The sequence below is a fragment of the Mercenaria mercenaria genome, chromosome 2, assembly GCF_021730395.1.
Source record: "Mercenaria mercenaria strain notata chromosome 2, MADL_Memer_1, whole genome shotgun sequence".
In the NCBI taxonomy this organism is placed as follows: Eukaryota; Metazoa; Mollusca; class Bivalvia; order Venerida; family Veneridae; genus Mercenaria; species Mercenaria mercenaria.
Genome location: NC_069362.1, coordinates 90,419,307 through 90,563,485, shown reverse-complemented (window position 1 = coordinate 90,563,485; position 144,179 = coordinate 90,419,307). Strand labels below are relative to the sequence as shown.

General features: G+C 34.6%; 4 protein-coding genes and 1 long non-coding RNA gene across 13 annotated transcripts; 4 read left to right on the top strand and 1 right to left on the bottom strand.

Moving 5' to 3' along the window:
• Nucleotides 1-29,099: 29,099 nt before the first annotated feature.
• LOC123564538 (protein white-like) lies at nt 29,100-119,645 on the bottom strand. Of its 6 annotated transcripts, XM_053537197.1 has the most exons (21): nt 119,576-119,645; nt 114,444-114,581; nt 78,363-78,556; nt 46,017-46,153; nt 45,515-45,563; nt 45,091-45,280; nt 44,562-44,732; nt 41,781-41,947; nt 39,989-40,060; nt 39,347-39,449; nt 39,017-39,106; nt 38,474-38,502; nt 37,655-37,760; nt 37,143-37,274; nt 36,716-36,808; nt 36,230-36,287; nt 35,499-35,576; nt 34,002-34,107; nt 32,663-32,763; nt 32,115-32,200; nt 29,100-31,821 (listed from the first exon to the last, which is right to left on the bottom strand). In XM_053537197.1, exons 3-21 carry the CDS (start codon nt 78,374-78,376, stop codon nt 31,717-31,719), a joined length of 1,887 nt encoding a protein of 628 aa, XP_053393172.1. In that variant the 5' UTR covers nt 78,377-78,556; nt 114,444-114,581; nt 119,576-119,645; the 3' UTR covers nt 29,100-31,716. The 6 variants fall into 6 exon arrangements, 3 of the variants coding, with proteins under 3 accessions (XP_053393172.1, XP_053393171.1, XP_053393173.1); XM_053537196.1 differs by lacking the exons at nt 114,444-114,581; nt 119,576-119,645 and adding an exon at nt 88,863-89,018; XR_008369934.1 differs by lacking the exons at nt 29,100-31,821; nt 32,115-32,200; nt 114,444-114,581; nt 119,576-119,645 and adding an exon at nt 88,863-89,019 and having other exon boundaries at nt 34,002-34,130.
• On the top strand, nt 84,628-95,365 carry LOC123564541 (alpha-tocopherol transfer protein-like). 4 transcript variants are annotated; one of them, XM_053537200.1, is made up of 9 exons: nt 85,338-85,356; nt 87,146-87,238; nt 87,723-87,866; nt 89,144-89,383; nt 90,970-91,046; nt 92,489-92,605; nt 92,906-93,016; nt 93,365-93,466; nt 93,790-95,365. In XM_053537200.1, the coding sequence occupies exons 3-9, from the start codon at nt 87,728-87,730 to the stop codon at nt 93,904-93,906; spliced, it is 903 nt and encodes a 300-aa protein (XP_053393175.1). In that variant the 5' UTR covers nt 85,338-85,356; nt 87,146-87,238; nt 87,723-87,727; the 3' UTR covers nt 93,907-95,365. The 4 variants fall into 4 exon arrangements, with proteins under 4 accessions (XP_045214132.1, XP_053393175.1, XP_053393174.1 ...); XM_045358197.2 differs by lacking the exons at nt 85,338-85,356; nt 87,146-87,238 and adding an exon at nt 84,628-84,785; XM_053537199.1 differs by lacking the exon at nt 87,146-87,238 and having other exon boundaries at nt 85,355-85,397.
• On the top strand, nt 99,576-130,777 carry LOC123562355 (protein white-like). The gene is made up of 19 exons (XM_053527213.1): nt 99,576-99,683; nt 107,312-107,436; nt 108,648-108,698; nt 109,380-109,569; nt 113,371-113,541; nt 114,498-114,664; nt 119,311-119,382; nt 119,578-119,680; nt 119,939-120,031; nt 120,367-120,395; nt 120,871-120,976; nt 121,928-122,059; nt 123,463-123,555; nt 124,136-124,193; nt 126,639-126,716; nt 128,102-128,207; nt 128,409-128,509; nt 129,830-129,915; nt 130,179-130,777. The coding sequence occupies exons 1-19, from the start codon at nt 99,576-99,578 to the stop codon at nt 130,281-130,283; spliced, it is 1,974 nt and encodes a 657-aa protein (XP_053383188.1). The 3' UTR covers nt 130,284-130,777.
• Nucleotides 114,802-119,102, top strand: LOC128555277 (uncharacterized). Its single transcript, XR_008369937.1, has 4 exons — nt 114,802-114,964; nt 115,621-115,688; nt 116,105-116,189; nt 116,778-119,102. It is a non-coding gene; the product is annotated as an uncharacterized LOC128555277 (long non-coding RNA).
• An 8,680-nt stretch (nt 130,778-139,457) lies between the features above and the next one.
• Nucleotides 139,458-141,971, top strand: LOC128548589 (potassium voltage-gated channel protein Shaw-like). The gene is made up of 2 exons (XM_053523863.1): nt 139,458-139,941; nt 140,629-141,971. Exons 1-2 carry the CDS (start codon nt 139,471-139,473, stop codon nt 141,514-141,516), a joined length of 1,359 nt encoding a protein of 452 aa, XP_053379838.1. The 5' UTR covers nt 139,458-139,470; the 3' UTR covers nt 141,517-141,971.
• Nucleotides 141,972-144,179: the final 2,208 nt, after the last annotated feature.

Here is a 144,179-nt window from a genome sequence, read left to right as displayed (position 1 = left end):
AAAATAAGTTATCAAATGATTATTTAATCACTGGCTAACCGTACTAAGTACTAAATGAAGTGACATAGTAAAAAATCTTCTTTCAAGTTATAAAAGTTAAAATACCGGAGTTAACCTATTACTTTATTATCTCGAAGGTAACATTTACCAAAAAAAAGTTCTACCATTAACCAATTGTTACCGTACTGAATACTGATACCAAAAAGGTTTACAAAAAAAAAAATATGTGGTAAGAATGGCATTTCTTGAAAACACTAGTATACTATTTAAAGAGTTAAGTCCTACAAAAAAAAATGTCTGAGAAAAATAACAACAACCCAGAGCCACAAAATAAAATACACTTAGAATTTTTCTAACAGACCCTCCAAGTCCTGTAATGTCGGTACGGTACTGTCCAGTTCTATGTCCTCTGTCTGTGCCTTAGTCTCAGACTGTTCAGTCGTCTGCGTCTGTGCTGTCCTGCTAACCCGAAGCTCATCTGTCGTACGTCATGTCAGTGTGCGTCCGTCTGGTAGGTTAACATTTTCCAGACTGGTGACAGTCAAGTCCTGTGCCTCAAAGGACACGTCCACGTCGTCTGGCCCAGCACGTCTAAGTCCGTCAAGTCTGTGCTGTGTCGCAAGTCTGGTCATAGCTCCCGTTAAGAAGTCTGAGGGTGCATCCCTAAACAGAAGTCTAGGGTCAAGCGCGGACCTAGCATGCACCCTCACCTTCTTAGGCGGAAACTCTGGTCTCTGTCGTACGTCCATTCCGTCTATGACCGTAGTCTCGTCAGGTCTCGGTCTAGGGAACGTCTGAAACTCCGACGTCTGTCCGTCATGTCGAGGGTCAAGTGGTATATCTTTTACAATAAAATTACTAACTAAACTAACTCCTGCTGCAGATGGAACGTCTGGCGTCGTCGGCTGGTTCTGCTGGTATTTCTGGTCTGTCAAATCCTTTTGGTCGTCGTCCTTTGGTGTTGTAGTAACGTCCTCATACCTAACCGGCCTGGACAGTCTTGGGTTTGGAAATGTCCAGTCCAACTCCAGGTTAGGTAGAGTGTCATGTCGTTCTGTTGCTGTCGTCCTTAGTGGTGCTGGCGTCTCTGGTCGGTCCATTCCTGACAGGAATTCTTCAATGTCCTCTGGTATTGTTGTCTGGTCCTCCAAGGTGTCAAATTGGTCCGTCGGCCTGGTCCGGTCGGTCGTCGGTTGTCCTGGTAAGGTAACTGGCTGGTCCGGGTTGCCAGTAATGCTTGCTGTAGCTACCGAATGCTCTGTAGGTGGCACCCTGAAACCTGCCTGCTGTAAGTCTTCAAAGGGTGTTGGCCTGTAAATGGTGGACCTTACAGAGGCATTCGGTATAGGCGTCTCGGCCTCCTCGAAGTATGGTTGGAAGACTTTCCGTACCACCTCCAAAGGGACTCCCTGTTCATACTGGTATTTTGTCACGAGGTGCCTCCTCTGGACGTCGGTCCTCTTTCTGGGGATAACGAAGTTACACCCGGTAACCGTGCAAACCACTTGTGGTCCATGTCTGTCGTCCTTATGTCTAACAAGCTGGTCCATGGTGTCATAAGTAATTCGGCACTGTTTACAACGAAGGACCGATCCACTGGCTGACCTTTTAGACATTCTGGAAATAAAGGGGAAAAAAGGGCAAACCCATTAAGTGCATGCAATTTTAACTAAGCACATAAATTTATTTATCAAAAATCATAAATATTGTATTTACTATATCGACTGGTTCGAGTTTCAGACAATTATACTCCTCCATTATTTTATCATTAATTTTTTTTAGGAATTACTGTTTATTTATACAATTCTGCTGGTTAGTCTCTGCATTTTACAAAATTCTACAGCTCAACCATTAATGTATATATCAATACAAAAGTATAAACAAAGCTGTATTTGGCTGTGTAGGTACGACACTGTAAATCGTTATGGTATGGTACGGTATATCTGCATAATAGATCAGTACGGTATGGTTATCCTTTAACTAAGCCGAATAATCAATAATCTTGTGGAAATATTCAGTATATGCGGTAGTTGCGGAATTTTCTTTTTTTTTTTCTTTCTTGGAGCCCTGTACAAAAAAAAATGGCACTTGTTATGTGTCACCTCAAATGTGGTCATTTGTATAATGATGCAGTTTGGTCTACATCAGCTTGGTTTGTGGTTTATGCCTCTGGTAGCGAGACATTACTATGATAATACTGGTCTATCTAATACATTGTCTCTGGAAACAAGACATTTTTTTTCGGCTTCCGCGGTTTGTCATACTTGCTATAACAATAGAATCATTGTAATTCTTATACAACAATGAAATATGATAAAAACACCTAATAATAATAAGGCTTACAAAAGACCAGTAGGTCTCCAAATTGTATACAACATACAGTTATACAGATTTTGAAGACAACATGCAAAGATGAAACCAACTAAAAAAAAGTAGGCATTTTCTGTAATGTTTATTTATTTATTTATTACATCTTACTCATTGTAAGGTTTTAACCGGTTGTGATGAACATTTAATAGTTTGGCAGTCTTTACATTTTTTATTTTTATAACTAAGGTGGAAATGACTTTCATCACTTTGAAAGGACCTGTCAAACGGAAACTTAGTTTTGGGGAATGGCCTTTGTGTTTTGTAAATACTTTTGCCCAAACAAGGTCATCTTGTTTGTATGGAATCAAATTCAGTCTAGTATCATATGTATTTTTCTGTTGTTTTGCTGCTAATAGCATGCTATGGCGAGCTTGGTCATGGCATTTTCTTAAGTACTCTTGGAGGTGTCTGACATATTCATCGGAGGAGTACTCATCACTCCCTTTTAAACCATGGCCATATAATATATCCATAGGTAACCTCGGATCATGTTCGAACATCATTTGGTAAGGTGTCTTACCAGTACTGGCATGAACTAATGATCTGTATGCCAAAAGTAATATTGGTATCCATTCATCCCAGTCTTTCTGGTTTATTGATATATATTTACTTAACATGTCTTAAATACTGCGGTTCATTCTCTCTATCAGACCACAGGTCTCTGGGTGAAAAGCTGAAGATCTAAGTTTAACAATATCCAATTGTTTACATAATTCTTGGAATAACTTTGATTCGAACTGGCGGCCTTGGCCAGTCACTATTTTAGACATTAGACCATATCTTGAAATGAATTCGTTAACTAAAACTGTTGCAATAGTCCCAACAGTCATATCCGGCAATGGGTACATTTCTACCCATTTAGTAAAGTAGCACTGTACAGACAGTATGTATTTATTCCCTTTCCTGGAAATTGGCAAAGGGCCTATAATATCAATCCCGACCTTTTCTAAGGGCACGCCAGTTATTGTTGATTTCACTGGTGCCTTGGCAGCTCTAGAAGGCATTTTTTCTGCCTTGGCACTGTACACATGATCTACAGTGATGAACTACATCGTCTTTACAGTTTACCCAGTAAAAATTACGTTTTAATCTCTGGTAAGATCGTTTTTCGCCTATGTGGCCTGATGTTTTGTGATCATGTATGTATCTCAATACGGTTTCTCTGGCACAATATGGAACTATTATCTGTGCCTGTTCCTCTCCTAATTTATTGGTGTGTAACCTATACACAACATTGTTGTGTAACTGTAAACTGAGCCACTGTGAGTAATATATTTTATATTCACTACTTAAATGAGAAATGTCTTCACTAGTTGGCCTTTCTTGTTTAGCTAGAAAGGACTTTAAAGGACCTATGTTGGGATCTTCCTGTTGGATTGTCGACCAATCCACCTCTCGTGTATCCTCAAGCGGTCTTACAGTATTCCTCAGGGGGTCAGAATTCTTATTGGAACCTTCAATTTGCATCTCGGTAACATTTATCAACAGATCACCTTCCAGGGCCCTTGGTTGGTCATCTGTAACTTCACTCTGATTCTTTCCTGTTAAACCATTCCGTTCTCTCTCTTGCAAACTCTGAATACATTCAAGGTAAGGTTGACCGGCAATCCCAGAAACACGAGATCCGATACATTGATTTGAATCTTGCTCTGATTCTTTATCCAGGTGTTCTTGTTTTTCACAGTGTTTGCAAGTACCACATGGTCTCCGGGACAATGCATCTGCGTTTCTATGATGAATTCCACTTCTATGTTCCACTTCAAAATCATAAAGACTAAGTGTGTTTATCCACCTACTCATCTGTCCCATAAGTGTTCTGAATTTCAAGGCCCATGACAGAGCCGAATGATTTGACGTATCAAAAAATGTACACCGTACAAGTAATTCTGGAAATGGTTAACTGAGTCAACAATGGCTAAAAGTTCTCTTCAGGTCACGCAATATTGGCGCTCTGTGCGATTTAAGGTACGACTCTAATATGCAATGACGCGAATAGAATCGCCTTGCTTCTGTTGTAGTACACTACCTAAATAATATGAACTGCAATCTGTATCTAGTATATATAGGTCATTGGAGTTTGGGTAACCTAGAACTGGTGCCTCTGTCAGTGCTCTCTTCAATTTGTCAAAAGCCTGCTGACAGTCATCAGTCCAAATGAATTTTCTGTCTTTACCGGTTAACTGGTGTAAAGGCTGGGCAATATTTGCAAAACCCTTTATTAGTCTAGGGTAGTAAGAAACAAGCCCTAAAAATGAGGAAACTTGTTTAGCACCCTTTGGTACAGGCCAATCATGAACGGCCTTGACTTTTTCATCATTCGGAGATATTCCGTTTTGATCCACTATATGGCCAAGAAAATGTAATTTTATCTGAAAAAGGTGAACCTTCTTAGGCATTATTTTTAACTTGGCCTTTTCAAGTCTTCTGAATACTTCCTCTAATTCAGTAATATGTGTCTCAAAGTCAGTTGTGAAAACCAAAATATCGTCAACATATATGAGTACAGTCTGATACTGAAGGCCTGACATTATGCATTCCATTAATCACTGAAAAGTAGCTACAGCATTGGTAAGGCCGAAACATAAAACTTTGAAACGGTATTGGCCTTTCTGGCACACGAAACTGGTTTTATTCATGTCATCGGGATCCATCTGTACTTGATGGAAACCGGAAGAGCAGTCTAAAGAACTATAATATTTTGTACCTTTAAGGCAGTCTAAACAATCCTGTATTCTTGGCAGTGGGTAGCTGTCCTTAAGGGTCACAGAGTTCAACCTCCTATAATCAATAGCCAGGCGAATTGAGTTATCTGCCTTGCGAACCGGTACAATGGGTGCTGCCCAAGGCCCATTACTCTCTTCAATTAGCCCGGCTTCGAGTAATCTGTCTACTTCACTATTAACCTCCTCCTGTACTTTTTGTGGTAGTCGTCTTGGCTGCTGCTTGATTGGTGGTGCCAGACCCGTATTTATCTTGTGTTTAACTAGGTCTGTATTTCCTAAATCTTATTTAGATTTGCTAAATATGTGTTGATATTTGACCAATAATTCCTCAACACGCTTTTGCTCCATAGGGTTAAGGGTTGATCTACATTCGTCCATAACAGGTTGTATGTGCTCTGGTAAAATTATGTTCTCTGTGGGACCAACACTGACTCTGCTTATTCTCCCCGTTTTTTCCAGGGTGATATACAGGTAATACAGGTGAACAACTAGCAATATTCATTGATTTCCATATAGTGACTGGTTTTTCATTTAAATTTATCAGCCGTAGAGGTACATTTCCACTCCCTGTATCTACAAGGGCTTTGGCTACCATAACACCTTCCTGGAGGAGTCTCTCTTCATAATTGTCAGTTAACCCTGTTTGAAAATGTGGCAATTCTTTTCCAAAGGTTCCCTGTATAACAGTTTCACTGTATGGCGGTAATTTCATGGTCTCAATGGCTCTAATTCTGTAAACCACTGGTAGATTTTGTTCTTCTATACATTCTATAACTTGGCCTTTACACTGGACTTCACCATTTCCCATATTCAAGGTCAAACTATGTTTGTGCATAAAGTCCCAACCAATAATACATGGGGCATTAACATCTGCAACCAAAAAATTATGCTCAAATTTTACAACATCAGTACTAAGATTTAATGTCATAAAGCATATAACTGGATATTTTTCCCCCATCTGCACCTCTGAAAACAGAAGTTGTAGTAAGGAGAGGTGGTCTTTTGTCTTGTGGTATCAATTTCCAGTTCTCAAGTCTTAATATGCTCACAGAACTCCCAGTGTCTAAAAGTGCATATAATGATAAATCATTTATTTTCAAGGGCATGAAATATGTACCTAATTGTCTACTTTGAATTGGAGGGTTTAAGTTTATAGGATTTGCCTCCCTTAGTCCACTCATAGTATTTGTAGGGTTTAAGGTCGACGGAATTGTCTCCCTTGGTTTATCAATTGATCCTTGTGAAAAATTTAATATAGCTGAAGGCCGGATCTCTCCCTCAGCTAATAACCGTTTCCCTGATTCTAAGGCCTAGTATCTTGACTACTTTTGTTCTAGTATTGATTTCTATACTCTTGGGTACCTCTATATTGTGGATTGTGGAATTTGTTATAAGGAAGATTCCTGGGATCCTTTAACCGAGGGCAATCGCTTCTGTAGTGACCTGGTAGTCCGCAACGATGGCACACCCCGGATTTGGGTTTCTGTGGTTGTATTTTGCCACCCGGTTTATCTGACCTGTTATTTCTGGCTTCCTTCTTACCCTGTTCATTTTCAATTTGGGCTATTCTCTGATACATTTGAGTTTCTGAACGTCTCTCCAACTCATCTACTCTCCGCAATATGCCATCTAATTCATTTTGGACCATTCGGGAATAAGAACTTATAATTTAACTCAGATTCTACTGCTAATCTAAGCGCCTCAGACATCGTTTTGGGGCTTCCTACTATCAGGTCTCTGCGTAATTGGTCGTCATTTATGGCAAAAGCTTCAAGGGCCATCTCTTCCCTACAGTTCATGTCTAGATCTGGATATGCTAGTCTAACTAGTTTCTTTATGTCATTGGCGAGGTCATCTAAAGACTCATTGCGTTTCCGAATGCGTGCCCTTAATTTAGCTACATGTAACTTTCTCTGATTTTGTGGCTGGAACCGTTCTACTAGATGTGATACTATATGGTCATAGTCTCTCCTTCTGTGCAAGGGAATATCATTTAATATTTCAGTGGCATTGCCACGTAGACTCACAGCTAATTGGAGGGCCTTCTTATCACGGGTCCAATTATTTAGGTCACTTGTCATTTCAAACTGTGTCAAATAAGAACTAAGGTCAGAAGTACCATCGTAAGTGGGTGGTTTAATGTTGCTTGATGGCTTAGTAGTCATACTTGTCATAATTGGGGTTTGTACTGGGTACTGTAAAGGTTCGAGTGGCATGTTTGAAGACAATGGCCTTCCAACATCCCTATTCCTAGGTAAAAAAGCATTGAAGTCTGCATCAACACGAGTATCACGGGGACCAAGGAGCCGTTCTGTACTGGCCCCTACAGTAACTCGACTCCTCACACCCTGATACCCCGTCAAAGGTTCATCCAGCAGGCCAGCCTCTGATTGCTCGTCAGAGTGAAATTTTTCCCTTTGTTCCCATCCCCTACCAGCATATCCCCAGGTACCTGACACTGGTCTATAATACCATCGGCCAAGGTCCTGTCCGCGATTAAAGGAACTGATCCATGATAATTAGCATTAGTACAAAAATCCCTGTTTCCCCCCATCCCCCCAATACCATCAGTTCCACCTTGCAAGGCTTTGTTCCTGACCCCCGGGGCCCTGGCTTCTCCACTGGATATGATGCAGGACTTGCCAGGATGGATAAAACCCTGGTCTTCTGAAACTCTGTCCTCCCCTGTGCGCCTGCGCCAGGTCACCTCACCGGAAGGCGTTCGATAGAGTACTGTCGGTGGTAGAAGTCTGGGTAGATAAGGTATATCTGGTTAGGTTTTGAATCTGGGTACTGGGTAGGTAATCATGGTCTATGACATGCTGTGCTTCAGTGGAAGGTGTATCAGCTGGCTCCATGGTAAGTTCACTAGTGGTTTCCATCGTGGACTGTAACTAAGTTTGTTTTATTTTACAACAACACACACACACACAAAACATACGTTTACTCTTATTTTTACTAGAACTGTAAATATAGAATATTTACAGAATTTAAATATTGCAGGTTTTAGCACTTTATTACATCACAAATATATATATGTAAAAATGTATTTGTATTAGTCATGTTTAACAATGTTCTTTAAAGCTAACTTGGTAGCAGTCACCAATTTAACTGGCTCTAAGGACTGGTTTTCTTAACAGCCTGGAAACAGCTGTTTCACACTTAGGTTAGGATGGTACAGTTACTAGTGTTAATGAAATAAATTTGTTACCTAAGCCTGGGAATGGCTTTAGCGCTATACCCTGACCTGGTATCGGTCACAATACTAGCCTGGAGACGGCTACAATATATAATAGAATGGTTGTCTAGATACTTAATAAGCGGCAGGGCGCGGCTCTATGAAATGTACCAAGAACAATGTACACCAAGCTCAACGCGCCAACAAAACAACAGAAAAAAAATTCTTACCAAAGTCTGGTAACGACTTTACCAAAGGCAATGTCTGGTAATGACCCTTCCAAAGTCTGGAGGCGACTTTCACAACAAATCAAGTCACTGGTGGTTATATAGTGGACGCAACTTGACCCCGATGGTTGACCTTTGCATTATAATACATAATGAGGCACAACCTATTATTGAAAAGGAGTGTACGTAAGACACGAGCTGCACGAGAAAAAGGAAATATAAATTTGTGTAAATATAAATTAGTGTATTTTAAGGTTCAACTGATCAAATGTAAGTATATATACTTTGATACTGAACTGTATACAAACTAATTCCATATAAATATACACGGCTAACCTAAGCATCCTTGATTTCTATAATGAAATAATCGATATCAATAATCAGCCTAAGGTCAACCATCGCGGTCAAGTTGCGAATACTATACTAGCTTTGTACTGAATTTTTAACAAAGGCTAAACTACTCCTGTATCTACTGACTTTCTTACTCACCAAGGCTTGGAAACAGCCTTAAGTTGCTATCTATTACATTAAACCTGGACTGAAATCTGAATTTTATTTTAGATTAAACATATACAATATTTTATAAAAAAAAATAAGGCTGCAGTCTCCACAAATAAATCAGCACTGGCTTTTGTAAATAAAGTCCTAGACTCCTCAGTATACTATGGTGGTTTAACAATCAATACAGTAGTAAATATCTAGGTCAAGTTTACAAATGTTTACAAATGTCACGCTCGCTTATCGATTGATACCGGTAGTAAATAAGGTCACTGGCTATGTTGATGTGTGGTTCTTTATCCTGCTAAGCTGCCACTAAATTCTGTAGTGCCCCAGCGGTGCTGTACTTGGGTGTGGTAAAATGTAAATAAACAGACCAAGGGCAAAGGGCCTACAGTCAGGGGACAAAGTCCTCCAATTCCAATTCTTTTGTATATGGGTTAACTTGTTTTATTTATTTGGGGTAATCAATAAGTTGAATAAGCTAGGGTCTGGTCGCGACCCTTAAGGCTGGTAGCGCCCAAATATAAAGGCTGGTAGCGCCCGAGTTCAAAATTATTTCAAAGTTAAATGAACTGTTAAATAAACTACTGACAATGTTCCTTTCGGTTTTAAACAACTTTTTTTTTATTTTTAAGAGCCTTAACAATAATTATTGATTAAGACACCAATAAAAACAATGGTTATGAACTATCGGCAAAAATCGCGAAGCAGACGGACCGAAACTAAAACTCTAGAATCTTCAGGGTTTTTCTAAGAGAAAAACAGCCAAATACAGCTAATAAATATAACTGTAATTTACTAGTAATAAGTACCTTGATGTTTCAAAGTTTGAACAATTTTGTTACAAGTATTGAGGTAAAATAGTTAAAAGATCTGAGAGCGACCGAAATTACAGCCTGTATGTACAAGAGACGGAGGCAAAGGGATGATTCTTGCGTTCCAGTAGTTAACTATTTTGGTATGCATGGTATGCAAATGAGGATGTAGTACCAAATCTAAATAAGGCCAAAGCCGGAAATACCCGGAAAGATCCGTAACCGAGTTGAGGCTACGAACTTACTTCGTTCGACCATGACGTCATTCGGAATACGAACATTTCCATATATGCAAATAGGGCGGAGCTTAACCTCTAAACAAAACAAAACAGCTAAAGTCGGACAAATTTTAAAAAATGAGACAACCTAGAACGCTGCGAATCATCATACATGCCAAGTATTAAATATCAAATACTTGACAATAAAAAACTAATTATTTCTGCAGAAAATGAAGCGATTTCGGTCCGTCTAAATAGAGATTTAGTTACCCGGTGCATACTTACAAAAATCCAAGATGGCTGACAGCTGTCAAAATTTCAACTGACATAAACTTTTATGAAGCTTTACAAAGTCAACAATGGACGTTACATGAAAACATCGATTTAATTTAATACAGCAGGTAATTGTTGATTGAACTGTTGAATAATTCAGGCTGACATTGCGTACTTTTATAAAAAAATCCCTGCGAAAGCTACAGTTAAAAAGTTTCACTACTGAAACAAACACGTGACTTAATATTTTGGAATGTAGTTTAGTAAACAACAATTTAATAATGCATCTGGTTATCTGTCAATGCCTAGAAAGGTTACGGAACAATAAGCTGTGATTAAAGTGTAGTTGACAGATAGCCTAACAATTTTGCAATAAAAATAAAAAACTACAGATAGGCCGTAAAAGCAGTGCAAAACCATTGCATGAAAAGAGGTCGTGAGGCATCATGCCTCACAATATTATAAAAATAATAATAATAATAATGATAATAATAATAATAATGATGATGATGATGATAATAATAATAACTTGGTCATGCCTAAAAACCAACTTAATCACTAATGATTCCCAGCCGAACGTGTAGGACATAGCTCGATTTGTCAACTAAAGTTTTCCCTTGCCATTCATAAACAACAATTTATGAGCTCTATCTCTCCGCAAAATAGTCTCTGTCTTTAAGTATTGTCATTTAATAATAATTTCATATAAATACAACTAAAATTGCACCGATGCACTTAAAATTCGCTTGCCTGACACGTTAAACTTCCCAACAAATGCTAGCTATCTGCCATCGATACGTAGCCTATCCCTGAATTAAATGTACGACAGTGACGTAATAATAATGCGGAGTCACTGACGGCGACAAGAACGACATTATAATCCAGTGGGTGACTTTCTACGGGTAGATTATCATTTTTATTTTTCACTGTTTTTGCCGAATTAATTCTAGTCCTCCGTCGCGATTGAAGTCAAATTGTATACCAAGCGTTATGAATACAGGAGACCATAATGACGATGACGTCGTTAAAATGACGTCATTTGGGTTATGCTTTCGGCTGACCTTTCCCGCGATTTGGGACATTTTATAAATTACCCAACAAAAATAGAGTTTTACACATGAAATAAAAAGAAAATTTGTTTGTGTCAGTGAAATATCAAGTAACATAGCATATGTTGCATAAAACTATCTGATACATACTTTTTTTTTCGTTATTATAAATTGATGTATTCACAATCATTTCCAGAAAGCTTACGTACCTCAATGTTCGCAATTAAATTTAGATAAAGATTGAAAGAAAACTTTAAAGCGCTAAACCTTTTTATTCGGATTTCTTTTCTTTTCTTGCGCGGCTTAGATTATCCAAGCCTGAAAAAATCCTCGAGTCATATATAACATCAAAGATTAAGATACTGTGATAATAACTAATATCGTATTTCATATTAAACGGAAGAAACTTACTTTTTATACATGTAATTCGAGAAATATCTGTATTGTTCTAAACAGAAAACATATATGTCATATGATCACCGTTATATAATTACAATTTCATTTTATCAATTTTTATTCATTAAAACAAGGAAGTAAAAAACTACTCCTTGCCACTAAAAATCAATTAGCATTTATCCCAACAATGGTGAGATAATCTTTGTAGCAAGATTCTGTGCTTGTCGATTTAAATGTGCCAACATAGGAAATCTAAAATTTTCTCTGTTTCTCTTGTATTGTATTTCATAATCACTAAAATTATCGAAATTCCTTTAAAAAATAACTTAATTGCCATGGCAAAATAAAAACAAAACAAACTGAGTTATCGATATGAAACAACATATTTCTACCAATACATTCGTTTGGAGATAGTTAAAATCACTTTTTATGGAAAATTTTAAAAAATGTAGCAGTGAGCACAACGCCCAACTTTATAGTGCTGCCTCACTAGAATATCACTCCGTAAAACGTGATCTGATACCCCACCCAGTAACATTATACTGACACCGGGCTGACAAGTCCTAGGACTACCGTCTTGAGTGCCAAGTGAGGAAGCTTCTAGTACCATTGTTACGTCTTTGGTATGACGCGACCGGGTATCGAACCTATTACCGTTTCCGGTGGTGTGTGTCTTTCTACGGGTTTTGCAAAATGCTCATTTTTGTAACATAGCATATGTTGCACAAACCTATTTGCAAGGGAAAATCTGATACACACTTTTCCTATTCGTCATTAAAATCGCTGTATTCACAATCATGTATTGAATGCTTAAGTACCTCAATGCAGAACAAGAATATAAAATCATTAAAGCGCTTAACATTTTTGTTCCGATATTTTTATCTATTTTTGCGCGGCTTACAAGTCCTAAGACTACCGTCTTGAGCGCCGAGTGAGGAAGTTTCTAGTACCATTTTACGTCTTTGGTATGACGCGACCGGGCATCGAACCTATTACCGGTTCCGCTGGTGTGTGACTTTCTACGGGTTTTTGTAACATAGCATATGTTGCACAAACCTATGTGCAAGGGAAAATCTGATACACATTTTTCCTATTCGTCATTAAAATTGCTGTATGATGTCTTGAATGCTTAAGTACCTCAATGCAGATCAAGAATATAAAAACACTTTAAAGCGCTAAACAGTTTTGTTCGGATATTTTTTTTTCTGTTTTTGCGCGGCTTAGATTATCCAGGCCTGCTAAAATTCTCGAGTCATATATAACATCAAAGATCAAGATACTATGATAATAACTAATATCGTATTTCATAAACGAAAGAAACTTACTTATTTGATGAATAGATATGTTCTGTAATTTAAGTAATATTTGTATTGTTCTGAATAGAAAAATATATGGCACACGATGACCGTTATGTAATATTACAAATACATTTCACACATTTTCATTCATTAAAACAAGGATGTAAAAACTACTTCTTGCCGCTGAAAATCAATCAGCATTTATCCCAGTAATGGTGAAACAATCTATGTAGCAAGATTCTGTGCTTGCTGATTTAAATGTGCCAACACAAGAAATCTAAAATCTTCTCTTTTCCTGCCAGTATTGTATTTCATAATCACTAAAATTATCAAACTTCCTTTAAAATATTTGATAAAATAAATTAATTGCCATGGCAAACTTACCATGGTAAAATCTTGCCATGGCAAAGTTGCCATGGCAGAATCTTGCCATGGCAGAAACTTGCCATGGCAAAATTGCCATGGTAGAACCTTGCCGTGGCAAAATTGCCATGGCAGAATCTTGCCATGGCCAGTTTTTGCCATGGCAAAATAAAAAAAACTGAGTTATGAAACAACATATTTCTACCAATACATTCGTTTGGAAATAGTTAAAATCAATTTTTAAGAAAAATGAAAAAAAATTGCCATGGCAAAATCACGAATTTTCTTGCCATGGCAAAAGACCGATTTGCCATTGCAAAACCGCTTTTGCCATGGCAAATGTAATTTTCTCGTACTGATTTACAAAAAACTAGTAATGATATCATATCAAAACATACTAACTTTAAAATAGGTGGGTTAATGTAACAATTTAAGGCAATTTTCATTTTTGTAAAGCACGTATAAATATGGGCTGAATTTGCCAAATACCGGCGTGGCAAAAAGAAACCGGCGGCTATTCATTAATCAAGCGATTTCATATTGGCCTAGTTATTTGTCCTCGGGCAGCCGTATTGGACAAAACCCTTGGACAAATAACAAGGCCAATACGAAAATACTTCAAGTTGATTAATAACATTATAATATCAAAATGCCTTGATGGATGACAAAATACAGACTGGAAACAAAATCAGAATGAACAGAACAGACAGACATACGTTGCAGTTACTATATACATTATAGAAGGATTTCAGAATGGATGACCTGAGTTGAAGAAATCTAAAAAGGGACCAACTATGGGTCACTTCTGTGAAGTTCAGTGTAAATGGGCATAGTTATTTAGGGGGAAATGATCAACCGATATCTGTCTATCAGGTATAAAAATATAGCACTATATATAAAATGTGTTATAATACAACACTTGGATTAAAATTTGCAAATACAAAAATCTACAGTTGTTAATTGTTTCATAACATCTAAATATATAAACCAACGTATATTACTTTAATTTTGACAACATTTCATTTTGAAACTGGTAGGAAAATATGAGAAAAAATGTAAAATATCATCATATTAAAGGACAATACACCAACATTTTTAATTTGGTCCATAAACACTTAAGCTTATATAAGAATATTTTTTAGAATGGACAGAGATCAAGAGTTATTGACCAGAAAGGAAAATTATCCTATTGACTTTTGACCTATGACACTGACCTTGACCTTTGAGTCAGGGTTAAGGGCTTTGCTTAAGACACTTTGTCTCCTAACGGAAAACATTTGTGCTAAGTAGTAAAATCTCTATATGGATGATGATGTTATTGATCATGCAGGAAAAAACCCTATCGACCTTTGACCAAATGTGACTTTGACCTTTGACCTAGGGGTTTGAGTGTTGCTCGTGACATATAGTCTTATTATGAGTACATTTGTGTCGAGTAATATTAAAATTCCTTAAAGGATTGTTGAGTTACAGACCGGACAGGAAAATGTCCCTCTTGGCCTATGACCTCCAAGTGTGACCTTGACCTTTAAGCTAAGTGTTCGGGATTTGCTCTCGACATGTTGTCTCATCCAGTGGAATATTTGTGCCAACTGATATTTAAATCCTGTTTTGCATTACAGAGTTACGGACCGGATTTAAAAAAAAAACAACCTATTGATCTTTGATCTCCAAGTGTGATATCGACTTTTAAGCTAGGGTTCTGGGTGTTGCGCATGCCACGTCGTCTTATTATGGGGAAAATTTATACCAGGTAATATTATAATCCCTTGATAGATAAGAGAGTTCTGGACCGGACAGGAAACAGAGATCTACTAAACTGATGTCGAGTACGACACAATGATCGTTCCCGGTCGCCCCGTAACAATTGATTTACACTAAATGGAACCAGCAGCCATTCACGGCACTCCATCTAACGTTTGCTAAAATAATGTATTTTTTGTCTTTAGGTAATTGTTGATTTAGACATAGAATATGTACCCTCTTAGGGAAGCATATCTATTATTAAAATGTTTATATGTATTACAAATGCCTCTCGAATTTAAAAGTGTTTATGTATTTAAAGCAGACGTTATATAGAATATCATGAGTACCGTTGTATTCGACAGGTGTGGTGGACGGCTCACGTGACCTTTAGGTACCGTGAACATGATGAAATTTGTTCGATTCAGGAAACGTCACTGCAAATAATTGCCTTATTTTTTCAAGGATTAAAGTAAGATAAAAGTCGTCAAAAAAAAAAACCGGGAAAAACGAGTGTTTTCCTCAGCACAAAATGTCTGCATTCTTTCCCTATGTTTGCGGTACTTAAAAGCCACGTGTGTTGGCTACCTTAGTAGCCACCGGCCGTATAACACTGAAGTGTTTGGATTCGGTCTTGAACAGACTCATTCAGACCGAGTCTACAATTATTCTGCTTGGTTGTGTTCTATGTTCTCATAGATTTTTATATGCATCAACAGATGAGTATGTTTTATGGCTAATGAAGAACTCGCCTATGATAGGACAAGCAGTCATAGTACTTGCATATATATTCACGATTGCAACTGTAGCTACTAAAACTTGATGCTGCTGTATGCCACGCTTTATGCAAGTGAGGAATCCAATATCCATGGCGTGAGAAACATTGCAGTAAGTTGCATTTTTACATGCATCTATTGCTATTTTTAACACATCAGAATCATTTTTGTTCTGTTTAACGTCACACCAACACAATTATAGGTCACACATCAGAATCATACCAGGTTGTTCGATCAAAATTGACATAGCAAGAATGAAGTAAGTTTACTGGGTTTCGAACCAGAACGGAAACAGATTGTTAATTAATTTATTCATAGTTTCGTAATTATCGTAATTAATGTCTTTAAACTGGATCCCGGCTTATATAATACAGTAATTATTCTATATCAATGTCTAGAATAGCAATAAATTAAGAACTGCTTGTATTGTATAAATATATTTTACAAACAAATAATCTCTAGTGTATCTAGTTTTCATGTACGGACATTTTTTTCTTGGGCTTCGCAGGTTCGCATTTTCTTTTTCTCGCGTTCTTGCTTTCTGTTTTCTTCTTTAATCAGTGTTCTCTTTTTCTCCTCTTCATATTTCACCTTCTCAAAGTAAACCTCGTCGGTAAAAGTAATTCTGACTGTTTGGTTTGCGTTGTTTCGTTTCGTTTTTTTTACAGGTTACATGTATTACCTTTTAACTTATACATTTTCAAATAGTTTGTCATTTAGATATTAGATGCCGCTTAAGTAGGCCGCACTGTACTTAGCAAGTATTTCCGATTACAATGCGGATTCAATGACTTCAAAAGTTTTTCATTTTTCAACAGAAGTTGTCAACAGAGAGGTCCGTTTCACAGATGCTATTCAAAGCAATAGTGAATGGCAAATCTACGGCTTCTATATTACTGACGTTAGTGGCTGTACTGTCCATAGGTACGTGAAGGTCGCACACTACCGGAATTAAGGGTATTAAGGCTGTTTTCCCGAAGGGTAAATGCGTTTGTATCTTCTGAAACCGCAGAAATAGACGAAGTAAATATAAAAGATGTGCTCACAGACTCAGTATATATAAGATCACTTGGTGAAAACGCACAGTCGGGAATAGCTTCTGGGTTAAAGGGTTATATTCCTGTTGCTCTGAATCAAATAATAATGTTCTCTGAGGTAACAGATGATTCTCATGCTCTACCAAACAAACTCAGAAACTGGTAGTGGCCTAATGAGATGCCCGTTTGCTTAACAAACTCGTCGGCTCCTGCGTTCTAGGCAGATTTCAATGATTTAAATACTACACAATCAAATGGTTGCGTCCAGTTACTATTATGGCCGGGAAGCTCACCTAGTATGATATTTTCATGCCAAGCGAGTTTCAAAAAATCTGTACTACTATGAGAACCATGCCTGTCAAAGATCAAAAGCTGAGGAAGTTCATTGCCGATACTTGGTTTGAATGTTTTCTCAAAGCAAATTTTTCAATACCTATCTTTGTCCAGCCAGAGGCACTAACAGAACTTTGCACCACTTACAGGCGACTCTTTATTTTGAACGCTATCCAAGTCAAAGCCGCAAAATGTTTTGGACGTTTTGCCTAGAATAATGAAATGAGGCGGGATAACTCTACCTGCAGCGTTGCGATATGCAATTACCGTAATAGTCTCCCGTGAGACGTTTGACTTTAGCCCATTAAGACGCTATAACCTTGCTAGGTCTATGTGACAAGTTAATCCCAGTTTCGTCCATATTCCTGACTCGACCAGGAAAATTGTGCAAGTCCATCTGGTTATATACTTGCAGGAGGTCACAGAAATAACCCGACATCCTTTCCCGCGTCATACCAATATGGTGACTAGTTGCCGTTGCTTCTTGTAACTGGAACGAACAAGAGTGCCAGAATGTCACAATATACGCCCGTCACAGCAAATTTCTTTACACTAGCACCTGTATTTGCAAATGGAATTTTAATTTTTTTGGTTGTTTAGTAATTATTGTAATTCTTTTGTCCACAAAAAAACTTCTTACTAGGTAGAGATACCTTAAATACACCTAAAATTTGAAAGTAACATCTATGTTGTACCCCAGAAAAGTGGTCGTAGTTTTTCCCTACGGTCAATTATAAAAAGGTTACAATATAATATAAGTTAATTATAGTAACAACTAAGGGAGGTTAATCTTAAATTTTTAAAAAAAATATTCCACACAAAAATCCTTACCAGGTAGAGATAGATCAAAATACATCTCAAAATTGGATGTATCATGCATGTTGTACTACAGAAAAGTAGTCTCGACTTTTCCCTACGACTAGTAATGAAAAAGTTACAATACAGGCTATTTATAGTAACAACAAAGGGAAGTAATTCTAAAGAAGGGACCTGCGCACGGCACTCGTCTCATGATGGTGTACAATTGTGCCAAGTTATATCGAAATCCATCCATGCATGAAGAAGATATGCTCCGGACAAAGTCATTCTTGTATCTGACCTTTGACCTCTAAGTGTGACCTTGACCTTATACCTAGGGACCTGGTTCTTGCGCATGACACTCCGTCTTGTGGTGGTGAACATTTGTGCCAAGTTATATCAAAATCCCTCCATGCATGAAGAAGAAATGCTCCGGACAAAGTTTTCATTCTTGTATCCTTTGACCTCTAAGTGTGACTTTGACCTTAGACCTAGGGACCTGATTCTTGCGCACGACACTCCGTCTTATGATGGTGAACAATTGTGCCAAGTAACATCAAAATCCCTCCATGCATGAAGTAGATATGCTCCGGACAAAGTCATTCTTGAATTTGACCTTTGACCTCTAAGTGTGACCTTGACCGTAGACCTAGGGATCTGTTTCTTATGCATGACACTCCGTCTCATGATTGTGAACAATTGTGCCAAGTTTCATCAAAATCTTTTTCAAACGGGCGTATAAAAAGTAGGATGTCTGGATTTCAGACATATCCGATGACCTGTTATGTTTGAAAGAATTCCTCTTTTCTCTAGCAAAAGAAATTCCCACAAAATGTAAAAAAGAACTTTTAGTAAAGCCAATGCCCTTCTCAGCACGTTTGACTGTAGCACTAATCATCTCATCTTCGTCCGCAGTAGTAGACATTGTCGGTTTATGTGAAGTCTGACTGTGAACATCGAATGCGGACTGTCTAGGGAGCGTTTCAAAACACATTTATTCATTTGTTGGTTTGTTTTGGTAAGCGCCGTTTTTTACAGTATTTCTGTTATGTAACGGCAGGCAGTTGGCCTAGCCAGTGTTCCTGGATTGTTTACCGGTACAAGTTAACCTGTTCTCAGCAAGTAACTGTTGCTGTTTTTTTCATGGAAAATGTTAAAATGTAACAAGCAAACTATTTTTAAGTTGCTTTAACACAGTGACAAATCGCACCCATTAACTGTGCATACTGAAATTAGACTGATCGGAGACCATGTTATTACAGTTTGGTGATCATCTGAAGTTCACTTTAAGCTAGTGTTGAAATTTTTAAACTCTCACATTTTATAAATGTGTATCCATAGTTGATGAAACTGGTAGAAGCTGTGCATTTCATTTTCATGTGCTTAAAGTGCGCAATCCTAAACAAATTATCCTCTTTTTTACATTATTTTCTCGAAAGTCTCTTATACATGAAGTGCTCTTCCATATTTAATCATGCTTGAGAGATATTTCATAAACGATTTTTCTCTCTTGCTGAGAAAATAAAAAGGGGAAGTTAATGTTAACTTACAACAAAGAAACATATACTGTAAGGGCGTAGCCAGCGGTGGGAAGGGAGGGGTGCGACGGGTGCGATCGCACGCCTTTTTCGGCAAAGCTTCCATTTTTCATTATATCGAAATATCCTGTGATGTCCATTCTTTTTTATTCGGCTCGCTACGCTCGCCAACTTGCCTATATTTACTATTATTGACGCTGTAACCTTTATATAAAGTCTGATGATGATTCTTTATATTATAGAATATGATTTTTAGAAAGGTCAGAGCATTACTTTTATGCGAAACTGATTAATATGTATAACTATTTACCTTTTCACAATAGCTGAATGAAATGTATATAAATGACAGTTTACATTTACATTAAGTTTCTAAAAAACGATGTAAAATAAATAATGTAAACTTTGTAACTGAATACTATGAAATTTTTAACGGTGTTATGTGAACTTTAGTTCATATATCAGTGAAAAATTGTTTAGCGGCAGGACCCATACCTAGGTTTGCTACTCATTTTATTCAAAAATTATTTTAAGAGAAATAACTCCGCAAACAATATTTCGAGCGGACGTGCCAATGATATGCTCAACAAGGCTTTATACCAAGCACTTCCTACTATCATTGAAAGCTGGACTAGAATTTTGAAATGAAGCGTTGACAAAAATTTCTAGCAGGGCTTTTTCCCCTATAAATCTACCTCCAGTAAAAGGAGGTAATCCCAAAGCAAAGAAAGTATTTTTTCCACAATTCTGAATTTAGTATACCCAAATTAGTGTTCTGCTCAACCTGGGGCTAGAGGGCGTGGACGGTAGCATGCATTTCCACTACACATGAACAGGCTCAGTCAAACCGAGCCTGCAACATTTTCGTTTTTGTCGTGTTGAGCGACCTGTGAAGTTTCCACTTTTCTCTATTTTACCTTTCTGAAATGCAGTCCATTAATATTTTACACAAAAATATCTTTACATAGATTTTGTTTATTTGCAAATTTTCTCAAATAAAACAATTTTCAAGAGGATTTTCCTAATTCCACTGGTGTTGATGACGTTCCCAAAATGATGAAAAAGGACCTGTCTACATAATTTTTATCTCTAATAATGAATTAATATTAATTCGTCAAATCATTCAACGTACAATCCATAACTGATGAATAATATAGACCTGCAACTATCATTCCTAAGACGTTTCAGTCAAATCACACAAACAGTATAAGAGGAGTAGTCCGAACATTTTTTTTCCAGTAAAATGAATAATGGACATAAGTCCGAGAAAATATTTAGAGCAGTATGTACCAACGATTAGCACATCTTATTTCAATAAATCCCTTAGGTTTCGATGAAATTTGGAGATGAATTACAGAAAAAATCTCTTCATAGACTTTATGTATGATAATCAAATGGCCATTACTCAGTACAAGATCATTTAATATGAACCTCGTGATACATGCTCAGCTAGAATTTGTACGGATCATTCCTATGAAATTTATTTCAAATCCTGCTAATTATAAAGCAGTTTGGACAAATTTCATTCAAAAACTACTTTTAAGGAACCCTTACTCCACAAAAAAACCGAGGATACGCACAACAAGGCTTCATAATATCATTTCTGTGAAGTTTAAATCCTAGCAGAGGATTTTGAGAAGCTAGATCAGGCTATATGAAGACGGACAGACTGACTTACATATGACGAAGGCAGAAACAAAATGTATCAAATGAAATGGGAAACACAGTGTATGGAACTTTTGTAGAATTATTATCTTTTTTTTAAAGAAATCTTATTCTAAGTACATGTACATTTTGGAGAGTCTTGATAAAACACTTCACTCATGCTTGGTTAAAGCAACTCTCCTAATGTCTTATGGGAACATTCCTTTACTAACATTCATTTATATTGTCCCAAATTTAATTACTTCCTATACAAACATAGAACATAACCAAGACTCAGTTCCATTCAGTCTGTTTATATAATACTTGAAGACGTTCTGTCATGAACAATGTCAGCTAATGTAAGTTACTAACAGTGAATGAAATATTAGTATGCCTTGAGAAGACCCCCAGTATTTACAGCACATTCACAGTTCATTGCCCACATCAACTTAAGCCGACAATGTCTAGTAAAGTGGCTAGTTGTTCCCGATTTGCTAACCTCTTCAACAGATCCGTTAACCCTATCGAATAGAGTTGACCTAGGCATTTTAAATTCTTGCGGTGTCTTTCTTATAGACATGCCACTGCGAACCGAAGCTACAGCTGAGACCATTTCGTCGTCTTACCAGTCACTCATATCTGATGTGACAATATAAAAAAACAACAACAATGGATTAGTACATAGTACATTTATTAGACATTGTAACTTAAAAATTAAAACCGGAATTTTTAACATTTTGACTCCAAATATATATTGCTAAGTGCATCAAATAATATATATACAATATTAAAATGCTGTGTGTTATTTTTTAAAAGAGATATTTACTCCAAAAAATTTAGTCCCCATACCATTTTTGGAAATAGGATAGACAACTCCTGAATGACTATCTCATCAAATTTGCTGATATAAAAATAAACTTAGGTATTTTCCCGGGATACCCTCATTAAAGTCTGTTTCTTCATTTCATTCAGACATGGAATGTAAACAAATACAGGAACAACTTAACAGTACAAGGACATGAAACAACCTTTTTTATTTTCCTTCAGGACAGGTACACATGTTAGAGCATACTTGAAGTTAATAAACCAAAATGTAAAACAATTAATTAGCTCATCAAAGAAATGAAGACTAATAACTTCACAATATTTTATTACCTCCCTTCATTACATTTATCATCTACATTCTACATATTTTTCATGGAATTACCTCCCGTTATCTCAAATAAGCTTTCTTATATTGCAATTTAATCAGTCAGTATTTTTACCTTAATTTTCAGACAAATAAATTTATATTTTTTTAATCCATGGTAAGATGAAAAGCATCAATTATTTTAAAGAATACCATAAAAGCATTTAACACACATGAATGCAAGGTATACACAACAAATAATTTTGAGCCTTGTTGCCAATGACAATGTTGAAAAATATTAAAGCTTAGATGGCATAACAGTGAGATAAAATCTTTTTAAGTTCAGTTAAGTTAATAATTCCCATATTAACTTATGACTACAAAAATTTAAAGTATGTTGTTATTCCCATTTCATTCCAACATATATAAAGAAGTAAATACTACAAAGACTGTATATCAAATTTTTGAAAATAAAATTCCACCAACATATTTTGTTCTTATTTCTTTTATCTTGATTATGTAGTGTTTCTGGAATGATGAGATATTTTGAAATGTATATTTTTTTATTCTCCTGGATGGAAAAATAAAATATATAAACAAAACAACCATTATACCAACCAAATTATAAAATACTTAAGTTTCTTTGATGTTAGTAATTATATGTTGAGACATGAAAACAACATAAAATATCAACATAAAATATAACTAAAAAAATGTGGAACATCATTTGTAGATTAGATTAGATTGTATTATACAAATATTTATATGAAAATATGTGACAACTCTGGTTAAATAGAATATTAGTTAACTTATGGTAAAATAATGAACTGCTTTAACATTAATCTACAAGTGATGAATGAATTCATCTTACCATAACTTTGACATTTAATGTATTATTAAGAAAACTATAACATACAAGAAATGACACACAGACTGTATAAGTTGCTGAATGACTGGGTCAGTCTCCACCACAAATACTATGACACTTAAAAAGTCCAATTAAATGTGTTTCTTTAAATTAGATTGATCACATTTTAACACTTCTATGAACGCAATTGTTAAATGCTTGCTTCTTACATGCATGCAATAATAGAAATAAAAAATGATTTAACATTATATGTATACAGTCTTGCATTGAACACATTCTGTACAGATGATAATACATAGAAAAGTCAACATATTTATTATATGGGTCCATCTCAGTTTAATACAGCTGGTGCACAGCTGTCTTGCAATTGAATATGCATCATGCAGCACAGTTGGGGTAAATTCTATTTCACATGACAACATATTTGTAGCACTTCTGGAAATACAAATGTAAAACTTTATTACATAAAGAGAATAAAACATGATAGTTTTTAAAACAATTATAACATCATTTTAGACATTTGCAGATATTCTAATCTTAGAAATATATTATCAAGCAGCAAGTAAGGTAACTCTACAAATTGACGTTTTGTCTAATTTCAACTTGTCTAAGGAATTACTTGTTTTAAGCAGCAAGATTGTGTTGCTACTTGGCTTGCTGCTTTATTTAAATTTTACATATATTTAGATCCACTAAATGACAAGTTATTTAATAGGACTGTCTGAAAAGATTGCATATTTTATAACATTCAATGTACATATTCCATAAAATGGTGAAAAAATAAACAGATAAATCTGATGATGTTCACCTACGATCTCACCTAAAAGCTCCAACAACAACCTACAACCTCTTATTAGTATATGATGTAAAAATGATAAACTACCTAATGTGCTTTTATATAGCATGCAAAAAAAATGAACTTGAGAACTGCCAAAAAGTTCACCTTATGAGTAATATATGTTCACTTTTCCCCTTGTTGAAAGTGTTGTTTTTCTTAAAGCATTTGAAATCATAGATATTATAAGTACAATGCAACCTCTGTAGAGCAATACCCTGTGGGATATACAACTATTTAAGTTATGTTGAGGTTGTTGTTCTGGAGAAGTAAATTTGATAGTTATATTTCAGCTTAGGGAAATTCTCATGATGTTGTTATAGAGAGGTTTTTGCTTCAGAGTGAGCTACTCTGGAGAGGTTGTACTGTGAAAATTGCTTCAAACTTCATCTCCTTCAACTGAGCTAAATGAAGAAAAACAACAAAGGATTTTCCAAATTTAGAATTTCCTTGTTTACAATTTGACATTTAATGTTAGGCAACTATGCAGACATATTTTTATGTGACACAATGCCACCTTTAACTATCTTATTCCAAAGAACAAATTGTCAGTCTTGACAAAAATCGTGTGAAAAAAAGATCACAGTAAAAAAAATAATCCTAATCATTTTTTATCTATTGCAAAATCAGCTTTACAGAACTCATTAGTGACAAAAAATTAAATTCAAATATTGTCTTTGTGATGTGCAGCACTGGCCATGTCTTTTTATCGCAATAGTTTACCTTATTCATATCTGTTACTTTAATCATAACTTTTATGTCCCTTCTGCACTAACCATTGTCTTCAAGTTCTGAAATATTGTAAAACATTAATTCACACACATTCTAGGAAATCAACATAAATTCAGTGTCAAAGCATTTAAATATAATTGTTTTAATTATCTTAATACAAAGATACAAATGTACTTCATGTTTTTGCTGACTGATACAATATACTGAAATTTGTATTTCGATATTTATTATCGAAGTACATGTTCATTCTATTTTTGTAATGTTGACATTACAAAGCTATCACACATTTATTACTAAACCATATCTATTATCATTATTTTGAATGGAGATATGTACTTAGTAAATTTAGGGATACACAAAGCTACAGGAAAGAAATGTTTATGCCAGGCTGAGTTCACATCTTGTCAGGAATGTCAGTCTTATACCTGTCTTGTACAGTTATTTCAGGAGCAAGAATGTAGCCATACAGCATATAAATGCTTTGAGACCTTTGTTTAACATACAAAAGCATAATACCTCCTGCATTTTTCATAATGGTAACATCTTCTTGGACTGCCACAGGGTAAGACAGGTCAAACAACAGTACATGTACATACTCAAACTTTTCCCTACCAAACTGAAAATGAAAATTATACAACATTTTTTTCCTTTATTTTTGTACAAAAGATGACCTATGCATTTAATACAGACTTTTTACATTTATTAATCTAAACATATTCAAATTAATAAAATATCTCATAACTCATTGTATGATTAAAATTATAATCATTAATAAACTATATCAAACATGAACCTGAAGTGTTCTAATTTATAAAGCTGCAATTAATATTGAAAAAAAATGCAACTATTGTATACAATGTATATTAAAAAAGTATCACGAACCTGATTATAAAACAGTCCCAGTTCAAATGTAATAACACATGACTGTCAAAAAATCAATGTATGTTGTACTTTAATGATATCATCATGACATGAATGTCATCAATAAACTTCATATATCACAAACTATACCACTATGTCAGCCTCTTTCTTGTTATTTCTACAGCTTCCAAAGACAGACTGCAACTACATGTATCAGACACTGTAAGTAAAACATACAAATAATCATTACACAAGAGAATTTTTCATGTTAAATAAAGGGAGTTAATTAAATGCAATCTGAGAATTTTTGCTAAACATAAAGGGAAGTAATTATCAATAAAATGAATGAAGAAAAATGCATATATAAGGGAGGTAATTTAGAAAAAAGCAACAACTTCAAATGTCAGTAAAATGATAGTTGATATTGACAATGACCTATATCAAGTATGCACAACATAAGAAACAGCAAGCACTTGAAAAATGCATTATATTTCCTTGCAAAATCAAGAATATTTGACTGTATGTAAGGGTTCTCTACATGCTGTTATACTGAAAAAAACTTTAGTCTAAATATAGCTTAGATCTATTTATATCTTCAAAAAAAGGAAGTTCCAAATTTCCACAGCTATTCACAGGCTGAAAATTTTAGATACTAATATCAGCAAAGAGGTTGATATCTATACTTTTTAATAACTATCGTCAAAGGTAGGGAAAAACTTACTGGAAAGGCATAAACTTCTGATCTAGTCATTTCAATACATTTTCAGCTCATTTGCATATAAGAAGAAATTTCCCCTGTTTCTCTTCATTTTCAAAAAAATCTGTAAGATGTATATAAACCAAAACATTCTCCTATGTGTCAGCTATCAGATATATATTTCAACAAAAACTGTCAACTTACCTTGTTTTTAGAAGAAGACAAAATTCCAGCAACTTTCGCTTCCCCGCAAAACTGTACCGGTGCACACATAAAAAAATCTCAACTGTGATTTTCAAAATAATACAGTCAGACCACAATTATTTCCCTTGAAAATTAAATGCTCTAGGTAAATGCCTACATTTATGATACAAAGGAAAGGAAAAACAGTGACCTGTATCAAGAATACTGTCATTTTGTATTGGAATTCGTTTGCTTTACGTTTCTAAAGTCTAAAATACTTTGTCATAGGCACGCCCAAGGTTTCCAATAATAAAGTTAGCATGACTTTTAGTGCACTTAAACCCCAAGCTGCAATTCTGCTTTGGGCCTTTAAATCTCGAATTTTTTTCTGCAGCAAACAAGAAACACTTTCCATGAATAAAATCGAATATAGGAGCAAGTTTTGCAGCATCCTGTCTACTGAGGTAGCGCACTTTGCTTTAGAGATTTGAATCACTGTAAATTGCCACGGCGTTCTTGTCATTGGGTTGTCATTTTCCTTTTTTTTGCAGTAGTATAATGTCCCAACTTATAATTCTCTGCTACGCCAATGTTGCATTCCGACAGATTGGATATTGCGAATAATGACATTCTTCATCCTGATAATTAAAGAAAGAAAAGTTACCTTCGCATTTCATTGTCATTTTTTATCGCGCGTCCGTTATATAGGCAGCAAATGTGGGTTCGAGCCTCACTCGGGGCGTTGAATTCTTCATGTGAGGAAGCCAGCCAGCTGGCTTACGGATTGTCGGTGGTTCTACCCTGGTGCTCGCTCGTGATGAAAAAATGCATGGAGGGGCACCTGGTGAGTTCCTCCATCATCAAAGCTTGAAAGTCGCCATAACACCTATAATTGCGTCAGTGCGACGTTAAACCCAACAGAAAAGTCAGTATCTTCGTTATCATTGGAAGAAAATCGCTCTTCACAGTATCACTGAAACGATCTAAAAATAGCACATGAGCCAGAGAATATCTTTGTAATCACACATTTAGTCCCATGTGAAAACACCCCCAAAAGGTACAAGAACAGCAGTTTAATGCTCATTTCAAAATAGAAAGGTCTCCCTGTTCTTTGATTCAGTTTTGTTATATTTTCTGGTCCTTAGGAACCATAGTCTATTCAATATCTCCGTAACAGAATTCTGCATAGGCCGGTGCTAGGGGTTTTAGGAGTGTTGTACTTCCATCATGAACAGACTAAATCAAACCGAGTCTGCTATTATTTTGTTGGTTGCATTCTATGCTTCCAAAGGTTCTTTTAACAGATTTTATTAAGTATCACAACAAAAATCTTGAAGTGTTCTGTGGCGGCCGTAAAAAGTTTCCCCGTACTTGGAACCAGTGTTATATTTCCTAGTGCTTTGGGATCATGGAGTCCATTCAATATCTCTGTAATAGAATTCTGCGGAAGTCTGTAATTAATTTGCTAGGTTACATTTTGTGCTTCCAAATAATATTCTTACAGATTTTATTAGGTATATCCCCTTTTTAAGTCAAAAAGGAGCCACATGACCCAAACAGCGCCGGAGGACTTAAACCGGCCAATAATAAAAACAAAAAGATAGATTCCAAATTTGGAGGCATTCAGGAAAATTTATCATCATGTTCTAATAGCATTCATAATATCTTCTTTATCCTGAGTAAGCAGATATTGTACGAGCCACGGGTACAGTAACTTCTGGAGACATGCTTTAATATGGAACTTCTTGAAGTTATATCTGTATAATGGACTTGTGACTGAACACTACTTTGCTTTTTTTGTAAGACTAATGGGCACAAATGATATCACTATTTATCTGAACCTAATCAAACAACCGTTGCCGTCCTAGGCATGAGTGCCGACAGGACAATATAAAGTTCGCTTCATGGTTGGCTTATGTCAAACTCTATAACCGAATTGGAAAAGGCGCCTAAATTGAAACAATAAGACTAAACCCAAACAAACTTTTTTTAAAATGTGAATTCCTCGTTTGAATGATAATTTTACATTCAGCAATTTTAATATTCAACCTCTTCTTCCACTATAGGTGTCACCATCCTTGCTAACACAACAATTGATATAACATAGAACATGTCTGACCGTACAGTTGAAGTAAATAAACTGATTGGTAGATAATTTATTATTAATAATATACGATCATGTGTTATTTAATTAGCTGAACCCGTCCGCTTAGCTCAGTAGGAAGTACGCATATCTACTGATCACAGGGTCGTGAGTTCGACCCCCGGGCGAGATATATGTTCTCCGTGACGATTTTATAACATACATGGAGTCTGAAATCATTCGTCCTCCACCTCTGATTCACGTGGGGAAGTTGGTACTTACTTGCGAAGAACAGGTGTGTATTGGTACAGAAACCAGGAACACTAATTAGGTTTACTGCCCGCCGTACTTTTGAAAAACGGTGTTAAACCCAAAACAAACATTGATTAGTTTAACTGATCTGTTAATGGAGGCATAAATGAATAAATGAATCATTACATTAATATTGACTTTATTCTTGTCTCACTAATTTTTTTTTCATCGTAATAAATACGGTAAAGACATTGACAATATTCGTAAAATTATCTAATAAATAGATGAGTATCATTAGCATGTTACGATTTGATAAAGCACGAGTGTGGTTTCGTTTAAGAAGACGAAAAATGTCAGAGGTAATAAATATGTAGTTCTGTAGTGGAAAGTCTTCAACTGTCTGACAATTTTCTTATGATAATGGTTCAATATATTCTGGTGTATTTGGAGTTTTCTAGTAATACTTTTTAGTGCATTTACTTTTAATGTTTTGATATGTGCTGCAATCCGACCTACAGTGGATTACATATTTGAGCATATTATGTATAGCAGATTTCTATTATTTCTTGGAAAATCATTTAGCCTGCTTCATCTACCAGTCCATTGTTTACCTCTATTTATTGTTAACGCCATTCTGCACGTCTGTATAATTATCTAGAACTAAAAGAGGAAACTGAAAAGAAGTCTATAAGAAGAAACAATTGAATAACATTTCTAAAGATTCATGACATGACAGAGCTGGCAGAAATTTTCCCGAAGATTTTTATATTCATTTGCAAATCCCTAATTAACAAAACAGTGTTGAATCATTAACAATACAAAGTTGAATCATCAAAATATAAAGTAAAATCATAACAATATAAAGTAAAATCATAAAGGATGTAAAATGATTTTGCCCAGCAACAGTTATATTAGACTAGCCACTAGACTGATAATAACTATATTTCTATATTTTCCATTTTTTGACAAATTCTGTTTCATAGAGACAAAAGCCAGTCTATTTTAGAGATTTCCACACAGGACTGATGTTGAAATTATCACATAGGATATAGACTGGCTCAGTTCACTACATTCAATCATAAAAATGTAAAAAGATATATCATAGTCTAGGAGCTAGTCTACAGTTATATGACTTAAGCTATTTTATCATATATCATCACATATAATGTTAAATGTATATATTTCAGACTAAAGAATTTAAACAAAAACTTAAATGTTCAGATAAAAATCTGGTTAACAAAAGATTCTCTGCCTATCTCATCATAGGTAGAATAAATCTGCTTGTAACTGTACATCTGATACATTATTCCAAAACTACGTGTTCTGTTTGTTTACTCAATGGAACCTAATACCTCCAACAAAATAGGTGTTATTTTTTAAAATTATCTACTGAGAAAAATTCTGTATGTTAAATTTAAGTTTAAACTTACCTGAAGAGCCTGGTCTGACAGTATTAATAGGAAAAATGACTCACCTGTCACAGTAAGTATTTTTTTTGTATATAAATTTCACTTAAAATTCGTCTGTTGTTTCGGTTATTATAACAGAACGAAAAGAAACGTTTAGCATTACTAAATCATTGCCACTTCAAGATAAAAATTAACACACGTTTGACGTCTTGGGAGTGAAATAAAGCCATATGATATACTTGACATAACACTAGTGTAATAACATTTTCACTGCTAAAGCAAGAAAAGGGCATACATATGATAGATAAAATAAATATTACATTTGTGCATCTTCATACTGAATGTATTAAAGGAGTTGAATAAAATAATAAAATTCGAGGCGTACGTAATATCCTTGATGTTTCCTCGATCATTTATATACATAGAAAAAAAGAAAAGAGAAAGCATTTCTCTTTGTTAATCCCTAGCACACATCTGAAGCATTTCACTCGTTTGTAACACAATCATTAAATTTATACATATTATATATACAAAGATTTTAAAACAATGTTAATATTTCCTCCCACTCCTACCTCAATAATTACTGTCAACTATTTCCCACGTAAAGGCTTTCGTATAATTATAGCATAATTAGTAAAGCCTGTGATTTATAACATATTGTAAAACAAATGCGTTATCAACGGGTACAATAAGCGATCTTATGCTATTTATACATTGAAGTATTCTCCTCATTTATCCAGAATTCAAGACGACAGTTTTCCAAACGTATCATTCACTCTTCTTTAATTTTAACGTAAGTCTTCGTCTCATTTTAAACATAGGTACTTTATGTATAAACAGTCTGGTTCTTTAACGTATCCAGTGTAGCGTACCTACACACACAAAGAAACCTGTCCTGGGAAGAACCAGTACTATCCTCTTCGTAGGTTAAGGAGGCATTCAAGAGCATCTCAGACATATGTAGATACAAAGTAAGTCTGGCTATAAAAATAAAATTTGAAATTATCTAGATACTAAGTTTCTGGAAATACTGCAATTAATGGTAAGTGCAAGTACTTTTCTTTAATCTTTGAAAGAGTTGTTTGAAAAAGTGTCAGTTGGCAATATTTCATCCTTTTTAAAGCAGATAGTTATTTATCACAAAATCTGAATATCATATATTTTTATTTTCATATTTTGCAATATTATTGTTTGCCACTGATATTTTACCCCTTTATATGTATATACAGCGATATATGACCTTTGTCAATTCACCGTAAAATTCAAATCACCGCTCACTCACTCACTCTTTTCTAAGGCACAAGAATATCATATATTCATAATATTGTGTCAGAGTAGAAGAAATTGTTACAGGTCAAAAGAGAGTCACACTCATTCGTTGCCAGACCCACTAACTCTTTGATATCCTTGCCCTCACTAGTAGCACAATGAAGGCTACAAGTCTGTAGACAACCATCATGGCTAACAATACGCCGATGTTTAACCAGAAATCGTCCTAAATGTACAAATAAGAAATGCAACGTTACTGGTAATTACGATAAAACATAATAGTTTAAACATTTAATAATACATAGATAAATGATATGTCTTTAGTTTCCAATAATAACAGAGAAAAAAATATTTTGAATTTCTTTTTATGAAATTTGATCTTTCAGAAATTAATGCACTAGAAATTCAAACACATCAGTCTATCATCTAATAATTACAGGCAAAAAATGTATACAGGATGACTTTTGACTTGGTATAACACACAAAAATATCTGAAGTGATATTGTATTCATACTGTACCTTGTCATAATTGAGATACAATATCACTTGCTGGCCGTTGTGGTAGTGGCAGCTGTCAACAGGTGATGTGCTGTTACCATCACAGGCTACAAGAGAGTTTAGCATTAAAATATATTGATATTTAATCCTAAACACACTATAATATTATTAAAACCATATTCATGTTCCTTCTTATTTGTTTAAACATGGCCATATGCATAATGGTAAGAAAGTAGAACAGACTCTCAAAAGGTGACGAACGTCATTAACGGTGGCGTCGTACTAAATTTCACACCAAATCTCTTGAGAAAATGACATACCGCTGCAAAAGTTGCATGTGATTACTGTTTTCACATATAAACTTGGACTTGTTGGATTTAATAAACAAACAATATTTGCACTTTATGTTCGGTAGTAATACAAGCGAGGGTGGGTGTGGGATTTTTCGGTGTTGGAAAACGGATGTCAACTTTGTGCTGAACTCTCAGTTTACGGTTTTGCCTCTTGAACGTTTTACGAGATTCATTTTACAGTAACTGTTTCGTAAATGATAATGGAATTCTACCTACACAGCATGTCAATATTGTCCCACTGGTTTACCGTTACTAGCTCGTTTGCGTATTTGAACCAAGACAAATATTCCAGCCAGATGAAATAAACAGGAATTGAACTAAAGTGAAAAGAAAACTTTAATGTTTAATAGTATATTTAAATATTTTTCAAAACAACTCTAATTTAAGCGAAAGATTATAGTTAAGAAAATACTTGATAAAATAGTTTTGCTATAAAGTAATCAAAATGTCACTAAACAAGTTTAACGGCATTTAACGGTAACATAAGGAAATAAATGATAAGTATAGTTAGCTAATTGTCAAAACATTAGAAAATAGGAACTATATTTTATTAGCAAGATACATGTGCATTTGTAACAGTTAACTTTAGTCTTACACAGTGTTATCCATGTATTGTCATGCTTGATTACTGCATTCAGCAATCAGTCATGTGTATAACAAGAAGATTGATGACGATAACTGTAAACATTGACACGTCTTTTCCTGCGGTTTTGTTTTCATATTGGATACCCGTATAAATGAGTGTATTAAGGTGACTGTATACGTATATGCATATATATAGTTAGAGGGGGACGGTGGTCTAGTGGATAAGCAATCTGACTAAAGTACATCTCCAATTTACGCTACGCACATTGGATCTGAAGAGTGTCGTGCTATTGATAGCCTCGTTCTGACGACCCTTCCGCTAGCCAATCAGAGCCTTACTTACAACATTTTGTATGTGAAGTAGACGTTTAAAAAAATCTAAATTTAGCCTGGGTTTTTCATATTTACAAATTCTTATGACGACCACATCGCGTCTACGCCCTCGTGTTTTGAGAGAAATCATATGTCATGGTACGGACTTGGTCACGTAAGGTGTCAGACAGCCGGTTAGCTCAGATGGTAGGGCACTAGCCCTGTAAGCGAGGGGTCCCGGGTTCGAGCCCCGGACTGACTGCACATTTTTCTCACCCTTTGACATTCGACGCTATTTTGATGGTTCAGCCAAATGCTTGTTGAAACAAGTCGTCTGATTGGTTCAAATAAAAATAGATTTGCAAAAATAAAAATAGCAATATCGGAAATCCAAAATATACAGATGACGAATGTGAATAGGTCATTCTAAGATCTTCGTTTAGAAGATCAAGTACTTTAGTCAGATTGGTGGATAAGGTGTCGACCGCTCAACCCAGGGGTCGTGGGTTCGAGCCCCACTGGGGTCACGACAATGACTTCTCATATGACACCAGTACTGGGTTTCCCAGGAAGCGGACTCGAGAGTGGTTACAATAAGCAATTACAATCATTATATATATTTTGTAATATGAAATATGGATTTGAAAAAGATACATACTCCGAATTTAAAAAGAATCCACCAAACATTATCAACGGAACTATTAATGGCGGAGCTATAGCCAGGGCTGTGCTAACCGAGTTTGTCGCCGCCGATACAATATAGCCTGGAACGAAGTAATGAGTTGATCTTAAATAGAAGAAAAAAGAAACTTTCAAAGAAAAATGTTCTTAAACATTTTATAGCGAGTAAATTTCTAACTTACAAATATAAGAAACATACTTATTGGTAAACAAGTTGTTTAACTTGTATAAACAGCATTTAGGTCCAGTTGATGTTGAAGCTCACGTAATTCCTGATATATAAGGTATGGTAAAACTACAATAGTAGCCGTGTGTTTTGGATCTGTCCAATATGGCCGCTCAAAACAAAAAATCAATGGAATATCACATAAATTATTAAAGATACTTCCTATTCCTTTTCAGATTATGTAACCAAACTCTGTTGAGTAACACTTTCAATAACGAAAGGAGTAATCGCCACGCTTGCATTGCGATCTGATCTGAATGATATTGAGCAAAAATATGTCTTCTAAACTCACAGAAATCTTTTACTATGAGTAAGTTATTGTGCTCACCTTAATTTTGGCTGCCGGAATCCTAAGGCGGTGCCCGATTATGTGTGTGCGTTTGTGTGCTTGTGCGTCTGTGTGTCTTGGGCGGTGCCCTACAGTGTTGTTATATCTTACTTGTCTATCTAAGTAGTTAGTCATGTGTGTTTGTCTTTTGTACATGAGTGTCTGCGCTGCTGTGGTCTACGTTGTAAGGTAACTGTGATTAAGGAACGTAGTATTCCCTTTTAAATATTCATCCTTGTTCTACTTTCCCCTTCACCGCCCCAACCCCTCCTTTTTCTACCCTTATCCCTTCTTCTCGCTTTTTCAATATTTTGCATAAAATTAAAATGTACTTGTTGGATTTTTGAAGCAACCCATCTATAATGTTCTTCCGTTACAGATTCTTTTTGTTGTGGGCCTACTTTGCAAATGTTTGGCTCTGAGGCTGTGTTTGTGATGCGCTGTGCTTCCGAGAAATTTTCCCTTACCAATTATCTTTTGTTTTGTATCCGGTGCTCTTAACATTTTGTTCTTGTTGCAAGTAAAGTCAAACCTTTTCAATTTAAAAGGTGTGAATAAACTGGATGATAATCTCGAGTGTAAGTATTCATACATTTTGTACAAAGCACTAAAATAATCAGAAAGACACAAAACTTGCAGTGTAGTAGAAACATGAATGTTACAGTTTAGATAACAAGTGTACATCAGTTTGGCTAACTTAGTCTGTTTGGATGTTTGCGGTTTGGACTTACCTTTTCAAGATAATAATGTTTATTTCTAAGTAATGTTTTCAGATTTTGCATTAAAAGCATATTCAGTTAGTGGCATATGTTCACATACATAGGCCAGATGTAACAGGTTCAAACACACGGCTACCGATGTAGACACCAAACAGTGATATATAACAAATCAAAACAACTTATAGATTTAATTTTGCTTACCAAACGACACAGAAGTGTTTGCCACAATAACTATCACAGCAGTAAATATTAGGAACGCTTCCGCTGAATTGTACAAACCTACAAGTACAGTCATTGACAAAGTAGGAATTCAGATGATGTAAAGCCACCTTTCATCCGGTTAAACAGCTACATGCAAGTAAGTTAAAAAGGAAGTTAAGACAAGTTATTTTTAACAACAGTCAGGGTATTATAAATGGAAGTAAATCAAATATATTGTCGTTGGGTTAATACCAACTTCCTTACGTTAAGATGAGTAAAATGTTTTAGCATTTAATTTAGTTCTTAAATTAACGTAATGTATAGACAAATGTTATCACAGCGAAGCGACGTATGCATAAACATTGTTTTGGATTTTGCAATACTATTAAGTCCATTCAATGAACTTCTAATCCGATATGGGTATTATAAACTACAAGACTGAAATAAATTGTCCCTTAATCGAAGCTTGATGAAGAATAATTGCCCCTCTTGTTTCTCTAATTGGCTAATATTTCTGGACGATCTGCGTGTTTGAGTGTGTGTGTGTGTGTTCGTGCGTGCGTGCAACACTAAATATTGTAGTCCAAAATTTAAAAGTAAGCCAAAACTGTACGCCAATAATAATTTGTACAGTAAAAATGAGGAAGATTTGTTAACAAAAGAATTGTTATTTACTTTGATGTTGTTTACAAAACAAGTTTATTAATATAAAGTAATAAAAGATACATTACCAACCATCCAGTATGTAACTGCTGAGAATATGACTGGGATAATGATGAAGGAAGGCAACTGGAAAATAAAAGAATAAGTTTTTGCAAAACGTGATATCTATTAAACACAATTACATGTTTATATACATTCTAAATAAAGCCTGCATTAGTCATTATCCATTAGAGGTTCGTCAAAATCACGAGACGAACTTCTGATTTTACTTCTTTCGTTTTTTTTTGGTAAGCATGCACAATCGTAATTACTACCGGCGTTAGTTTCAGCCAATCATTGTTCGCCATTTTTGCGCAAGCCGAAACTGAAATTTAAAAAAAAATACAATCAAAGCACTAGTAACAACGACGACATTGTACGACTACGATTAATAAAGATTTAATCCTGTAATCGGATGTTTAGAAATACCTCAAGAAATAATAATATTCCGCGTAATTTGGCACCGATATCGGCAATATTCACTATATACATTTGCAAGATAAATGGAAATATACCTCAGCCAGAGATTTGCAGATAAAGTAGATGTCAACCCTGTAGAGCCCAATACCGTATTCTCGCAGAAAGATTGGTGTCTCCAACGGGAACGACTATCATGATAATTCAATATTTAACATTTATTTTACAAAGCGTGCACATTTCTTAAATGTATTCGTATTTAATTGATACTCTCAACTTTTTCGATTATGTACCAAACCGTAATATTTTGTATGTTACTATATGTACCAAATCATGGAATTAACAACAGGAAAAACAAAAAAATACGCACATAGTATCCTGAAAAGCGTATAAACGGCTTGAAACTTTCGTTGACATAGGGAAGAAATGTGCATTTAGATTTACTCTTTACAAAATGTTGAATAAATGAATTTAAATTGTAAATAAAAAGCCGAAAGTAATAAGGCAGAAATAAATATGACTTACATTGAGTACCCCCAGCATATTTGTAATGGTCATGTTTATAAGTATTAAAAACAAAACGCCATTGATGTTCATAACACCTTCCTGGTCCAAGTCTAACTGGAGATAGATCAGCCCCAGCATTAATGCTAATATCTGGAAACAAAATTTAAGACGTCAATGAATGCCAAGGATCTTTGGTAGCAGATTATTATTTGTAGAATCTCTTCGAACACCTATTTTACTACCTAATCTAAATGAGTCAATGTTAATAAAATATTCCCATTAACTGTTTGTTTTCATTATGCATAGCAGTAAAGATTAATGTGTTCTGGAACAGTCAATAGATCTAGACTTACCAGTACAGTTTTATTATTCAACATAGAATTATGTATTATATAACTAATCATCATGGTCGTATCTTAGTTAACCAAGACATATTACAGGGACAGCTGTCAAAGTTCGATACCGTTCGGATTTACATACACAAAATATAAAGTGGTCACACCTACAGGCATATTTTATAACTGACTTACGACTGCTTGCACAAGGCGTACTCTTACAACCATTGGTTCTCTAATTGCTGTTTTCCATGACCGTGCAAATACGGCAGCAAATTGTTGATACCAAGGTGATTCATACCTTCAGTATATGAACAGCTATTTCAGTTTAAGCGTAATGATTCTACATTAATACTTAATTAGACAAACATTTACACAACTTAGTTAAACATAGTCAATTTCCTTTAATTTGACCTGTAAGTGCATTTGACTAACAAAGCAGGGAAAAATGCAACGATACAGTATTTGTTGATGTAAAAATAGAACATTATACGTTTGCAAATCTAACGTTTCAAAAGACTAAAGGGTCATTTTAAAGACAATTCCATTCAGGAAAAAATTTCATGTTGGTATTTTTTTTGCCAGAATGGTATTGGTATTTCAAAGTATCCGATCCACAAAGAAGAAAGTTCTATAGAACAGTACAGAGTATCAAAATGTATAAAATATTAATGCCTGGTAAGCTAATACAATTTTGTTATCAATTGAAAGTGTATTGCCTACTGAAAAAAAAATTACATGACACAAATATGTTTTATAATTTTTATTTTTACCTTAATAATTTTCGATGATAATACAACAGTTATCCAGTTATTACAGTGTAAGATTTATCATTTTGCAGTCAAAAACATGACTGCAGTGATTCGTGCATACTATTATTGTCGTCTTATTTACTAGTTCTTGTTTAGCAGACACACCTCTTTCAAATGATACCAAAAGCATGGGGTCACCAGGCATTGAAATGTTATCTATGGATCGGATACCTTAAATGATATCAGTATGTACACACTTTACCTTTCTCCATTTCCGTTTAATTCTGTGATCTGAAAAAAAAGTATGTTTGAGAAATGTAACTTTGCAAGCCTTATAATTCCAACCAACGCCTTATTTTTTATGAAATGTGCTTAAAATCGACAGTTATAGTCTTATATTCAACAACAGAAATTATTTATGCTGTGAATGGAACAAATCCATTTCCATATTTCCATTTTTCTGCACAAATACGAGATAAGAATTCACATAATCGTATATAAAGTCACGCAAGTAATGACTACTAGTATGTGCACATATTACTAGCCCAAAAAGATCATGTATTACTGCCATTTTAAATTTTGAATATTAACATTTGTTGTAACACTGACACCAATTCAACCATATTTTTATAAAAAAATTCAAACTGCTTTATTATAAAGAAGGTATGGTAATTTAATTTTAGAAAAAATACGTGTAATTCGTATAACATATGGACAAAATTACTCTTCATGCGATGAAATTGCTAAGGGCAATCATTTTGCGAATAAATATACATAAATCTACAGAGACCTCGGGTGAACTTACTAGATTTTTGGTTTCGTTGATTTCCATACTACGGTTTTCATCTAACATTGATCTCGCATAGGATGTCCCATTGAATTTGTCACAGATAGTCTGTAAAGTAATGAAACACGAATATATTTTTAAAGCTACATGTGTTCATTCGTTTTGCCTATTTTCGACCTGTCTGTAATTAACATCATTATTTACCTCTGTTCTAAGCTCATGTAATATTTGCTTTTTATATAATTTATTTTCCTTCACGCTCCGAATTTACTAAAATGATTGATCCTGATGCTATTTGCGATTAATTCATTTCTCCATTTACTGTACCATTGTTGGCTTACTGCCTACCTCAATTCTTTGTTTGCACTCTGTTTCTTTTCCAGGCACAACAGCCATTGACATAATGAAGAAGTCACAGGGATTGTAATTCAGCGGACAAGGATGGCCAGCGCTAGAAGTATAACGCAGAACATCTATATGAACATGTCACAATGAGTGTTTTATATTGTTTCAAAACAGACATAGACAAAAACCATGTGTAATGCAACACTGACGAGATAAAGAAACGCCTAATTGAACGTTATTTTCATTACATAGTTAATATTTGTTGGGCAATGTTAGAAATGTACAAGTGTTCAGACCAACAAACGCAGCCAACTAAAATCGTTTGTTAAATTCATGTAACTGCTCATTATGTCCTCGTAAAGCCTTTGTGTGTCAACCATGTGTTTTATTGAGCGATTTTACACAGATATACGTGTTAGCCAACATACAACAACATTTTCAGAGATTTTCTGACAATCAGTTTTTGATAATGCCGAGACTAAATTTCTAAGAGAGGGCTCTTATTTTGGCCATTCCCGAATGTGAGCGAACGCAAAAACATGTCTAGGCATTTTAACGTCTCTCGTTCGAATTCCTTGCAAACACCAAGATTTACATGTGACATAAGCAAGGCGGCTGGTAATAAATAATCATGTTACAACATACCTTCTGTAAAAGTCTAAGGCGTCTTGTAGACTTCCAAGGAAGGCAACTCTTCCTTCAGCCATAATGAGAATTCTAAACAAAAGTAAACACATAATGATTCATTATCTCTGTTACAATGCCGTGGGTATATTGTAATATGTTCAGGTTTTATTAGTCTAAGGGAGAAAACTTAGATTTTGTAAGGGAGACAACTCCTTCAACCTTGTATCTCTAACTTGTTAAGAGTTACCTGTTTGCCACGGTTAGTGATTTTCAATTGACATGTGACCTCTTTAAAGAAAAAAATAGGCAGTCAGTCATTTTAGTCTTTGTTGTAAAGATAAGTTTTTACCTGTGGTCAAGAAATTGTATTTTCAATGGTTTGTATTTGTCCTGTTATTGCTTAATAATTGGTTTATAGTACAAGGAATTAAATCTTTGTATTAGGTTCATTTTGACTTTAGTAACTTTAGAATTGTGAATTTCATGATTGATGAAAAGGGAGTTTCAGAATGACACTTATATTTCTCAAATCACATTGCTCTCGTTTATTCACTGCTAACATTTAGCTTTGCAGTATCAAGTAACGGGCACTGGTTTGATTGTGCAGTTGCAGATCATTCATCACATAGATGGTAAGTCACATGATGAGCTATGTGTTATGCGTAGCTATATTTGTTATAAGTATTATATACGTTATTCGACAAATAGGTTATTTGGACGCGTTTGCTGCTATGTTCTAAATGTGATTGTATGGTACTTACGAGAACATTTGCGTTATGAACTGTGTATTGCTTTTACTATGATTTACCATATATTGACTGTCTTTTAACCTTTGTTTTCAGACTGTGTTGATGTATTACATTACCATGCAATACGGTTGTATTAAACTGGATAGAATTCAACCCATATCGTTCTGTCAATATTATATACCGTTTCACATGTAGACACAAAATTGAACTCATTGACCTCTTAGGGTCTCGGGCTTTTAATATAGCGCCGATAAACCCCGTTACAATATATGACCTTAAACAGTTTTACTCTTGGATAGAATCAAACGGGGTTATTACGCACAGCTTAACTTTGATTTGATATTTAAGTTTTACTGTGCATTTTAATGACCTTGCGGGGCGGGGTTTCGCGACGGTCCACTGCATAATTGTGCAGGATATTTAGTATATTTGGAAGCCTGATTTCTTATCCTTACATTTTAACCAATGCAGCGCTGAACTTTAGTCGTTGAATACGGAAGTAAACAATAATATTGCTCTACCTATTTTGTTCGTGTTTGAGATTACCATTATATGCATACTCCGCCCCGAAAAGTTTGGTTTTACAGAATACGCCCCATGGAACACTTTTTTCAATGTTCAGTCACCTGGCTGGATTCTTTAAGGACTTCCCCTTGAGAGGATGATGGAAATATATGATTTTAAAGCATACATATGCATCAATATTTTATCGAAAGGTTACCAAAAAACTAAAAGTATGAAGCATGATGTTTGCAATAAAATTGCAGATCCCGATGTATAAAACATGATAAATGTAACGTCTGGTTTCCTTTATCTCTCAAATATTCCGTGAATATTAATAATTTAAAGGGCCAGGTGATCTTATCGTATAATTTAGTCAATATATTCAAAATCATGCTTTGTTGAGATTGTTATTCACGTAAAATAGATATCTGTTGACAAGTACTAGATATCTATCATGATAATTTGTATTCATTTAGAAACGCCAATGATTTCATGTAACATTTCGAAGGGACTTAATCCGGGCCATTTGAGCATATATCAAAGAAATATTTGCTTACTTATGAAACAATACGAACACTTCGGAAGAAGGCTGGTGTATTGTGCAAAGCACAGTTTTGCCTTTCTCGGTCATTGCTCTTAGGTTTTGTACAATGTTTTCCGCCATGAAGGAATCCAAACCTGATGTTGGCTCGTCACAAAATAGCAGTGGAGGGTTGTTCAATATCTGTACAATGTACAAATACAAATAATAATATGAATTATCATAATTTGTTTTTTACAACATAATATTCATTATTCTTGTGAAATATCGGATGATATTGAACATTGTATTGTAAAAGAAACACCCATGCCACACACATCGTGTATGTCATACTCTGCTGTCTATCAGTTAAAGTATCAAATATTAGATGTGTCTGATAATGCTCAAGCAAAACTAGCACGTCAATTATACAATATTTATGATTTTTAGCATTTTGAATGGTGTAGCCGAGATGGGCACCTTGTATCTGCAGTGCATCAATGCCAACCCAGAAAACAGTAATATTTGAAAAACGCTGATAACTTATTTCTTATTTCTGAATGAAGTGTGAAATGGTCATGGTTTTGATTTAAAATTAATAGAGATATTGTTTTTGAATTTATTGTTCACTTTAAAAATGAAATATGTTTGCTTGGAATTATGGATTACATTCTTATCCAAGTACGGGGTGATTTTTACGGCCGTCAAATGCCTCTTAAGGATTCCATAGACTTTACCAAAGGTTGAATTATACATTGTCAAACAAAAACAATTGTGTAATATGAATGAATGACAAATTAGATGATATTTCAAAAAACAAGATTTTGTTTAATAACACCTACGTTTTAAGAGAGATTATTGTTCTTATTCACCTCTGTATATCACAAAGTTTATCATATTGTAAAGATCCAGTTAAGAAAGTGCTATCAGTATCTATCCATTTGAGAGTCATACATTTTGAAGGGCAATATACAATTTTTCTTTAAATGATTACAAAAAAGCTTTGCTGTTGGTGAATGGTATTACTCTGATTCGCCACACATTTGTGTCCCAATTAATAAGACAAGAAGGTCATGATGACCCTAAATCGCTCACCTGAGTAATATGAGCCACATGTTTAAAATGCCAAACTGATGCTAAAAAATTAGAAAGTAGATCAGTAGGTCACATTCATGGTAACTCAAAGACAGTTTTAAGATGGTATGCAAAACTGTACATGTCATCCAAATTTCAAGGCTGTATCTAAAAAAACAAGAAAGTGGGTCAGTAGGTCAATGTCACAGTAAGGTGGGACGTAATCACTTGGGTACATCAGGTAAATATAATTAAACAGTCTTGAAAATATGATCTGATCATTTTTGAAATATTTTTCCTATATAACTCATATAACAAGTGACCACCAGGGCGGGGCCTCTTTTCACCCCAGGGGCATAATTTGAACAATCCTGTTAGAGGTCCACTAGGCAATGATACATACCAAATATCAAAGGCCTAGGCCTTGAACTTTCAGACAAGAAGATTTTTATTTTTTCCCTATATAGTCTATGTTAAACTTGGGACTCCCGGAGCAGTGCCTCTTTTCACCCCAGGGTTATAATTTGAACAATTTTGGTAGAGGACCACAAGGCAATGCCACATACCAAATATCAAAGGTCTAGGTCTTGTGGTTTTCGAAAAGAAGATGTTTAAAGTTTTTACCTAGTATATAAGTCTAATATGTAAAACTTGTGATCCCCGGGGTTGGGCCTCTTTTAATCCCAGTGGCACAATTTGAACAATCTTGATAGAGGACCCTAAGATGATGTCACATTTCAAATATCAAGGCTCTACGTCTTGCGATTTTGGACAAGAACATTTTTAAAATTTTTCCTTTCGGTTACCATGGCAACCAGAGTTCTGCATGGAATTAATTTCTTTGAACAATTTTGAAAGGAGATTACCCAAGGATCATTCCTGTGAAGTTTGGTGTAATTCTGCCCAATGGTTTTCAAGAAAAACGGACGGACGCACGACGGACGACGCACGACGGACATTGAGCGGTCACAAAAGCTCACCATGAGCCTTTGGTTCAGGTGAGCTAAAAAATATTAGTTTTAAGCACTCCATTCACAGAAGACTGAGTTTTATTGTATACTTTTATGTGAAATATTGAGAAATATTGATGACATATAATGAACATTTAATTGTATTTATTTTTCACTGCAGTGAGACATATTTTCTATGTTTCATTGATATTCAAGAACTATTTCAGTATTCTTGGGTAGTAACTTTGTTATCATTTTAAGAGAAAAATGTATATGTATTATATTGAAGTAAATTATTTTAAGTCAAAGTATAAAATTTACAATAATCACAAACGGCTTATGGTACGTTTTATCCAGTATGTATACGGGTACACGGGATTTAGCCTTCTGCAAAGGGACATTACTCGAGAGACCTTTAAACGCCAGCAAATAAAATATGTCGAAATTATCGAATACTGCGAGTTGTACGCATCTCGTAAAAGTACAATGTTATATTTAATATCTTCGCTGTTGCTGTAAAGATAACGTTTTCCGTTTATATCTAAATATGACTAAATTTCAGCTGTTTGGAAAATGTTCATATTTATTGTTAATGTCGCTTGTTCTAGAGTGGTTACGATAAGCTTGAAGCTTTCATCACAATCGAGCTAAAACAAATTAGTATAATCTAAATGTATACAAACGGCGTGTTCAAACATTTATGTACATAACAAACAGAAAATTAAAGGTTTTATCTTGAATAAGGTAATTATTTTCATACTATTCATTTTGTTCTGCCTTTATGATTTCTTTACCTCTGAAGCAAATGAAAGTCGCCTCATTTCACCGCCAGATATTCCTTTTATTCGGCCGGGATCCCCAATCATATTGTCCATGCATTTCTGCAGACCAAGTTCTTTAATAACGTCGTTTACACGATGCATTCTCTTTTCTTTAGACATATTTTTGTCCATCCGCAACAACGCCTGATAAACAGAAAACAATGTTCCAGTATGTACACGTATGATGATACAATTAATTAGATTGTTAAACGAAAGCAACATATATACTTTTGAAAAAAGGGTCATGAAGAATTAAATAAAATACAATGAGCTGGTCCAGGGCAAACATAACATGAATGAGTTCCATTTTTGTATTTGTGCATTCTGTTTCCACATCTATTCAGTTTGTTTAAAGTCAGTAAATATTTATATACTATACATACACGTTTTGTGCAACAATGCTCATTCCATAATAAGATATCTCAAACTTCATGGCTTAAGTTCAATATTCTGAAGAAAATTTTGACAATATGTATGCATTACTACAACATTCAATACACACCCTAAATGTAAGATGTTCCTTCACAGTCATTGTAGCGATGAACATGTCGTCTTGACGAACGTATGCAGAAATGTTTCGAATCTCATTACCAACATTCCTTCCGTTGATTCTGATATCACCGCTGGTTGTTAAAGATTTGTGATCTATCCTTGATGTAAGGGTGTTTAGCAAAGTGGTTTTGCCTGAGCCACTAGAAGCATCAATACACAACTGATCTTATACAATAGCTCGGGGATCTTTCTTTCTACGAAAACTGACTCCAAATAACGTCGTCGCGTACATAAATATGTAAGTATATCAGCTGATTATATAATTATATAACAACTGAATGCTTGATTGGATGTTTAAGAAAAATAAAGTCGTGAAATACTAAAAAAACTTTAATAAGATGAAAAGAAATGTTATAAAATAAGCAGACCCTTACCTTGCCCCAATGATTGCAAGCAAAGTCCCAGATTTGATATTCCCATACACTGAAAATATACACATTCATAACTGCAACAAATGCAGAGAAAATGAACAACTGATAGAAAATATAATATCATATTTTGTTGAGTTTTTGTTTTGATGCTTATAATCAACATTTAAGTTTAAGAAAATATCTAAAAATCACAGTGAATGATAATATATTCACAAGTAGCCATGTGGAATACTGCTGTTTGTCTATAGCTGGTAGTTATAGTTTTGAAGATGTATAGTGCGAGATGTAAATAATATCAGTTAATAGCTGTTTTTAAAGTAAAATCACATTGTTTTCCGTTTCACAAAGTTGATATAATTCAAGTTACGAAATGTCTGTTGAACGTACGCTGTTAAGTTTGTCTGTTTACCTCTTAACCTCTTAATAATATTATATTTATCATCCTTGCAGACAATGTTAAAAAATGAACTGCTATCAAGAAATGCCTATTCGTAACTTTTCATACCGTTCTTTAGGACCTGCGTTGGCGGTTCTATAGGATCGCGTCTTCTACAGCAGACCCGAGTTTTAGGTTTGACATACACGTTGACATTTTCCCATGATATTGTCACTGCCTCCGTTACCTCTGCCTCGTTTTGTACGCTGTTAAAATACGTAAAACAGAAATTCGAATGAGTTACCAAATCTTTATTAGAAAAGATGTACAGATACAAGACATAAAATGCAGCGCAAAGAATCACCCTTACAGAAGACATTAATTTTGAATAACACTACGGGTGTGCCTTAACATGACAACCATTACAGCACAACGTTTATTGTCATATTTGAAACCTGATACCAGGAAATATTTGCTTAGCCCGCATTTTCCTTCTCTAGAAACTGGTAAATAACACCTAAATGTAATAATAAGTACATATTATAGTGAAGACATCCTAATCTTACGACTCTCACAAAAACTCACATCTGTTCATTTGGTAGAGTTTATGTTAATGTGATATTCTGAAGCCGAAAAACAAATGTCACCACCAAGATCAGAACAACGTATCTGGCTGCTTAAATAGCATTATCATGATAGCAGTTAATGACATTTTTGATATCAACATCAAGCGACAATCATTTGATTTAACTACCAGAACAAACAATTGAAATAAAAGAAGACATATCACATATTATAATCCCAGCAACAGCATAGCTGTCAGAGGCAAGATAGTTAAAGTCAGCGACACTTACTACTGGACCAAAGAGTGTGGAGGTTTTTTTGAACTGACAATAGTATATAACGAATTTTTAATGTCAATTCTGTAGGAGAAGTTTCATCCAAATCATATATCATAATAGTGTCTGATATGGAAAAGCTCACCTTGGTTTATGCTATAGGGCGTCTTTCACGCTACATAGACGTAGCTAAATAGTTATTTACTTTTGATTCCCTGTAGTAGCTTATACCAGTTTGTAATTACTTGTTGTATGATTAAATTTATTATTCCTATACAGGTTGAAAACGATAATAGTGGATTATAGGACTGTACTTTTCCGTCCGTCATTCCGTCTGTTATTCCGCCAGTCCATACTCGTTTCGGTCTATAATGCTATCATGTAGCGTTTGATTTTAGTATTACTTTGCACGTATGTTCCCTTTAATGAGTCGACGTGTCATGCGCAACACCCAGACCCTTAGCTCGAAGCTCAATGTCACACTTAGAAGTTAATAGTTTTATTTTATCTTGTAACACTTTCAGAGGTCAAGATCAAGGTCACACTTAGTATTGTATTTGAAACTATGTCATATGGACGCGTAATTACAAACAGCTATAATATTAATATTCCTATAATTATGTGAGTGTCTGTCGGATGGATGAATGGGAAGCTTTTACTCGTATTTAATACATTGATCATTGATACATTTTTTAAAATATGATTTTGTGAAATTTATCGTAAATGTTTGTATACATGTGTATTGTTGTTGTTCTTAACTCTAGGCCATACTGAAAATAAGTTTACGTTTCATTTTCATGTTATGTACACTTTGTATGTTACCTTCATTAAATAAAGATTTTATTATTATTATTATTATCATTAATATTATTATTATTATTATTATTGATAGGGTCTCTTTTGTGTTCGGTTCATAAATCTGTCATCCATCAAGGGATTATAGAAGTACTACCAATAAATGTCCCCCTGTTAGAGATGTACACGCGTAAACAGATGTGAAAATGAACAGCGGATTAGCATCAAAAGTGAGGGATCTTCTAAAAGTTTTTGAGATATATGTTAGGCCACTTAAACATTAGACCACATTTTCATTTCTTTCATTGTTATCTCAAATATGATCGCACAGTGTCCGTCTGAACGTCCAACGTCATCATCAGTCGTTTTGTTGAGACACTAGAGGTCACAATTTTACTCATTTCTTTAAAGACACTTGATCAGAATGTGTTCTTTAATAAATTCTCAGTACAAACATGAAAGCTTGTGAGAATGTTTCTTTTTGTGAGTTAGTTGGGTTTTACGGCGAATCGACACAAAATGGTCATATATCGCTGAGAAGAAGTCATATTGAAAACGCCAACTGTAAAGCATAAACATTTATGTAAAATGTAAAGCATACCTAAAACATTCATGTAAAAAAAATAATGTAAAGCACACTATGAATAATGTAAAGAATATCTAAATTAACCATGTAAAAATGTAAAGCATATCTAAAATCAGTTATTGTCACAAATTGACATACGGGCCTTATTTTATCTGTATTGTAAATGCAGGTATTGCATCATCTTTTTGTAAATTTTGAGTTATTGAGGTAAATGTCAGATTTCACGCATGAAATACCTCTCATGTTTTTCTGTATTTAAAACCCTTAAAAATTTCCATGTAAATTTCTTTAAAATTTCCCTTTTCCCTTAAAAAAATTTTATTTTTTAAAAACCCTTCAGAAAATTTAAATTTTTTTTAAAATCCCCAAAACCACTTTTAAGGGCCTAAAATTGTCAATTTAAATTCGCGAAAAAGTATTTTAGTTTCCCCCGGGCTTTTAATCGTAAAATTCCCGTGAAAAGGGAAATAGTGGGAGTCCACGGCTTAGCCGTGAACCCCTAAATTTTTAGTTTTTGGGGGGACATTACCCTTTTAAATAGACTGGACTAAAAACCCCCTTGCGCACAACCACCTTCCGACATTATGACGAATCTATGCCGAATTATTTTTTTTGCTAAAATTTTTATGCTCGTCGAGGTAAAAATTTTTTTTTAATTTTTGTATGATTTTGCTTTACGATTTTTATTTTTGGAAAATTTTTGTTCATTCTAGAAAATTCTGAAACCCTTTACTTTTCGCAATTTTTTTGGGCCCTAGTTTCGGGTATGTCAGGAAAATTTATTAAATTTTAAAACTTCTGTAAATTATTTAAAAAGAGGATCAAAAATGTTTTTATTTATAAAAGATGTTAGTTTTTATACTAAAATTTTTTAACTTTATTTTTAAAAAAAGGTCTTTTTTTTTCAAAAACTAATGCCCCAAACATTTTTGTTATTTATGGAACCCCCTTACTGCTTGTAGGGTTTAGGGAAAATCTATAGGGCCAAGTCGGGCCCATTTTTGTAATATATTATTGTAAATGAAATTGTGTCCCAAAGCCCAAATTTGCAACACATAAAAAGTCCGTTTAAAGTGTAGGGCTTTGGGGATTTTAAAATGGTTTCCAACTATCAAATACCGTTTGTTTATATTAATTTTTTTAAATTTTGGGTAGTTGTAAAAAAATCTGCATTTTTATCTTGTCCGTATCTAAAATGTTTCATCATATGCCTTTTCCCAATCTTTTTCATACTTTAAATTTATCAAAAGTAAGGGAACCCCTTTTTTAAAAAAAAGGGAAAAATTTAAATAAAGTGAGGGGGTTTATTTACTTAATTGTAAAACCATTTGAATTTAAAGTACACATTTTTTTGGGTATAAGTAGCACGTTTTAAATTTAGGGGAGCCTACGGAGGTATGGTGTCCCCCAAAGGAGCACTTTAGGGCCCTGACTTATTTTTGTTTGGAGGTCCCTTACCATAGGGTTTATATATTTTACCCTTTTCCCTTCCCCCCGACGATTTTCCCTTGGGTGATGTCAAAAACCCGGAATTACAAGGGCCCGATTTTCACTTGTCTTCACTCGCCTGGATGTGATTTCCCAGCGAAGATTTTTCGTCCCGGTTTGTGCCGTAAACCGCAAAGCATGATTTTGTTATCCTCAAAGTCAGCTCAGGATGCAATACCTCCCAAACCATGGGGACCAAACCGGGAAATAAAACGTTTTCCCGGGTTTTAAAGGGGACTGTATTTTGTTTTAGAAGCACTTTTTGTTTTTTCTACTTAAAGTTCAAAATTTAAATTTAAAAGAACGGTTCCGTCCAGTTAAATTTGGAATTTAAGAACTTTTGTATCTAGAGATAAAATTTTTCTTTTTTTTTTTTTCTTATAATCAGTTTTTTTTTCTTTTCATATCTATTCATTGTTAAAAAATTAAATTTTTTTAAAATAAACTTGTAAATATTGAAAAAGGGTTTTGATTTGTTCTATGGTTACTGTCCCGGTACGGCCTTTCCTGTCAAAAAGGTGTCAGAAGGGGGAACTCCCCTTTTGTTCGACCAGACACGGAGCTTTTCCCGAACTTATTCACACCCATTTAAACTGCAGCAAAAAATTTGTAAAGATTCCCCTTTTTTTGGGTTTTTTTGTTACACATAAATATTTTTAAATTTTTTTTCAGAGTGACGGCTTACCTAAACCCAAACAAACGATCCGTAGCTTCGGGCAAAACCATTTTTTTGTGGTACGACTGATAGACGTTGTTTAGGGACATTTGGGATTCGGGGTGAGTTCGTTCCTTTTATTTTTTTTTTGGGTTTTAAAATTTTGTGTCACCATGATTGGGCCCCCATATATCTGTCCCTGAAGTGACCCCCCTTGACAAGGAGATTTTTCCTACTCACTCTTCCTTGTGCGTCCCCCTACTTCTCCCAGTGACCCCTTTTTGGTTTTTAGTGTGCTGAAATACATCCAATACGTATTTTTTTTTTTAATTTGGTGGGGTTAGAAAAGTTTGTTTTCGGCATTACTTTTAACATATTTTTTAAGTTTTATCAAACCAGTGTGTTAAAACCTAAATTTTTATCTTGGGGATAAAACACTTTGATTTTATTTTTGGGTTTTATTTTTTTTACACAAAAGTTTTTACCAAATTTTACAGTTATTATTTTTGATAGGCTAGGGTTTTGGTTTTGGGGGCAGCCTACTGTCACGGTACTTTTTTTGGCTTGTTGCCTATAACCCTTTGATTGACACATAGTACTTTTTCCCGCAATTTATGTCTTTTATTTTAGTGAGGACGTTTTTTGTAGAAATAACGTATTGTATATTACTTTGTTTTGGCTTAAAGTGGAAAATTTAAAGCCTTATTTGTAAACTATGTAGTCTAGTATTCCCTCACGTTTGTTTAACTAGTGCTCGGGTTTTGTTATAGTGCGTTTTACTGTATGTTTATAGGGGTTAAACGAAAGGTGTAATCAAAATATTTATAGAGCTAACGAAGGGAGGAAAAGATTTTAGGTTATGAAGGAGGGAAAGTTACGTAACTTTTTTTAAGGAAGAGCAGGCTGGGAACGTGGGGGAAAGACTTTGTAGATTGAAGCAGAGAAAATAATTGGGAGTTAGAAGCTGGGTTTGCAGAAAAAAAAGATAGAAAAAAAAAAAACAAAGTAGTTTAGAAGCAGAGAAAATTAAGAGTAAAAAAGCAGAAAAGAATAGTTTAGAAGAGATGGGAAAGATTAATTTCCCGAAGTTAGGTTCCGAAGGAAACGATAAAAATTATGAACACTAGTAGCTTAGGGCTGAAAAGGGAAAAGTTAGATTTAGAACGAAAGGTTAAAACTAAAATAATTTAGAAAGGGGAAAAGGAAAACTTTTAAATGTTAGCTAGGAATTAGAAAAGAAAAAGGAAAGGAAGAAAGTAAAAAATTAAAACGAGCAAAAAATTTTAAGCCCAGCCCTTAGAAAAGATGTAAGAAAAAAAAAAGGGGTTTAAGATGTCTCCCTTTGATGAAAAATTGATTCCATGGATGCGTAATTGAATTTTTGTACGAAACGTACGCTTTTGGCGCGGGTTGGGGAAAAAAGAATATGGCCCACTTAAATTCCCGGGTTCCTTCTAAAGGGACGGCAAGAGAGGTTTTTAAGGCTTCCGTTGGAAAAATGGGAAGGGATTATGAAAAAAGGGGGAAAGACCCTTTTTTTACTTTCATTCGAACTCACTGACGAGGCATAAAAAAAATTTTAGAACTAAAGGCCCTCGTAAATAATGAGACCTTTGTGATTTTCCACCCAGAATAAGTAGTTTATTTAGATGGTTGGCTTAGACGAGAAAGGTAAAAAAACGACGAAGGTTTTTAGATTTTATTCTTAGGGCCCAAATTTTTTAGATTCTGAAATTAGAGAACTAAACCCAAAGAATTTGAGAGTAAGGGGTTAGTTAAAGCTAGGATTTTAAGAAGAGGCAGATTTTTTTTTGGGCAAAAAAACCGGGGAGGCCCCAATTAGCGTGAACGAACCAAAAAGGACCGGAGCAAAAAAACCATATGAAAACCTCAGAGACAGTTCCTAGAAAGGTCGAAAATGGGGGCACTAGTAATAGGGGGTAGTAGCAATTTTCTAATAGGGGTAAGGTTTTAAACCCCTTTTGGGGTGTACTGAATTTTTAAAGTGTGGTCGAATGGGCAAGTTAAATTTTAGGGAGGATGGAAAGTAAAGGGCCGGTAACAGTGCTAATGCAGAAAGCAGATTTTAAAAGTAGAGCTGGAACAGGAAGGTAAAAAGGGGGGAAATAAAATAGAAAGGGAAAGTAAAATAGGTAAGTCGTGACCGATCTGGGAGAAAGGGGTTAGGGGAAGAAATGAGAAGAGATGGATAAGTCAAGTGGTAAAGAAATTTGGAAATATATTATAGAACTAAGTGATGTAAAGGATTGGGTTTATCTTTGTGTAAGTAAAATTCCCCTAAAAAAACCCGGGTCCTTGAAAGGGTGGGGGATGTTTCGCTGTGGGGGATACGGGTTGTACATTTTGGGGATAGAAAAGGGAACTTAGAAAGAACCCAAGTCATTTTTATAAAAAACCCCGTAGATTTAAGTACATAGATGGGGGGAAAACATGGGCTAGATGTACAAAATAGTTTGTATTGTCCGTATTTAAAGGGTACAGTAGAGGCTTTGGGGTTGTAGATAATCCCCCCAAAAGTTTATAATTGGAATATAGGGGAGCTGTAGAACCTCAGTTTAGAAACTTAGCGTCACATTTGAAACTAGGGCCCCAAACCAAAGTTAAAAACCGGGAAAGCTTAAAGTTCCGTCCCCAGATTTTTGATGAACTAGAAGGAAATTCCCTTTGAAAACAACAGAAGATAGCCTTTTAAAATTTGTGTAAAAGAAGGCTGAGGGAAAGGGAAAGATTAAGCTGTAAAAGGTAAAGGTTCAGTTAGGTTTGAGATTTAAAGGGTAGATTGTTTTATAAGAGTAAAAACCCCCCCAAATTTAACAAAAATAACAGTTGATTGTAAAACCCAAAAGTCTTAAAAAAACGGGGGGATGGAAAATTTTCCATGACTCGTTTTTTTGTCAGGCCATTTAGGGATAAGGAAAAATAGTGATAGGGTATAGGCGAATTTTTTAAAAGGCCAGGGGTAAAGGCAGAGGTTGAAGGTATTTTCATCATGTAGTATTTGTCAAAGTACTATAGCTAAGGGGAGAAATAAGTAAAATTCCGTTTTGGAAAAAAGCCTTTTTATTGATACTCCGTTTAAGAGAGTTTTCCGTCGATAAACTTTTTTCCCCCATCGAACCTATGACCCGATAGGAAAAAAAGGGACATTCTTACTATGGTAAATTATGCTACCCAGATAAAAAGGAAGCCTGCACTACCTAGTATTGAAACTTTAGAGAAATACAGAGGCATTAGTAGATATGAAAATAGATTAGGATGCCAAGGAAATGCTTACCGATTGTGGTCGCAGTTTTTTCGTCAGAACTTATGGCAGAAGTAAATAAAGGGTTTTTTGTCATTAAGGCGTTAACCAAAAAACACCGTATCACCCAAAGTGTAACGGGTTTTGTAAGAATTTAACGGGAATTTTTAAAAACCCGATGTTGAAACGTAGTATGAGAGACCTAGAGATTGGGATAGGTATTTTTAATTTCTATGTTTTTGGCCTTTTTCCCTGAAATTCCGCAAGAAAGTTTGGGATTTTTTTCCCTTTGAGTTACTTTACGGTAAACCCAAACCGTGGGCCCCTAATTGCAAGAGAATTTTGGGCTGGTAAGACGGGGAATGATGAGGTTAAAACCCCTTACCAGTATGTTAAAGGAATTTTCAAGAAAAGTTGGGGGATACGTGTAAATGCCAGCCAAAATTAGCAAAAAATATTTCTAATACAAAAAAGTATTACAAAGGGGAAAGGGTAGAGATAGGAAAGGGTTTTAAAGGGAGGGATAAGGTCTTGTTTGGGTTAACCCCACGAAACATAAAAAAGTTTTTGTTTCTTTGGAGGGGCCTTACCCTAGTAGTAGAGGGGAGTAAATTGACAATTTTCAGGAAAAGAAAGTAGAAGGAAATTTTAAAAAGTTTTCCCCTGCCAAAAATGCCCGGGAAAAAGACCCGTTTAAAGGGAAAGGGTATAGTAATCTTACCAGATAAGGTTTTTTTAAGTAAGGTTGGAGCAGCTATTGTAGAGGGGGATTTAAGAGATTTACCGATTAGATCCGAAAGAAAGTAGTGTAGTTTTCCCCTAGGTAGAAAAAGGGTATGTTCTGTGTCCCCATAAAAACCCGGGTACAGAAAAGTACAAAGATTAGAGTAAATCCGGAGTTACCAGTAGCATGTAAACAGGAATAGTAATTTGTTAGACCCCTTTTTTTCAAAGGTAAATTTACAGATATTTTTTTTTGTTAAACATACTTCTATTGATACTTTTTTTTGTTTATCCCCAAATTTTTTGGGGGCCATTGGGATTCCCCTCCCAGATTTTTACAAAAAAAGGGGCAGCCAAAACTTTTTAGAAATGGGGGGGAAAATCAAAAAAGGCTTTCCCCGATTTGAAGGCTAGCTTAAAAAGGGGCCCCCTATTTGAAATTTTCCAGATTTAGATCAACTTTTATTTGAGATAATGCTTTAATTTTGGGGTTTTTGGGTCAGTATTAAATTCAGAAAAATGATGGAGAAAAAAAATTTCCCGAAGCGTATGCCAAATAGAAAATTGCTTTCCTAAGGGGGCAAAAATACTCAGTGATAGGAAGGATTTTTTTAGCGATAGTAAAGGGGAGTAGCTAATTTTTCACCGGGATTTGTTCCGGGAAAACTTTTTATTGAGACGAACATCACCCTCACTTTTTGAATAAAGGGGGAAAATTAGCACTCCAGGCTGTGAGATGGGGAATTTGGGATTTAACCATATAGGAACCCGTATCAAGCAATTCCTGGTAGAAAAAAATGTAGGGGGCGATTATTTAGTAAGGTAAACGGTGCTATATTTTAAAGGGGTACAATTGCAGTGTGGGGGTTTTCTTTTGGGTTTTCTTTTTTTCCCGTATGTCCCTTTTTTTTTTTCATTTAAGAAAAATTTTAAATTTTTTTTTTAAGGGGGACGTGTGTCACAAAAAGACCATACGGGCCCCATTTTAATTTTTGTATTGTAAATCAGTATTGCATCATCTTTTTTTTAAATTTTTGTTTTTGAGGGAAAGTCAGATTTCACCATGAAATACCTCATGTTTTTCTGTAAAATTTTATAACTTAAATTTCCCTTAAATTTTTTTAAATTCTGTTCCGGGAATAAGAAAGTTTATATTTTAAAAAACTTCCCTTAAAATTTTTGTTTTTTATCCCAAAAACCCCTAAATGGGGCCCCAAATTGTCCAAATTTAAATTTTGCGCCAAAGTAGTTTGATTCCCCGGGTTATCGTGAAACCCGGAAAATGACAATAGGCGGGGTCCACGGCTTAGCCCCTTAATCCCTGAAATTTAGTATTTGGGGGGACATTATTTCCCTTTAAAAAACTGGACTAGATATGCCCCTTTCGCACAACCCCCTTTCCCACATTAAGACGAACTATGTCTGAAAAATTTTTTTCTTGGGTAAAATTTATGCTCGATCGGGTAAGAAAAAAATTTTTTTTGAAATTTTTTTATGATTTTTGCATTAAAAGAATTTTTTTTTTGGTAAATTTTTGTTCATTCTACAGAAATTTTGTAACATTTACTTTCCCGGGTTTTGATTTTTTGGGTATTTTTGGATGTTTAGGATAATTTATTTTAAAATTTTTAAACTTCTGTAAATTATTTAGAAAGGATCTTTAAAATTTTTATTTTTTATAAATGTTGATTTTTATGAATTTGTACAATTTTATAAAATACTTTTTTTCAAAACTTATGTCAAACATTTTTGTTAATTAAAGGAACCCCATTTACTGCATTTTTATGGTTATTTAAAAAACTATATGGCAAGTCCCAGTGCCATTGGTTTTTTAATATTTATTGTAATATGAAATTGTGTGCCATTTTATTGCAAAAACATACCAAAGTCCGTTTTTTGTGTAAGGCATTTGATAATTTTAGGTGCCAACTAACAATACTTTTATTTTTTTGAATTTTGGGTTTGTTTTTTAGTTTTTAAATAATTTGCTGCATTTTTTCATGTCCGAAACTATAATGTTTCATCCTAAACTTTTCATATCTTTTCATACTTTAACTTTAGTCTTTTAAGTAAGTAATCTTGTAATATGGAAGTAATAAGTGACGTATTTTAATCATGTGACGTTTGAACTTAGTAGCACATATGTTTTGTATAAGTAGCACGTATTATTTATGGGAGCCTACGGAGGTATGGTGTACCCAAAGGAGCAGCTTTATGCCCTGACTTATTTGTTTTGCTATGGTGCTTACCATATGTTATATATTTTAGCTTCTTCCGCCAGACGATTTTACCTGGTGATGTCATAACCGGAAGTACAATGCCCGAGGTTCACTTGTCTTCACTCGCCTGGATGTGATATTCCCAGCGCAGAGCTTTCGTCCCATGGTTGTGCCGTAAACGCAAAGACGATGATTTTTGTTATCCTCTGAAGTCAGCTCAGGGATGCAATCACCTACCACCATAGGGAGCCAACACGGAATCAACGTATTCACGGTTTAAAGGGACTGTATTTTGAATTTAGAAGCTACGTTTTGTTTGTGCTACTTAAAGTTCACAATTGAATTAAAGAACTGTGTCACGTCAGATTAGAATGGAATTTAAGAACTTTTGTATCTAGAGATACTGAACTTTCTTTTTTTTTCTTTCTTATAATCAGTTTTTTTTTCTTTTCATATCTATTCATTGTTAATAATCATCTTTTGTAAATAAACTTGTAAATATTGTAAAGGGTGTTGATTTGTTCTGATGGTTACTGTCGCCGGTACGGCCTTTCCTGTCACAGTTATGTAAAAATGTATATACGTATGTGTTTAAATATCAGCTGCAAACATAATAATATTGCAAGATGTAAATAAAAATATGAAATGTTTTTTCATGAAATGATTTTTTGATAAATTCTTATCTGCTTTAAAAACGATAAAATATTTCCGACTGAAACTTTTTCAGATAACTCTTTCAAAGTGTGAACGTCATAATATGTACTGCGTTGTGTAGCAAAGTCCACACAGTCGATTAAAACATGTTTAACAGTTAGCGGTGTTTGACATGGTACACATTCGGGTTGATATTCTTTATTCAAAAGATAAGAATGAGTCAAACAGGTATGACCTATTCGACAGCGAGAAAGAACAACTTCCTCCCTGCGAACAGATTTGTTCTTCGTGCCATTCATCTAGAGTAGGTTTGATATCATGAAGTTTATTTGATGAAATGAAGCATTGTTCCATGACGATTGCCATTTAGATAAAATGTACTTGTTTATACTGGGCCTAAAATCGGTATGTGGTAGTTTTAAATTAGATTGTGATAACGAAAGAGATTTCTTTGCTGCAGTATCAGCATCCTCGTTTCCATGAATACCAACATGACTGGGAATCCAACAAAATATGATAGATTTTTTAAAGATAGTTCATGAAACCTGAGAAGAATATTTTGAATGAAAGGATTTTCCATATTTCGGTTATGAATTGACTGTAAAAGAGAAAGCGAGCCGGAAAAGATAACAAATTTTTCTTCACTATTTTTTTATATACAATTTAGGGCTCAATCAATAGCTTTTGCCTCGACTGAAAATATTGTTGCATTATTTGGCAAACGTAATTTTGACTGATGAAGGTGGCTGACAGCAGCACATCCAACCTTTGATTCATCTTTTGAACCGTCTGTGTCAATTGCAAAATAGTCCATGTAAGTTGACTTGATTTCTTGATATTTGGACTTGAATATTTCAGGGTTTGTTTCAGACTTTCTAAAGGCAGTTTTCAAATCGAAAAGAACTGTAGGGGCATGAAGGGTCCATGATGGTGTATCTAGAATTGAATTTTCTTTAATACCATCGGATTCAAAGTCAGTTTCATTCATAGAAGATTTTCTGCGAAATCCAAACGGTTTGATTTGTTTTGGTTTTTTCTCATATGAATCGGAGTACTTTGGTTTAAAAATAATTTTATGAGCAGGATTGGATTTGTTGGCAGCCACTCTTAAAGCATATTGCAATGAAAGTGGACATACTGAGTTTTCGATTGGGAAAATTTAAACCATTTTCCATGGCCCAAGTTTGAACTTTATTCAAACACTGTTGTAATTGGCGTTCAATCGTACGCATATTTTTTGAACGATAACATATCAAAAAATCATCAACATATGATGAAAAGTCTGTCCCTGGTAACAATTATTTCACAATATTATTAATTTTGATGCTAAAAAGTGTGACATAAAATAGAACCTTGTGGAACTCCCTGTTCTTGCTCAAAAGAGTCAGAAAGGGTAGAACCAACACGTACTTTAACACTTCGATCAGATAAAAATTGTGATATAAATGTTGGCAGACGACCTTTTAAACCTATATGGTTAAGATCATTCATAATACCATATTTCCATGTAGTGTCATAAGCTTTTCCTAAATCGAAAAAGACAGATACTAGATGCTCTTTTTTAATAAATGCATCACGAATAAGACTTTCCAGTCGAACAAGATGATCAGTTGTGCTGCGTTGTTTGCGAAAGCCGCTTTGAAAGTTTGTAATTAATCCTTGCGATTCGAGATATCAAACTAGTCTAGAATTGATCATACGTTCTAGAGTTTTACATAAACAGCTAGTAAGGGCTATCGGTCTATAATAACTTGGGTTCGTGCTATCTTTTCCGGGTTTTTGTATGGGAATAACAATAGCTTCTCTCCAGGAGTCTGGAAAAATACCAGTTTTCCACGTTATATTGTAGATTTCAAGGAGCAGGTCTAATGATTCTTGTGGTAAGTGTTTTAAAAGTTGGTAATGCATTTGGTCTGGACCAGCTGCAGTATCATGACATTTGTATAGAGAGTCAAGTAACTCTGTGATCGAAAAAGGTTTATTATAATCTTCCTTATTATTTGAATCAAATTCAGAGGTTTGCTTTCTTTAGTTAATTTAATGTTTTGGAAACTTTGGTCATAATTATGTGATGAAGAGTTTTTTGAAAAAGCTTCACCAAGAGTATTAGCAATGTCCTCTTTGATAGATGCAATAGACTGGTCTGATTGTTTAAGGTATGAAACATTTTAAGTTTTTTCTTTTCCACTTATTTTACGAATCATTTCCCAGACTTTTTTAATTGATGACCTAGAATTACGTTTAGAAACGTATGAATGCCAGGACCTTTTCTTTGCTTGTTTTATAGTTCTGCGAGCTTTTGCTCTAAGGACCTTAACTGATTGTAGATCGTCTTTTGTTGGTCGAATATTAATTTTTTAACGGCCGCTCTACGTTTTCGAATAGCGGTCTTACAATCAATATTATACCATTTCTTGGAAGTTTTTGGAATGGACGTGTCTGCAATATCTGATAAAATAACAGAAAACCGATCAACAGGATAAAAAAAATTGGTGAAATTCTCCAAAGACAAATCAAATTTGCATAAAGACTGATATTGCTGCCAAGTCAGCTTGCTTTATTAAATTTAAAATAAGAGGAATCACCTGACGTTTGTTGAACAATGCTTGATCTAGGCAAATTTTGAACCTATGTCATATGGACTCAAAAACTAAGTCGCTATGTAAATAATATAAAAACCTTTTTAACACACTAATGGCTTCTAAATGCTTTACATGAACCTGGTTCATACAATATTGAACAAGTTTGAAACTTCGTCATGTGAGGTCTAAAACTAGATCAATAGGTCTTTTAATAGATTTTTTTAACTCTGATCTTCATTAGTCCTGTTAAAATATTTCGTTTTCAAATTTAGGGTCATAAAATATATCACTGGGTCACAAATCATAAATAAACATTATTTAAACTCTAGGGGCTGTATTCTCTTAGTCATGTGCATGAAATCTAGTCAGAATGTGTGCCTTGATAAAATATAAGAAAAGTTTGGAATTCGATCATCTGGGGTCAAATACTATGCAATAGGTCAAATCTTCGTTAAAGTACGAAAGGCCACATTATTTTTCTTTTTGCTTCACATGAAACCTGGACAGAATGTAAGTCTTCATAAAATCTCTGACAGTTTTCAAAAGTGGGTCATTGTAGTAAAGAAAATACGGTCATTCGATCAAATCATACAAAATCTTGTAAACGCGCTCGATACCATATTTTCTAGTTGAAACAGAATATTTCCTGTATGAGGTCAAGCTCAAATACGAAACTGGTTCATGTAAGTAGCAATGGTCAAATAGTAGAAAAAAAGTTGTTAACATGAATAAAAACCAGATTGTCTATCTGATCTTTCTGAAACCTAATTGTACAATAAGCCAAGGTCGGAACTAGTTTATCCGGGGTTGAAAACTAGGTCGCTTTGTCCTAACAATCTGAAGAAGTATCATTTAGAGAGAGTAGAAAATGTGGCCTCTAGAGATTTAACAGATTTGCCTGTATGATTTGACGTATTGCTCTATTTTTACAGATTTTCCAGTTCCTATAATCCGACTAAGTGACCGGTTTAATTTTTTTATGAAAATACATGTACCAGGTAAATCAAGTAGAAAATGTTACCTGTATGATGTTTACATATTTTGTTTTCTACTATTGTACCTGCTAACCTAGTTTTGACCAAAGATGATCCCAATTATCATACATTGTATTTATACTTTTATCAAGTTTTCTGTAGACAAAGTAAAAATTATGGCACTAAGACGTATGTTTCTATGCTTTGACTTAGAGCTAGTGATCCAGATTTTATAGAGATAATCATACAGACCTGGATAATCATACAGACCTGTTTTCATGTACATCTAGTGGAAAATGTTGCTTGAAAAGTTTAAACAATGCTTTTCTAAGAGTTTTTTCACCCAAGGTAATGCAGTATCTAACTTGTCTGCGTTTTTATTTGGGTTACACTCACCACCGAGATTCTCATAGACTGAACAAAAATTTTGACTTCTTAAGTGCCACCAGGCAAATTGTTCACGACGGGAGACGGCGAGAACGGATACAAGGAAGTCACAATACCACACTGAATTGCAAGACCAAAAGAAAGGATCATCAATGCGCAAATAAACATATTGAAACGTTAAAGTTTAATAGTTTAAAACGACTTAGAGAAACTCCCCTTTTCTGTCGCTTATCCACTGTTAATCTTTACAACGGTCTATCGCGTGTACATCTCTAATAAGATAATGTGGTTGACATGAAAATACACCCTAGTCTAGCTCAAACGTCAACATTTTGTAGATTTTACACTGTCTTTCTAATATAATTCTAACAGTAATGAAACGTGTAATGCCGTAAATTACGATGATATTATAGGTATTTAAGGGAATTCCTATAGTTTTAATGCGCATCTTTCTGCGCAGCCGACAATATCAATTAAAAATTGAAGTGAAGTCAACATTTGTTGAAACATGTGACAGACAATCTTAAATATAAATAATCTTGAATAAAATAACCTTTTTTAAACAAGTTTAGATTTGAAGATTGAATACTGCTTAAGCCGGTGCTAGGGGGCGTGGGCAGTGTTGCAATTTCCATTACTGCTCATGAACAGACTCAATCAAACCAAGTTTGCAATTTTCACAGTTTGCCTTGTTCTCGGTGCTTCCGAGGGATCTACTTTCCAGATTTTATTATCAGTAATCAAATGTTGATACTGGTTTATGTTGTATTGACATAAGTAGTAGAGGACCTGACTCTAGATCACATTTCCCCTTCTTTGTCTATATAAAGCCGCCATCTTGGATTGGGTGCAGTCAATTTTCGGGGTGGAACTCAATGACGTAGATTGGGTGCAGTCAATTTTCGGGATGGGACTCATTTGAACGAAATAACGTCACGTTCATATATGCTTGTCCGCCATTTTAGATTTATGAAGAGAAAATACTTAAGAAGTCATAAGAAACTCAGGTAAGGAGCTATATAAAGTATTTTTTATAAAACAGTTGTATTAAGCAGACATCCTTATGTTAAAAAAGAGGACTCTCATATGAAAGGTCAGTTATCTTTTATATTCAACTTGATACTTTGAACTTTGAAGTGAGATCGAGTACTATAGGAGGAGTATACAAGTCGTCGACTTAAGAAGGCACAGAAGAATCAAGTTATCAAGGTACTAATGTGATCAGCGTTATAATTAAAAAAAAATGTACAGAATTGAATGCATTAAACTAGAGCTTCCCATGTTAGATATTGAGCCGACATTTAACCTCTCTCTCACCTAAAACGCGCACATCAAGGACTCAGTACTACGGATCGAGAGGTGGCATGGCCCTAGTTAGCGTTGCTTCAATTCATTATCGTCAAGGAAGAGCCGACTTTCCTAGTACAAGGAAACCGTGACATTCAAATTTTTGTGATAGGCTGGTGTTACGACATCCTAGATTCAACTCCAGCCATTTTTATACAATATGATTTATTAGTTAAATATAGTATCAATATGAAATGTTAAAAAAATATTAATTTGTTCAGTCAGTTATAAGCAACGTGTTCTCTTCTGCATCTTACCGTCAAGTGACAGTCAGTAATCATAGTCTGAATACTTATCAGAGCATAATTTTTTTTGACAGGCTTAAACCTGTACACCATGCTATAACGTACAAATATGATGATTTTATATAGCGCAGGTTACGATTTATGAGCACATTAAAATAATTATAGAAATGATTATAATTTCTTTAATAAACCTGGTACGAAATAAGATAGAAATACTTAACTAACTTTGTCATACAACGTACCAGTAATGCGCATTCTCCCGGATAAATTCACCTAATGAATCAAACTCTAGATGGTTGAATATAAATATCATTTCACTACCAACAGCCAATCAGAATGCAGTATTTTGACAAGCGGTAACACTTTTCCAATAAACAGGTTAAGACCTGTATCGCTTTACGTCTACTCCACGCTATAGTGTACATAAATATTGATTTTAAAGAGCGCCGTTAACGCTTTATGATCGCGACATAAACATACGAAAATGAAACAGAAATACCTAATTTAATTGTTCATACAGCATAAACCGTTATGTGCACTCTGCCATATCCTTTAACCGAATGATATTTACCTGTAGAACTCGAGTATGTATATAACACTGGGAAAGTTTAACATTTGTCCTTTAAATAACAGTCATTGAAAATAAGTGTATTAGTGCCTCATTTTGGGTTTTTACCAGTTTACACCAGAGAAAACTAGAATCTTATTTTGGCGTGTATATAAGAACGCGAATACGTTAGTTAAATCATTTTAACTTTATAATTCATGCGGACAGTATGGAAAATATAACAGCAACGTTAGAGATGATGGCGAAAACTTTTACCGACGAGGATAAATTAATGGATTTTGATGCCACGTGTGGGATACAGGATTCCCCCGGGGATGCGATTTCGCTTGCTTCAATGAAGAAACCCAGAGTACAGTGATGCATTTTTCAAGGATAAAGACTGACTCATGTTTTGAAAATGAGGCAGAGTATAAATGACAACTCGCTCTAGTCATTGAAAACTTATCCTGATGCCTTTACCACCGACATGATATAGAAGGTAATGTTTACTATTATTAATACAAACTTGAATTAGTTTTTCTTATGCTCATTATACGCATATATTTCACGTGATTATATACATACATGTTTTCTATACGAAAATATTGAATGTATAAGTCTATAACAAAATTTCTGTTTTGTTCTATTATTGATTCCGTCTGCTAGTATTTCTTTAATGAAGCTAATGAATTTTCAAAAATGGCTGAAAAGCTAAAAAAGTAGTATATACATTTGCGACGGCATCATTTGGTGCTAAATTCAAAATTTACGTCTTAAATTATGCAAATACTATATCTTCCTTACTAATCAAACCATATTAATAATCTTGGTGTCAAACGTAAGCGCTTGACAAGAACTAACGATTACAGGCATCCGACCGAAAATGAAATCACTCATGCGTAAAATATCGAGTTTTTCCTTAATTACTCAACATAATATACTCGTTTTTGGTATCCTACGAAACGGTTTGACAACGTCTATCAGCTAACGGTGTGAAAGCGGAAGTGAAATCACTCGTGTTAAAAATACGTCAAAGTAAGCTTACCAGATCCTTACACTTTGATATCCAAAATGGTAGTGAATGAATTTACAGGGCGAAGAATAATAAATTGAGTCAAATCATCGTTCTGATTGGCCAGTATAAGAAATAGTAGTGTTCTGACTGGTGAGTGATACGATGCATTTTCATTGGTCACTCAGGGCTCACACGCATATAAGTCAAATGTCAATTTGACTATGACAGAAGGCGTTGCGAGCTACTGTATATACCGACACCTCCTCATCTTCCTCCTCGTCCACTCCTCCTCCTCCCTCCTCCCTCCTCCTCCTCCTCCACTCCTCCTCCTCCTCCACTACTACTCCTGCTCCACTTCACTCAAGGCACTCCTCCTCGAGAGGAGTGGAGGAGGAGGAGGAGTGGAGGAGGAGGAGAAGGGAGGACGGAGGAGGAGGAGGAGTGGAGGAGGAGGAGGAGGTGCCGGTATATACAGTAGCTCGCAACGCCTTCTATTTCTTATACTGGCCAATCAGAACGATGCTGACGCTATTTATTTGACGTCTGTTTGGCGTCTTCAGCCACGTGATAATTTGCGGCGTTCATTGACGTCAACGTTATAGTTGTTTATACTTCCGCCAAGACTTTGAAACGTTAACTGAACTGAACGTTAACTGTGGACATAAATTATTCTGATGAGACTTGATGAGTAAGAGACCAAATTCGGTAACTAAATACTGTTAATTTATTCAAAGCGTAATTATTGAACTCGAAGTTATGATATCGAATTTGTTAAATAGCATAAAATGAATATATAGACTTTAAATTTAATTTTCTGAATGATTGGATAGTGCAAGCTTTGTTGATGTGAAGTATGTTTAAAAGTACATCTGTTGTTTATATGAGTACATGTATAATTGGTGAGCGTTGTATGAATGTTGTTTGTATGTTTGTATTTGCAGAGAATCGCTATAACTAGAGAAATAAAAGAGTAAAGGCGCATCTCTCGTTTAGTCACTGAGTTGATCCAAGTCCCAGAACAATTCTCGAATTGTCGAATAATCGAATACTCGAATCCAGCGGTTGATGTAGATCCACTGAAGAAACAGTGACGATATCATTGGATAGACGAAGTTGACAGACTCTGAAAATAAAACCTTTCAAGGACTTAAGCGGTCAAGGTCAGCAAAATGTGCGCAACTGACGAAACTGTATAAGGAGTTGGAACAATACATGATTTCTCATGATAATGATGATCTTGTTGAAAACTTGTATGTGAAACTGTGCGACAAATTCAACGCTTTCAGGAACATACATTTAGAGTGCCTAGACTTATGTGACGAACCCGCCGATTGTGAAAATCTGGAACAATCCTATGAGTGTTATCATAATAATTTCACAGAGTTTCAGGAAAGATATGAACAATGGAAGTCATCGAACCAGTATAATGAAAATGACGAAATTTGTAGCAATGCGTCATCAACGTGTAAAACGAAACTTGCGAGTTCCAAAGCTAAACGTTTGATTGCTGAGCAAAAGTTAAATTCTCTTAGAAAAAACACGAGCTTGAACTGGCGCGCAGAGAAATAGAAATTAAACAGCAAGAACTTGAATATCAGTGTGAATTAGAGCAAGCGCGTATTGAAGAATCGGTCTGGCACGAGGCATTGGAGGAAGAAACTGGTGAGCACGTGCAAGATTCGTCATATGTGAAGCAGACGACAGTAAATGATTTCACTTCCGGTCATGAACAGTCTGATAAGAACACAAGAAGTGCACATGACGACTGTGTAATTATAAATACACCTAACAACACTCATTTGGTAACGGAGCAACGTAAGAATGGATCAATGAATCAGAACGCGCATCCATCTGAGAATGTAGTCACGAGCGTTTTGAGAAATACAGACACTAACGTTTTGAGAAATACAGACACTAACGTTTTGAGAAAAACAGACACTAACGTTTTGAGAAATACAGACACTAGCATAGAATCAGCTTTTCAGTTGCTGGCAAATACGTTACAAGAAGGATTCAACTTACCAAAGCCGGAGCTCCTGAGATTCAGCGGTTCAACATTGGAATACTGCAAATTTGTGAATAACTTTGAAACAAACATTTTCTGTAAAGTTCGTGACGACAGGTTACGACTTAGTTACTTGATACAATACTGTGACGGAGAGGCAAAGAGTGCAATAGAAGACTGTGTATTACTGAGTCCAAGTGAAGGTTATAAACGAGCAAGAGACATTTTGTACTCACGGTACGGTAGGCCACATAACATTGCTAGAACTTATGTAGATAAAATTGTAAATGGTCATTCCTTAAAGGCGTCTGACACTAATGGTCTTTCAGATTTAGCACTTGAGATGAGAAAATGTGAAATTACTTTGTCTCAGTTAGGATTTAAGTCAGACATAGATAACACAGACAACTTACGTCGCATTGTTAGACGTTTGCCTATGCACGTCCGCGGTAAATGGGTAGATATTGCACACTCAATTACTGAGTCTGGTAGGAACCCGGGGCTTTTCAGATCTAGTGAAATTTGTAGAAGAAAAGGCTCGAATCGCCACTTCCCTATATGGTCTTGACCTTGCAAATGAGAAGAGTCATGGTAAGATTGTTGAAGATCGAACCTTTAAGTCAAAGCCAAGTCCTGCACCTCGTAGAAATAATGCTGTCAGTTTTGCTACGAATAGTGCAGTAAACAATCCAATGTATAAGCCGTCACGTAAGTGCTATTGTTGTTCAGGTAGTTGTAAAGATTTAGCTTCATGTACAAAATTTACAGCCATGAATTTAAATGACAGGGAACAGTTTGTAAAAAAGAACAGACTTTGTTTCAATTGTTTAAAGGGCAAACATTTTTCTAACGTTTGTAGAAAACCTACTGGGTGCAATGTAACAGAATGTAAATCTAGACACCACTTTCATTTACATAGTTGGGTAGATAGTAAATCTGATCACACAGATCAACAATCCGTCGTAAATTGCGCAACTAAAAGCGGATCTTGTGTGAAGAACTGTTTAGGTATAATACCTGTACTTATTAGAGGTAAAAGTGGGACGTACTGCAAGACTTATGCTCTGCTTGACGAGGGAGCTGACCAAACATTATGTGATGAACGCTTGTTGAAAACGCTGAACCTGCCCTCCAAACCTGTGACGTTCAAGATGTCTACAGCAAGCTCTTCCGGTATTATTGTTGAAGGACAGGAAGTTGAGCTGCACGTGCAACCGGCGTCAGGTGGTAACGACGTTACGTTGAGAAAAGTTTGGTCAGTAAAATCTCTTCCAGTATCAACTAGATCTGCTGTAAGAAACGCTGACATCAGAGATCTACCATATTTATCTATGATAGAAATCCCTGAAATCGACTCTAGCTCTTTGATGCTTCTTATTGGAACAGATGCACCACAGGCACATATACCCTTAGAAGTGCGTTCAGGCCGCCATGATCAACCCTACGCCATTAAAACTCAACTAGGCTGGGCAGTGCGTGGACCTGTAACAGACACTACAACACAGAAAACAGCTAATGTAAATTTTCAGCAGTCAGCTGATGTATTGTTACAACAACAACTTGAGAAAATGTGGACTACGGACTTTGATGACAAAGTGAAAGTAGAAAGAAATTCAATGTCACTAGAAGACAAGAAAGCTTTAAACACTATGAACTCTTCGTTGCGATATGAAAATGGACATTACAAACTGAAATTACCATGGCGTGACGAGAAAGCAGTAATGCCTAACAACTTGACTCTTGCGCATGCGCGACTCGAACATTTGAAGAGGAAGTTAGCACGAGACCAAGAGCTGCATAAAATGTACACAGCATCAGTAACTGACTATATCCAGAAAGGACATGCACAGGAAGTAACACACATTGAATCTGATAGTAACCGCGTGTGGTACTTACCCCATCATCCTGTGACGAATCCTAATAAGCCCGGAAAAGTGAGAGTTGTATTTGACTGTGCCGCCAAATACAAGGGAATTTCCCTAAATAGTCAACTTCTACAGGGACCCGACTTTATGAACAGCTTGGTTGGCGTTTTAATCAGATTTCGTCAAGAGCCCGTTGCTATAGCAGCCGACATCGAGGCTATGTTTCATCAGGTCCGTGTCGAAGATTTAGATTGTGATGCCCTACGGTTTCTATGGTGGCCTGAAGGGTACATGACTCAACAACCTAGATGCTATAAGATGCTGGTACACCTATTTGGCGCGACCTCATCCCCAAGTTACACAGCATATGCATTAATACGAACAGCGACGGATAACGCACATATGTATAAACCAGAGGTAATCAACACCGTTAAAAGGAACTTTTACGTTGACGACTGCTTAAAATCAGTTTCTTCTGATGAGAAAGCAATCGAGTTAGCCGCAGACTTACAGTCATTGTTAAGGAGAGGAGGATTTCGTCTGACGAAATGGCTCAGCAATAAGAAATATGTCGTTGAATCTATCCCAGAGTCAGAACGAGCGCCATCTATAATGAATCTTAGCAAGAGCGACAGTTTGCCAGTAGATCGGGCCCTCTGTGTTCAGTGGAATGTAGAGAAAGATGAACTCAAATTTAAAGTGAAAGCAAGTGAAAAGCCAATAACAAGACGCGGCATCCTTTCCATCGTCAGTTCCATATTTGATCCCCTTGGACTGGTAGCACCAGTAACCAATCTGACTAAAGTACTTGATCTTCTAAACGAAGATCTGAGAACGACCCATTCACATTCGTCTTCTGTATATTTTGGATTTCCAAAAGTGCTATTTTTATTTTCGCAAATCTATTTTCGTTTGAACCAATCAGACAACTTGTTCGAATGTCAAAGAGTAAGAAAAATATGCAGTTAATCCAGGGCTCGAACCCGGGACCTCTCGCTTACACAGCAAGTGCCCTACCGACTGAGCTAACCGGCCATCTGACATATTTCGACATAAAGATTGTTGATATCAAAAACCAAGGCTTTTTAAAGCTTGCAGAATGTGGTAAGTTAGCTTTTGATTGGCTAGCGGAAGGGTTGTCAGAACGAGGCCATCAATAGCTCGTTGTCAGATCCTATGCGTAGCGTAATAGGAGGTGTACTTTAGTCAGATTGCACCAGTAACTCTACGTGCAAAGGCTATAGTACAAAACCTATGTAGACAGAAGCTTTCATGGGACGATCCTATCCCTGAAAAAGATACGTACGAGTGGAAACAATGGTTAGATACTCCTCCATATTTAGAAGCTGTCTCTATGAGAAAATGTTTTAAACCACAGGACTTTGGAACATTAAAGAATGCCCAGCTACATGTATTCTGCGACGGTTCTCAACTTGGTTACGGCGCATGAGTGTACTTGAGATTAAAAGATGAAAAGAACCTCATTTCATGCTCTCTGGTTGCTGGAAAATCACGACTAGCGCCAATAAAACAGACATCTATTCCAAGACTTGAACTTTCAGGAGCAGTTGTCGCTTCCCGGCTTTATACGCTAGTAGCAGACGAACTAGAAATAAACATTGACAGTGTGACATTCTGGACAGATTCTATGATTGTCCTTGGATATATTAAAAACGAAACCCGGAGATTCAAAACCTTTGTTGGAAATAGGGTAAGTGAAATTCATAATGTGACGTCACGAGACCAATGGAGACACGTAGATACGGCTTCCAATCCAGCAGACGTCGCTTCTAGAGGAATGCATGCCAGTGATTGTAAGACAATGAAATTTTGGATGCATGGACCTGAATTCCTTCAAAAAGATGAAAGCCATTGGCCAAGCCACCTAACTAAACCTGAATTAGACGACGACGACACTGAGCTGAAAAAAGAGGTTGTCCTCAACACAACTAGTGCAGTTGAATCCATTCAAAGTATAATAGATAGATACTCCAGTTGGACGAAGCTGAGAAGGGCCGTTGCTTGGTTACTAAGATATAAGGCATACTGCAGACGTAAACACTTAAACCACACCTTGGGACTGAGTGAAGGTGATTTAAGCACCAATGAACTCAACATGGCGGAACATACCATATTAGTGTTGGTTCAACGTACGTCGTTTACCGATGAGAGAATATGTCTACAAAATGGGAATTCTGTAAGAAAAGACAGTTGCTTAGCATCTTTGAACCCGATTATACACAATGACCTGATCAGAGTACAAGGACGCTTACAATGCGAATATCCAAGCAAATATCCAGTCGGACTACCTAGCAAACACCAGGTAACAAAACTAAAATAAAACATATCCACGAACATAATGGTCATGTTGGAAGAGAGCATGTACTTTCTATGTCACGTGAGAAATATTGGATTCTACACGGACCTAGCGCAGTGAAGAGTATTTTGAGATGTTGCATCCCATGCAGACGACAACATACACCGTTAATGACCCAACAGATGGCGCCCTTGCTTGACGAGCAGATGACACCGGATATGCCACCATTTTCCCATATTGGAATCGATTTTTTCGGACCATTTATTGTGAAGACACCTCGTGCACGAGAAAAGCGTTATGGTTGTATTTTCACGTGCCTAACGTCGCGTGCGGTACATTTTGAAATTGCTCACAGTCTATCTACTGATTCCTTCATATCTGCCTTTCAACGCTTTCAAAGTCGACGTGGACGCCCACGGAAAGTCTTCAGTGATAATGGAACCAATCTTGTTGGAGGTGAAACTGAACTACGAAAATCATTGCAGCTATGGAACCAGTCCAAACTCAGTGGATTTTTTTGTCCAGAACGACATTGAATGGCATTTCAACCCTCCAAACGCAAGCCATATGGGAGGAGCATGGGAACGTTTAATTCGTTCTGCTAGAGTTATATTGAAATCTCTCGTCCGAGAACAACTACTTAACGACGAGCAGCTGCTTACATTAATGGCTGAAACAGAGAAAATACTAAATGACAGACCTTTGACACCCGTTAGCAGCGATCCCAGAGACCCACCAGCATTAACGCCGAGTATGCTACTGCTAATGAAATCAAACCAGTGCTTACCTGTTGGTATATTTAAGAAGCAAGATATATACGCAAAACTGTGGTGGAGACAAGTGCAGTATCTCGCAGATGTATTTTGGAAACGATGGTTGAGAGAATACTTACCACTACTTCAGAAACGTCAGAAATGGCAACGTAAAACTGTAAACCTGAAGAAAGATGATGTAGTTCTTGTTGCCGTTGACAACGTTCCCAGAGGACAGTGGCCACTAGCCCGAGTGGTTGACGTGAATCTTGGTAGAGATGGCCTAGTTAGAAGCTGTGTGATCAAAACTAAATCAGGTCAATTAATTAGGCCAGTTACTAAACTGTGTCTTCTTGAGGCTTCAATGTAAATTCGATCCTAACTTCTTTCGAAGCTAAATAATAATTATAACAAACAAGTAAGAGCCAAGTTTTGTTGTACAAATTGTTATAAATGCGCTACTTAGGAATTGTCTTTATGAAGCGTAGAAAAATTGTTTTTTGGTTAGATTTCGTGCACCTTGCATAGATTAACTAATTACGTGAAATATGTCATCAACTTAAGAATGATTGATTATTGATAAAGCATGGAAGTTTTAATTTTTTGAAAGTTTATTTGTTATGAAATGTATGTAATTTCATAGTGGGGACTGTTAGAAATATAAATGTAGTTTCTAATATTTGTTGTATCTGACGCTATTTATTTGACGTCTGTTTGGCGTCTTCAGTCACGTGATAATTTGCGGCGTTCATTGACGTCAACGTTATAGTTGTTTATACTTCCGCCAAGACTTTGAAACGTTAACTGAACTGAACGTTAACTGTGGACATAAATTATTCTGATGAGACTTGATGAGTAAGAGACCAAATTCGGTAACTAAATACTGTTAATTTATTCAAAGCGTAATTATTGAACTCGAAGTTATGATATCGAATTTGTTAAATAGCATAAAATGAATATATAGACTTTAAATTTAATTTTCTGAATGATTGGATAGTGCAAGCTTTGTTGATGTGAAGTATGTTTAAAAGTACATCTGTTGTTTATATGAGTACATGTATAATTGGTGAGCGTTGTATGAATGTTGTTTGTATGTTTGTATTTGCAGAGAATCGCTATAACTAGAGAAATAAAAGAGTAAAGGCACATCTCTCGTTTAGTTACTGAGTTGATCCAAGTCCCAGAACACCTCTCCTATAGTACACAATCTCACTTCAAAGTTCAAAGTATCAAGTTGAATATAAAAGATATCTGACCTTTCATATGAGAGTCATCTTTTTTTAGAGTCATCTACGTCATTGAGTTCCACCCCGAAAATTGACTGCACCCAATCCACGTCATTGAGTCCCATCCCGAAAATTGACTATACCCAATCCAAGATGGCGGCTTTATATAGACAAAGAAGGGGAAATGTGATCTAGAGTCAGGTCCTCTACTACTGACATAAATCATGCCTGACATGTATCTTGCCATTTATGTGGCTGTGTTTTGACGGCGCATTTAGTACAAAGACAGTGTTGTTCATATAATGTTAGACAATTAACTTTCTATCGATAAGACGGTATCCCTACTCACATTATTTAGTATTCAATTATAAAAAGAATTATGTTTTTAAAATCTTTTTTAACTTCTAGCATATATACATGTAATCAATTTGGTCAGCTTCGCGCCCTTTTTCGTCCAAACAGGTGTTGTATTCAAGCGGCCTAACATAAAATTTAGCCTGGTGACCCATATATTTTTAGCCATTTTTATGTTCACAATACAATTTTTATACACAAGAAAAACAGGGAAAAAATCTATGAAACAGTTTTTTCAAAATTTGAAAAAAATATTCTTCACTATGGGTATTTTTCGTTGAAAAAAGTTCATAAAAGTGAATACGAAACAATTTTTTTTTCATTTGTATCAATTATTGTAATGATATAGTATTACAAATATGACTATCATATCAAATACATATATTATAAAATCTGTAAAAAGAATAAACCCTATTGTGCTGTCTTCATGCATATTTTGGTCGGTATTTATAAATAAGCAGAAAATTATGAAAATGTTGAAAAATCGCTGACAGTTTTAACAATAGTGGGTGTGTTCAAAACAACTTTTCACAAAAACAAGCCTGATGACCCATTGTTTTTATTTGTTCATTGTTTTCAGCACAATTTTTCCTATCATATATATGAATTTGAAAAAAAATCTAAGAAAGGAAAAAATACTGTAGGAATTCTCGTTTAAGGCACTACTTATTATGTCCAAATAATAAAACACAGTTCCAGATTATCTTCTTTATTTTTCTTAAGTGGAAAACCACACATCAACAATCAACAGTTTTCACAGGGATATCTGTAGAATATAACAATTAGAAAAAAGATTTAAGTATTAACAATTCTAGTGTTCTTGTGGAAAACCACAATGTTTCTACATGGAAATCCAAATCTATTCTCCTAGAAACCTGCTGTCTTGAAATTATATTCGCTGTCAACATATAATAACTGACCAATTAAAATGAAGTATTTAAAATATTAACAAGTTTTGACAGCAATCAACACCTTATCAGTCAGGAAGTCTTAACATTTAAATTATCCAGACGATTACAATGACCTTATCATAAATACATTTAAAAGCCTTTTAGCACATTCTGGACTATCAAATATTAAAGTGCATAAATGTGTCAAAGTCCAGACAACAATAAAGTTTTGACAACTGTCATGAAAACAAAGAATTTACATTATTTAAAATTTTAGCAGCATAAACTTATTGAATAATTTATCCTTATTGTAGTTTCTATATTAAAAAGTATACATTTTTGTAATAACTGATTTTTAACGATTTTACTGATTTTTCACTGCACAAGGTAAACACCTTTCAAAAAATGGGACAAATTGTACAACCTTGAATCCATCCTGTGAGTTTCATACTACTGTTGCTCATAAATTGTTATCTGAGTGTAAACACTAGATGCCTGGCATTTGTTTTCAGAAAATGACATTTTTTCATTATTAAATGTATTCAAAATATTGATATACCGCGGGCTTAGCGCAAAACAGTTGTTACTGAAATTTTGAAATTTTTATTTTTCAGGAAGACATTAATACTTAATTAATTTTTGGAACTTACATCATTCAAACCAAGTTTATTGCATGGAAACATATTTTTTGCATTTTGTTTAACATATTATCAGCACTAGCTCTGTTCTTGCATTAAAATGAGATATTTGTTAAACTGTCGTTTACAACCGTTATGCACTTAAAATGCAGAGATTTGGGGAAAATGTTTAAATGCAAAACGATTGTATCTGAAATGAAAATGATTTTCCCCCAATAATTTATGTGAATTTTTAATAATACTGGCTTATCATTGTTTTTTATTTCAAATTTACTTACCTTCATGTATTTCATAAATAATTAAGGCTAATGTTGTTGACAAAATAATAAAAATATGAAACACACCATATTATAACTTTAGCATTTAATCAAATTTTAATGCTGTAAAACAACCTTTGCAACAAAAATAAACATGTACAACTAAAATTCATTTAAATTATATCAACATAATTAGAGTAAACATAGCTGACTAACTGTATATTTATTCAGAACAAAATGAATTAAAAATATTACTACATTGTACCACAAAAACCTAACTATAAATAAACAAAATCATCTTAAGTGATAATATAACTACATAATGCTAGAACACTGCAATTACTTGAAATAGTTGATTTTGTGTTAAGTACCTGCAGATAATCATGGTATTATTTTATATAATAAACATGTAGTTAAAATAATTACATTTAGTTAATGCAGTTTGATATCAAATTAACTGTGTTAAATTAAATGTTACGCACGTATAAATGCAATGGTTTGTTTTTATACAATATTTGAAGACAACAACATGAATGAATGTCAGCAGCCTTTAAAAAATCCTTCATAGGCGTAACCAGAAATTTTCGGAGGGGTGTGCGAGTACTAGGCGAGAAACAACGTGTGGGTTTAGGTGTGTTATACCTCTCCCGCAGATGGGGTATGGGAGCCTCCCCAAGAAAAAATTAAATCACGAAGTTATTTCGTGCAATTTTGCGTATATCCGAAAAGGTACTGATCCTTGGGGCACACTGTACTTCATCAACAAAGGCGTCGACTACTCACCATCAACGCACACAGTTTGATAGCTGCAGACGTATCGGGTAGCACAATGACTGTTTAGATATAATGACATCCACGCATGTGCTTTGTCTGTGACTCAAATATGATGTAAGAGATATGAAGATGTCATTCTGTACCTTTATCAGAGCCGACTCAGTTGAATAAAACTTTATGTCCGCAGACTGCAGTCCCTCATGTAGCTTATTTTCACTTAAATGCCGCTGAAGACGCGCATTAATTACCTTTTCTAAGATTTTTGAAATGAAAGGGAGCTTAGACACAGGCTTGTAGCTTTTGAGAATATTTGGTTCAAGACCTGGTTTATAAAGCAGCGGTCTTATATTCGCACTCTTAAACTCTTTTATAACCTAATTCCATTGATGTATTTATGATGTCGTTCCAGGAGCCAAATCAACAAGGCATTTTGCTACTTCCAGATGTTCTGAACAAGTAAAGTATGCTAAATCACAATCAGTCTGGCTATGCGAAATAATGTCATTCCTAATGTTTTCAATTTTATCGATAAAACAGTCACTAAACTTCTGCGCAAGTTCCTTTGAGAGTGCGTTGAAGGCACGGGTAGCATCTTGACTGTCTCCTAGCTTTTGATTATCTAGTCAAACCTTTGTGGTCAGTGCCACATGATTTTTCTTTATCAGAGAAGTTGTCTGTTCGGGCCTGAATTAGGAATGTATTCACGGTAGCACACTGGTCCCTATAAAGTTGATGGTCGATTGTTACTTTATATATATGCCATTTCTGCTCAAGCTTGCGTTTTAAGTGTTTAGCCCTATGAAATTAGTCTGTAAACCACGGACAACTAGGTTGATGAACGATAGTTTTTGTGCGCAAGGGAGCTAGTTTATCTATCAGTAAGGATAATACATTTGAATATGCACTCACTGGCTGATCCACGTCTGTGCCTTCTGGAAACGTATTTAGTACAAGGGACGATGAGATGCCTTGTTGGAAAGAACATACGTCAATAGAGCACAATTTTATGGCTTTGTGGCACAGGCGTTGAAATGACTGGCATAATGGTCTTGTGACATATTACTAGTATTGTCAAAGCCCGCCCGCTTAGCTCAGTAGGTAAGAGCGTTGGTCTACGGATCGCGGGGTCGCGAGTTTGATCCTCGGGCGGGGTGTCTGTTCTCCGTGACTATTTGATAAATGACATTGTGTCTGAAATCATTAGTCCTCCACCTCTGATTCATGTGGGGAAGTTGGCAGTTACTTGCGGAGAACAGGTTTGTACAGGTACATAATCCAGGAACACTGGTTAGGTTAACTGCCCGCCGTTACATGACTGAAATACTGTTGAGAAACGGCGGTAAACCCAAAACAAACAAACAAAGTATTGTCATAAAGACCTGGATCGATGACCTCGGCACCTGATATTATTCTGCTGCTGCCCCTGGTTATAACAACATCTTATGTATGGCTGCGAGCATGGGTGGGTCCATTCACATGTTGATGCATACCACATGACTGAAGTACATTGGTAAATCTGACAGCATCTCGATCTGATGCAATATCGATATGAAAATTCATGTGTCCCACAATGATGATGTCTTTATCAACTGTAGCATATCTGCCTAGGAAAGCAGGCCATTCTTCCTATAGAAACATACTAGCTTGTAAACCGTTTTGTTTTGCTTGTGATGGGCTATATATCTCTGTCACTCGTGCAGGAAGTCCATTGATACTCAAATTACAATTCATGTTTAAAGTCTTTGTCACGACTAGATGCGATTACACGAAGAATTATATATGAGAGCCACAGCTCCTCCACGGCTGCCGCTGCGCCGTGCAACATTTTTAATTGAGTAACCATTTGGTACAAGTTCGCCAATGCATGTTTTATCCAGGGTAGTTCTGAGCCAATGCTCAGTGAACGCTGTCAAATCAGTCCTTTGAAAATTTTTTTAATGATTAAGAAAAATTGTCCTATTTTTGACAGATCTGGGATTTAAATTAGATGCACGAAGTTTCTTCTCACCTCTTCCATTTATAATGGATTCATATTTCATTTTGATAACATTTTTGGTATTATGCTGCCGAAATGCAAGATTTTGGCCATCCATACAGTTTGAAATGTTTGTAAAAAGTTAATTTCGAGGTCGAACTATAATTGTGATTGCTTGGATGGACATTCAAAGGTATTTTGATGTAATGGAAAATACAACCTTTGCCGAAGAAGGGTGATGCGATCGCACCCACCACACAAACATAACAAATGATGTCACTGATGATGTTGTCAATATAAAGTAGATACTTCTTTTACTATATAAAGCAGTTACTTCTCGTTTTACTGTTTGTTTATAACACATTGTTGTGTAAAACGCTTGTAACTGTCAGTTACAACCGTTCTGCACAAAAACAAAACAGCACTTGCAGATACAACCTTTTGGAAAACAATAAATTAAAACATAAATCTTCATAGTTCAAACCTAATATTTTATATGATGATGTAGACATGCATATGGGTTGAAAAGTGTAAAAAAGTGATATTTGTAAAACAATGTCAGTAACAACTGTTTTGCGCTAAGCCCGCGATTCATGCCTAGGAAAATGCAAAAAGTGGAAACACCACAGGTCGCCCAACACGACAAGAATGAAAATATTTCAGGCTCCATTTGACTCTGCCTGCTCACATGTAGGCGGTAAAGACAATACATGCTACCGTCCACGCCCTCTAGCATTGGGTTAAGCAGAATTCAACATTTATACATGTCACATGTACCAAAAACAATTTAGAGACACCCACATGTGTCCATACGCCGGAGGACATGAAACTTCCAATGACTCGACTTAGTGCAATTCCACAAAAAGCGAGGGATGGTCCACGGTTAAAATAATGGGCTTGCCCTAATCGATAAAAGAATGGGTATAGCTTAACAAACTGGAGTTAAAATCGGGGATATGAGGTTATCACAGAAAGTGCCAAAAAGTAAAAAAAAGAAAAAAACAGGGATGGTTAAATAATACCAAAAGCTATGAAAGCGAGAGTATTGAATCCACCCAAGCCGAAATAAATGAAAAAAGAATATCTAACAAAATAATATATTACCTTAACGTATGCATCTCACTATTCTGCCACTTTTTCTTGGCTGGTTTCTATTCCGTCACAAACTTTAAGTTAAACGGTTTATGTGTTATGTGAGGCTATGTTATATATTAAATCATATCAAGCAACACAATCTGCAACCAAACCAGGAAGTCTCGTTCGCTGGTAACGTAGTTCAAAATCGATCTCATTCGGTCCTATAAATAGAAACAAATCAACGTTTGCAGTTAGGTAAACATGTTTTAGAACAGAGCATAATTGTGATTTAGAATAATGTAATTGAATGGAAATTAAGTATAATTCATTGCTTCCTCATTTTGTCTTCTTCCTTCTACCTAATTGTATTGGTGGTTTTGACTAACGAGATCAGAAATAGTGCATATATATATATATGCAATAAAAGTAATATATATATAGAATTCACATTCATAAAAAGAACATTTTCCCCATTTACAAGCGTCTGCTTTAAATATGATATCTCGGTTTATTTGGATTAAATAATGCATGTACTGCTCAACGTTGATAAAAAAAACGATTTTAATGTAATACTTTATTATTATTATTATTATTATTATTATCATATTGTCACATGATTTTAGTATCTTTTAAAATGCTTTTTATACACATGATGTTTTCGAACACTCATCGACAAATTAAGTCTAAAACTTGTAAAAGAGGCAAAAAGGAATTGTGAAAATGTAACATTTTTTTCCACATGGCTACGTGACGTCTGTAAACCACTGGTACCAGTCAAGCGTTGTACCCTCACAAATGATCCGCCTTTTGGGTAACTGGATAAATCGTTATCTATGGGAACGCATTCAGACAGCAAATAGCTGCCCGTCAAATAACTTAATAATGCAACTTCTATGAGACTGCATGACTGTCGCTATTACGTGAAGCTGAAGTCAGTATCGATATGTGTCCGTCTGTCTATTTGTCAACGTCAGCCTTATGAGGAGTGATCACAGGTTTCTTTAAATTTCGATTCCATTATTATGAGGAGGAAGCTTGAAAAATCATACAAATAACACATCAAATGCAGAGCAATGATTCGCTGGTTGCATTTCAATCAATAAACCTCCCACAGTTTTACATTTGCAGGTATACCAAATTTGGAAATGTTTAGTGATTCGATTCTAGTGACATTGCGCATTATCCTCCCTTTTGCAGTTATCATTGTACTTTAATATTACATTTTTATTGCTGATTACAATCGACACTGTCTGGCTTCCCTTTACATAAATATTCAGTGAATATATAATCTACCTTATTATTATACCATTGCAAAATTGTATTCCTTCAAAATGGATTAAATCAAACGTTTCATTTGATTTGATCACATGACATTTTAGTCCCTATAATATAATTTAAATGTGGCTTATCTCAACTGGTTTTCTCTATCTCCGTAAGTTTATACATGGTTATTGGGTTTTGATTACGCAATATGAATGAATTATGTTAACTTGAATACTAAATGAATTCAGTTTGGAAACCTTGCAAAAAATAAGCAGTCATAGCTGTATTGTAAATGTTTATCTGATACTAAATAAACATTACAGTTGCTAAGTCTATAAGTTTTTGAGGGGCACTTCACAGAACGACAAATGTCAAAGTCTCGTCTCTTTTAAATTAATACATGTTGAAATTCTTGATTGTTCCGCAAATTTATATGAGTTTAATAAAAGAAGGATATATCAATTTTGCTAAGCCCATGGGGAAGTTTTGTTTAATGTGCCCTTTTTGCTGAAAGACGATTGTAAATACTTCACCATATGTTATCTATCTTCAGTCAGTTGAATTCTTTAATTGAACAATATTCATGCCAGGCTATGGTAGTATCATTCGATATTTGGACATGAACGATTCAGCTGTTTTAAATGACACAATTACTTCGAGTTTCATACACTAATAATGTGTAGTTTGTTCTATTAGTACCATCTGGTTAGATGACGAAATTTTGAGGATACTCTCAAGACTCTTTTTATGAGCTCGAGGTCGTCAAAACCTGTCAGAATTTCGATTCAACGTTGCGAACTGTTTGTTTTTGTTATCAAGAATAAAGAGTAATGTCAAACTCCCTCTCCTATTTATGTAAGTTTCTATGGAAAATAGTGTCTTAGGAAATGGAGAAGTCAACAGTAGAGTAGGATTTTCTTTTCTGTTCTGTTAACACGTCCTCATTTTAACGCCAGAACTGTGTCATTCGTTACGAAAGGAATGAAGTTTGTTACGCTTCAAAATGATGAAGTTTGAACAGGCCAGGCTGAACTTTATGCGCCACGCTTACTGGCTTTATAAAGGATACGTAAAAGTTAAGCTTCAATTAACTAATTACAGTAAAAACAGTATATTATCAAGCCGAGACTATTATTTTATAGGTCAAAGCCTCCAAAGGATTTTCTTGCAGATTTTATCAACTATCACAACAGAAGTATTTAAGCGCTAAAAGTATCCAATACTGTTTGGTTCTTAGGAATCATAAAGTCCATTCAACATATGTGTTATAAACTGGCACTTAACTGGTGCTAGGATGTGTGAACGGTGTACTTTTCATTACCTCACAAACAGGGGCTATAATTTTATAGGTTGCACTCTATTATGCTTCCAAAGCATCTTGTTATAGACTTCATTACAATGTAACTATCACAACAACTGTATTGTGGCGGCCGTTAAAGTCTCCCCGTATTTGAATTCAGTGTTATTATACTTTCTGATTTCTTGACACCTTCAATATATGTATAACAAGATTTCCGCTTTAACCGGTGCTAGCTTGGTTGGTGGGGTGGGGGGGGGGGGTATTAATAAGCAAGTTATTCTGTAAACATTTCATTTGAATGGTTTTTTTGCCCTAGATGTATACCAAACTTGTGCATGAAGGGACGATTTTTGAAGCAACACTTGCTATAATGCGTTTTAACTTTATAACTTTTAGTAAATACTGTTATACCCTATAAATATACCCTTTTTACAATAGAACATGTATTATGTCAGTTTTCAAAACAAGAGCGCAAACATCCGTAAAAAGTGTGACGGTAGGAAATAAAAACTGAAAATACCAGTTAAATACAAAAATGCCTAATTATTATTTATTATTATACCAGATTTATATAGCGCCCTTTTCGTGATAAACACGTTCAAAGGCGCTTTACATATAGCAAACGCAGCCACAAAGGGCGCGAAATTCACCCTCTACTAGTACAGACACAGAGCGATCTGACCAGAGAGACAGAGTGAGATAAAGCCCCCAGAACAGATAGAGAGAAATCATTTTAGATACAGGCCTGTCCGCCTAACTTAGCCTAGCCCTTTGCGAATAGACAGTCTGATTCTTTAACATGCATAGTGTATAGCACCCATACACACAAAGCCGTCTTTCCTGGGAAGTTAGTTACCTCCTAATAACAGCTGTGTGAGATTAAGATTCGTCTTTTAAATTTACAAAATCATCCTTCCATAGAAATCATAATTCCTGGACTATTTCGAACAAAAATTGTTATTTAATTTTTGAGAGGTTGAAAAGGTGTATAGACGCTTTGAGATGTATATCTGCAAATAGTTAATGATCAACAAATAAATACCATTAGCATTTGAAGTTCTTCACATTAATGTAATTTTCTACATTCTAGAAGAGTGCACTTGTAACACACTGCATATTCTGTTGAGTCGGGTTTTCAGAAATCAACTGAAACCCGGGTACCACCGACCTTTAAACAAGACAGCTTACGGCTTATTCATATAAAGTATTTCTATATCCCTAAAAGTACGAAGGCTTCTCTGTTTATCAGAGAACTATTTAATGAACACATTTAATTTGATTTTGTAGACAATAGCTAAAACAATTTCCTTTGGGAAAGACAACGTTTGTGCAAATGTTCATTCTGACTGTTACGTCTCCTCAAATCATTTAAGGCAATGAAGCAATTTTCATATTTGGCTTAATAAATGAGGATATTATGAATATATTTTATGTATAGCTTTTCATTTAAGCTATTTGTTCTTTTAATTCTGAAAAATCTTTACTTTTTCAAACTAGAATGAAAAGAGAAGATAATGCGTTTTAACCTAGAGTCAAACACTGTAGAAATCGGTGTTGTCTAAATATTGTGAGTAGAAAACATCATATACCCTTTCAACGTTATAAATTGCTGCACAATGGTTTTCAAATAAAATCAACTTATGTTCTGCTAATTGAAAAGCCACAGTGCATTCACTGAAGAAGTTACATTATGACGATGTACTTCCTATGTGATAATATTATGTTATATCAGTTGCTTGAAAACTTGATGTTTGTTGCTGCAGAAATTGCTAGCACGCAAAATGTTGAGAACTGGTACAGATTTATTGCAAAATAATGGGCTAGATGCATCCGTTTTACATATTTACAATTTTAGGGAAGAAGACACATGAAATTGCCACTCGGATAATAAGTATGAACATCTGTTAAGAATTAGAATGTGAAAAAAAAAAAAAAACTTTCATTATTTCTGTGCAAAATGTTTTATGTAAAATTTATGTGTATTTTAAATATTTATGTAAATGTTAAGTAAATTTTAGATATTTCATATTAATTTCATAGGATGTTATCCATATAAAGTATAAGGTTTTATCATTATATTGTGACAGAAGATGTGTTTTGCACATATAAAAACCTGAATTTATTTTCGTAAACAAAACGTTTCATTGTAACAGGAAGTTTTGATCAAGTCTTGTCAGCCTTAACTTCCTAAATACAAGCAAAATATCGAAAATGTTTAAAGCTGAGATGATCCTCTAAACGCCCATAAGTAAGGAAGGCTATGTGTGTCTTATCAGATGAATAAATAATGATATTGGTTTAAGGTGTTCCTCGAATTTAAAATAAAAAATGATTCAAATACAATAAACCAATCGAACATTAGTAACCTTTTAGAATTCATAGTAGCAATGTAAAATAGAATAAAAGAGGATACCTTATGATGGATTAAGCGCTACCAATATGTTTTGTGGAATACATGTTTATTTTTGTGCAATTCAGAAATAACCGTTCTAAAATTGCATAATATTTACCTCCGTCCCCGAGATAAATCGACCAAGTATATCTTATTTGTTGAATGTGTAATATGTTTGATTGATGTTCATCCTTATATGTACCTGAACCAGTGAAGCACCAAAACCATTATATTTTTGTTTATGCATGACCCTTGTATGAACCAGGAGAAGTATGACTTCATAGAACTTTGAATTGCTTGTGTTAACTTATGAACCATATCATAGAAGTCAACCATTTCAAAGTAAATGATTTAATGAGAAAGCAGTGATGACTTGAAATACTCATGTGTAGATATTAATGAATTTCTTATTACTGTCCATCCTGTCACTAAATATTCTCCAGTTTTATTCAGTAATCAGTCAAGTAAATTACAAATTGAAGGGCTAGTTTAAGTCTAAGTTTGGGCAAATAAGTAACTGATGTTTCCTTCCCCCCCGCGCCCCCCCTCCGAATTCATATTCTATGGTCATGTAATAAGCTATTCAATATTTAACCAAATAAACTGTATTAACATTTTTGAATTCATCATCGCTCTGTTAAACTGGTTAAATGGGGGTAATTTATGCTGCAAGTAATCGCTACATGCAATGGTCTTAGAACCGATATCCACCATATGAAGAAGAAACAAGCATTCCTCCTCTCGAGCTAAATGTAAACAGAAGTTGTACTCGTGGAGTTATTTTACAAAATCTCACAAATTCTGCAACACCATAGGCAAAAGAATATGCAACAGGGGCCTCCGTGGCCGCGTAGTTAAAATCTGTGACTTCTAACCACTTGCCTCTCACCCCTCACTCGGGACGTTGAATTCGTCTAGTGATAAAGCCATCCAGCTGGCTAAGGTGCCCGCCCATGATAAAATAGTGCACGGAGAGGCACCTTGGGTCTTCCTCCACCATCAAAACTTGAAAGTCGCCGTATGACCTATAATTGTGTCGGTGCGACGTTTAACCTAACAAAACAAAAACAAATAAGAATATGCAACTCTTAGTTTTCGTTTTATCCAGAATAATCTCCCTGCATTGTATGCTTGTAACATAGGCTGACATTGATGATTGTGGTTTGTTTTTAAAACTGATTTGTATACAAGGACGAAAACGAACTAAGTGTATTTCTAACAACTTCGTCGTTAATTCTACATAACTTTAACTAAATTTAATATGTCCGATTTAATATCATCTTTTAATCATATAATTTAAATCACTATTGGACTTTAAGATATGTAATGTTTTCGGTTGAATTTCTGCAACATTGTTTTTTTATATAAGCGTCTCGGTTTCGGCCGCAATGACTCAGAGGTAATGAACCGTTTAAAATGCCGTCAGTGAAGTTATTTTAACTATACACAATATTTGTTCCTGGTTATTATCACAGGCTGGGAAATTTTGCTGGAAGTAAGTTTATTAAAATATATATTTTGGAATTATACATCATTTACCTTTAAATGATAAACTATTTTATAGTTTCGTTGCAAAGTGGAAATTAAGGTAGATATAAATTTATTTGACCCCAGATTTTGTTTTGCATTTACCTTTAAACAAATCAAATACAGTCGAGACTGCCTTAATGACCCCCTGAATTTAGCGAATCCCTGTCATATGCGACCCTATTTTATGCTCCGGACGCAATTTACTATTAAAAGAGCCTGAATTAAGCAACCCCCTGCCTTACGCGACAAACGACTGTGAAATCAGGCTCCCGAATCGATATTTAGACCGTTTTCAGCGACTTTGAGACGCTCCCTCGCAAAATTTTACACAATAGAGTTACCGTTCTTTATCTCGCATAAAGTTGTTTGAGACGAGAACTTATTTGTTTACAAAAAAATGGCTGATGAAAACGTAAAAAGAACTGTTTTGACATTAGAACAGCGTGTTAAGGCACTTGAATTGCTCGATTAGGGAAAACCAGCGTATAAAGTCGCTGAAGAATTCGGAGTCGGTGCATAAATTAACTTTATTCCTGGTAAAACAAAAAGATGGCGGTATTTAACAGGAAACGACGAAGTAAACACAGATTAAAGATGCAGTCAATAATCGAATAAATGTCAATGAACAATTAGTACACAAAAATATAAATATCATAAACCTAAGTGTGTAAATAGTTCAAAAGGAACATCTATATTTTACTGCTCCCCTTTATTTTCTTACCAGATCATGAGCTTAAATTTGTTTTATCAACATCATACGAATGATGCAAATTATTTGAAATTTATATTTTATCAATATGCAATTAAAGAAATAGTATTTAATCATTTTCCACTCCTACCTTAAAAGAGGGCAATATATAAGTATCCGATATTCATGTACTTTAATCGGAAAAATATATGAAACCAGCGTCATCCTGTTAAGTGAGACTGTTTTAAGAGACTCCCTGTCATATGTGACCTTTTTCGCTGCTTCCCAAAGTCGGTCTCTTAAAACAGTCTGTATAATTGTTAGTTTTGAAATCTTATTTCACTTGATATTATAGATATTTAAGAATAATTTTTCACTTTTGTTTGGTGCACTATGAGCAATATTTGACTGACTTCATCGACTTAAAGAGAATTCCTATAGTTTTCTTTCCTTTCATAGATTTTTTTCAAATTCACATATATGATAGGAAAATTTGTGCTGAAAACAATGAACAAATAAAAACAATGGGTCACCAGGCTCGTTTTTGTGACAAATTGTTTTGAACACACCCACTGTTGCTGAAACTGCAAGCGATTTTTCAACATTTTCATAATTTTATGCTTTTTTATAAATACCAACCAAAATATACATCAAGACAGCACAATAAGGTTTATTCTTTTTTTAAATTACAGATTTTATTATATACTTATTTGATATCATAGTCATATTTGTAATACTATATCCTTACAATAATGGGCACAAATGAAAAAATATTGTTTCATATTTACTTTTATGAACTTTTTTAAATGAAAAATACCCATAGTGAAGAATATTTTTTTTATTTTGAAAAAACTGTTTCATAGAATTTTTTCCTGTTTTTCTTGTGTATAGATAATTGTATTGTGAGCAGAAAAATGGCTAAATATGTATGGGTCACCAGGCTAAATTTTATATTAAGACCGCTAGAATACAACACCTGTTCGGACGAAAAATGGCGCAAACCTGACCAAATTGATAACATGTATATCTGCTAGAAGTTAAAAAAAAGTTTTGAAAATTCTTAATTCTCTCTAAAATCGAATACTAAATAATCTGAAAGGTGATATTGTCTTAACAGTACTAAGTCAATTGTCTTACATTATATGAACAACACTGTCTTTATGCTAAAATGCGATGTGAAAACAAAACCACAAAAATGGCAGGATACCTGTCAGGCATGATACTTGTCAATACAACATAAACCAGTATCAACATTGATTACTGATAAAACTTATCAAAAATGTTATTTCATTCAATATTTCTCATACTTAAGATTGTCTGTCACATGTTCCAACAAATGTTGACTTCACTTCAGTTTTCCATAGAAAGTGTCGGCTGCGCAGAAAGATGCGCATAAAAAACTATAGGAATTCCCTTTAAAGGCATGTTGTCAGTGAAGAGGTCGTGCAGAATTGTAAAAACGGAGATGATTTTTTTCTCCACAAATCCATGAAATAATCCCAGGCTTATAAGTTCGGTTGTCTCTTTCCTAATCCAAAAATAGGTTCTAAATTTAGCATTAAGCTGAAACGATATGATCTGAAATAAAGGCTTCTTACATTACAAGCTTTGTAATTTAACTGCACGCTTAACTGTAGAGTATTCAAACAAACAAGAACATTTAATATCTTCATTATTATTCGAGTGAAACCATCGCTCTTCACAATATCACTGAAAGGACCTAAGAAAATGTGCGTATTATATTACTTTTCGTCATTTTTGTAAAATACAATTGTTGTAAATTACATCACATCGTATACTATTTATCAATAATTTTTACTAGATTGCATTTTACACGACAGCTGTTAAAAATAAAATCATTTCTTATCTTTACCTACCATTATCATCGACTAACTGAGAGTATTTGTTTTTATGGCCATATATTTATAGGGCAATTTCTGGCATATTGTCACGACGCCACATACATGTACTTCTCGTAACCGCCTTTGTTTGATCAGACGACATTGATTTGTTTCTTTACACATATTACGTAAAATAGTTAATCAATAAACTGATATTTTTCATGAAAACTTCTCTGTATCTCCTTTGATTTCATTCTTTTAAGACGCACGAATTTCCTACTTAAAATAGAAAACTACCGTTACCAACAGCCCAGACAATTTAGTTCTTTTGTGTCGGAAACAGCTGTCTAATTCGTTTTCATATGTTCCAAAGATTTCATGATGTCTGCCAAGGAGATAAGACTAAGTTCAATGACTGAAGAACTTAGAAAAGTCGCTGAAGAAGAGGTAAACGAGCAACCAGCAAGAAGACATGTAGATATCGAAACGTTAAGAAACAGAATACTGTTGCACCCAGGTAAATGCCTTTTATTCGCCAGTACTGATTTAATAATATTTTTTATTTTATGTTTTCCAGTGAATTATAGAGTTTTCTCAGTGAAATAAAAGTGATAATCCACAGTTTTGAAACAGTAGATTATCATTTGTTTTTGCCGAACTAGTTCCGGTCCTCCGTCGCGACTGAAGTCAAATTGTATACCGAGCGTTATGAATACCGGGGACCATAATGACGATATGACGTCGTTAAAATGACGTCATTTGTGTTATGCTTTCTGTTGATCTTTTCTGCGATTTTCGACATTTTATAAATTGCGTAACAAAAGTAGAGTATTACACATAAAATAAAAAGAAAATTTGTTTGTGTCAGTGAAATATCAATTTTATTTCACTCGTGAGCACCAAAAACAGTCATTTTCACTCGTGGCTACGCCACTCGTGAAAATATCAGTTCTTGATGCTCACTTGTGAAATAAAATTGATATTTCACTGAAACAAACAAATATCCTCTATGTGTTTTATTGATTATCATTATCAATATTCGATTGATATATAAAGAAATTTGTAGAAAAAAATTATTTGAGTGAAAAATGTGCTGTTCAATGTACCATTCTTGTCTATATAGAAAATTTAATACCGTACTAGTTTTGCCAAAAACAAGGATATCCAATAGAAAACCAGGGGTTACAAATGCAAATTGGTGTGTTTGATAAACCCGCAAATGGAAGCATTGTTATCTAGTAAGGACGCAGAAAGTTTATTTTTGGTACATGTATTTATATTCCCTGGAAAATAAATGACTCCTTGTATAGCATTTCTTTCCAGTTTTAGAGATTTAATAACGTAAATAAACATTTTTATGTTCTGGATCAAAGCTGTGGTATTAAACTCATCAAATATTTATCTAGCTTGGATTGAACATTTAGTTTAACCTTTGTTCAATAAACATATGAAATAGTTCTGATAATTATATATCATAATTGATTTCAATAAAACAATAAATCAAGCAACTCACCTACACCGACAAAAGTTTGTGAGTGGTCTGCCAACCCAACCACTGGTGCTGATGAAACAGAAATGCCAAATGTGATCGATGATATTTTCTGAAATGAGTTTTATGTATGAAATCGTTGTTAATACTTGAGAAGATAGCGACACTTCTAATCCGCACCTTTTCGTCCAGATATTTTTGTTTTTGGGTAAGATACCTTTGACAATCGTAATCAGAACGCTCATGTAGCAACTTGATATCTATATACTGCAGTGATTCGAATACTAATAATGTTCTATTTTTAGAGTTAAAAGTCCAAACAGATGATGCATATTTGCTGAGGTTTTTGAGAGCAACACGCTTTGATCACGAATCTGCTTTCACTCTAATCCAAAAATATCTCGAGATGAAATCAGACGAGAAAAACAGACTGCTTTTCAAAGATATGCGACCATCGTCTGTCAAGCATGTGCTTGAGGCCGGAGTAACGGGAGAACTACCAAACCGTGATAAACTTGGAAGAAGAGTGATGGTCTTCAGACCAGGTCAGATCAGAAAGTTTTATACAACTGAATTTAGAATGAGACAGATCTCTTGACCGTCATGAATTATATAGAAATATATTTCAGATTCAGCACAACAGGCCTATCTTTATGATATGAAGTTTTACTTGTTTCCTTGGGCCTAGTTAGTTTTGGGAGTTAAACATGAAATTTAACTGGCTATTCTTACCTTACAATGAAGATATAGCTTTTGGTCGTACAAATATTTTTCATATGTGACCTGTAATGACAAGTTAAGTCTATGGCGAATTGTCCTAAAATATGAGTTTGTGATTTTGTTTAATTAATGAAGTTGTATTTGTTTTTTGAAAGTTCAGACACTATGTCTCAAAATCCATTGGTAGCATTTTTAATTATCATCATTTTGGTGACCATCTTGACTTCAAAAAGGTTATGTTTTGTTACGTTTTCTTATAAATTGTTTTTTTTTCTAAAACTAACGGTATGCATATTGTATTTTACATAAATATTAGAGCAAGTTAAACAAGTTCACGTGGGATATTAAACCTATATTGTGCATCTAACATGGAGTTATTTGTGCTTGAAGGGAGATAAAACTCTTGTTAGTTTACAGATTAAGTTAAATTTGATACTTCTTCAAATGAACAAAATACAGTTTTTAAACAAAATATATCTAAATAAACTTACTGTATGTCTTATTAAGTAATTTAATGCATATCTTTAAAGTAATAAAGATAAAGGGAGGTAAAATATATAAAATACGCATTTGCTTCTTGATGTCGTAAACTATTCACTTTGCTCAATTATAAGTGAAGTGATTGCATTTATTACAAAAAATAAGTTAATGTAAACATTGTATGTCATTAATAGTATTTAACTTTTTGGTTTGATTAAAGAGGAAATAAAAACAAAATGCGAGGAATATATCCGGGTGTTTTAGAATGAACATAAGATTTGTATCTTTTTCTCCATTCTTGACCTAAATGACTCAACTGAAATTGTGTTACACACAATATTTATTCTAAAACTTTAGCTATATGAAACAAATTGAAATGCAGGGACGTAATTTTAAAGTACATAATTGATTAATGCGCATTTTAAGGTATTAAACATCTGTTCAATGGTGATAATCTCACAGTTGACTTTGGAATCACTTTCCGGCTACCTCTGTGAGGCTGAAAACCTTCAAATGACATAGAATTCTTTTGTGTGAGGTAAAATGCAGCTGACGTACCGAAGATTATTGGTTTATTCAGGCACATACCCATACATATTGTAATTACCAGATGGGCACCAGGGCCTTCCAGTTCTTGAAGTTCTTAAGTTGTACATGTATGTTTAAAGTTTGAAATATAGCGGCCATTTTGATATTCAAGGTGGCCTCCGACTGAGTTCTTTATATGTGACACAAACGCTTTCATAAAAACACAACTTTTCCATATACACAGGATTACAATTCGCCACAGACCAGTGATCTTTCTTTGCTGTGATATTAGTTTAATACAATAACTATAAGATTTAGTTTTTGCTATAGTGCCTTTACGATTATGAAATATACAACCTCTCTGAATAATTTTCATTTTTTCTCATGATTTTGTTTTTCGAAGGTAAATGGGATCCAAGCAAATTTCCGATAACGGATATGTTCAAAACAAACTTCATGACGTTATACAAGTTTATTGAGGTAAGCTAATTCATTGGTATGTGAGATATATTGTTCTTTAAGTAGCAGATTAATAAATGCAGTTATATCGTTCCAGATTGTATAAGTCATGTATATATGGCAATAGAATCTTGCGGTAGATACAGTAATTTACTTCCTAGCAGATACCATGTATCTTCCAGAATGTACACATTTTGTCTGCATGCACTTAAAAAAGCCTGCTAAAGTTCAACATAAGGATATAAATGATCTCCTGATAAATACCAATCCTTGTATTGAATGATGACGTCATGCTCTGTTTTCAAAATGTGTTTAATTTCCACACCTACTTTAAATAAGCAACATGCCATGTCATTCATTTAGTGTTGTATATTCATATTCAAACAGGCAGTGTTTACAAACTTTATGTTTTTTGAGCGTGAGTAAACTGTATGTAGTTTAATCGTCCAAGTGGCGGTTTGTTATTGATCGTTCCAATGTGGTGTCCAGCTGGGCTCCTTCTTCATTATCCTCCGCCGAACGTTTAGGCAATGTCCGTCTGGCTGGTCGTCCGTCCTTGCTTGCGCGTGCACGCGTGAGTGAGTGCATCCGTAAATGCAAACCTCACATAATTATTTATCAGCTCATATAGTATTATCTCCCTTTACCTAGTAAAAGCAGAAATTTACCCCTTGATTTGTTTTAGTTTGTTTGAAAATGCCTATAATTCAATTAAGTATTTCAGCTAGAATCACCAAACCTCACATACTTATTGAAAAGCATATGACCTTTGCTCAAATATTGTATTACCCTTCTTAACCCAGTTAAGCAGAAGATTCCCCTTGATCTGGTAAAATAATTGAAAGTGCTTATAATTTAAGTATGTTAATTAGAATCACCAAGCCTCACATAATGATTAATTAGCACGTGACATGTGGTCATATGTAGGATTGCCTACCTTTACCCAGTAAAAGGAGAGTTTTTCAATTTATTTGGTAACAACTAGAGATGTTTACCGTATCAAAGTAACCTATGAATGGATATTCATGAAACTTTGCACAGTTGTCGATCACTATATGACGGTGGGGCATGCATATCTTTCATCTGGAACTCTTCAGTAGCTGCATAGCTATTGCCCTTTTAAAATTCATGAATTCGAACAAAACGTAACCCAATGATGGATCTTCATTAAACTTAATGCAAATATATAGATCATTATAGGGTAGAGATTATCCTCTTGATTTTGTAAAACGAAACAGCTTATCTGGCGGGGGACAAAAATTCACTGAATTTGCTCGTTCATACTTAAATCTTAATTTTTGTCTGCGGTTCATTCTCATTATTATACTAATCTGGTTTATGTATACATTTGCTCAGTCAAAGTTCACGTGACTGTATACATTTATACATTCCTCCTTTTTTCATGTGGAGGTCAGTGTTTGTGCTTGCGTTTTTTCCTGATGGGCATTTGTCTTTGCTTTTAGGATGAGGAGACACAGATAAAGGGAGTAGTTGTAATATTTGACATGAATGGCATGGGATTCGGGCAAATTACTCACTTGTCACCATTCTTTGCCAAACGTATTGTTGCCTTGTTGCAAGTAAGTGCATGCAAATTAATTGTAAATAAACAATACCAAATAAGTTTAAAAACCAACTTGCTGGAAAGAAAATGTCAAACATTACTCTTCTATCTATAGTTTTCATTATTAACATGTATAAAATATACCCACTGGCATTAAATAAGCCAGGTTATAAAAACAGAAAACTTACATGTTACCACAAACACTGTCGTGTAATATAATGTGTTTTCTTAAATTAGATCTGTCAATAAAGGATAAAATTATTGCAAGAAATTCAAGCTTAACAAAGCTTTAATTGTATGTAAATGAAATTTTCAGGAAAGCTTTCCAATGCAATTCAAAGCCGTTCATCTCGTAAACGAGCCGGCAGTCTTTGATTACTTATTTGCTATTCTACGACATTTTATGAGCCAAGAAACCATAGATAAGGTGAGTGGTACTATCAACTATGAAAATACTCTCAACACAGGTATATAAGGACAGTTCGCAGGTTGAACTATTTATTTATTTATTTTGTTGGGTTTAACGTCGCATCGACACAATTATAGGTCATATGGCGACTTTCCAGCTTTGATGGTGGAGGAAGACCCCAGGTGCCTCTTCGTGCATTATTTCATCACGAGCGGGCACCGCAGATGGAACTAAATACGTCATATACGTCAACAGGAATTGACTTTATGTGCATCGTTTTAGCAAAGATACTTTTATTTTCTGATTTGATATAATGGGGATGTAAAGTTTGATGTATTAAATACAGTGAAAATATTTTCATTTAAGATGAACGTTCATGGACATAAGCTGGAAGAACTAGCTGAGTATTTTGATGTAGACCATTTGCCAGCGGAATATGGCGGAAACGGTCCAAAATTCTCTAATGAGGTACATATTAGAAAAAAAATTCGAATCTGGTACCTATTATTCTGTCGTTCACTGGTATGGTGTAAATGACTTCGAATTCTCACAATTACTCTAGGATTATCAAATTGAATACATATTTCTTTTTATACGAGATATTTCTACAGTACACACGAACATACATACTTTTGCGTATACATGTATAGTAAATTCTATTTTATAAGATCTCATTGCGAGCGGTGGGCTATAGCAAATGTATTTCGTCTCTTTTAAAAACTATTACTGTGTATTATTTTACAAACAAATGATCATACTCTAGCAGTGTAATGCTTTACTTTGTTTTGCAGGAATGGATGGAGACTCTGTTAGAATGCGATGCGGAATTCGATGCGGAAGCAAAGAACTGTATCATCAAAACATCACCAAACGATGGTTCCGGGACTTACAGAAAATTGCATACTTAAATTCTGTCGCAAACCAGCATTTCATAAATTGTTTCAATTTACGAATGCCGATATTTTAGTTGCTAGACATCTACACAGATCATTTTCAGATCAATATGATCATACCTTTACTATCTTACAATGTGACACTTAGCATGTTATCTTCATTATACTGAGTGATACTTAACTTTATTATCTGACTATTTTAAAAAATAAGGCTGACAAAAACACTTGAATCAATAAAAGCAAGGGTAGATCATACACAGACAGACATATCCCACTAGTTTCTGTTGTGAAAAAAAATTTCAATATGTCTTAAACCGATTTCATTTTCCAAGTCCAAAGGAAGTAATCTAGTAAATTATAAAGACTATTGTAGCAAATCATGGTAATACCCTACTTATTCAAACTATTGAATGTAATGAATCTCTGTTCTCTTTGGATTAGAAGTTAAATTAATATAAATGAGACAGCTAAGTAGGAAAAATGATGATATTGTATATTATATACTTATGGACAAATAATATATCATGTTTCTGTGTTACGAGATTTACGAGATTTCTCTGTCAATGGTTTAGGTAAATTTGAAATTGGTTCTCAGCAATAAGTAGAAAGCAAAACATACAAGGAGCGCTATTATGTAAGAGTATCTAAAAATCAGACAACTAGTTTAAAATTAAATGTCATTTAGTGCAAAAAATAAGAAATTCAGTAATTTTCAGTATTTGTTGGCAAAACACTGCATGCCAGTAAGCATTGAGCTATACAGTTTATTTGGTATAACTCTAATGGACAATCTGTTTAAGACTTCTTTTAGCAATGTTATAACGTCGATGATGATTTAGTTTGTGGTAGTACTGAAAGTATAGGGTATAATAGCCAAGTAATCTAAGTAAGGCCAGTTATAGGTCATTTAAAAACCTCTGTGATTTTGATATTTACATACCATGCTGCTAAAATGTTGATAATGTGCGATATGTCGTGAGAATTGAACTAAAAATCTGCACAAGTTGTATTAGCCTGCAGGTTACTTTCATTTTTGGTTTTCTCGTGCATTTAAATATCGCCTAATAATGTCACACCGACACATTATCGATCAATTGGCGACTTCCAAGCTTTTAATGGTGGACGAAGACTCCAGGTGCCCCTGTGGGAACGCTAAATGATACAACGTCGCTAAATGATACAACTGACGTTAAATGATACAAAACTGACGCTAAATGATACAACCAACGCTAAATGATATTAAATCGAGGCTCGCTAAAAGATACAAAACTAACGCTAAATGATACAACATTTTTAGGCTCGCAAAAAGATACAAACCGTTGACGCTAAAAGATACATTTTTATAGGGATACATAGAGAATATCTACATTTGTTGACGTTTCCACGACATTATTATCTCATTTTATGCACGACATGTCAAACGGAAATTTAAATATAGTTTTGTATGTTTCCTGTGAAATAAACATATACATGATCCCAATTGTATTTTCCTGGAGTGCTCGCCAGTAACATCCGTGCATTCATTTTATTCTTAAAACTAGTTACATAAACTAGTGAAAATTGAAAGGAAGTTTATGACACAGGGATATAAGCCGGCAATACAGGTCATATATATCATATTTCGTCTCTGCTTTGCGTGTGCGCATATTTCAAAAATACACGTGCACTTATATAGAGGATATTACATGAGTGTCTTGTCATATTGAATTTATTAAACGAGTTGAATAAAATAATAACATGCGAGGCTCTGTCGAGCATTTTATCAATTTTATTCAACAAGTTTAATAAATTCAGTGTGGGAAGGCACAAACGTAATATACTTTTTATCACATGTAACCTTTTTATAGACCAAGTAGTGGCTTTATTTCATTCCCATGACATCAAACATGTGATAAAAATATATGTGCAAATGTAAATATGTAGGTGCATGCTTATATGGATGTGCACGTGTGTATAATTTTACTCGTGCATGTCCATATATGCGTGCACGTGTATATACACGCGTACCTATAATTGCAAGTGTACGTATAATTATTACATACACGTTTCTTTTCCCCGTTAAGTTACACTGGAAACGTCAATATTTTTCCATACACTGACGCCTGAATTTCATATCGGGTGCGTGACGTAATTCTGTGTGTGTTGTTACACTATTTTTTCTATTTAGTTCAGTACTGTTAATTTTATTCAAGCTATTGAACTAATTTATGATATTTACATTATATTTATACGTGTAGATGCGTATGTAATAAACAGGTTATTATTTTTGCATCGGAAAATATGCACTCTTCTTCAGCGGAAGAATATTGCGCTCCTAAAGTCACGCAATATTTCCGCTAAAGAACTCGTGCTTATTTCCCGATACAAAGCTAATAACCTATAAATATACGCTTGCTTGTAAATTTCTAAATATACAAGCAACAAGAATCAAGCGTGCACGCATAAATTATTCGCATACAATGGTAAATATATAGGTGCACGCGTATATATAATATACCCAGAATTACGCATGCACGCGTTAAATCACACGTGTACGTATATATTTACGCGTACACTTGTAAATGTATAAGTACAGGCGTTTATGTAAGTGCAGCTAGAATGTGCGTGCACGCTTAAATATATACGTCCAACATGTATATTTTTAAACGCACGCTTTTAAATATGTGGGTGTTTACGCGTGCATGTATAAAATATACACGTGGACGTATATATTTACACGTCTACGCATGTTTCATACCCGCACGTATAATATAAAATATGTACATTTTAAACATCGACCCAGTATGTTATTTTTCTCTGACTTTTTCCTGACTTTTCTAACATTTCATTTTTCACTGACCATTATCAAGATATCCCTGACAATTCACTGGTCTTGAAAAAAAAGACAGCATTTTCGTCTGACTTTTCAAAGTAAGCGGCAAGCCTGTGACAGATGCATACGGAGAGAAAAGTGATAAAGTCATTTACAATTATAAAATAACATTCTAAAGACATGTTGAAAAAAGCATACGCAGTAATGAGCCCGTTTTGTGAAAAAAAGGCAATTATTGAAAACAGACTCTGATCCAGGACAGGGTCCAGAGGGCCCGTGCCCACCCCCTCCCCGCGGTCGGTTGAGAGGTGAACTATATTCACCAAAGTTGCAGTCAAAATGTAGATTCAATAATGCACCAGAAGCAACCATTTCATACCTTTATTTTAATATTTTGAGTTGAGGGTATCCCTTCCCATACATACCCCACTCTATGCACCTTGCCGATGATTAGCTGGTGCCCCCATTCAAATATTTCTGGATATGGGCCTGGAAAGCACCCCTTAAAAATGAGTCTTCATGCACGTTTCAATGTCTGCATTTGCTTCCCAGCACGTGTTGTACTACATCGCGTTCATTTTGTATCGATGCTTCTATGAGTGATACTTCTGTAACTGCAGATCGGTAATCCATAAATATATTCTTAATTTTCAATCAATAAGAAGCAAATTTTATTGTTGCTTTTAATGTTTCCAACTACCCTATACATCAATACAATAGTAGTCACATCTTCACATCAGTTGTATCTTAACATGTCATTTTACATTTTTTTATCTTCTTTAAAGTTCAACAAATTGACACATACATTTTTATTTTCCTATAAGACTCTCCATATACCCAAATGGTACGTATAAAATTTCCAGAGTTGGGATGTTTTTAAATCATTGACTCATAAAAATATTATTTATGTAACAATTTTCATTGAGCGTGTATTAGTCCGTAGAAATCTTTATATAGTTGATGTACCTGATCTAATTGTATTAGTGGGCTCCTTTGAACTTGCATTTGAATCACATTTGAAAATGTAAAAAATGGTTGTCATAAAACAAAGCGTTCGGAATCTTTACAATATAGGTTGAAGGTCAGTTGGTCAGTTCAACCAACTTTGAAAGTACAGTAACAGTAGGCAGTACAGTGCTGCAGCTGAATTATTAAAACCATGTAAAACAAAAATATATAATTATAGCGGGTAATTTGCAGAACTAAAAATAAGTTTGAATTGTTATAATAACAGTGTCAACAACATAAACATAACAGATTTTTAAAAAATTGTATCCATTTTGCATATGTTACTACGGCAAGGATACGTTTTAAACTCAGTTTGAAGGACTTACAAAATAAAAAAATGTACCACTGATTCCAATTTATACCACTAAAAAGTAATAACAACGGCGTAGAGATTGTATAAAGACCGAATACATGCCACTTTGTTCTTCATTTATGTACGCTGGCAAGCACTTCAGGAAAATAAAATTGAGATCATGTATATATTTATTTCGCAGGAAACATACAAAACTACATTTAAATTTCCGTTTGACATGTCGTGCATAAAATGAGATAATATTTTCGTGAAATCGTCAACAAATGCAGAAATTATCCACATACCCCTATAGAAAATTTGTATCTTTTAGCGTCAACGGTTTGTATCTTTTAGCGAGCCTAAAATGTTGTATCATTTAGCGTTAGTTTTGTATCTTTTAGCGAGCCTCGATTTTGTATCATTTAGCGTTGGTTGTATCATTTAGCGTCAGTTTTGTATCATTTAACGTCAGTTGTATCATTTAGCGAAGTTGTATCATTTAGCGTTCCCACACCCCTCCTAGAATTTCTTCACGAACGGGGACCTAGGTAGGTCCAACGACCTTCCTTGAGCCGGCTGGATTTTCTAAATATACAACTACGACTTAACTATTTGCACTTAATATTTAAATGCGTGAGAATGATGATATTGATCATTGATTTAAATAGGTTTCATGATTACAAAAGTGTTGTAGGAAATTGCATTGTTATCTTATTTCGATCTAACATATTATCATATCTACGTTTTATATACACATAAACACCACTGCATACACTTCCATACATTTTATCGATACGATGCATAGCTGCGAGTAGATTATTGATTGAAATGCAGCTAGCTTAGATAGTTAGATGGTAGTTATTTTCAAATGCGTTATACAGTGATCTTTGTTTTAATTAAGTTTGTCGAGAGAGAGAGAGAGAGAGAGAGAGAGAGAGAGAGAGAGAGGGAGAGAGAGAGAGAGAGAGAGAGAGAGAGAGCGGGGGAGAGAGAGAGAGAGAGAGAGAGATATACGGCTCTTTGCACAGCTCTTTTCATTTAAACCACCTTGTTCTTTAAGAATACCTGTGTAGATCATGAATACACGACTTCCTGCATCCAGGCAAAAGTACTGGGTAAATGGAAAATAGTGTCCAATCATCTGTATTGATAGTACTTCACCAAGAAATTACATGTGTACGTATTTATGAAGGAGCCTCCTTGGCCGAGTGGTTAAGGTCGCTAACTTCAAATCACTTGCCCCTCATCGATGTGGGTTCAAGCCTCACTCGGGGCAATGCATTCTTCATGTGAGGAAGCCATCCAGCTGGCTTACGGAAGGTCAGTGGTTCTACCAATGTGCCCGCTGGTGATAAATAATGCACAGAGGGACACCTGGGGTCTTCCGCATCCATCAAAGCTGGAAAGTTGCCATATGACCTATAATTGTGCCGATTCGACGTTAAACCCAACAAAATAAATAAATAAATTTTGAAGCCCCTTGCCGGAGGGGGGGGGGGAGTTGAAAATGCTGGCTTTATCTCCATGCTGAGGGGTACGATCCCCCCTCCCCCCCCCACACACACACACAATATGGAGCCGCCTGTTTGCTGTGGTTGGCGGCCTGTAAGCCAGAGAAGAGGGTCCTGGATGTTGAGGTGCCCCGTAGCAGCCCGGGGAGATGATACATCCTTTCAGGATGTGAGTGCCAATACACATCTTTAGCCTTTTATTCGGTCTATACGTTTTGGTTGTCGTATTTGCCCTATACAATCAATCGGCTAGTCATGTCAATCCCTGGGAAATCTCACTTTTATTACGCTTGCCTCTTCCTGTTCTTCATGTTAAATTGATTCTATGTGTTTTCATTTCTACATTGCTCAATTTTCTGGGGTTTTTTGTTGTTGTTTTTTTGCAAATTAACGTTACACAAAATCTAATTTACTCACTTTCTATTATCATATTTTACTGCGTTTAGCAAACATCACAGTACGTTCACACAGAGTTATTGAACACTTAATATTCATTTCAATTTCTATTATTAGAATGCGGTGGCTTAGGGTCAATTGTTTGGGTAAAGTAGCAGTCCATTGAATCCCTTAATCATTGCATTTTTGCAATACAGCTGGTGATATAAACAAGATGGCAAATTACCTGGCCTAACATGCATGAGCTGGATATCCGCTCTGTTTACATGTCCCCGTGCTGGACTCCTACGGCGGGTTTGGGCTGCGAGTGTTCAATCTTAATAATTTAACATGGAAAACCAAAACAAAAATAACCGCTTACCGAAACAGACTCTGACAGCACGGAAGGTGATAATCCTTACCAGCCATCAACATTTAACATAGCTTTTCCAAGACTTCTACTCACTCAATCTGCTGATGAAAATTTCAAAATGACAAGTATATCTCCATTTGTGATAGAAAAGAGAGTATAGCTGGAGTAAAGAAATTTCGCAGAGGAGATCTGCATGTTGAGGAAAAAAAAGAAGCACATGCTCGAAATCTTCTAGGCATAACATCATTCTTCAACGGTCTGTGTAAGTGCATTGCGCACCCTACTCTGAATTCCTCAAGATGTGTGGGGGTCATTCGTTGTCCTGATCTTGCTGGAGTATCAGAGACGGAAATTATGCAAGGCCTTACTGAACAACATGTTTCTGCTGCTAGACGTATCAAAATCAAACAGTTAGGAAATTACATGTACCTGGAATAAAGGCTAATTGTAATGGAATTCTCCCCCTGTTGTTAAAATATAATCCTTCTCGATGTGTCTATTGAGTAAGTGAAACCTTTTTGAAAGAAAGTGGCAACACATCCTTTAAAATTTTCTCATTGTATAAATTTATTAATAAGACTACAGAAAAAGCTTCTGGTGGATCATCAATTTTAATAAATAACGCGTGTCCGCATAGAAAAATTATTTTGGATACTACTATTCAGTAAGTTGCATTACATATTACTATGCATCGACTGATTACATTTTCTTCAATATATATGCCTCCTAAATACAAACTTAATTTGAAGACCTCGACTACCTTATCAAACAACTACCGAACCCATATATTCTTTTGGGAGATTTCATTGGTCATCATGAATTTTGGGGTTGTTCTGACAGGAATACTAGAGGTCAAATTATTGAAACCTACATTGAGAGAAATTCTCTCTGCATATTAAATGACAAATCCAAAAGATACTTTCATCTTGCAACAGGACTCTTCTCTTCTCTCAATTTATCAGTTTACCAACCAAACCTTTTTCTGGAATTTAAATGAAAAGTGCTGGATGACTTACGTGGAAGTGATTATTTTCCTATTATCTTATCAAGTAGCGTTCAACAAACGTCAGATCACCCCTCTTATTTTAAATTTAATAAAGCTGCCTTGCAACAATATTAGTCTTTATTTAAAATGATTAAACATTGGAGAGTTTCACATTTTTTATGATCCAGTTGATCGATTTTCTGTTATTCTCTCTGATATTGTCGACAAGTCTATTCCAAAAAAAATTCAAGAAATGGTAAACATAAAAGCAAACCATGGTATAATGATAATTGTAAAACCGCTGTTACGTAGACCGGCTATTTAAAAAAATCAATATACGACCTACAAAAGACAATCTACAGTCAGTTAAGATTCTGAGAGCAAAAGCTCGAAGAACTATTTAACAAACAAGAAAAAGTCCTGTCATTAAAACGTTTCTAAACTTAATTCTAGGGCTTCGGTTAAAAAAGTCTGGGATATGATTCGTAAAGTAAGTGGAAAACCAAAAACTTCCAATGTTTTCCGGGTAATAAAATCAGACCAGTGTATTGCACCCACGAAAGAGGACACTGTAAATACTCTTGGTGAAGTTGTGTCCAAAAACTCTTCATCAAACTATGATCAAAGTTTTAAAAACATTAAACCAACTAAATTAAAAGAAAGTAAACCTTTAAATTTTGATTCAAATAATGATGAAGATTATAATAAAGCTCACAGAATTACTTGACTCTCTAGACAAATGTCATGAAACTGCAGGTGGTCCAGACCAAATTCATTATCAACGTTTAAAACACTTGTCATAAGAATCATTAGAGCTCCTCCTTGAAATTTACAGTATTACATAGAAAACGGAAAGCTATTCCCATACCAAAACCCGGGAAAAATAGCACGAACCCCAGTAATCATAGACTAATTGTCCTTACTAGTTGTTTATGTAAAACTCTAGAACGTAAGATTTATTCCAGACTAGTTTGGTATCTTGAATCTCAATGCCTAAAGCGGTTTTCGCAAACAGGACAGCTCAACTTATCATCTTTTTCGACTGGAAAATTTTATTCGTGATGCATTTGTTATAAAAGAGCATTTAGTGTCTGTCTTTTTCGATTTAGAAAAAGCTTATGACACTACATGGAAATATGGTATTATGAATGACCTTGATGCTTTAGGGTTAAAAGGTCGTCTTCCAACATTCATATTACAATTTTTATCTCATCTTATCTTTTATGATTCGCTTTCTGTTTTACAGTTAATTCATAACGGAATTATTGGAAAACCCTTTCATTAAAAAATTCTTCTCAGGGTTAATGCATTATCTTTCAAAAAGTCTATCATATTTTGGTGGATTCATAGTCAATGGAAACGAAGATGCTGATACTTCAGCAAAGAATTTGAATTTACCATATACTGATATTTAGGCCAAATATAAACAAATACATCACACTAAATGGCAATCGTCGTGGAACAATTGGTCGTTCATAAACTTCCTAATATGAATCCTACTTCATGTGGATGGCACCAATGGAACAGATCTGTTCGCAGGGAGGAAGTTGTTCTTTCTCGTTGTCGAATAGGTCATACCCGTTTGACTCACTCATTCTTATCTTTTGGATAAAGAATGTGTACCATGTCAAACACCGCTTACTATTAAACATGTTTTAATCGACTGTGTAGACTTTGATCTACAGCGCAGTACATACTTAGTCGTTCAATCTTTTAAGGAGATGTTTGAGAAAGTTTCAATCGGCAATATTTTATCATTTTAAAGCAGATAGGCATTTATTACAAAATATGAACATAATGTATTATAATCACACCTTTTGCAATTTATCGGGTTTACAACTGATATTTTAACACTATATATGTATATACATTTTACATAAATAAGTTAAGGTACATGTATGCTTTACAATTAACGTTTTCAATATGGCTTCTTCTCGGTGATATATGACCTTTTTGTGTGGAATCGCCGTAAAATCCAACTCACTCACTCACTCACTCACATATTTTTAACGAAGGGCTATAATATTATTTTTATAAAAATTAACGTCATTTTGAACAGTCATCCATAAGATGTAGTAGGCGACAAGCTATTTGGAGGTAAATAATTTTGCGCTTATTATTATAATTAACATTCTTTTTAGTTATAAATTTAGATATATCCATAAAATCCAGTCTGAATTATATTTGCTTCACTTCACACATCGGCTGGTGTCTATTTATAAATCTGAATGAATTGAGTCTGCCACGATGGTAACGGCAAAACTAGACTTCATGGGTATCTTGAAAATTGTGTTACTCGTTAAGTGCTTCGGTTTATTGATTTTAATTCATGGACTAGCTTCACATTACAGCTTACAGTGTAACTGAATAGTAATAAGTGCTACGTATCCTTTTTCAAGGTAATATATATATTTATTTAAGGATAACGTGGTGTAATAGCCATATTTCATATCTTGTAACTGGATGGTAATATTTAAATGAAATTTGGTCACTTTAAAGACATTCAAAATTAAAAAATTTTCACCGAGAGATTTTTCAAATTTTATCATTTTTTGGGGAGAAATCGGTATTGAAGTTAACATTGATGCCTATGGGAAATATATAACTTCTTTGATTATGAGAATCTGAACTTGAGTTTCGAGAAACTTTTGCGGTAGAAAGCTGCATTATATGATTCTGATACAAATATAAAAAAAATCTAAAATTCCCCGTAGGGAAAAGGTGAAAATCATTTTTTTCTAGTTTTCAGGGGAGGTAACTCATGAAAACCCAACATTATCAGGGGAGGTAATATAAAGAAAAATTTTGAGAACTTCTGTCACTATACAACTTGTCAATATGCACCTTATTTTTATCGTTTGACATTTTTAAAGCTTACATTATCAAGTCGTATGTACGCTTTTGGTGAACTTGAGGCCTATCACACCATGTTATCCTTAAACGCATGAGAGTTAAACTATATTTTATATTTACAGTTCGCCCTAGTTGCTCTGCCAATGGAATTGCTCTATTTCGTTCAAATCTGCCCATTCTATTTCACATAAAGTTGTCACATCAACTGTATATATTAAATTTAATTGTTAAATGTTACGATTTAATAGACTTCGCCCAATAACATTGTGTCGAACTGTAAGACGGTTATAAGTTGAATACAGCAGTTTTAAGATATTGATTTCAAGTTGAATACAGCGGTTTTAAGATATTGATTTCTCGCTTCGCTAACGCTCGCTCGAAATTAATATCTTAAAACCTGCTGTATTCAACTTATAACCTATACATAACGATTTCCTTATAAAATGATCAAAACTGCCGTCATTTTTTTAAATATGTGGATATCGAGTTGCAGTCTGTATCTTATAAATGAGGAAGGGGATTTTATTCACCATAACCCAAGGCGGGGCAAAACCAAATATATTTAACATAAATATGTATACATTTGACTTTTATGCATTTTCTTATCGTATATCCTCATATTCATCAATGTTTAAAGCCGTAAGCTTAGACTAAAGACCTAAGCACGCCAAATATTCGATTTATCATTCTTAGATTTACCTTTAGATTACGTTTTTAAGCTCGCGTGATTAATTGCTCATGTTGAAAAGTGTTTTTTAAGTTTTGTGAATAATTGTAACCACAAATAAATAGTAACTGTAGACTCGAAATGAAGAGTCAGTGTAAAATTGTAAAATATATGGTTGTTATATCACTGGAAACGAATTATTCTTTCATTGAAATATAACTTGGGATATTACGGGAATGTTTAATTAATTATTATGTAAACTGATCAGAACTGCAAAAGACAATGGTGAGAACATAATCGACTGAATCAAGAAAGTTTCCGAGCTGCTAAAATGAAGAGAAAAAAGTATGTAATATGACTAGTTAATCATAATATTGAATCGTACATGTATATGCCCATTTTCCTTTAGTTGTTAGTCCAATACAGAAATAGTTCTAAATGCTCATTGTTACCCATACCTATTGTAATATCATGACGGCACATCACAAAACATGGTACATATGTAAAAAATTAGAAATAGGGTTTCCCCATCAAAAACTGTTAATGTCCCATTTGCAATATCGTTATTGTAAGCACTAAAATAGTCCATTTGTCATGCAAATATTAGATCATAAACACTTTCATAGTTTGCCGTCTGTATACATTTTTCGTTTTAGTAAAATAAATATAATTATCACAAACTCAAATGCATGTGATATTTATATAATATTTTATGTTCAAGTATTCAGCCTCGGGTCAGATTGCAGGAGAGCACACAACAGTAATTAAGGTCTGTGAGCAATGACTTTTAATGTAGGAGCTGCTTTTTAGTGTATCTGTCAGACGTAAAATAGTTTTAAGGTAGGTTACCTGAAACATAGCAAAATGATGGCAATGAGAAACTTAAAATAATCTGTAACCACTTACACAGGAAATGGCTGTGCAAGTTAATATTCTTATTCGAAAACTCTCAAAAGAGTATTACAAAGTTTACACTTAGCATCTGTTAATTCAGAGTGCAAGGGAAATTTCAATGAAAAATAATTGTGGAAAGATATTTATATAAATCTATTTTCACAAAATATAACAAATATACAAGTCCGAATATAAATGATCTATTGATCACTGACGTCAAGAAAGATTTTCCTGAGCTCATTCACTTGAAAAAATCTTGTAACATTTTGATAATGAAGTGAAATATTTATTGGTTTAAGCCAGTTTGTTTTTTCAGCCGCAGGCCGGTATTGATTTCACCTTTACTTCCTGTAAATATCTGGGATGAATGTCATTTAACAGCTGATTAAAACTGTACATTTTGATTGGTGGATGAAAACTTCCACAGGTTTTCGAATGGAATAGATAATATTTTCTTAAGGGGTGTCAGTTTAATAGGCAAATAAAAATATAACCACAATTTTGAGCCGTCGACCAAATAAATAAAAACAAAGCGAAACGTCCAGAAAAAAGAATCTTATTTTGTGTAAACCGTAGAAAGCAAAGGTTTATGCTTAAACTGCATTCACACGCCTAAATTAATTATTCTGAACTGTTTTATATCCAGTCATCTCAGTATATTGTTGTTTTCTGTATGTGTAGCTTGTATGCACAAGGCCAATTTTGATTAATAAAAGGCATGACAATACTAAAGAATCCAGCGTGATGGGGACAGGTTTTTCCAACACTGATTTTTCACTAAAGCTGTTTTTTTGTTTAAATTTTATAATGGATGTATTTTTGATATTTTGTTAGAAAAGAAACTGGACAGAAGGTTGTATTTTTGTGACGTGAAAATCTCTTTTAGTATAAATAGTACAACCAGGTCACAGCAGTTTGGTTTTGATGTGATTTTACAAGATAAATCACTCTTAGAAGACACATGACCCCTACTTTCTCTTCATTCTATGTCAGTTTTATCATATCTAAATAAAGTAAGGATTTGTTCTCTGAAATGGATCGATAGCTGTGTGTGTCTAAATTCCACTTAGATATACTTTAATTCTTTTCTTAAATTTAATTGTCTGAATGGATCAGAACAGGACTAGAATTTCACATACCACAAAAAAACACTTTGATCAAAGAGGGTTGCCTTGGCTGCCACTGGTTAAATTTGGGAACTTTGTATATTCTTTGCGTGTTATATGCTCTATCTAGTAATATTTATCTTTAGTTACTGTAATAAAAGGCAAGCATCTCAAATGACGCTTCGTCATACTTTAAAACCAAAGTTACAAATTGATAAATATTATTCACACTGGTTTCCAGAATCTGATTCGTCAAAGGCAATAATTTAACCAACAAAATCGACATTGTCGTAGCTTGGGATAAGTTTCAGTTTTTTGAGTATTGTCTTCTACTTTGGCGACTGTCAGTGCCCTCTAAAATGTTCGAAAAATACAACAATCCGAAACAAACCATTGTGCACTGTTTATTGTAATGTAGCGTTTTTATGTGTTCTTCATTGAGTTGAGACCTGTAGTATTTCTCTGTTACTTACAAATTAGTTTGTTATGAGTGACAAACATTTATAACTGAATATGTTATGTGTTTTTTTTATCATTTCTTCAGTGCTACTCTTTTTCATTTTTTCTAAACAGCAGGAAAAAGGAGGTACAGCCGAACGAAACTATAACGTTATCCTGGGACAATATCAATGTGTATGTCAAACCTAAAAATCGGATCTGCTGTAGAAGACGAGATCCTATTGCCTCACCGCCGCAAATCCTGAAGAACGGTATACATGTAGTAAATCAGTCAATTTTAAATACATTTGTGTACAGCTGTATATTCAGTTAATGACCTGTAGCACTACCAGTGGTATTTTATTGCACTGCAAATATGTCATTCTGAAATATGTACGAGGGACAGTCATTATGTTCTGAAATTGTTGATTTGAAAAAAAAAAAAAACTATAACGCATACGCTGGAGAAATTAGGCAACACGTTATTACTAGTTACTTTGTCAACGCCGACAGGGCACCATGGAGCAATTTTGAAGCAAACGTTTCATAAAAATTTGCTTTTAAATTTCGATCGCCGTTATTATAAAATATTTCTTATCATGTAAGGGTAATAAACGCACGCTGCCAAAATCAAAATCCTGACGTCATACATAGAAAAGAATTAAGTAGTTAGCTAATTTGAAGAAAGATTTGTTTTCAAAACCACCTAGGTACAGTGATTAATTTCTATGTTATGGTAGAAATAACCCCGATAATTGCTTGTTAAATTATTGAGAATTTGATCTTCCAGCTGGGGATGTTTTGTTGAACTCGATTTGTCTATAGTGCGAGCCTATGCTGGTCTGCGCGGAATCAAGATTTTAGTCCGGGTACTTAATGGATAACATTTGCAAACATTACATTATTTACAGTCGACTGACAAATATTTGATATTTAACAACATTGTTAATTTAGAAGCAGGTTACTTAAGTTTAAATTATGGAACCTGGAATATAAAATATCAAATTCCTGAAATGTCAGAGGCCCATCACACTATATGTTGACGTTTGATTCTTAACTTAAGCTGTTTGTTGGAACGCATATTAAAGTTCGATGTTGAAAAATATGTTATGTTAATTCGAAAATCACACAGCTTAATGTTTATCGGTAAATTTAAATAGAAACATCATTTGTTCACAGATATTGTTATCAATTAACAACAAATCGTATCTTAATCAAAACTTTATCTTGTAAATAAAAAAAGCATATATTATTTAGTACATATGTATGAATGTCGGACAATTTTATCTTCTGTTGATATTGTAAAAAAATGTATTTATAATTTTTAGAGGCGAAAAACGAACAACCAGTTCCAAATGAAAAAATGAAATATAACATAGTAAATGTTCAGCTTAAAATATATTACTTTTTCGCTTGTTATAATTATATAAGTCTATATTTTCAGTGTATGGGAACGTAAAACCTGGAACTTTGCTTGCCATCATTGGAGCAAGGCAGGTGTTTGTAAATTATAGATCATTCTATGTGTAGTTAATCTCACCTTATTAAATGTAATCATAGTTTTAGAATTTGAACTGATTCATCTATTAAATTAATCAATGTTATTCAGTCAACCTGAAGAAAGATCAATCGGTAATAATAACCTACCTATTGTACACTTAGCTAAACTTTTAACGTCCCATTGATATACGCATCTTTGTTTATATCTTTCATATTAAGTTGTTTTGTTTTTTTTCCATTTCTCATATAATTAGAAAAATATGTTGAAAAAGAAAACATTAAAAATTTCAATAAAATCTAGAGATGCTAACATATAATTTTTATCCCAATTTAAAAAGAAGTCACAAAATGCCCATAAAATGTCTGCAATTTACAAACGAGCGAAGGCCAAAGACATTTGACTGAAACAAATGTTCTTTTGGGAATAAATTAAAAGCTGTGTTGATAGTTTGCCATATATCAGTGAAAAAGTCAGTATCTTCAACTCTTTATCCTTGTAAATGATATTTGCTTGTTTTATAAAAGCATTTATTTCATATGTATTTTTGTAACTTTTTTTTTAAATTGGGAACAGGGCCTAAATGTGTAAGAATTGATAAATGCGATGTTAGAAATATGAAAGATATCGCGAATGCATCGTTCAAGTGTAATCATTTGTGCATTTTCGCTTTTAGTGGCTCAGGCAAAACAACTTTGCTAAACATGCTGACATCAAGGATAGATAACAAATTTTTAACGACCGCTGGTGACATCAGAGTCAATGGAAGGAATGTTGGTAATGAGATTCGAAATATTTCTGCATATGTTCGTCAAGATGACATGTTCATCGCTACAATGACTGTCAAGGAACACCTTACATTTAGGGTAAATTTTGAATACTTTTATATTTTCCGGTCAGCAACGTCCTCATGACGTCAGTTTTTGTGCTCCCGATGTTGGAGAACCGGAGGGCATATGGTGTTTAACTGTTTGTCTGTCCGTCCGTCTGTATGTCCGAGCCCACATTGGCATACTTAGGTGGCTATAGGAACAAATGACAATGCAATTTTTTTGTCTTTGATGTCATTCATTCCGTAAGCTTCTATGTGACTATTTTTCTTTACCCGGCTAAAAGAACAATAGAGAGAACAAAGGAGTAGCCACATAAATACCCATATGTAAGAACGTCCGCCCGTCAGTCCGTCCGTGTCACTTTCTTGTGTACTCGACTTCTACAGTTTTCAAATAAAACGAATCTAAGAGTACATCATGAACATGAAGCGGACATGCGCATATTGCTGGAACTTTCAAGTCCTTTTATTGTTTTGAAATTATAATCCTTTAATATTCCGACTATATGAGAACGTTCTATACTCAACTCCTCTACATTTCTCCAATTGTTAGGAGACGTGGTATACACCATCGGCACAATATTGTCGGGACTTCATTTGCCCTATCATTATTTTAGGAGTGGAGTTATGGTCCTTTTGCAGACTTTTAAATACTACAACTACATACAAAACTGTGGTACTCACCTATTCATAGTGTCCATCCAAACGAAACCAAGTACTTACCATTAACATGAAGTGGACATGCACATATTACTGTGACTTTCATGTTCTATTTTTTTTACTGGAATTATGCACAGGCACCAGTATCGGACCTGGAACAAAAATATGTTTATTTTCATCCTAAATGAGTTCAAAATGAAAAATATTTAGTGAAATGTGAGCCCCCTTCAAAATATACATATGTTTACTGAAGGCCGGAATCTCGAGAATCGAGCCTGCGAGCAATGGGATCACTTCCCGGGCCGTTGTGAAATAAATTCTCTAGACAATTAAACAAACTACCTATCACCATTTCACGTGTACATTTAGCTACAAAATGAGACCGACTCCAAGTCTCTAGCCCTTCCCGTTCATGAAATATCTATCAGAAAACGAGTGCCTTTCTGCTGCAAGTTCCAGGTAGATAGAAATGTGGCACAACGAAACGGTACGAAATCACGGACTAAAAGATGTTTGTCAGCCTAGCAAGGGACAAATTCATTTGACATTAATAACAAGTATTACTAAATATGCAAACTATTGCCACTCACCACCGTCAGTAGCATCGGCTACACGCGATATTTACTTTTTTAATTTTCCGTCGGTCTTTCAGGCTGATCACTACCAAATAGAATGTAAGCCTCCGCAGGTCTAGTCACAAGTAGTCCAAATATAAATAATACTAATCTTTTTTCCTTTCCTAGTGCATTTTCTCGGCAGCAACGTGCTTACTTTTACCCTACCGCGTTTCAGTATGTATCACTTTGCATTCTAATGAAATCGGCATATTCCTATCGCATGCTAGATAAAAATGGCGGCGTAAGAATTTAATGTCACGAAAAGAGAAATTGAAAGAAGCGAAAACTAGTAAATTCAGCGGGTTGTATTTAACGAACTGTAGTTTTCTTATATAAAAGTTAACACCCCCTTTTCTTTTTGTTTTTTCTAAAGTAGCGATCTAGTTCTTTATGGGAATGTAAGTCTCTGAAAATCTGATATGCTAGAAAATGTCGAAACACCGTTATGAAGTGAGTGGATTTTATATGAAATAAAGAACAGCTGGATTTAGTGGTGTTCAGCCTATAAGGGGCAATACATGTTATTTTCTGAAACCCCTCGAAAATGAATGGAAATGCCATTAATCTATTCTTTATGATGTAAAACGGTTACAAATGGCTGAAAACGCTTAAATTTCTTGTGTTTTTGGAATTTAGTTCGAATTTTCGACCAGGTGGCACTATTTTGGTTCGTTTTCGGACCTAGTAAATGTCTTTTCTCGCATTTTAGCACTTCAGTTGTCTAAATAATATTGAAATTAGCATGTTTCTGAATGAAAATGACAAACATCGTAACGATTAAATGGATGTTAAATGCAAATTCCACGAATAAGATAAAATTAATTGAAATATTGCTTGGACAGGGCTAAATTTTGCATATTTTTGGGGATGGTGGTGACCTGTAATGAATTGTCATTTCTCTACATTTTCTCAATATTTTGCACCAAAACAAAGCAGAATCATTGTGAAATAGGTGTACCTTGAGAATGTATGCAAATTCATGGAAAAATCAAACAAAAAATTTCTCTTATAGGCTGATCACTACCAAATAGAATGTAAGCCTCCGCAGGTCTAGTCACAAGTAGTCCAAATATAAATAATACTAATCTTTTTTCCTTTCCTAGTGCATTTTCTCGGCAGCAACGTGCTTACTTTTACCCTACCGCGTTTCAGTATGTATCACTTTGCATTCTAATGAAATCGGCATGTTCCTATCGCATGCTAGATAAAAATGAGGGCGTAAGAATTTAATGTCACGAAAAGAGAAATTGAAAGAAGCGAAAAGTAGTAAATTCAGCGGGTTGTATTTAACGAACTGTAGTTTTCTTATATAAATGTTAACACCCCCTTTTCTTTTTGTTTTTCTAAAGTAGCGATCTAGTTCTTTATGGGAATGTAAGTCTCTGAAAATCTGATATGCTAGAAAATGTCGAAACACCGTTATGAAGTGAGTGGATTTTATATGAAATAAAGAACAGCTGGATTTAGTGGTGTTCAGCCTTCAATTGTATTATCCGCCATTGAAACCGATACGATAATATCAGAGTAATTTTGTGCGAAACGATGCGCTTCTGTCGGAGGTGTGTCGCTATTGGCCAATCAGAAGTTGCGTTTAAAAATACCTTATGAATTCTGTTCAATGGCGTAGCATTCAATTGAAAGACCGTGGAAAAATTTGAAACGCCAAAATCGCGTGTGTGAGATGCTACTGAAGACTGTGAGTGGCTCTAGTTTATGTATTTATTTATACTATTTAGTATTTTTTATTGAATTTGATCCTTGCTTGGCTGACAAACATCTTTTAGTCCGTGATTTCGTACCGTTTCGTTGTGCCACATTTCTGCCTACCTGGAACTTGCAGGAGAAAGGTACTCGTTTTCTGATAGATATTTCATGAATGGGAAGGGCTAGAGACTTGGGATTGGTCTCATTTTGTAGCTAAATGTACACGTGAAATGGTGATAGGTAGTTTGTTTAATTGTCTAGAGAATTTATTCCACAACGGCCCGGGAAGTGAACCCATTGCTCGCAGGCTCGATTCTCGAGATTCGGGCCTTCAGTAGACATATGTATGTTTTGAAGGGGGCTCATATTTCACTACATATTTTTCATTTTGAACTCATTTAGGATGAAAACAAACATATTTTTGTTCCAGGTCTGATACTGGTACCTGTGGAATTATGGGCCTTTTTTAACTTCTAAATATTGAAATTTCATCAAAACATTAAGTACTCAACTCCGTCTACAGTTTCCAATCTATTCAAATATACATCATCAATATGAAGTGGAGATGCACATATTGTCGGGACTTTTGGTTCTATTCTTTCTGGAGATACAGCCCTGACGGGAGCTTTAATTTGTTATTCTATCTAACATTTTCAGGAAATATGTGTCAAACAATGTTGACATCATTCTTGTTTTACGATATTTTTTCAATATCAATCAAAGTAAAAATTAAACTACACATCATTTTTTTATAGAAAAAATTCTGCTTATGTATTTTTTTATTTAATTCATGCATGTAAATACATATACTATATTGCATAGATATTTGTATACGAACTTTATTTGTTTATTAGGCATTATTGCGGATGGACAAAAACATATCTAAGGAAAAGAGAATGCAACGTGTAAAAGAGGTAATTGAAGAATTTGGTCTGCAAAAATGCATGAATAATATGATTGGAGATCCCGGACGTATAAAAGGAATATCAGGTGGTGAAATGAGGCGACTTTCATTTGCTTCCGAGGTAAGACTTCACGTAAAATATTAGGCATAAACCAAACAGTGTTGCTTATTGTTTTTCTAAAATAGGAAAGTGACATTTGTTAACTTAAGATCCCTCACGCCCCCTAGCACTGGATAAAGGACATTTCCTAGAATTTTCTTCTGAGGACATATCTTTAAAAAGTTATTATAGAAATGTTGAAAGGGATTCCATTCTTCCAACAGACACGAAAATATAACATCACTGTTTATCCTATCTTGGCACGTGACACTACCCGTGAGAACCCAGTTACATTTTTTTCTACTTGACATAGCAAAGATATTATTTCACTGAAAGAATCAGTGTAAATGTTATTTTAATGTGAAAAAAAAAATGATCGGATTTATCAACAATTTAACGCCTACATGTCATTGCAATTTATGCAGCTTCAAAATTAAGAGTGTCTTTGTTTCAATATCGTGTTACCTTTCTGTTGTAAAATTATGTTTTCATATGTTTATAACGAAAGTACTCTTTTACAAATCAACGCCCTGTGGTAACTTTCTCCTAGCAACCGAATAATTATACAGAAATTGAAATTCGATATGTTAAAACATGAATGCGCTGCTTGCTAACATAAGAAAATTGCATTTATCGAGCACTACCATACTACCTTACCCGGAAAATAATATACATGTTATTTGCAGATATTTTCTGAAACAAATTAATGTTGATGTTGGTCAAGTTATCATTTTGATTTTATTAAAGGAAAATTGGTCTGTATTGCTGTTGATACTTTGGTCTGTATGTAAAACTGCCGCCTTTAGGCAGTATCAAAGTATACATTAGTACATTGTATATCATATTATGGAATAAAACGAAAAATTACGGAACGGAGAAAAAACTAAAAATTACAAAACGGAGAAAAAAGCAGCATTTCTTACTCGTATGACTTATCAGCTTTGAATGGATGGTTATACTATCTGTTCATTGCGCAGATTCTGAATGATCCTCCACTACTGTTTTGTGACGAAGCAACGTCAGGTCTGGATTCCTTCATGGCCGAAAATGTTGTACAACATCTAAGAGCATTGACCGAGAAAGGGAAAACAGTGCTTTGTACAATCCATCAACCGTCATCCGAAGTGTTCGTATTGTTTCACCAGTAAGTTATATAAACTTTATTTACATTTCCTTGTACAAAATACTAAGACAGAGTCTTATCAAGTGTATTCAAGTGTATAGTCATTGATGTTCCTTAATGATTATAAATTAATACGATATTTGAATGTAGTTATTGTAGACATAGTACTAGAGCCGATTTACGCAATCGAATACCGCCGGAAGTAGAACATTTATGTCAACACCGGTTTCGTATTTTCACGTGAAAACGGCCGAAAACTGAGAGGTTATCAACAAATTATAAGTTTACGGGTACCATGAGGATTTTTCATGCATTTAAACGGTAGGTATAATCTTTATGGATTATTCAACACAGTATGAAAGTAAACAGTTACGCTTTAAATGGAAATTATGAAAGAAAAGTCGATAAGAAAATATTGACTTTCTACTTTCACTTTCATTGTCACATTTTAAATTGCTCAAAATGTTCTTTCTATTTATTTGTTGTTTTTTTTTTTTTTTTTTTTTTTTTTTTTTGTTTTTAGATACATATTTCTATAGCAAATTATTGTGTGAAATGACAGCTTATTTAAAGCATCTGTGATTAACTGGGCCAAAGTTTACCGATTTTTCCTTTCCTTTTAGAGTGACCTTTGACCTTATAATAGATTATAGTCTGCTTTATGTATTTTAGCTGTAGTCAGAACAGAATTTAATTTAGATAAAATGAATTTCCAAAATAAACTGTTGCAAATTGTAGGAAAAGAATAACATAATATATTTATTATAAGTTATTGAATTATTATAATTACCTCATTTCAGACAGAAGTACATATAATGATTATGGTTGGGATACATTAATTATATGTTAATGGACAATGATAATTTGAAACAATAATATTTTTTAAGATCAAGGTGTTAATGTGATTTTATAAAAGATGGTGTTATGCTTTTTGCATGATGAGTCGTTTCACAGATTTTATCATTTATATATTTCAGGGTTTCCAACATGTCCAGTCAGGTTGACAGAAGTGGAAGATGGTCTGATGAAGTTTAACATGTCAAAGGTAATATAATGCCAGTTATTAAAATTACATTCCCCTAAACATTTAACAGATACACATTGTAAATGTAATTAAAATGATTTTATGAAGTTTCATGAAGGTAAGTACAGCCAACCATTCTGAATCAAGAAATTTTGACTTAGGTTAAGATATCTATTCAGACTTCTTAACTCTTAGCCTTTCAGATGATACAGGGATAAAAGAACTACAACTGTCAGCCACTAACCATGTTTCAAAGTTTTTAAACACACTATAGCAATAACCATTTTGTTCAAATATCTTTTTAATTCAATGTTTTCTTGATATCTGTCACTTGATGTTTTCAATGGATTAGGGTCCAAATTTAATGTTAAGTTTGTAATTTTCAGTATTACAAAATGGAAGTACAAAATTTGTAGGAAATTGTTTCTTTATTTCAGTGTAAACTGTTCCGTAGATTCATATGATGAGAATGCCAGTGTTGATGTGTATGACTTATTTAAACACAGATATTGATACATTCAGGTAATTGTTTACAATATTCAAATTCAGTTATTGATTTGGTATATATCACTTCAAGAGGCTTGTGTAAAGTTTGTGTCACGTGAGACCAAGGATAAAGTATGATAATATATATAATATAAACTTTACACTTACAATAATAAATGATACAGTACCAAATAATTACAGACTTATGAATGTATCTTTCCAAATATCTTACACTTTTCTCCAGAAATTATTTCAAAAGCTAAACACAATTCTACTGTTATAAGCTTAAAAAGATAAATGTAAGATATAAAATGTAAAATGTCAAGAATAAGGTGTGTTATTTTCAAAGACTTTACGATATAGAATAAAATATAGCCTGCCATCGTAATATTCCAAAATACAAAGTGTATCATACATACATTTTAGTTCAAAAAGTAAGGTCAAGTGAGTGACTTAGGGTCACTATTGGCCTTTGATATCTACTAAAATGGGTCTTATGCATAAGATAATTTGAAGTTTTATTAATCCAGTAACCTTATATTCAGAAATATACATATTTTGAATATTAAAGAGCTGCAGACACCTCGAATAGAGAGTTACTACATTATGCATTTCTTTCTTCAGATATATACCTGTGACATCTTCAGTGTCACCGTTCAGCTGTTGTTCAAGATCAGTGTCTGCAGCTTGCACAGTTTAGTATAGAGGAGCCTTCTGAATCAGTTTTGTTACATATTTGCTGTTATTATAGGACATACATGTAGAGAGCAGCAAGTCCTGTCCAGCCGTGCATGTAATTGTGATTCAGAAACTTTGAGAATATGTAAACATTACACTGTTATAATTTTCAAAATACTGTGTCGTGTAGTTTATCAGTACTGTTTTGTCTCAGTTTATAACATAGTATGTTCACAAATCAAACTTAAGATCATAATGATCAGTATTATTAAAATCATTAATTATTTGTATGGTGACAAAATTTAATTTCATGAAATACCACAGTAAAACGTTTGATAATTTCCGCTTTTAAAGTTGTAAGTTTAAAGTTGGCATCAATTGTTTTTCTCCTTCATCAATCTAAAAAGTGATTGGTCATTGTAATTGCAATATCATTTTAGTATGACAAAGTTTATATTGAACTAAAACACTAATGTAAATTTTTGAACTGGTCATTGCATTTTCTTCAGTCTTAAAACATGTTTATCGTACGTGTCATGGCCAGTAACTCCTCTATATTTCTTGTGTTTTGTCCTTTTTAGTTTCACTGAAGAATAGGTAGAGGTGTTGCACATCCATTTTTTAGCATCCTGATTTTGTAAAGTGTTGTATGTAAGCTTTTATCTCAGAATTATGTCTCATCTAAAGGGTGGAGAGGTATTGTTTATGCCTTCTCGTCTGTCAGCATTAAGCTTGTCCGGCCTTAAGAGGACAAACTGCTGGCCAGATTCTGATGAAACTTCACAGGACTGATCAGTACCATGCATAGTGTTGTGCATATCGCTTGCATGTTTCGTTTCGCTGCACTAAATTGCAGCTAGAGCTAAAAATAGAAAAATTCTTGTCGGCTTTCATAGGTCAAAACTACATAACAGATTTTGATGAAACTTCACAGGAGTTATCAGTACCTAGTATATTTTTGCATTTCACCGGCACTTTCCAGTTTGCTGCAAACAATAGCCGCCAAAGCAAAAGGTATACATAGAAGGGAGACATGTTTTGTCATAAAAATACTTAAAACACCTTCCACTTTGTTAATGAAAAATGTATCAAACAAGAAATAATTTGACATTAAATACACTAGTTCCATAACTGCATTTGGTTTTTTACACAATTATTCTCCTTTTCTTACCATAGCAATATTTTGTGTAACATGTTACCTCATTAAGCATCATAAGATCAGAAAGTTCTATGACTCAGAAATGTTGGCCCGTTAGTACTTGTCATGTGTATGCTTTCAGTATTTTATATTGTCATTACTTTTTGTTGTGCCAGTTTGCGAAAATGAAGACTTAACTGTCCAAATGGTGTGCCTGTGCCTGTGCCTGTGCCTGTCCTGATTAGTTTGTCTGGACAATATATTATTGATTAGTCTTCACGAAAGTATGCAGGTTAAGTTCCCTGTCAAGTTTAAATAGTGGCATGGTTACTTTAGAAACTCTAAAGTGATGTCACCACTGCACTAGTAGAACGTTTTGTATTTCAGGTTTTATATCACATTACAGGCTATTGGTCTTTAGCAGCCTTCATTAAACTTTCATAAAATTTTCCAAAATGTTGTATTTTAATTTGAACTGGCATTATTCAAACAGTAAGAAGTAGTACTATAAAGCAACATTTGACCTCTTTTCCAGTACTTTTTTATTTTCTCTGTTATTATGAAATTGCCTTTTCCTAGAAATTGGTTGGCTTATTTTTGATGATCTTATGTTTTTAATGAATTGTAGCTATGTTCTTTATCTCGTGAAAATGTTCAAAGTGCAATACCACATACCTATCACTTTCATTAACATACTTGTACTTTTTTCATAAAAAATTATATAAATCATTACATTTCATATAAACAGAATTAAATAAATATTTCAGAACATCAGTGTTTTCTTTGATTGCTACATGAAACAGACCATAGGTCAATTTAGGGTCAACTCTGACACTTTATATGCAAACTGATAAGGGAGATAACTAGTACTGTCTTAAGTAACCAATATTTAGTTGCACAGTTACCTTCCCTTTACACAGGTAGAACAATTTGTTGTTGATCATCTTTTGAACATTATTTCATTACTGATGACAGAACATTGAAAACAAAAGTTGTTGTATCATGCAATTAGATCATCTATAACAATATATACATTTTATTCCCTTTTTTAAATGTTCTTTAAATTAGGTACTATGCCTAGTTATTGTGAGCATATTTTAATTTTTCTTGCTTGTGAAGTTGGTGACACGACGGCGCGACATGTCAAGTTTAGTCACCTTGGGCGTTGGAAAATAGGCAACAAAGCCACAGCGTAGGTGTAACATATGCAACACGATTAATAATACATGTATTATATTTCAAATTTGAGATATATAAAATGCAATTTAACAGTTTTCATATATCTGTTTGTAAGCGGTATTATTTTTATTGCAACTTTATAACAGAATTACTTTTGTTTAGAATTCTTATCATGGCGGAAGGAAGAATTGCGTTCCTTGGAAGTTTACAAGATGCTTTAGACTTTTATAAAAGGTATGTTGTAAAATGTGATAGAAATAGAGGTTCATGCTAAAATAAAAACTATGATAACTTTAATGTCCTTAGAAAGATCAGGATTAGGTCATAACATAGGACTTATTATTAAGTGGTAATTTCTATTGTATCTTAAGTATTTGAAACAACGGCAAGCATTAATACTAATTATCAGTTTTTGTATTATACTTACAGTGTTGGTCATCCTTGTCCGCAGAATTACAATCCCTGTGACTTCTACATCATGTCAATGGCTGTTGTGCCTGGAAGAGAAACTGAGTGCAAACAAAGAATTGAAGTAGGTAGAAAGATATAGTAGTAGCGAGGTATTAAGGAATGAATTAATCACAAAAAAAACCTATGTGATGATATTTAGTACAATAACAGATGGAAGAATAAGGACTGTTAGGATGGTAAACAAGATGAAAATTAAAAACATATATAAATTAGAAAAAGAGGGAAAAGTATAACATTGTGAACGGTGAGTTTAAAAGGTGAAATAAACAAACCAGTGTATAAAAAAAATTATATATATAATAATCCCTTTATTTTGCAGCGGATCTGTGACCAATTCAAAGAGACGTCCTATGCAAGAACAATTATTGAAGAAAACCGCAACTTGGTGGACATCAACTCCGCCACAAATCTAGTAAGCTAATAGAAATAAGAGTACCTTACAGTTTGAGATAGGACTCGATCAACTTGACTATGAGTAAAATAACTAGCATGTAATTTGGGATATCGATGTAATGTATTTCAGATCTACATAATGGGCTTTACATCCGATGAATTTTGAAATATATATTTGGTGCTGAAAGGAATCAATGAGTAATATGGGAATGGATGTGTTTTACCCTAAACCTTCATTATATTGTGTGATGAATAGTACAGTCATCAATGCAAAGCATATTTTATATCAAAAACCTCATTCAGGATTTATAGACCTGCAAAGCTACATTTCTAAGTCTTGCATATTACTTTCAGATCACAGGCTTAAACGGAAATGGAGAAAGGTAAAATATGAACAGACATAATTTAAAATAGCAGAACCATTTTAGACAAATAATTATGCTTATGGTAGGTAAAAATGACTTTTGCAGCTTTCATTTACATTTATATCAAAACTATTAACTCCTACTGGCTAAACACATATCGTATGACTTCTTATTTTGCATGATTTGTAAATTAAAGATATACTGCGCCCATCTTTCACTAAAATATGTAACTGTGTCATTATTTGATATTACGTATACATGTAGAAAAGTTGCTAAGTGCGTACTGTTTTTAACCAAACACATACTACTATTCATATAATATACACATAAACATGTTTATTTCTGTTTATATAGACACTGTGTAGTAGTTGTTCTATTTTCAAAAATATGGAACTTGGACATAAAATCATTATAAAGGTAGGTATTGCGAATGGCTCAATAACTGATGTTTAACGTTTAGGTTTCAACTGAAATGACTCTTTGTATATCTAAGGTACGAATGTCCTTGGTACAAACAATTTGTTCCCGTATTTACGCGGTCTTGGAGGACAACAATTAGAGAACCGGTGATTGTAAGAATACGCCTTTTGCAGACAATCGTAAGCAATTCATACAGTATGTTTGTAGTTGTAAGTTGTCATGTTCCTGGTTCTAATTAAGTTTAAATCAGACTCGAGTATATAAAGAATAATGTAAACAAACACTCGTTAAATGACTAGTCTTAAAAACAAAACAAAAAGTTTCACCCAAGACGGTGCTGGTAAGTATGTGAGTGATATGGGTGCCGCCGATTTTTAGATCTAAATCAACATTTTTATGCTCACCGAAGGCCGAGCATATAGTTGCCGCTTTGTCCGTCCGTCCGTCCGTCCGCACGTCACACTTTTGTCCGGAGTACAACTTGAAAAGTATTAATGGCATTTGATTGAAACTTCACATAATCATAGAGGCCATTGAGACAAAGTGTAGTGTCAAAGAATCATAACTCTACCTTACCTAGTTTTTGAATTATCTCCCTTTATTATAGAAAATAAGGCTTGTCCGGAGCATTACTTGAAAAATATTAATGGCATTTCATTGAAACTTCACAAAATGATAGAGGCCATTGACGGAAAGTGCAGTGTCAAAGAACCATAACTCTTTACCTAGTTTTTGAATTATCTCCCTTTATTATAGAAAATAAGGCTTGTCCGGAGCATTACTTGAAAAGTACCAATGGCATTTCTTTGAAACTTCACAAAATGATAGAGGCCATTGACGGGAAGTGCAGTGTCAAAAAACCATAACTCTACCTTACATAATTTTTTAATTATCTCCCTTTATTCAAATTCAATTTTCTTCTTTTTATTATCTTTATTTTTTGTTTGGTTTCTAATACGTTATTCCCCATATTGGGACAAGCACATGCATCGGGGAGCATCATTCCGTTTTACCGATTCCTTGTTATTTAATATTATTAGTACCTGACTGTTTAAAGACTACTTTAAGACAATAACATAGAGAATCTAACTGTTCTGAAACATTTCATTTGCACTTTGTTCTACTTCCAGGTATTATCGTTAATCCACGGGCTGGTCTACTTCCGGGTAGACCTGGACCAAGAAGGTGTTATGAACATAAATGGGGTTTTGTTTTTAACGCTTATAAATATGACTATTGTAAATATGCTTGGGGTACTGAATGTAAGTCTTAAATTTCTACATAATTATTTGAAATACAAGTTAAAATACTATGTTAACTTCAATCTTTTATAACGTACGCAGCCTGGAAAATTTTCAAATTGATTATAATTGAACAACACATACACATGCATATATTGTTTCCTACCAGATTAGTTATCTTCTGTACTGATTTTATTTTATTGAAACATCGAGAACTTGTAAATGTTGCTTAAATCACTGATCTTTGTAAAATATACATTTTGACCATACGTAAGACATATAGGAATGTAAGTTTTAGTAGTTACGGACCAAAGGAAATACTTTAGTCAAAGTTCCTACATCATTAACAGTATTTATAGTCATTGTTTGGTTTTGAAGAATATCACACACGGACAATTTCTGTGAAATTATTTCAAAATCGGGCTAACAGTTTCATACAAGAAGATTTTCTAACTTTCTACTATTTACATATAAGGAAAAGTGACCACGCCCCCTGGCGGCCATGTTTTTTGACGAATCGGAATAATTTGTATAATCTTGGTAGAGGGTCACACAAGGATTATTTGTGTAAAATTATTTTAAAATCGGACTAGCAGTTTCACACAAGAAGATTTTTAAAGTTTTCACTAAATACATATAGGGAAAAGTGACCACGCCCCCTGGCGGCCATGTTTTTTGACGAATTGATATAATTTGAACAATCTTGGTAGAGGGTGACATAAGGACCATGTGTATGAAATTATTTCAAAACCGGACCATCTATTTGGGAGGAGATGTCGTTTGAAGAGTTTTCTATTTTTATCTATGGTGAACCCTATGTGCAACCAAGCGAAACATTTTAAATAACTTTAGTAGAGGACCATCCAAGAAACATCTAGGCCAAGTTTCATCAAAATCCATTCAGTGGTTTCGAAGGAGATGTCATTTAAACACAATTATTGACGACGGACGCACGCACCCACGACGGAAGACGGACACAGCGTGATCACAATAGCTCACCATGAGCACCTTGTGTTCAGGTGAGCTAAAAAGTAAATGAGACATCATTATCTGCGTATCGAAAGCAAGGCAAATCAAAACAAGAACCCTTCATTTTCTTGTGAAATATATTTATGTTTTACATTTTTAATATGTACCAATATCCTTATCACTACACCCTTACCATTTCTTGAATGAATGCGATTAAAAAAGGCAGAAAAGTTATGCCATTTAATGTAAATTTAAATAATAGATTAATTCGTTATACCCTAATTTCTGTTCAGATAATTGTAATTTGCAGTGTTAACGTGAATATGAGAAACAAAAATTGAATATAATGCAATTCATCGATGAACTTAATCAAAGCAAATATTTTAATTATGCACGTTTACTAAAATCGAAATGCTACTTAATTTTATTATCATGACAGTTTATTAACATGACAGTTGTTCCCGATAGAGGCGCCAATCTTTCTGCGAGAATACGGTATTGGGCTCTACAGGGTTGATATCTACTTCCTCTGCAAATCATTGGCTGAGGTATCATTCCGCCGTTTTAACTGTGTTTGAATAAAAATTATCAGCCTAATGAAATTACTTCATTAACATTACTGAAAGATTAAGTTATAGAAAGAATATAGTTACTATCTGGATATAAAATACATTCGGCTGTTTAAAGCATGTAGAAGCCGAAGTCCTTTACACTTACTCTAAACAGATCAGTAACTTTTCTTTCACTGTTTTCTTTCTTTACATTTATTAATTTGATTCAATGTTGGCTACTGTTGAAGAAACATATTTCTAAGGAGACAATATCGTACCCTACCGACGGCTATTGGAATAGCAAAGGTGTTGCATCACAACGCACGCTTTCCGTCTGCAACTTGGGCCAAATTCACGTTGTGACCTTATTAAATAAATATAGCAAAACGAGCGCATTGACCTGTGGAATGCACGCCTTTTTAGTAACAAGATTCATCGATATAGATATGCATCAGTTGAATATTGTTTCAACATGTACGATTGTAATTACTTATTTACATGTAATGATTTGAAGTACTAATATATAATAAGTATACTTTACCGTAGTAAGTTTATAAGTTTGAAATATTTTTTCCAGTTGCCTTCTTACGTTATTATCCCGGTCTTATTCTCGGCAATGACATACTGGATGATTGGTAATTCACTTACGTATTTTGCCCTATTTTAAGTGAACATGAAAACGATTTAACTACAGTCAAACTCGCTTTATACGAACTCATCCGGACCTGGGAAATGTGTTCGTATCAAACGAAATTCGTATTAATGAATATATGACTTACTGGAAAATTTGTTCGAGCAAGTTGGGCAGTAGCACTGGTATCATCGGTGAATAGATTCCGATATATGGAAGTACTTTATAGTTTTAAACTGATTAAGTTAATTTATTCAGATAACATTGAGATTACTCAACAAAAGTCATACTTAAACACGTAAAACTGTATGTGCATTTAAATTGCAATGTGCGGTCGAGGTCCAGAGCGCCAAATCATATCCTACGACAAAATTATTTCTATTATGAAGCTTGTACTACATAATCTTTTGTAAGACACGACCTACCTGTATCGACAATAGAAGGTCAATAATGTGTTTAAAATTATTTACACCTCTTTAAATCTTTACCTGCCAATTAATTGAATTGTTTTATATTGACATGATACACAAAGGACCGAGTATTTGTTTTTGAATAAGTGTGAACTACGTACTCAATTGTCTAATAACCACGCCGCACAATGTTGACAATACTATTATCTTTACTTCAATTAAATATCAGCACTGTACAATTCAAACTATTAAATAGTCAAGCGTAACAAAGGCGAAATGGCCGGCGACTTCTAAAATCAATTCGTATTAAAAGATGGAAAATTATAACATTTAAGCTAATTGGGACTTTCAAAATGTGTTCGTATCTACCGATTATTCGTACGAAGCGAGTTCGCTATTACCGAAATAATTTTACAAAGGAAATAGAAGGACTCAGCCGGGGAATGCAAACTTTGTTCGTTTTATCCGAAAATTCGTATCAAGCGAGTTCGTATTAAGTGGACTTGACTGTATATTGTAAAATCTTTAAAATAAATAAACGTGCTTATGAATACAATATTGTAAGATATGTACAAACACATTAAATGAATGAACACGAGTATTGCCGATTTATAACATAAAAGAATAACCACCGTATTTGTAAAGGCAATTCACAGTTGCAGGTTAACTTGAAAGAAATCCTGCATCTGAAGCAACTTCAATCATTTAAATTGATTTTATATAGGAACGTTGGTCAGCTCTTGACTGAAGAAAGCAATTTTAACTTGCTTGATTTTGGTTTGTTGATCAGAACTTCTGTATTGTTTAAAATGATGGCAAATCAATTTAACCCAATTTTCTAAACAATGACCGATCAGATCTGTATAAAATATGGGAAAACGTTGTTTAATCAAATTTATGTGGCACTAAATGCAATTTTCTTTTTTCATATATACTACCAGTTATTTATGAAAGGAACGATAAGATTCATTACATATAGGTAGACATCCCATTACACACCCCATCGGCTATACCAACCACTTATTTATATATTATAGTTAAAACGGTTTGAATTTGTTTGCAGTTTTTATGGGTTGTAGCGCAGTCAGGATAGACAAGGGGGAGATAATGTTTTTGCATACTTGCATTTTAAGCATTAATTTTGCTTCTAAACATAAAAACTCCAAAGGTCGTCAAACACGACAAAAATGAAAATGTTGTAGGCTCGGTTTGATTGAGCCATGGGCGGTAGTGAAAACGTATGCTGCCGTCCACGCCTAGTAGCCCCGGGTTTAGCACAACTACACATCTGAAATTTTACAAGTCACAATCATCCGCAGATGTGTTCATACAATGGTCTCCATAGAACCTTCAGTGATACACAGAAAGAAAGCGATATCATCGAAAGCGGTATATGGTCCCCAGTTATAAAAGTAGGCTTGTTCTAAACGAGAAAGCAATGGGCAGAACTAAACAAACTGAAATTAAGAGATAGCATCTAAGGTTATAGAGCCTGCATATCACAGAAACTGCCAAAAGACAAAAGTAAAAAGCACGCATCATATCAAAAGGGTGATTAAACAAAGCTATGACAGCAGGCATATGAAACCACATAAGCCAAAATGGTAAAGCTGAAACTATACAGTACCATTAATACACTATACTGCCATGCTTAACGATCTAAAACGATAACAATTATAACAGCTCTGACTGAATGTGTGGGACCACTTTTTACGGCCGCCACATGGAATAGACAACGCTGCTGTGATAATACACGACAAAAATGGAAAAAACAGGCTTGGTTAAATAGTTCATTGCCCTCCCGGATTGAGCAGAACTCAACATTTGCTCATGTTACAAGTAGCAAAACAATTGAGAGACAATTCCTCAATATACTCAATCAAACCGAGTCTGCTATTATTCTTTTTGTTTGCATTCTATGATTCCAAAGGATCTTTGTACAGATTTTGTTTTTTTAAACACAACCCTTAAAGTAAATATGTGACAAGTTAATTAATAGGATTATTGCCCTTATGTTCCTTTCATTCGTTTACTTGTAGGATTGTACGAATCCCTGGAAGCCTTCCTGGTATTTACTGCAGTGATAGTCCTTGTGGCAAATATCTCTGTGTCGTTCGGTAAGCTGGATTACATTTACAGATTGTTTTCCTGGTACTCATTGTTCTGATAGCCCTTTTGGCAAACATTTCTAAGTCATTTAGAACTGACTGTCTGAGGTATACTTACCAATTGTTTTCCCTGATATTCGCTGCAGTGATAGTCATTTGTGGTCAATATTTCAGAGTCCTTCAGTAAGCTGAATTATTTTAAAGATTGTTTTCCTGACATTCACTAGGTGATAGTCCTTGTGGCAAACATTAATGAGTCATTCTGGTAAGCTGATTTGCGTTTACAGATTGTTGTCTTAGTATTCGTTGCAATGATATTTCATATGACCAACATTTCTGTGTCGTTTGGGACTGAGATTATTGTATGGATTTGATATAGTAAAAGTATTTTAAAAGTATATCTAATTCCTTACTTTCTAATTCAGCCAGTATTTTTGTTTTAAATAAATTTGCTCACAGCACTTAAAATTCAGACTAAAAACTTAGTTGGCCATGTTGAATAATAACGACTATATTTAAAAAAATAATGTCTGAACCTAATAAACGAGCAGTCAATCCCCTTTTGTATACCGGTTTCTGTATATTAATCGATACTTCTCACAGAATAAAGAAGATAAGTTAGAGAATGTGAAAAATAAATTAATGATTTTTGTGAAATATTAGCTGTAACTTATCACTGTCGTCCTGTAATCCAGGTATCTATTTATGTCAGGCAATGTTGTTAGACTAACTCTTTTCTTGACGATTCAGCAACACTATTCATTTCTTACATTTATACAAAAATATATAGGTCAGCTTGGAGCAAAATATAAATATCTAGTGGAAAAGTATTTAGGTTGCTTTTGCAAATTTATTGAGTACATACGTTTACGGTTCAATGAGCTTTAAGTTACATATCTTTGTGTGTGCATATTTATGTTTAACAATATGTGTCTGTACAATATTGTTACGTGTGTTAGGAATTTACTTGGCCGGGAGTAATTCTATTTACATTATATTGTTATATAATAGGAACTTGATGGGGGTTGGTGCCAGCTAACCGGTTTAAACTTGCCTGTTGTGGTTTTGCCACAAACCGTTCCAAGGGGTGCCCTGCTGTGTTCTTTCTTCATAAATGGTTTTGCTTGTTCGTTAGACCTATCTTTACGTGTATACTATCTGTGTACACGAGCTGTTGTGTACACAAGCTGAGTTCTTACGTGTAGCAGCGTTTTTTTTAATATGGCTTTTCCTTTTGGACTAGTGTCCGTTTTTTTTTCTGATATTTGTCTGTCCAAAGTTATTTCCAATTACATAACTGTTTAGGACCATTTTCAGTTTTTGAACATACTTAAAAGTGATAATATTATTTTCAGCAAGAAAGAGCTTGTTTTTCAATTTTACATTTCTTTCAGGCTACATTATATCTGCGGCGACAAACTCGGTTAGCACCGCATTGGCTGTTGCTCCGCCGTCACTCGTTCCATTAATTATGTTTGGTGGATTCTTTTTAAATTCAAAGTATGTATTTTTTCTGTCACACGAAAAGAAACGTGTACGTTTTCTGTTTTATAGTCATAATGCACATTTTATGGCATAATAAACAACGGCTTTAGGTCTTATTGAACAAATTCTGTGTTTCTATTTACAACATTGATATATCTATGCACTTTGAATGATATCATTGAAGTGTTATCAAAATCTCATTTTTTTTCGTTGTAGTTCAACTCCTGTGTATTTCATCTGGCTGGAATATATGTCGTGGTTCAAATACGCAAACGAGCTAGTAACAGTAAACCAGTGGGAAAACATTGACTTCGTGTGTAGGTAGAATAGATTTTAATACACGGAATAATGATACCATGAATTTACATTCAGCTAAGATGGAAAGAGAAGATATTTTGGAAGCGTGGAATGCTACTAAGCAAAATAACATCAGACTCAGTTTGTTTGAGTCTGTTGATAAAAGGTAAGGAAAGGTGCAACACCTGTCCCCTAGCACAAGTTTAAACAGAATTCATTTACACAGATGAGCCATGCCATGAGAAAACCAACATAGTGGCTTTGCGACCAGCATGGATCCAGACCAACCTGCGCATCCGCGCAGTCTGGTCAGGATCCATGCTGTTCGCTTTCAAACCCTATTGCAATTAGAGAATCTGTTAGCGAACAGCATGGATCCTGACCAGGCTGCGCGGATGCACAGGCTGGTCTGGATCCATGCTGATCGCAAAGCCACTATGTTGGTTTTCTCATGGCGCGGCTCAGATATTGAATGGACTCTATGATCCCAAACGACCAGAAAATATGACAACGCTAAAACCATCAGGACTAAGTCCTTTTGGATCATGGAGTGCATTCATTTTCACTATAAAAGCCGGTGCTAGCGGGCGTGAGAGTTGTTGCACATTTCATTACCTCTCATGAACATGAACATACACAATCAAATCAGTTCCGCTGTTATGTTGCTTGTTTTCCATCCTAAGCTTCAGAGGGGTCTTTTCACTGAATACATTAACTATTACAACAGAAGTCTTAAAGTGCTGTGGGGCGGCTGTAAAAAGTCTCCATTTAATTGGACTAAGTGTTGTTATATTTACTTGTCCTTCTGGATCATAGAGGAGATTCATTTTCACTTTTAATAAAACTCTGCTTAATACGGTGTTAGGGGGCGTAAGAAATTATCATGATAATTTTTGTGTTACTAAAATTATTCATTTTTTTACATTAGCATTTAAATAATGGTCAGAGCCAAATTTTCGTCAAATAAGCAAGTAAATGTATTTAAAAGTACGAATTGTGTCCCCTTAATCGGAATGGATTCGCATTTCTGAAAATAGGTCATAGCTACATACTTTATCGAGAATAAATTGTGTTTCCTACATCCATGCCATTTTCCGACAAATTAATTCGGTGTGTGTTGTGAACTTTATAGCTTTATCTAGTACTGCGGCTAATTCAGTACCAAAGACTTTCTATTTTACTATATTTTCAGCTGTTTTATCTTTAACCTCTTTCTTTATTGATTGGCCATGAAACGAAACGGATACGCCCGCTCAAATAAATTAGATACCTTTGCTTTTGAATACTATCTCCATTATCCATTACTTAATACATTAAAATATTCTATAATTTTCTTGTAGCATGTGGTGATAACAGAACATCGCCTGCTGACAGTTGTCACTTTCATAATGGCGAGCAAGTGATTCTCTATCTCAACTATGACAAGGTAGAGTATATCCTTGTGTGTGTGTAAAATGTTTGCCGAGTATACTACCTAATGTAAAAACTTCCAAATTGATAATATTTTCGACGCTACTTGTAGACTGTCAATTGTTGAAAGCTCAAATATATTAATTGAAAAAAAAACATTTTAAAGAAATGCGTACTAGTAATTGAATTAGAAGCTTAGCTTTACTAACATAAAATGACTTTCTGTATTTATGTTTGTTTTAATTATTCGTACCAGCTCATTTATTTTTTTGCTTTTAGGATAATGTATGGTTAAACATCGGCGTATTGTTAGCCATGTTGGTTGTCTACAGACTTATAGCCTTCTTTGTGTTACTTGTGAAGGCAAGAAGATCAAAGAGATAGCGAGTCTGTCAAGAAATATTCGCAAATATTGAGAAACATCTCTTCTAACCGTGGAATAAAATGTTGAAATCAAGACAGTTTACGACGTTCCTTAGCCAGTACTACTATCTTTTTGTTGAACCAGAAAGGAAGAATAAAGATAATAGGAACTTTTGCTTCTTAGCTAGAATTTATTTCTACATACATTTAGGTTGAAACTGCGAAGCGGTTTCAATCTATTACAGCGGTATTCTGGAGACTGCAAGAATTCAATAATGACAGTTTTCACTGAAGCAGATTAATCCGCCCTTCTATTTCCGCACTACTTTTATTGATTATTTACCGCATATCTCTCTACATCATTTCTATGTAAAACTTCCTGGTCAGGTTTAACAATCGTTTCAATGTACATGATAAAAGAAAATATAGCAAATTATACATCTTTGAAACGCTCAGATCTCAAGCTTTTTAATGGTGTTTATCTTTAGAAAATCAAAAGAGAAACTGTGAAAACACTGGCAGTCTAAAAATAGCATTTTCTATAGATTTTTAGCGTAAAGTAACGTTTATATCTTTCAAACTGTTAACTGTTAAATGTTAATTTGACTAAAAAAAGACATGTATCTAATATTTCTATCATCTATATTCTCTTTGTGACTATTTGTGTTCTTAATGAAACAAACACTGTATTTCTCATTGGTATCATTATAGTAAATTATGGTAGATTTTAATTAAGCTTGCCCAGCTCGTCATCGTGTTTCAAGACACTTGATGGTTTTAGTCAGAGCAGAATTTCTAGTAGATGCAAATGGTTTGAATGTTATACTGTTTCATGGAAGTGACTTGAATGGTTACAGCGCACATCAAATACGGGTTTCAACCTTTCTGTGCTCTCAGCGCTTTGATTACCTTGCTCTGTTGTACCTCATACTAGATAGATAGACAGGACAGGACAGGACAGGACAGAAAGATAGATAGATAGATAGATAGATAGATTTCGGCATAGGAAACATACAATGGTTTTGGCATTACTAAAATAGAATGAATGTACGTTTCAGTTGAGACAAAAACAAAACAAATTAAACAATGACATACTTCCAATACCAAGCATTGTATGTACGGCGGCAGTGCCCTTTTCTATGTCTATGAATATTTGGGACCGTAGCGATGCAATAACGAAAACAGACACTTGGATTCAGGACAGTTGCTCCGCACCCATTCTCATAAATTCTTTATACCTTTACGTATACGTAGCGTGAGCGGAAATGTAGAAGTTTTCTCTATTCGAAGTAAGATATATTCAATGTTCACGAAAGACAAACAAATTTCCTTTTGATTTATACTAATTGATAAACAAGAGGGCCAAGATGGCCCTAGGTCGCTTACATGAGTAACACATCATAACAGTGTAAACATGTTTTACCTAGTGATTTCATGGAGACAAATATTCTGACCAATTTTCATTAAGATTGGACCAAAAACATGGTCTCTAGAGTGTAAACAAGCATTTTCTTTGATTTGACCTAGTGACCTAGTTTTTTACTCCACATAACCCAGATTCGAACTTGTCCAAAAATTTATGAAAACAAACATTCTGACAAAGTTTCGGGAAGATTGGAGCAAACAAGTGGCCTCTAGGGTATATACAAGCTTTTTCTTTGATTTGACTTAATGACCTAGTTTTTGACCCCACGTGACCCAGATTTGAAATCATCCAAGACTTCATGATAACAAATATTCTGACCAAGTTTTATGAAGATAGAATCAAAAATGTGCCTCCTAGGGTGTAAATAAGCGTATTCTTTTATTTGACCTGGTGACCTAGTTTTTGACCCCACATGACCCAGATAAAAATTCGTCAGATATTTCATGCAGACAAACATTCTGACCAAGTTTCATGCACATCAAATGAACAAGATTGTTAAGAAGCTTTTCCTTTGATTTGACCGGGTGACCTTGCTTTTGACCCCATCTGACCCAGTTTCAACCCTGGCTTCATTCTCATCCATCAGATGTTCGTCAAAATCCCGAGACGAACCTCTGATTTATTTCTGTCGTTTATTTGGTGAGCATGCGCACTCGTAGTTACTACCGGGAGAAGTTTCAGCCAATCAATGTTCGCCACTATTTGGCACGCCGAATTGAAACTTCAAACAATATGTAAGCAAGGTAGTTGCTAACGATGGATAAAGGCGATATTCTATGATTGCGATTAATAAAGATTTATTTATGTTATTCAATGTTAAGGAATTTACCTGAAGAAATAATATTCCTCGTAAGTCGGCATCGACGCGGTCACGCTTTTCACGGACGATTTTGATTGGTTCGCTACAGTTTGTCGCGAAACGACGCTGATTGGCTGAAACGTTTTACCTGTAATGTAACCAAACCACAAATATCGGCGAAATGTGCCAGAAGTTCATCCGGGGAACCACGATAGACCTCTGGTATGCGACAATGCCCTGGCCTAGGAAGCATCAAGATAAACATTCTGACCACGTTCCATGAAAATAGGGTCATAAATGTGGCCTCAAGAGTGTTAACAAGCTTTTCCTTTGATTTGACCGGTTGACCTAGTTTTTGACCCCATATAACCCAGTTTTGAAATTGGCCTAGAAATCATCAAGATAAACATTCTGACCAAGTTTCACGAAGATAGCATCATAACCTACGTGACAGGTGAGCTAAAAACAAGCGAAGACATAAACAAAACCGTGCGAGTGGTATGGATTATACACAGTATTTCATTAAATACAATATTACTCTTACTTAAGACAGACGGCGCATAAGCAAATACTTGTACAGGGGCACTGCTGTTTCAAAATAGCGTTAAATCTGCGCAGGCAACCTACTGAGGCCAACTTTACAAACACACGATCCGGGACAGGAATACCCGTCGTCTGCTTGCTCACATTGTGCACCACGTGACGGCTCCTCTGATATGTCTTTTGAAGAGCCCGCTAATGTTTGTGAATCTAAAATGTCTCCAGATTCTATAGAATCAGAGTATGCGGCAGAACTGTCAGTGTTCGGAACGCTATCGCTCCCATCACCAGAAGGGCTGTTGGAAACCGAAGGCTCATTTTCAATTTCAGGTTGATCAATTTCAACTTCCGCTGGTGTCGCTTTTAACCATTTTCTTGTTTGGTCATGATCAGAAGCAAATTTACTTTTACTCCGCGAGACAATACAGTTTGCCTGTAGCGACATGTTTTTAGTCGTTTGCGCATTGTAAGTATTGTTTTCGCGTCCATCAAACTTCCGTTTGAGGCCGCGTGGCGCCAGGTCTGTGCATTCGTAGCTGGAACTATCTGATCCTGGAAGTACGAAAATAAGAATCCATGCATTGTTATTTCTGTTTTATAAACGTAACAATATTTGTTATGACTGTTGTTAATGTAAATCTATATTTGTTCCATTGCTTTTATAAATATTTTATTTAACATCATGTGAATGCTCATTGCCAATTCCCCATTGGTTTAACTTTCATATGATATCATATTCCGCAGTAATTTAATATCTCTATCAAAGTTGATTTGGCGCTTACTGATATTTGTGTGTAAAGTGTTCGTCTAATGAAAGACGCAAACAAATAACAGTAGGTCGTACAATAAATTAATCACAAATTTGGTTAGAGTCGAGGATGATCTCTCTCGGGACAAAAAAAAAAAGACTCCAAATATGATGTTTATATTTCGCGTCTACACAGCTTGTCGAACCGCAACATTTCGCACATTGTAAACAAATTAATGACCACTTGATTGCTTTTTTTTCCATATCAAACAGAAGGAATTCTAGCTTTAAATCTTAAATTTGCATCTTTTACGTCTATCTGAATGGTGTTGGAAGATAAATCGCCTCAACTGAATGAAAACAAACGACTAAGTGGTAACCACGAGTTATTTTCCATCTAGAGCGGGTCATATACATAGTGCACGTAAGATTTTTAGTTGATGTACAGTTACACTTATTACAGAACTGCGAGATTTCGAAGATGAAGACATCTAATCTATGACAGATTAACATCTAATCTATGACAGATTAATTTTTGCAGAAGGACTCAACAGAAATATGCAACATTCGTAACATTTCCTAACACGGTAATAAAGACGTATACATATTTACACCATCTAGCGTTTGATATATTAAATATTTCTCTTGGTGCACTGGTTTAATACAGAATGTTAGAAAATCAGAATCATGAGTACTCAGTGCTCTTTTTGAGTTCTGAAGACACAGTGGGAGTGCACATCAGGGGAATAAGGACACGCCATAACGATTACAATGGGGGTGGGGGTGAAGGGGGGGGGGGGGGGCGTCTGTCATTATACAAATAGTATCTTTCAAGAAAATGATTCTTAACACATTGTTCATAAACATGCGTTTTCAGTTTAAATTCGGATGAGCTGAATGTAGATATATTCCCGATTTAGGCAGTGCCTTATTTCATATCATTAAACAATTTACCGGTTATTTCAATAAACTGTTTTAACCACTTGTGTTGATTTGTCCAATAAATATATGTGTTCGGTATAACAAAACAAGCTGAAAAATGTTCACTGCTTGAAGTTTCTCGAGGTGAACATTTTTCATATTACCCTCTTAGGAATGCAATATTAAGATAATGATCATAGAAAACCACCATTTGGGGAGGGGGTGGGGGTGGAGGGCTCCGTGGTCACTGACTTCGAATCACTTGCCCCTCACCGATGTGGGTTTGAGCCTCACTCGAGGCGCTGAATTATCTTGTGAAGAAGCCAGCCATCTGGCTTACGGTAGGTTGGTGGTTCTACACAGGTGCCCGCCTGTGATGAAATAATACACGAAGGAGCACCAGGGGTCTCCCTCCACCATCAAAGCTGGAAAGTCGCCATATGATCTATAATTATGCCGGTGCGTCGATAAACCCAACAAAAACAAAACAAAAAGAAAACCGCCATTGAAAAACTTAATAAACACGAACGTGTGTTAACGGAGGAAAATGTATAAATGACCCGTGCCATGAGAAAACCAACATAGTGGGTTTGCGACCAGCATAGATCCAGACCAACCTGCGCATCCGCGCAGTCTGGTCAGGATCCATGCTGTTCGCTAACAGTTTCTCCAATTTCAATAGGCTTTAAAAGCGAACAGCATGGATGCTGACCAGACTGCGCGGATGCGCAGGCTGGTCTGGATTCATGCTGGTCGCAAACCCACTATGTTGGTTTTCTCATGGCACGGCTCAAATATATATATTTCGGTTCCATGTCTGAACACGCAAGTCCTGTCGGTTAAAGCCAAATCTGTTTCTTGCTATTTATTAACCGTGGTTTCACATTGATTCTTAAAAACGTTTTGAAAACAAAGGATGATTAAAGAAAGCAGTAAATAGTTTTCAACTATTAGTGTCGAATTGGCAAGGGACAAACTTACACACCATTATCAATTATTAGCAGCTAAAAAACAGAAAGCATTGATCTGAAAGTAAAATATTACTGACATATATCTAGATTTATTCGATGAAGCCGGAGATTTCATTAGATTTTTTGTTTGTTTGATTCCTGCAGCAAGGATAGACCCAGTAATCCGGCGGATTTTCCATGTTCATTTAACCATCCAGCGAAATACATTTGTCATAAGATAGTTTTGACGTTTATGTATTTAAAGACTCTAATATTTTTTGCTTCTCATCAGTTTCTTACCCGTTGTTTGCTGAGGAGGCAATGCGGTGAATGTGTGATAATTACACGCTGTATGTTTTACTATTACTATAAAAGGAAGACAACCATTGGAGATCATACCAACGCTGTTATCTCCCCTCCAATAACAGAGCATATTGTAAAGGAATAGGCATCATTATAAATTGAACTGCATTTTGTTTACTTAAAAAAAAGATAATATATGCTAATAAACAAGTTTTACCTGAAAATGTTGGATTTCAGTTATTTAGTAAAATTGTGACGTAGTGACTTACAGATGTGAATACACCTCTACGTTTGGTTAGCTTAAAGGTTATAACACACTAAATAGTTCTTGTTCTTTATCCTATATAAAATTGACCTATTTCCAATGATCGCAGCACACATCAGGAACCATTTATTTTAAATGTCTATACCTTACATTTTCTTGAAGAATATTATCAGTGCTTACTAAAAATCAAAAGAAAAGTGGGGGTCATGTTTGATGCAAGAAAAATAATTTCAGTCAAACACACAAACTGCAAAATCAGCTAAAAAATGAGACCCCAAATTATACTGGTGGTGTATGATCTGCGTTTCCGTGAAAATTTTTGTCATGTTGTTATTTCATTATGAAAATGCTACCTACGTGTCAAGCATAGATCTGTCATGTGATTTTAGCAAAAAAAAAAAATGCAAAGAAAATAAGGAAAATAGCTCTACAGAGCAAAAAACTGAGGACTATTTGTATCCGCCATTATGCGACTACCATTTTTTTTTCGCGCCATTTTTCTATTTAGTGTCTGTATGCCTAAAGTGGAGCTGCCATTTTGTTAGAGGCTTCAGGAAAATTTAAATAGTTAAGAAAACGATAGGGATGACACTTTCTTTTGAGCTAATTTTCAGATTTTACATTGTTATTGGAGTGAAAATCCGTATAGCAGTTTGCGCTACCATTTGCAGGGAAATTTCCACAACGATTAAAAAAAATGTTTATCGTAATCAAATTTCGCGACCAAAAATTTATGGATTAATTAAGCAACATTATATCATTCCGAAGTAAAACTTGCATCTCTGAAGATCTATGTACGATAGTAAAAGAAAATAGAAAATACCGAAAAAATATCTGCAGGTTCAACTTTAAAGGACACCATCTAACCATAGATATAATAAACAAATTGATGAAAAAAAAAACACAGAAAGTAGCGGGCTTTGTCTCCAGCATTACTCGTAATGGTTAAGATGGTTTAAACCAATTGCTACTGAGTAATCATCAGATGGGAAGACTGAAAGTGTTTTAAATTATCATTGTTACTTGACACCTCTATTATAAAGTATAATACAGAATTTTATGAATTTGTTGACTCATATTTTTCCGCTGATACAAGTTAAATTCAAAATAACAGTGTTCTAAAAACAAACAAAGTACAAACACAAGCATGGCAACGGATACTTATGAAGTCTGTTTCCATTTAATCACATCAAAGGACATGGAATCAAAAATTTAGAAATTTCTCTGCACTATAGCTCATTCCAAAATTCGTCTTCTATTAAAGCTCGTTCTTTTTTAATTGTTATTTTGTCTGCCCTATTTCTATAATTGTTCTAATTTTCTTTGCTTTGTAATGATACATAGCGACGATACTGTAATAATCAAAATATTCTACTCAGGGGTATTTCATTAACTGCTTATTCAACCTAACAAACTTGAAAATGTTTTACCATTTAGGAACAGCACGTGATTTTGTAGATCACAATATGTAACACAAAATGTAAATCAATTACATATATTAAGATTTTATTGAAAATGAAGATCGTTTTATTTCTGACTTTACATATTTCAGTTATTTTAGTTACTATTGTAAAGAATTTATGGACATTTATACCTGTCATAGTAAGCACAACCCTGAAATAGTGTAATCTGCCAAATGGGTATTTCACAGGAAAGTTTCTGCGCTTACGTTGCGACCGAATCCATAAGTGTTTAAAGGGGTATCTGGATTTTAGACTGCTTCTGTGCATGTTTTCACTGCTTAGTCATGTTTGCGAAAAAGACAGAGAAGTCGACTACTTCCGGTTTCGTCGGATTTAAATAGTAACAAAGGAAAACACTCATTTGGACTATAAATTGAGCAAGTGGCCGATACTGGTGCTTTTACACAATGCGAACTGTTTTTGTTTTGATCATAAGCTGCTATACTTACAGTCTTTGATATAGTTCCTAGATTGCAAAAACTAGGCAAGCCGTTCCTTTAGTCCAAATAATTTGACGTCAGAACTGATTCCGAGATATTTTCATGATAGGGCAGAATCCCTCTCTTTACGTCAAAACCAGTAAAGACCTTTTCTGTGGTAAAAACAGATTTAGGTAAAAACACGATCAGGCAATATACTAAAACGATGAAATCGTAAAACAAAATAAAACTGAATCATTTTATGGTTTAAACATAACAGTACGCGAGTTTATGCATTACTGTACAACTACAAGAGTAATTGCACAAATTTAAACTTTACACACTCAAAAAAAACCGAATTCGTATAAGTCTTTTTCGAAGACTTGTTTTCTAATCCTATGGATAATTAGTTCATATATATCTCAATTTTATATATGCATGTATGTACCCATCGAATTCGAAATAAATACTGTTTAAACCAACGTTGATCTCTTCATTTGACTCTGTGACTGAACGCTGATCTCTCCGTTTGACACTGTTATTGAACTATAATACTGAACGTTGATCTCTTCGCTTGGCTTAACACTGTTCTTGAGCTTATAGAACCAAACGTTGATCTCTCCGCTCGACGCTGTGCTAGAACCCATATGACCGAACGTTTAGCTTTTCGTCTAACACTGTTCTTGAATCTATATGACTGAACGTTAATCCTTTCATTTAACACTGTTCTAGAACCTATGTAGTCGAACCTTGATCTCTTCATTCGACACAGTTCTAGAGCCTAAATAACTAAACGTTGATTTCTTTGTTTGAACTTATATGACCGAACGCTGATCTCTTCGTATGACACTGTTCTTGAACCTGTATGACTAAACGTTGCGCTCTCCAAGCTGCAAACATTTGTATTAAGATATATTTAAGATAATAAGCAGACTCGAAATACTGTCTCTTTGATGGTTGATCTCATCTTACAACCTTGACCTTGGATCGAAAGGAAGACAGTTGTGTTAAACACGACGTCTCATTATGGCAAAGTTTAGGAAAAATATTTGAAGAGGGTAAAATAATAGACAAAATTTGGTGACGAAAGGACGGATGGACGGTCGGACGACAGGACAAAACCATTTGGGGACGGCTTGTGTCTAAAATATATTTCATAGTTTTAAGTACATTGTTCTTTGTTCTAGTGTCATTACAAATGCTAAAATAATTTGCTTAAATCATTCAACAGAACAGCAAGCAAGTTTTTAGCTTTACACGCGACCAATTCTAGAGGGAATATTGGAGAATAATAAATTGAGAGACGCAATATGTATATATGCCAGTTTCTGTTTTGAAATGCTATATCAAAAAACAAAAACGGATATAAGAGAAATGGAGCCATCTGTGACTTTAAACAAAACTATACGAATAAATATTGGAGGAACTACTTTTAAGAGCTATGTGAAAACACTAACAACATTTCCAGACTCGAAATTAGCTAACTTGGAGAAAGAAAAAGATTCATTTGATTTTGATCAAAATGAATACTTTTTCGACCGAAATCCAATATTGTTTACATACATTCTTGATTCTTTTCGTAAGGGAGCTGTTCATCTGCCGAAGGATATCTGCGGAACTACTTTCAAAAAGGAGTTAGAATTCTGGGAGATTCCTCAACACTATGTCGCTCCATGTTGCTGGGAGGCTTTGTATGGAAGTGAGGATGATATTGAAACAGTAAATTTGCTGATCAAAAGTTTTCAGCAGAATTCTAACTTGGCTCTAATGTCACAAGAAAAGATGGATGTCAGAACCAGGCTATGGCTTTTCTTGGACGAACCAAAATCATCCAGATATGCTTTGGTAAGAACCCATCTACAACGTATTCTAACATACATATAAATTAAATGTAATTTCTGGCAGATTGATTCATATTTGCATTTCGCTAAGCTTTAACATTTTATATGCATTTTCTTTACTTTTAACCATGCCAAAATATTATTTATTTTATGGTTATTGAAAGTATGACATTCCCGTCAGTATCCAAGTATTCTCTGATATTTGTTATGTAGCGACTTGCGCACTGTATTTGGTAACGTTTAACTTAACTTATAACGCTTCTTCATATTTACCAATAATATAAGATCAAAGCGATTGGATTAGTTTACAGAGAAATTTCAATGACCATTTTATTCCCCGTTGGCAAAGCTTTAAATTTCAGCGCTTCAAAAGACTTCGCAACACTCAATGTTCTAGCAATTTATCATTATAGTTTTGTTACTTTGAAGAAAATATCTGTCGAAATATGCGGTTGCTATAGGACATGTGTGAAATTTCATGACACATTGTGGTATAAGGCCCTATGAACTGTATGTGCCGCCCGCCATGTTAAGTTGACCAATACACGTATTTTGTAAAGTGACAAGCATTTTCTTCGGTACACAAGTTTATACTGTCGTGTTTTGGTTTGCATCTGTTATGTTCAATATTTATATACCCGGTTGTTTTCTTAGTAACAACTGTTCTGTTTTCTTTTGTCTCTCCTTTCAGGTATGGAGCGTCTTTATATCGTTTGTCATACTGGCGGCGACACTGGTAGATTCATTGTCCACGGTTGACTCATTTCAAGAAAACTTTACAGAACCTCAAATAAAACTTCTATCAAAGTTTGCAGACGCTTTGGACTTCGATAATGCAACATTGGAAAAACTTGCAACCATAAAGCCGCGTACTTACCTGTTGTATGCAAATGCCATATTCCATGTTATTTTGACACTAGAACTTGCACTGAGTTTTATCGTCTGTTCAAACAAAAGGTCTTTCGTCTGCTTCACGCGCCTCATAGCATGCTTTGGTTACATGTCCTACTGGATTTCTTTCACCGTGTACTTCAACTTGAAATATTTGGAATCCATACATGCATTAATGGTGCAGCTGGTATTTGGATACTTGTCCATATTCAAAATTGCTCGCTTGTTTTATCTTACAAGAGGAGTTCCCGCGTTTAGACTCATATGTCTTACATTTAGCTCTTCTAAACAAGAACTGAAAATATTAATTTTCTTACTTGGAATATTTGTTTGTGTCTTCGGCTATGTTTTGTTTGCAGCTGAACTTTTACAAAATTCAAACATTACAAACATATTTACTGCGATTTATTGGGCGTTAATTACTCTAACAACAGTGGGGTACGGTAACTATGTACCAAGTACAGTTGCAGGTCACGTGATTGCTGGAGCATGCGCAGTGTGTGGCGTGCTTGTGCTCGCATTACCGGTCGGAATTATTGTATCAAAATTTTACAAGTACTATGACTACCATAGGTACACTGTAATACATGCACAAACTAGAGAAGGACCTTGTCTACGAATGAGAAAAAATACTCCATCTGAATCAAACAGTTTGATTGAAGAAATAGAACTTGTTCCGACGGAATGAAACTATAACTCGTTATTTCAATGTTTTTAGAATTTAAACATTTCCGGATATTATTCTTTTTCAATGAAGAGTTTTGTTCCAGCTGTGTTGATATATCGATGTTTTGAATTATTTATTATTCAGTCTCTAGCTTTTATCTAATAATCTGTGCAGTGAACATGTTTTGTATGAAATACAGACATGGGTGCTTTGTAATTTGTGAACTTAAACCTTTGCTATTTATCTTACACAATGTTGTAATATGAATCGTATGCTGGTCTTTGCCATTGCAGTGAATAATTATTTTCTAATTTTGAATGCAATAAATTAAGAACAGACAATAAATTTTAAGGTTGATTTAACCTAACTGAATATCAATAACTGTTAAAGAATCAACATAATATCGAAATAGTTATCTGCAAATGTAATATGCAGTCGTAAAATATATGACTTCTTTAGATTTCTTATATTTTGTCACTTTGATTTGAAACTAGTATATTCGAGTAAAACTCTATAAAGATGTAGAGTATGTATGATATTTATACAGCATGTTGAGAAGTTGCAGGTGGAATGCTTGCGAGCAGTGGAACACGTACTGGCGGTTCAGATATATGGTATTCATACGTAGGAAATGTTTGAAATATACATGTATATAGAGATCTAAGACATGTGGATGTCACAGAAGGATGTGCAAAGTGCATATCTGAGTTAGAAAAACACATGTTGATATTGAGTTCGAGTATACAAGTGTTGATTGAAAAAACAGACTGTACATTCCTATTTCAGTTCAATTTAATCTGAGCAGTACCTTCGCAAATGATGGTAGCAATTTGACAAATAACTGCCGTGGTTGGGTTAAACATTAATAAAACATCAGCTGAAATTATCTTTCTTCATAACTTGCTGGTGCTCCGCGATACAAGGGCCGTCTAGTTTGTACATGAATTGCCGACTTAACACCATATAAATGTCAAAATACCGTCACCCGGCAACGTGGTAGCATTCCCTAGAATAAAATGATAAATTGCTAGCTAATTGACAATTAGCGATCAATAGCTGCGCACAATATGTACATGTGTGCATAGTATAGCAGCTTAAAAAGAGAAGCTCAGCGAATTTGCTTAGTTAACAGGTAATTAAAGATGTGAAAACAACGGAATTGTTCTGTTAAGTTTAACGAATACGCACTGCAAATTCTCTACAAGTTATCTATTTGGCAGTTGAAATTTCCCAATAAAGGACCAGCGACATTCCCAGCTGAATGACATCTTACCCTGTTAGACACAGCTGACAGAGAGCGCATGCTACTTGGAGTTAAAGCATTTTGTTCCTGACAAATTGAATATTGTAAAAGTGTGCGTTGCCAAGAACACAAATGCGCCAAGATGCTAGGTTTGATAACTAAACTCTTGCATGGAAACTAACATAAATTTCATTTAGTTCCCTTTATTTACTGTTGTATTTTTTTCTGCTAAACCAACAGAACATATTTAATTACATGTACCTTTTCAAAACATGCTTAATAGTAGTTCATAATCGCCACATAATTACTAAGATACTTATCTTGTCACAGAACACTTTTATTACATATTCAATTCCAAATACATGTATAAAGAAGAAGGAAACTAGGGTTTCAGCCATGTCAATTAGATAGAACAATGCCATTGTGTAATGCATATTTGCATATTTCTAATTCAGTTTCTGATATGTTCGATTTTCTAATTTGCAGTAAGAGAAAGTATAATTTGCCTCGAGGGATTTATTATATATAGAATATTTCACAAAGTTTATGAGCATAACTCTCAAGTGTTAATCTAATCGTTTTGCTCATTGATTTTTCACCTTATTCATTTGTCATATACATGTATAATAAATGTATCGATCAACAGGCACAGTGAATTCAAGCGGTATAATATTAATGAAGTTGTATTTTTAAACAAGATATGGTGTATAATAGTTGCCATAAACCTTCTTTAATGTCAAAAATGTTTAACAAATAGCAACTACAGTTACGCCCGCTCGCTTTGCGCAGGAATGAGAACGCAGAATTGCTGGGTCGTGTGATCTATCCCTGGGCGAGGCATTTGCTTTCTGTGATGATTCTGTATTGTGTCTGGCATTATTCTTCATTCACTTCTGATTCAAGTGGAGAAGCTGTCAGCTTCTTGAGGAGAACAGGTTAGTACCTGAACAGAATCCAGAAACACTGGTTGAGTTTACAAAAAGTTTATATACAAAAATACCTATCTGCAGCCTATTAATACAGTGAATATTATGGTAAACAAAAGGATAAGTACAATCGTTTCTTTTGATGAACATTCATGGCAGTTTTTACTTCCAAAGTGTTTGTTACTGCATTTCTTGCATGGCAATAAAGATAGTTGCAAAAATGTACTGGGTATCAAGTGATCAAGATGGACGTGTTTTCACGTAGCTTGGCAAATATAGAGAAAGAAATGGGTTTTATATAGTTATTACCATTTTAAATTAGATTTTTGATTGAATGTACTCAAGTCATTATGGTTGAATGCACACGATTCAAGAAAGTTGACAGACGAAAAGCTGTCGTATTGATAATGTGGAAAAATCCAGTACCGACTGCCTGTCAAGAATAAATGTTTGGAGAAGGAAAAGCATGAATTGAAAGAAGACCTGTCATACCTACGTTCACACTCAATGAGAAA

Bases quoted from the DNA above. Each gene is read 5' to 3' on its own strand.
- LOC128548589 (XM_053523863.1), top strand. From the start codon at position 139,471: ATGGAGCCATCTGTGACTTTAAACAAAACTATACGAATAAATATTGGA. The intron at 139,942-140,628 runs GTAAGAACCCAT...CTCTCCTTTCAG, and splicing joins AATCATCCAGATATGCTTTG to GTATGGAGCGTCTTTATATC.
- LOC123564538 (XM_053537197.1), bottom strand. The intron at 38,503-39,016 runs GTAAGTTCACCC...CTTTTTTTTCAG, and splicing joins TCAACGAAACCAAAAATCTA to ATCACAGAATTAAACGGAAA. The intron at 32,764-34,001 runs GTATGTATCTTT...TTTTCACTTTAG, and splicing joins GGATTCTTTTTAAATTCGGA to TTCAATTCCTGTTTATTTCA.
- LOC123564541 (XM_053537199.1), top strand. From the start codon at position 85,370: ATGGCGGTATTTAACAGGAAACGACGAA. The intron at 85,398-87,722 runs GTAAACACAGAT...TATGTTCCAAAG, and splicing joins ATTTAACAGGAAACGACGAA to ATTTCATGATGTCTGCCAAG. The intron at 93,017-93,364 runs GTGAGTGGTACT...TTTTCATTTAAG, and splicing joins GCCAAGAAACCATAGATAAG to ATGAACGTTCATGGACATAA.
- LOC123562355 (XM_053527213.1), top strand. From the start codon at position 99,576: ATGGAGCCGCCTGTTTGCTGTGGTTGGCGGCCTGTAAGCCAGAGAAGA. The intron at 120,396-120,870 runs GTAAAATATGAA...TGTATATCTAAG, and splicing joins TTAAACGGAAATGGAGAAAG to GTACGAATGTCCTTGGTACA. The intron at 129,916-130,178 runs GTAGAGTATATC...TTTTGCTTTTAG, and splicing joins TCTATCTCAACTATGACAAG to GATAATGTATGGTTAAACAT.